Source organism: Seriola aureovittata, chromosome 1 (assembly GCF_021018895.1).
Source record: "Seriola aureovittata isolate HTS-2021-v1 ecotype China chromosome 1, ASM2101889v1, whole genome shotgun sequence".
In the NCBI taxonomy this organism is placed as follows: domain Eukaryota; kingdom Metazoa; phylum Chordata; class Actinopteri; order Carangiformes; family Carangidae; genus Seriola; species Seriola aureovittata.
Genome location: NC_079364.1, coordinates 24,302,410 through 24,446,588, shown reverse-complemented (window position 1 = coordinate 24,446,588; position 144,179 = coordinate 24,302,410). Strand labels below are relative to the sequence as shown.

Here is a 144,179-nt window from a genome sequence, read left to right as displayed (position 1 = left end):
GTGTCCTCAATGCTGCATGTCCATATGGTTGTATGTTTGCTGTCAGCTTTTAAGATGAGACAAAGTCGAACCAAAGGCAAAAAAAAAAACAAAAACAGCCATTGTTGCCAAAGAGTGTACATTTCAAAACAACATAATCAAGGCAAAATCTATACAAGACAGTGTCTTAAAAACACAACATGGTGCCACAATTATATTGTGATCATCTGTTCATTCAAAGGGCCATCTTGTTGTGATTGTCATATGCCACTTGCCATTGAAATGTGTATTTCATGTTTCTCATCTCACTGAATGTCAAACATCTCTTATTGAGGGAGCCAAATCCATCTGATGATTTTTCCACCCCACTCAAATGGAAATGGTGCATGTGACAAAACAGTGGTATTAACATAATAAAGGAATTCGACTTACAAAAACCTCAACATCTGCCGGGTTGGAGAGAGTAATGGATAACATTTCTTTGAATCCAATTGATGGATCTGATGGCGCTTAGACAGTCATTCACATCACAATGTCTCAGGAGAGGCCAATAATAGGAACAACATGGGATTAATCTCAACACTCTCGACTCAGACGAGACAAAATATGCATGGGCGCAAAGATCTAAAAAGACGCTGTTATAAACAAATTTGTTTGAGAGTTTTCTCTTTTTTCTTTCTTTATACAATGAAGCTTGGGATGCAGGATGCTGTGCAAAGATATAAAGAAACAAGCAGTACCAAAAGATTCACAATCTGTTATATGGCGAAGAATGTGATTTACTGAGATGAGGAGATAAAGTTTGAACATTTAAACAACATGACCCTGAGCAAGCTGATCGGGAAAGGCGTTTGTAAATTTTACACACACACACACACACACAAAGGGGGTGTGCAAGGTAATATTCCTAACATTAAAATGTAAACCCATCACATTGCCACAACAACTAACATCACAAGCTCCACAAGTTGAACTTTTAGTGCAGAATTACATCATAATGTACAGCTGTTTCTATTATTGTGTCCACCTGCTACACACAGTACGTATATCCCTCACTTGAAACACTAACGGTGGACTGCTTGTGAATTATTTGAACTAGCTTTAAAGCACTGGGGTAGTAATCATTTGATCATCTACCAAAGGCAATGTTGCATTTTCCCCAACACGTTAACAGTGATTGAAATCACAAGCAGCTGTATGTGTGAGGGCCACAGTGAAACTGAGATGATGGTGTATTCAAGACAATGCCCCTAATATCAGACATATCATTGGTAATATTATAAGTATCAGCAGTTTCTAGGGTTGTCACTAGTATTGACTGACGACAACATCAACTATTGATTACTGAAGAGATGTTGTTGATTTCCCTGCCACATTTATTTTAGTTGAGACATACGTATGAATTTTTTATTTTTTTTTAAACAAATCATGGAGCTGTTGTAATCCACAGGTAATTACCTTTAGATAGTTAGAGACACTTTAAGCTTGTCAGCCGACCATTACATTAAAAATATATATCTATAATATCGTATTTATTTACTAATACGTTTCTGAAAGTTGATTTACATATTTTTATGAATACATACTACTGTCCTGAAGGTAGGAAAAACACATTCAGCAACTGACAACGATGTGGTAAAGTTAAGAAAAATGTACAGCTGTAATGTAAAGGATACACAACTTGCAGGGTTAAAACATGCCACACAGCACACAGCAGCAACACACTGGCAATGTGGCAAATTTGTGAGGTGGTTTCCTTCACTTCCTTAAGAAGACGAAACCGCAGTGGACGGTTACAGGACTGTAGCGAGAGCCAAAGTTCACTTCTTGATGTGAACTAGATTGAGATCACATTAGTTATCATCAATTGAATTTTTAATTACCTGCAGCTTTTTGACCACTGTCACCTGCCCTTTTAAAACATAGATTTTTGCCATTAGTCTTATTCATGTTTAATTCTGGTGATACGACATTTCTTTCTGATGCTGTAGTTCGGACCAGCCTGATGACTTATGACAGAGGAAGGAAATCAAAGTGAATAACAGACATGTTTAAAATGTGGGGATGATCTGGAAGACCAAGGTGCATACAACGACCTGAATCTGATGGACAGATGATTCCTGGTGAGCTGACCTCCAAGACAAAGGTTTAATAATAAATACAGCGTGTCTGAATTAAAAAGACACCGGTCTACATTTTTAATGTAAATGTATTTCTGCATGCAATTAAAAATGAATGATCACAGGGTTCACCTCCGTGGACCTGGGGCCCCTGCTCAGCTGTTAGACCATGGGGACAAGGGGCTAAGACCTCAGAAAGCCCGGACTAGAAGGAAGGGGAGCCACGAGAAGGGGAGTTTGGGGAAAAAAGGGGTGCTGTCTAGGGAGGTGTATACCTCCACAGACACCACTATAAAGGCTGTCCAACCTGTACAAATAACCATGGAAATCTCTGGCTGGTGATTAACGTTGCTGGCTGGAGGTTTAAATCACTCTGGGAGAAAGATGGCCCAATGTTTGACTGTGTGATATACTCCCTAGCAGAGCTCCTCTGATGGGAAGAACATTACTGATGGGAAACTAAAATGAGATTGCAGAGAGCGGGGGCAGGAATTAGGGCTGACCTGAATGGGTCTGGGGGTAACACGGAGGCTATCACATTAACCTGACGGGGGCTCCTTTAATAGGGTCCAGGGCTTAAACTGATATATCAATTTCCCTCCATGTGGACGACTTCAAAGGCCAGAGCTCATTCTCGCCGCTTGTGTTGGCCCCCCATCAATCTCTGGCTGCTGTGGGCATCATCACCTCCAGCCTGAGACAAGCCAGGATAAAGATCAGCTCGCCAGGCTCCGGCCAATCGGTAGCTTTGTCCTAAGTGTTCACTCGTGGTCAGAGAAAAGATTGCACCTTCAAAGTTCCAGTTACTTTCTTCACCGATCGTGCATGAGCCTGCAATACCCATCACTGTGAAGAAACCCATAGCAACATAGTAAATTGGTTTGAACATGCAGGTCAATCAAACACAACACTAATCAGTTTCAGTATCACAGAATGATTGTAATTATAATCATGGGTGACAAACATTTCTCCATCTGTGTGTGCTAACATCACAATAATTACCCTTGTCACACTAAATGTGTAATTTAGCAACACAAATCATGGCATTTACCTCTGCTGACAGCTACAATGATAAAGATTCAGTAAAAGCGTGGCACGGCACCTTCCAGTTCATCTCCACTGTTTGTATATAGAAAGATTTTTTTTTTTTTTTTCCAACAACAGAGACGCAAGCAACTCCTTTCTTTCTGCTAAACTCTCTGTTCTCAGAAATCATATCAAAAAGCCTCTCTCGCAGTGCAAGCCCTCCAGGGTTCTGATGTCACTTCCACTGTAACACTTCGCTGATGACTGACATATGCTTCACATGAGCATGAAGAAAAAAACCCCCCCCCCCCAAAAAAAAACATACACACTACACACACACACACCTTTTTGTTTTAGACGACATTTCCGACTTTACGCTAACTTGTTTTGTCAAAACAATTCCCGAAGAAATTAAACGACACATTACTCAAGTCAAACCTGAAACCTAGATCTGCCACAACAAACCTAATCCAGTTTGAGCAGCCCCTGTGTTGTGGTGTCCTCGGAGTGTGTGTGTTTCTCTTGCAACATAGCTTAGGTTTCAGGAAGTTTTAGGCCTGGAGTCAGTCATCGATGGGGGGATGTGACGGCGCAAAAACAGGGGCTCTGATAGCACTGATAGTGGTCATGTGTTAACCCTTTTGAAGGACTTTCACTGAGTATAAACAGTGTAGGAAAAAGCCTTAAGGAGTTACTAGAAAGTGATGTGAGCAGCGTGCAGGTGGAAGAAGTAAAATAAACATTTAATATGAGGGTTTTCACTCATCATGCTGAGCAAGGAGAGCAGTCCTTTGCTAAAAAAAAAAAAAGAAAAAAAATGTCACCAAAAAAGTACTCATCTCTAAGGTTTTGGAGTGTAAGAACACACTCAAAAGGGGAGCCCTACATTTGAAGGTGCAGAATTAGGTGCGATTAGAAGAGATGGGAAAAAGTCCATATTTGTCACAGAGCTCCTTTCAGCTTTCACCTCGTGATCAGAGGCATCATTTAGACAAAGAACAAAAGATGGCAAATATTTTGGGAAGGAGTGAAAAAAGGGGGTCTGTGTAGTGAGTTGCAAGAGTGAAACTGAGCGGGGCGGTGCGCCAAAAGAGCCCGTTGGTGTGGGCTACAGTTTGCAGTGCGTAGCAGCCGAGATCTATGAATACAGATCAGGGAAGATGTGAGGGAATTTTACAGCAGGTATTGTCTGTCACTCACCCCGTCTGTCTGTGTGATCACTGCCTCCTCGGCGGCTGTTTCATCTTCCACTCTCTCACACACTGAAATTCACACACACACACACACGCACACACAAACATACTCCTCCCCCAGCGCTACCAAAGGAGACCTGGTGCTGGGGTGTGCCCTTGCCAAAAAGTGACAGGTGTTCCAATAGGAAATCCAAAAATCAAAGGGCCATTATTCCTATTATACATTATGATACCCTGCTTATGTCTGGCTTTGTATAAGTTACTGACATCTGGATCTGACTGAGAATATAGCAACACGCGTAATTTGGAGTGTGAAATAAAATCGAGCCATGACACAAAGATTTTTTAACATTTTCAGGTTTAATACATAGCATCTAGAAGTATGTTTTATTTCTCTGTTTATTTTTTTTTTTTTTTGTTCTTGTTCTCACAATGTGTAGAAATATCTTTCCAGTCGTAGCCTGGAGCCCTTTAACACACACTGTGAATTATGCCTGCAGTGAACATAAACACAGATTTTACAGCAAAACACAGAGTTGTGTATAAGCAGTGACTTGAATCATTCACTCCGTCTATCATTTAAGAGCATCACTGCTGAGCCGAACCTTGCTGCATCTCTGCAACACATCTAACGCTGCCTCCCAGCTAGCGAACATGTGGATAAGATGGCCGATCAACATTAAAAGTGAAACACTGAACAAAAAAAAAAAAAAAAAAGGTGGACTTCCTCGCAAACAGTCGCTACACGCAGTCAGTCAGCCTGAACAAGAGGTCGCTTTTGCATGGGAGTGTCAGTGTTGATTTCTAGCATCAGGAGAGCAAAACACACATAAACCTGCCCCAACTGTTCAATCACGGTGCCCTGCAAATGGGAGCGGGCCTTTCGGTCTCAATCAGCTAAGTGTAGCAGGCAGCTGTTGTGTGGCGGATGGAGTGTGTCGTTAATTCTGTAAATATAGCTTCCCTCATGTGTCTGAGAATCACCCACTCAGGCCACATTTAGGCCAGATGAGCAACAGCTTTGCCAGCGTCTGGTAAACTGGGCGAAACTGTGAATGACTCAACGGAGCAGGGAGGAAATTTGAATGTTCCTTTAGAGAAATTTCATTTTTCTTTTGAAAAGACACGGTACAAGGTTGCCAACCTTACTACAAGGTTTTCATATGTAAAGGAAAATGAAGCAGCATTTTAAACAAACAGTTATTGTTGTCTGTTCATGTTGCAGTTGTAACTTGTTTTATTCAAACTACACAACAACAATGAGGGAAAAAAATAAATGCTGTGCTCTTTCAGGGGCAGTGCAGCATTCAAACTGATGGTTTAGCACTTGTATTGTTCTTTAAAGTTGGAGCAGAGAGGCAACAACTTTTCTGGCTCTTCTTTTATGGGCTATCAATAATCTTTTTCTGACACATTATTTGCTGGGCTGGAGGAAAATTGGGAGCAGCACGGTCAGTGGTTCACCACAAAGACTTCTGGGAGCTGGCGAGGGCAGTGTGCGTGGGCGATGCATCCACCCTGGGACCCTGCCAGCATGTCTTTTTGACCAGGCTGCTGGAGCACTAAGGGCCAGCGACCGAGCTGCACACAGTCTCTGGGAAAAACACACAGAAGCAATTAGATGACATGACAGTCATGAAGATGATGAGTCTTTGGCAGATCGAGCTCAGTTCAGTTTTATTCACGACTGCTTTCGGCACGATCTCATGTGATTTAGTGGTTTGCTGCTAAATTAACATACTTGAGAAATGATTGCACCACATAATGAAAGATTGAAATAACTTTTGTTCTTTTTTGTTTTTTTGTTTTTTAAGAAATATAATCTGCCATGTCTTACATAAAAGCTTTCATTGCACCACAGATTTCTTTTTTCTAAGCTTCACCATTATTCTCTTTTCCATTTCTCCCTGATGCTACTATTTTTCCCTTGATGGCCATCTTGCTGGTGTGAAGAGTTTTACACCCATATTCCCTCTGAATTCAGCACAGCTAAGGCTTTTGGGAAAATTAAATAACCTGAGGATTGAGCTACTTTAGGAAGCCCAATTAACATATTTGCCTCTAGAGGAAAATATTGCCTGAAGTTGAATGGACGGTAATTTTACGCATGGATTTTTCCATCCTAATTCTCGGAGCTTTGAATAATCCGGAGAATTTGTTTTACAGAACAAGGGGTTTCAACGTTCTGTGCTGAAGCTGAGGTGGTTAATATTTAGAGAACTGTGTGTCAAAACAAATAACACAGCTTTTCAGAGGGCTACATGTTCTCGCTGTGTTAATTGAACGTGACTCAGTGATTTAATCCAGCAAAGTCATCTGTTTTGACTTTACTGTACTAATGTATCTTTCCCAGAGCACGATCCAAGTTTGGAGGGATAAATCACGTCTGCAGCGGCCTGTTATGGTATATTACATTTTGACAGAAGCCATGTTTGGCCACAGTGACCCTCTCCACAAATCTACCTTCTCCAACTCTCTGTCAAAATCCCACCGTGTGCAAAGATCAAAGTCTGATAAAGTTGGGATAACCCATATTACTTCTCATTAGTGGGTAACCTAATGCACACTGACATGTCCAACAGTTGCTGTGGTCAGCTGCTGATGCCTCCAAATGGCCCGGCCCCTCTGCGAAACAGGCTGACCAGACGCTGAAGTAGTCCCAGAGTCTAGTCTAGTGTGGCTTAGCATGAACCCCATTTGCGCTGTTGCCTCTAGGCCCAAACCAAAAGGGACTGTTAAAAATGGGCTTTAAGTCTCCAACGGCTCGGCTGACATCCACTGCTACAGATCATTAAGGCTCCACAGCCTCTCTCTCTCTCTCTCTCTAGCCTCAAACACACCAGTGGAGTCATTAAAGGCAATGTGTAATTAAAGTTGGAATAAACAAAGGCTTTTCCCCAGGTCTTTTATTTCTCCCTCAACCATGTGTGTATCTCTCTCTCATTTTCACACATGCTTTCTCTTTCTCTCCCTCTCTCCATTTCTCTTTTTCTCTCTGTGTCTCAGAGAGAGAGAGTTGACACATAAGAGAGGAAATTCTCATTGGCTCCCATGGTGGTGGCAGGCATGGACGAAGGCCCTCAGCCTAATTAGAAAACTAAATACTCTGAGTAATGCCTAACCCCAGGGAATACAACTGCCATATCTCTTACACATGTGATGTGGAAGGACCCAGAATGCCACTGGGGTGTCTCGCTGAAATATCCTGTGCTGTTCCCCTTTGCACAGCTGTCCACACAGACTCATGCACTTAAGACAGGCTCGCTTTCATAGTTAAAATAGAAATTTGTGTCCTAAGTGCTGCAACACAGCTAATGCTAAATATTTAATTCCCATGGGTGCTAATTATGGTTGAGTACTGGCAACACGGATTCCCTTTTTTCACTCCACATAACAACTGTAAAAGCAATTTAAGCATTTTTCAATTAATTAAACACATAGTCTTCCAGTAACCTCTTGTCATTTTGCCCTCCAGGACCATAGCTAATTTGTGTAGAATAGAAAAGGGAAAGGGGAAGGGGTGGGGGTGGGCGCTGTTTTCATCTTGGCAAAATGCTCCTACAAAGGAATTAAAGGGGAAGACACATCATTTTCATGAGAGTTTAAAAAGATCACACTCTCTCATTCTTTTTTTTTCAAAAACCCTGTAGTATTGTAAGTGTAGTTTGGAGTGTTATGAACCTACATATCAGATGACTGTAACCACGAGCAACCAGCCCCCATTATGTTATCAAAGCTGTGTGAGATAGTCTGGCCATGAAGCTAATCCCTGATGTATTTTTAGTCACAACTGACTGATGAAGTGAAATTACTACATCAGTGATAAAAATGGGGCTCTCTGAAAAGCCTTTACAAGATCATGCAGCAACCAAGAGAGCTCTTTAAGCTACTGCAAGTCTAAATGAACTTGTACAACAGCGGTAAAAGTGCATGACAATATGGTGAAGATGACTAGTATTGAAATTAAGATAAGGATACATTATGCATCTATAATATGCTGAAATGATCATTTCTGCTTTAAAGTTCTGTGTTTCCATTGTGCCAGTGGGCCAGCTTAAAATATAAAACACCCCTGCTTCCATTTATTCATAACTTAATCAGCGGGAAAAAAAGAAAGAGAAATAATAGGAGGAAATCTAATCACATTTTTGTGATAAAAAATGTGGGCAAATTTGAAGGAAAAACTGCAGTTAAATGGTATATAGTATCAAACTTCATATAATACAGAATCTCATCTATTACCCTCTATTGTGTGGGTGCCTTTGGGTGCATGTGTGAGAGTTATTATAAATAAATTGACTTGACTTGACTTATTAGGAGGGGTAGTGGCACACCCATCCTCTTATAAAAGGCCCCTGTCACTGCGAGGGATCAGAAGCAGGCTGTGAAATCCAGCTAATAGTCATTACAGGATCCCGGTGCCTGCACATCCTACCTGCTTGCCAAGGCAGCTCCCTCACACTTCATATTTGCATTGTGTCATCTTATCAGCATTCACCCAGACAGAGGACAGATCACACGGCAGACTGACAGCCAGATCACTAGTATCAGTAAATAGGACTGAGGGAGAGGAGAGTGAGGAGAATTAGACGTCCTGTACTCTGCAATATAAAAAAAAAAAAAAAAACACAAAGAAATGATACAATGGCACAACATTGTGACGCTAAAAATAGCCGGAACAATATTATTTTTCTCCTGATGTAAAATTAATGTCCAGATTCTTTGTGATGCCCCCCCCCCCCCGCTGTTTTCCGAGTGGCGAGGAAGGGTGAACTCTAAGAACCCTGTGTGCTCAGTCACTTCTGGGCCCATGCAGTCAATAAGGCTATTTCTGATCTCCGGATGGCTAGGGTTTCAAAGCCTGTTTAAATGGGCTCCCACAAAGCCGGAAGCACCAACCTCAGTCCTCTCCCTCCCTGTCTTTCTCCCTCTCTCTCTTTCCTCCTCCACTCTTTCTCTAAATATTGAGAGGGAGCTCAGCTTGCCTACCCCCTCGGTAAAGAGAAGGGGAAGCAGGAGAGGAGGGGGGTGTCCTCCCCTTCCACATGCAGAGTGGTGAGGAAAGACAGGGAAGCGCAGGGTCAGGGCTCCCAGTGCTAAGCTGTGAAAGGCAAACGTTTGGCAGAGTAATTACACGCCGCACTGCTCTGGGAGTGATTAGTGATAGTTGTCTGTTCAAAGTGTTTGGAGCTCACAGCCTTTATGGGCTACGCTTGCCTTCCCTTTGCCTAATGTTTAGATTGCATTTGCATCAGGAAGAGAGTTGCATGTGTCAACATAAACAGTGCACCTGTGAGGCTCACCAACTGTGCACTTGCATGTGTTTCACTGATGCTCAAAATATATTTCACTCCAATATCCGGCAAAGATGATGGCACATATTTCACAACTTGTCTATCACAATTTTGTCAACGCATCGCTCGAGTTAGCCAGTATCATATTATTATTTTGCATTAAACTAAAACTGTTGAATTTATACATTGTCAAAAATGTATGCTCTGAACATCTTCTGAAACAAACAATAAAATATACATATTACTAATATCGTAATAAAATATTATTATATTATTAGTATATGCTTTCAAGCTGTATTATTTATACTGTATATTATGATAGCAAGTCAATCTAGCATATAATAGATACGATGGCCCCTCCTGGCACAACAAAATCCTCTCCCCTCCCAGGTCAGGTGACATTGTGGTGCATTGCAATCAACGTGCTCAGGTGGTGCGGCCGGGACTGCCAGCCTTTGATGTCCTTGCTGTGTTTGTGTTGGCTGGCCATGCTGTCCCTACACGGCCTGCAGATGTGCCTGCAAGCTGTAAGGTGAGCAGCAACGCTCCTGAGTAACGTGTCCAGTTGTAATGACAGAGGGTGTGGCGGAGGCAGGAGGGGGCGTGAACAACAGGAACAGACGGATACAAGGTAGAAGACACGAGGGATTAGGAAATGAATGATTCTAGCAATGGAAATATTTTGATATCAATATTCATTCTAGCAAAATGAATTCCTTTCTTTGTTGAATGGAAACACGTCTAATTGGGTGACTCAGTTAATTGTTCTGTTCTGGTGTTATAAACAGACATTAACTGTGCACAGTTGACTTTTTTTCATAAAAAAAAAAAGCTCTGGTGGTTGACATAAGTTCTTTACTGAGCTCTGTCCCTTTGAAAACCTGAGATACACTCGATTTTAATCCTACTGATATCTTTTGGGGCCTAAAAAATACCTTAACAAATGAGAATAGTCTGTATCAAAGGAATGATAGGTACACACCTTCTCACACTAATCCCAACACAGGGGCCGACTTTCACAGAGGCTGGAGAGTTGGGTGGCAAAGCAGAGTAGAAACAAACACAGCCGTGAACAGAAAAGGAAATACCTCAGGGACTTTCAAGGATTGGGAAAGAGGTAAGACAGTACCTGTAGTGCAATCCCCTCCAAATCTGCACCAGGTGTCAGGCATTAAGGAGAGCATCTCCGCTTTGGCTTTCCACGTCTGGCTCAATCACCCAGGGCAGTGTGTCAGATGTTGGACAAAACGGATACTCTCGAAGAAGAAGAAGATGAAGTGGAGAAGGAGGAGGAGGAGGAGGAAGACCTGGGGCTCAGCACAGTACAGCAAAGAAAATTTCTGATGGCAAAAGTAGTCTAATAAAAATGCCCTTTTGTCGGGGTAATTTCATTATTTTGCCACGATTCTCATCAATGTTTGACATTTAAATATTCAATTACATGTAAAATTAGTCTACCGAGAATACAGTACGTTGAGAAGGCTGCAGTAAGACAATAAAATACGGGAAGCAGAGCTGAACACTTTGGGTTTTAATGAGTTAAGATAGATTTAGAATAACATTACACTGTACCCCATTGAGATTTTCAGTTAACTACAAAGACAACTGAGCACTGACTATTCCCTGTGTGATAATACAAAGCAAGGAGTACACTATAGAATGCTTAGCTTAATATTAACATTATACTCTCAATCATAAAGACAAGGTCTAAACTGAACACCTGGCACCTTCTCAATTTCAAGCATGTAAGCATTTTGCATGTGCAATTGTCCCGAAACAAAACAGTGGCAGCGGAATACTTCAGTACCCAGAGAGAGGAAGGAACATAGAGCCATGCTGGCATTGTTGTTGCCACAGATTATACATGACACACCGAATAAAAAGGGCTGATTGTAAGATGTTTAAATGTATCAGAGGCATGGGAGAGGAAACTTAATACCTCAGCACTGGGAGATGGAGAATGCGACTGGGCACGTGCGGAATGCAGAGTGGCAGGAGGAAAGCGGCAATCTAAATTTCTAATGCTGAGGATGTTTCCCATTCTGTGTTTATGAAACATGGCTGCCGGGACTACAAAGGTAAGGGGATACAGCATCAAAGTCTGCCCTGACAAAAACAAAAAAGCAACAATGCTGCAGTGGAATGCACGACAGAACATAATACCCCACCTCCTCCTTCTCCTCTCCCCTAAGCAGTCTCATTTGATTACAGTGTAGCAGGCCCCAAATCAACCCCTTAGTCCCATTTCTCACTCCCCACTGGTGCTGCGAGTAGGAGGCAGAACACGACTTGCCAAAGTGGCCAGGGAGGAAAGGAGGAGAGGTGATGTTGTGGAGGAGAATCCCTCATTTGGGGAACAAAAGAACATGGGAATGGGTGAGCCGAGGTGTCCGCGGCAGGGGTGAAAAGTGGTTGTTGTCCCAAGTGTGGTGACTGAGGCAGAGACTGCATGTCTGATGACGGCGAAGGCAACGTATCGTTTACAGGCTCCCTCAGCAGAAGCCCCTCGCATGTCCGTCTCCAGCCACAGAGTTCGCCCTCTACTTAAGGCAACAAGAGTCAGGCTCAGCATTACAAGCCTATTAAAAGATACTTTTAATTATGCCCTGCTCTCCCGGGATCATTTCTTCCATGAACTCTGTGTTTCTTTGGCATGTGCACTTAGGAATGGCACAACCAGAAGCACGTGTTGTTTTCTCCCTCCAATTAAAGGGCATGTTGACAGATTAAGGCTGCTTCTGGTTTGTGCTCCACTAACGCATTTAGCGAAGATGATGAACATGGAGCGAAGAGGGGGGGCCCAGAGAGACAGTGAGAGAGAGAGAGAGAGAGAGAGAGAGAGAGAGAGAAAGAGAGGGAGAGAGAAGGAAAAAGAGGATGAGAAAAAGAAAAAGAGAAAGAACATGTACATGAACCCTAAGGGATTAATGTGTTTACATTACCTGGGCTGTGATCTATCACCAACCTCGTCAACTTCTATTATGCATCACATACATAAGCAAGCAACAGACCTGGGAGCCCCTGCAACTCACTCATACTATTTCAATTGGATTAAGTCAGTGCAAATATCTAGAGCACAGCTCCCACACTGTGGTTTTAGCATTCTGGTAGTCATTTGATTTGTACGTTGTATCACTTTACCTTCATGAAGGCATTGCAGGAGTACCTCCTACATGCCTCAAGAGCTTTAAAGTAGTATGGGATTTAGATGATTACCATATGGCACCTATAGCACCATCAAAACAAACACGCTTTCTAGCCTAGCCGTGGGTCTGGTTAGACAACAGTCAGGCACGGAAGCCCTCAGATCATGAATCAGAATATACAGGTACACACCAGTGAGAGGAATAAGGGAATGTTAAGTATGTGGATTCACCATCTGTGATATTCACAACATGAGGTTTATTTTGTCCCAGCTGCAGTCGCAGATCTGTATAGTGTGTAAAACACTCAGATGGAGAGGTCTGGCATCACTGTATAAATGCTGACAGTGGAGTCTGCAGCAGGGCCCCTGAAAGAGCTCATATTCACACTCAGGCTTCATTATATCCAATCAATATTCGTTTAGTCACTGAGCCTATTGACTCGTTTCTGAAATAATATTACAGGTCATTTGTCTTGTCATGGAGTACGGAGAATTATCCCTTTTATACCATCCCCCCCATTCGGAAAAGGGGGTATGGGGCGAGTCTGGATATGCTCTATGGATACAACTGTAAATAAATATTTTTGATAAAACACTGAAAAATCAATGGGTGCTTCCTGTGATCCATCTCGAGCGAATCAATCATAATCTGCACAGCTGGCAGTGTGGTGCAGGAGGACGGCGTGGCAGTGAGAGAAGGGTGCAATCTTTGTCTGATACCTCTCATTTTGGAATCGCTTCTCATAATAGGGTCATCATTTCATCACTTAGCCAATCCAGAGCCCTGCCATTCAGCCTTGCGGGGATCTTGGTGAGTAGGGGGAGGGGGGACGGGCCCCATCAGGAGTAAACTGAACACACACACACGCACGCACACACTCTCTCCATACATCTTCATTCGAGTCAATAAAAGAAAAAGAGATCGCAAGAACAGAGAAGAGATCAGAAAATAGATTATCTCTCCTGAAAGCCAAATTGGCTCATTGTGCTTCATCTGAACTGTGTGATTTTCAAACTTAAATAAAATCATCAAATCTGAATTGTGTATCATGTGAGCAGCGGTTGTGATATTTATCAGGTAAAACATTAATCATATAAATCAAATGATTTAAAACTGACTGAGTGTTGTATCAGAACATACATGCATGTGCTTGTGCAATAATTATAATTTCCACAAGTGAATAAAGTGAATTTAATTGGTGGCACAGTTAAATTTTATCTGCAAGTGTGTGTGTGTGTGTGTGTGTGTGTGTGTGTGTGTGTGTGTGTGTGTGTGTCTGCATGCCTGTGTGTTAGGTGGGTTGAATGGTGCATTTCACAGACTGCTTGGTGACATAGGAAGACTTCCTCAACATGGATCTGAACAAATTCAAAACATAGACAAACAAACAGTCAGTTATTATTTTTAATACATTTGGGTAATAAACAACGTTATACCAGCAACATTACCACTATAAAAAACACAAAAAGTGCAGTAACAGCTGATGTCATGGCTATCACATTTTAAAATACATAAATAAAACGGGTAAAATTACTGCTGTAATAATAATTACTTTAATTATAATGGCTAATCATGGCTGTATGGGATTCCAGTTGTTTAGTCAAGTAGCATACGGCACATATGTTTAATCATTTAATAACCCCCCTCTTCAAAAAAAAAAAAAAAAAAAAAATGCAAGGTCAAAAATAAATTACATCCATTATTTGCAGCAAATCTCCCCAAAGCATTTGGAGCGAAAACTGTTTTGAATTTCAATTGGCTTCCAAGTGGCAAAAGCCCTCAGCTAATACATCAAAGAAAAATTGGTGTCAACTAATCGGTTTAGGACACAGATTTAGAATGGTTAAAAATCCCATGAACACTTCAAGCATTTTTCTGTATACCACTAAAGGCTTGGGAGCAGCACAGCTGACCTTGTGCGCTCCAGAAACCTGTCCGCCACCACATTAACTGACTGTTTAACTCACCCAGCCACGCAATTAGTCCGCCACAACGCATAATGTTGTGTAATAATAGCCTCTATATCCAATTTAGATTACACTTGCTCCCTAAGGCATTTTAAGTGGCATGCACCATCTTTCATTCACTTCTTCTTTGCCACGTAAAGCCGTTTTCATGCGTCAAAACCGAGGTCGTTCTCTCAGGGGAAAAAAAAAAAAAAAAAAGGGATAAGCGATAACGAAGAGGAAGCGACAAAGTTAGAAGCTGTCAAAACACCACACATCGAGATTTAGATTCGGATCAGCATATTGCATGAAGGTAACCCACTTTTACGCACCTACAAACACAAATGCAGTTTTCGACATTGAAAAAAAAAAAAAAAAAACCCGCAAATGAACAAAACTATACTCACCTACACCTCTTCCTCTACCGGTGCAGTGCTGAGAGGTGGTAGCAGTTGCCATAACCTACTCCTATTATAGGCTCCGTGATCTCAAATTATGGGTCCTCCTCCTACTTCAGAGAGCAACTCTCAACAGAAACGCATTAAGGAGGACACATGACACAGACCCTTCAACCGAGGCTCTCTAAACTTTGCCGGTATCTTTTAAGTAATAAATAAATGCATTGCATAATGTCACTGATCCTGCATGCCACTTTGCAACAGCTCCCAGCGGCACAAAGCATTATAAAATGTGGAAATTGTCTTTTATATCACGGGATGACGGACGTTAATGTCGCTATAAGAAGAATATACCTGTGTCTACTAATGAGGCTATTTTATGGCATTTTCACAACATAACATCACACTGTCTCTGCCGGCTCTTGTCGCTGTTGTGGCTGCTCTTATGAAAAAAAAAAAAAAAAGTTGCAGTAATTAGTTGACTGTCTAAAGGCTGTGAAACTAGGTCTCATAGTATCACTGTCATCTGATTAGGCTGTACTGTAGGGTCGCTTTGTGTATCCATTCTTCTTTCTGTTCTCCTTCCTCTCCCTCTCTCCACTCGTGTGTGTGTGTGTGTGTGTGTGTGTGTGTGTGTGTGTCTGTGTCTGTGTGTGTGCTCCTAAGTCTGCGTCGGCTCCCACTGTACCAGCGTCATCGTTCTCTGCTCTCTAGAGGTTTTCAGAGCGTAAAAAAACACGTGAGTGTGTGCACACACTCTTTAGCAGCGCCTACAGCGATCCCTTTCGGCTTATCTGAGACTTGAACTGGAAAGTCAATCACCAGAATGAGAGCAGCTCTTAGATAGGCTATTTGAAACACAGTTAAAAATAATTAGTATAGCCCAGTAATATTTCTTGACGCCACCTTAGTTATCCGCAACCCATTAAACAGGTAAAGCTATTTTTGAATGCCTTATAAAATATAATATTTATTAGAAATACTACTGCTACTACTACTACTACTACTAATAATAATAATAATAATAAAACAACAACAATAATAATAATGATAATAATAATGACGAGAATAATATTAATACAAAATCATAATTTAATAATTAATTTTAATTTTTTTATTTTATGTATCATTGCATAACAGACATTTGGCAGATGTCTAATGTCCATTAAATATAAAAAAGTAGTTGCCGATAACGGTGACATATTAAATGGCCTATCCAATATTTCAGCGAAGAAATATATCTGCAGTGATCAAATGAGATTACATCCACTGGTCCAGGCGGATTTGGTGTAGTTGGCACTAATCTGCCCTGGCTTGAGGGTTTATGACTTTCTGAGTGTGTGTGTCTGACTGGTTTATTCCAGGATCTATTACAAAAACTATTTAACCGTCGCCACAGTAAATCGTTCAAACACAAGTGGCGGCGCAGACTAAACATAGCTACTTCTACGACCACAACACACAAATGGCAGCGAGGAAAAGTTTGTTGGCATACAATAACCGTTCTGATAGAGCCGTTCGGTCGAGTGCTGTTTGCGCCATCTTACTTGCACTTTTCAGCTGTCATATATCTTACCAATGCAATATGCGTCTGGCGTTAGAAAGTCGACAATGCACAATAGCAGTAATCCATCTGAAACTCCCACTGCGGATTTTAACACAAGGCGCACGGAGATCACGGAGCACCAGTCTGTTGATATAACGCACATATTTAAAATGACGACTTTTTTTTACGCACAAAGAAAGAATAACAAAAAGAGAGCACAGCAGTGGAGCGCCTTTTTAATTCCTGCCGGTATCTTGCAAGCCCATATCCTGGCACACAACAGCCGATTTGTTATTGATCAAGTGTGAAAGTGACGGCTTCGTATTTGGGAAAAAAAAAGAAGAAAGTTGGGAGTTGACAGACTCGCATGATGTCGCCATCCAAAGGGGGGGCTGCCAGACGCACTTGAGACTTACTGCAACGAGCCTTGTTAAAGAGGAAAAAAAAATAGAGAAATACAGAATGAGAAGGATTGTTAGTTAACGCGAGAGAAAGGATGGGGTGAGGAAGAGAGAGGGAGAGAGGGAGAGAGAGAGAGAGAGAGAGAGAGAGAGAGGAGAGAGAGAGAGAGAGAGAGAGAGAGAGAGAGAGAGCGAGAGAGAGAGCATGGATTTGGGCAGGGCTGTGGTTACCCAACATAAGCTTGCCTTTTCCTTCGGTGACTACACCCCGAGAGGAGGAGCATAGTGTGCAGCGTAGTAGGCGTCAGGATCCTCAATTTCCAACTTAGCATCTTGGCAGGACATTTTCCCAAGCAAAGCCCCCGTCCGACGGGTAAAAAAAAAACTTCTGCACGGGCATGAGAGCGACGGTGCAACTCAGATAAGGGAGCAACAGAAAAACAAAACGAGACAAAACATCCGACGGGCAGCAGCTGACTGGCAGCGACCAAAACAATCCATTCAGTATCTAAGCCGATTTTTTATTTAGTCACTCTTACTTTTTTTTGTCTTCACCACTGTCATTTAGAAGGGGGGACAGACAGCGGGTCTGCAGACACACGGCTCTATGCGCTCCGACAGCAGCGCATGAGAAAATAAAGGGGGGAAAGTGCGCAAGTTAAGTGGCTTATACTCTCTGGGCTCCAGCATGGCGTATCCTCAGGGCTACTTGTACCAGCCGTCCGCTTCTTTAGCCCTGTATTCATGCCCTGCGTACAGCACCAGCGTTATATCCGGACCCAGAACCGAGGAACTTGGGAGATCCTCTTCGGGATCTGCTTTTGCGCCCTATGCCGGATCTACTGCGTTCACCAGCGCCTCGCCAGGCTACAACTCCCACTTACCATACAGTGCAGACGCGGCGGCAGCTGCCACATTCACCTCGTACGTGGTGAGTAAACTAAAGGTGATTATTCATTGTAATAGGAAGCAAAAAAAAAAAGCGAGGATATTAGCTCGTTATAGAAGATTTCAGTGTCAGCGCTTTGAGTCCGCTGTGAGTCCAGCGATTAGGAAGAAATGTGCGTCACTGATGAGCGCATGGATATACAAAGACAGGATGGCAGGTCCAGAAAACGTGTTGTTGAGCGAACAGAACTAATTTTACTGAGTACTGTGCTATTACGTGGTCTTTAAGTTAACTGTTGTTTTTTTATACGAAAGAGTGGGGAATGCTTTGCCGGAGCTTCCACGCTCATAACTGACTACAACGCGCGGTCTGAAGGCAATTTAGGTCACCGTATTTGTTTCTTTTCTCTCTTTAAGTTATGCGCGTTGTGAAAGTTAAATATTTCAACTTTTGAAAAATAGACAGGAATTTTTTTGATTTTCTATGTTGTATTCTCAGTGACTGATCTCATGGCAACACAAGTAATTCATACAGACTGGTTCTGTAGGCCTATAGTTACCGCAAAGACTGATCCCATTACAACAGGCAAAGAAACAGAATGTTAGGCCCTTCATGCATAATGTCAACACGTCAGCATAACTGCAAATTATACTATTTTAATGGCGAGAATAAATGCAGCTGTGGGCTGATATCATGCAAATATTAATAGAAATACATACAAACACAAGATCATATTTCAAATCAAGTTCAAACTAACTCCATAAACAATAATCCCAAAGTTGAGCTACTGGATTAAAGCCAGTGTAATTGTGTGTGTGTGTGTGTGTGTGTGTGTGTGTTTGTATGTGTGTGTGCGTGTGTGTGTGTGTGTGTGTGTGAGTGTGTGTGTGTGTGGTTCATGTGTGTCTGTGCGTGTGCACGTATGTGTGTGTTCATATTTGTCTTTTTAACTATTCTGAAGCAGTTAAGAAAAAAAAAAGGGAATGTGACTAAACTTTTACACACTTTTACGTTTTTATTTTTATTACAGAGTTCTCCCTATGACCACACTACGGGTATGGCGGGCTCAATAGGATACCACCCTTACGCAGCACCCTTGGGCACCTACCCTTATGGTGACCCAGCATACCGTAAAAACGCAACCCGGGACGCCACTGCCACCCTGAAGGCCTGGCTCAATGAGCACCGCAAAAACCCCTACCCCACTAAGGGCGAGAAGATCATGCTGGCCATCATCACCAAAATGACCCTCACCCAGGTGTCCACCTGGTTCGCCAACGCCAGGAGGAGGCTAAAGAAAGAGAACAAGATGACCTGGACCCCCCGGAACCGGAGCGAGGACGAGGAGGAGGACGAGAATATTGATTTGGAGAAAAATGACGACGACGAGCCAAACAAGCCCACAGACAAGGGAGACTCCACAGACACAGAAGCAGGTCGGTGGTGCAGGAGGGAAAAAAAAAAGGGCAAAAAAAAAAAAAATCATCAATTTTTCATCGCAGTCGTTTCCACTCAGGGTGCAAAATTGATTGCTGGTTAATGGTGGTATATTATTTATAATGGGACAATTGCTTTAAATAATAATCACCTTGAACTCCCCTCGTTTGACTTCTCAGGGGCTGAAATTGCTGGTGACGCAGAGTGTTTAGCAGTCAATTTATCTTTAACTGCATAATAAGGATACAGCTGCTCTACTGCGCCGGGTATTTGGTTAAAAATCACTGCCATTGTATGATAATTATATCCAGTTTTTAACCATTGTTTAACGCTTATTATCATAACTACTGATATGAAATTACATTTTATTCGGAAAATATATTTTTAATGAAAATAGTCAGCATAATGTATGTTCAGACTTTAATTTGTACCACATTTGTTCTTGCTTGTGCAACACTGTTTATGCTCTTTCATAATTGTGGAGAGGAGTTCATTCACCTTTTCAGGCTGGCACACATCTTTATGAGGTCAATTTATGGCACACACAATAACTGTTTTTCAGGAAAACCTGCATAAGCAGCCCAATTATTTTTATAGATCCGATTTCATTTTGCATTGGTGTTCACTTGCCTCACGATTACCTAAACCATATGTTAGCAGCGTTTTAATGTTGGGCTTATTTGGCAGTAATTCTGTTCTTTATTTGTGCTTTAGATCATAAACTGCTGAACCCAGGGGACATAGGCTGCGACAGATTTAAAGAGGAGAGCCATGGCAAAGACACGGATCCCCTTCTGAGCGACTCGGAGTTAAAAGACCAGGAGGAGCGGACTACAGACTTGCTGCCGGATTCCTCAAAACCAACCACTTCGTCTCCCTCGGCGGTGCCCCGGGGGAACCAGACCGTTGCGCAACAAGACAAGCCGTCAGATTTGAGCCATGCACCGGGTACGGTGACCAGCAACGTGACCTCTGTTATCCACTCGCCCCCCTCGGCCCCTAAACCAAAACTGTGGTCCCTTGCGGAGATCGCCACGTCCTCAGACAGGTGTAAGGGCAGCGGAGAGGCGCCACAGGCTTGTCCCGGTTTGGGTCAGAGCGCAGTAATGGGCACCAACGCGTCTCCATCACGGTCCTCCCCTCAGTGCCCGCTCCCCAACAGCACGGTCCTATCCAGGCCTCTGTACTACACCTCCCCTTTCTACCCCGGCTACACGAACTATGGTGGCAGCTTTGGACACCTTCACAGTAACCACGGCTCGGTAACCACGGGCTCCACGGCACATTTCAATGGATTAAACCAGACTGTGTTAAATAGAGCAGAGGCTTTGGTAAGAGAGAGCCAGAAAGTCAGAGGCCAAACGCAGGTAGATCTTTGTAAAGACTCCCCTTATGAACTAAAGAAAGGTATGTCAAACATTTAATACCTGATATTTTCCACTCACCGCGGACTTTTATTTATTTTTTGTGGTTGCATTAAAAAAAAAGAAAAAGAATGATGAAGCAAATTCTAAGAACAGTTATTTTCTGAGTAAATGCTTATCCTCAAATTTTTAGTTTCTGAATGGTTAATCCTAAAATGTAACAAGAATGGTCTTAATCGCTGCAGCCGCCTGAGTCTATTTGTATTAAAGACTAACATGTATATTTAATGTAGCATTTTTGTATTTAAAATGGACAACACACTATCTTTGAAGTAAATTATGGAAAAAATACATACTTGTGCAGCGATTATTTGGGGGAGCAGTTGGAATGACCTGATATGTGTCTGAAGTGTTTTAAGGCCAGTTGATCTATACGAAATATTATTACAAATTTTGCACAGTGACAGATGTTTCAATGGTAATTATCATTTCGAAATATCATGACAGTGAGAGAGGACATGGTGAAAAGAAAAGGCCTACATTCAGCAAAAGTATGTTGGGATATCTAAACAAGTGATGGGCTCAGTTTCGTTTTGGTTGGTGCAAAATATTTTTTTTATTTTTTTGTGTGTGTATGAAAATGCTGGAAACATCACGGACGTGCATTTTGGTCTATGGCTTATCAACAGTTTATATTTATCCTTAAAAAACATCCAGGGCCTGCTTTTTTTTTTCTCTCTTTAACTTAAGCACGTTTCTAAAAGTGGATATTGATATAATAACAACACCGAGGCGCAGTCATTTAACCCAATTACCTATCGTATTTTATGCAGAGCAATCAGGTGGTGAACTCCGGTAATGAGCTCGATTTTATGCCAAATTTAGACCTCATTACTATTTTCCAAGGCGTGGCAAAGCTGTTAAGAGGGACGCGACCATGCATTTAGAACATACTGCCCTATTATATATCATTAATGGAGAGTCTCTTTAATGGCGCGTTAGATGTGAAACATAGCTGTTTGGAGAAAAGGGAGAAAGCTGTGATGCACACAGCAGAGACAGACACATGCACTGTGAAGCCGGTAGCCAGGCACTGTCCTCTAACTCTTCCAACTTCTGCAGGTAGGTGTCACACTTGCTCCTAATTTCAGGGGGACTCTTTGTTAATCCGTCACGGAAACCCATCCCTGATCAAATGGCCTGGTTAAAAAGAAGTGGAGCCGATGGGGCACACACAATGATCACAGTTATTATGAGGATTATAGCAACTTTGACAAGTGGATAAAAAAAAAAGGCACGAATTACATATTTGACAGACATGCAGAACAAAAAACATAAGGCTATTTCCCACTGCAGATAAGAAAGGTGTATTTTTTTTTTCCTGATGGTTTATTGAGGTTGGAATTATACATTCAAAAAAAGAAAAAGTGAATGTCGTATCAAAAACACGTTATTATTATTAATTATTATTATTATTATCATTATTATCATCAGATTATCATCATTTTATTACAGTATCATTATTATTTTGAAGCCTCGTCAGTATTGCAAAGATTGTAGGCCACAAAGCCTTAGTAGCATAGGCCTCAATTTCTTTTTGAAATGTGTGAAATGTGATTTAGGCTATTTGCGTGTGTGTGAGTGTGCAATATTTTTGCAATATATATATATATATATATATATATATATATATTAATGCTATATTTATGCTATGCTACATTTATTTTAATTTATTTTTTATTTGTTTACAGTACATTTTAAATAACTTACTATTTCAATTACATAGTTTTTATTATTGCTATTATTATTATTATTATTATTATTATTATTATTATTATCATTATTGGTGCTGTTATGGTTGACCTCCATTGAAGTGGGACAGCATGCTCTTGTTTATGGCTGCCATTAATCTCTGTAGTTTACTTTCCCCTTCTCCAGTTTGAAATCTCCCCTGGGGTTTATAAAATTCCCTCAGCCTTAATGTCCTCTATTCGGGCCCTCTATTTTAATCTGACAGAGTGTGCTGGAGCAGTGATTGCGACACATCAGCCGGCTAAATAGCATAATTATGTTTTTCTTTGCTGATCCCCGGGGGATTGAGCTGTTCGATGCAATGTCCCCTAAGAGAGTATTAGAGTTTTATTAGAAATTGCGTTGTTTTCTCAGAATTGATTGAAGAAGTCATGTTTCACAGGGACAACATATACACACGATTTCTGGGGTGCAAATCATCTGTGTGAGGCCAGGTAAATACTGTGACGTTTATGTGTCAAATAGGTTTGTCATGTTTTTGTGTGTGTGCGGGAGGATGTGGTGTTAGAGCGCTGCGAGTCAAGCGCACAGTCGCTTGATGATGTTATTCCAATTAACTTTCTCAGTATAAAAATAGACGGGACACGTTGAGAGGATGATCATCTAAACTGAGACTGCGACCAGGGGGCAGGCGTGATAAAACACGTCTGACTGCTGAAATGGCTTATTTCAACACTTTTTTGTACAGTGCTGTTTTACGATAGAGAATATTTTGTGGTGTTTTTTTCCCCTCTAATGATGTTCAAATTCACCATTCAGCTTTGTCTCCCCCCACTGTTGTTGATCACATCACACCCAGTGGGAGAGAAAACACAAGAGGTCTTTGATGCTCCTGTCGAGTCTGCATTAATCCTTTGCACTGTAATTGATTATATAGCCTATTTATTATTATTATTATTATTATTATTATTATTATTATTATTATTATTATTATTATTATTATTATTATTATTACTGTGTCCCTTTGGAAAAATGTTAGAGGTCAAAGTATTTTAAATAGATATATTATATTTTCATTAACAGCAGAGATATATGGGGGTGGGGGGGGGACCCGCGACAGCTTTGATGTCACTGTATTTCAGCTCTTCATGTTCACTATAGGGCTGCGTATAAAAAAAAAATCCTTTCACCAATTAAAAAATATATATATTTGATCGTTGATTATACTTGTTCTATTTCTGGGCCTGATAAAAAAAAGACAGTCCATTAACCCCAGATTACTTGAGGAAGCGGAGAGAGAGAATTTGCAACCCTTCATCAGAGGCACGATAGCCTACAGGGGAGATCCTCTCTGCAACTTTATACAACTCGGTCTCTGGCTTCCCCTCCACTTGAATGGCGTGTCGGCTCATTGTTGGGATTGCTACAGTGTGAGAATACTAAGTAGGGGTGAAACCGTTCCCACGTGTGAAAATGGGGGAAATAATCCGACAGGAGAAGAAGCAGAAGAGAAAAGAGGAGGATAAGGTCTGTACCCTTCACTCCGACTTTGTTACTGTTCAGCCTTCACAAGCAGATTCCGGGATGTTTGAAAAAAAAAAAAAAAAGTTTCTTCTTACTGTCGTCATATCAATTAAACGATGTTTTTTTTTCAAAACTAAAAGGCCACTGGCTACATGAAGTCTGAAGGCCGCGATTAACGCTTCATTACAATTTACTGAATTAAATTTTATATATCCTGCTCAGGCCTGAAAAAATCAAATCCAATTTTTTTGTCCACCTGTCTAAAATCGAATCAATGCGTAAATAGTAAACCTCCGCGTGTACTGCCCCGAGTAGGCTTTTCCAAATCCAAATTAATAATAATAAGAATATCCTGATATAAAATTTTTAAAAAAATTAAAAAACTGACGATACAACTGTCGGATTTTTTTAAACCTACAGAAAACCAGCGACAGATTCTTTGCGGGCTACTCTGTGGATGATCACACCTTATTTATGCAGATTTACTCTAAAAGTAGATACGACATTTACGTGACTACTTCCGTGTGCTGGTGTCACGAGGGAGACTTTCAGTGGTGACTGAAAATAGTGCTAATATAAGACTAATGAATAACAAGAGTAAACCGTGGTTTCTTGTTTGTTTTCGAGACTTTTGGGAACTACAGGATTTAATGAAGAAAAGTTAAGTCTGGCATTTGTGGCCACGTATAATCCCTTTATTATTGTAATCATCTATGCAGCCCAGTGTGCAGGTTTATCACAGGTAAAGCCACCTAATCCAAAATTTGCCTACCACTCAATTTGGTTGTCCACTGTGTAAGTGCATGGGATATTTAGACAACAAAAGCTTAATGGTGTCAGATTACCCCACCTAAAAGCCCCTTTTCCTCTTAAAGGAGTTTACGCTTCTTTTCATGCTGGTATAAATATTGAAAATTCATAGCACCGGCTAAATTAAAGCATATGAAGACATTTAAAAATGTGCAATTTAATTGTTTATATTAAATCCAGTTTAATCTACTGGAAATCGCCATCTTTTATTTGACCTCACACAAAACGGACCTGCTGCAAAATACAAGTCTGAAATAAAAGGAGTTTGCCAGGAGATGTGCTGCAGGGGCAGACTTGTGAAGAAACTTGGAGCTGTGGACCAAACAGATTAGACACCTGCCACCGGACAGTGGACGCCTCTCAAATGCTACTGTATGTCAGACCACAAGGTGAAACCAAAACCTGTTGATACACACACTCCCAATATCAGCGCACGATTACTCAGCGGACCAGACGGTACAGCGTATAAACAGCCCGCTGATAAAACGTCCGTCTACACGATACAACACATACTAGCTGGGGTCAAATTCAGCTCAAACGTGTAAATAGACACCCGCTGTACTTGACCTGCGCAGTTTATTCGCAGGGGGGCATGAGCAGCAACACAAGTGTTGCCAAATGCGATAAAAAAAAAAAAAAAGAGAGATAGAGAAAGGTCTGAAATAAAAGGAGGGCGGCTTTTTCAGAAAAGGAGGTCGTTCATATCTGTGACTGGAACGAACTCGGCTGTCGAGATACTTGTTTTCCCTGGATTTTCACGTTTCCTCTTCAAAAATAGCCTTCAACTTCAAAAGCAAACCAAAAAAAATAAAAAATCACTGCAATGTTTTACAGGGACCAGCTGTGTGTCTGTGGCAGGCAGGCACACATTTCCCCCTAAACCCTATATCTTATGATATGCTGCTATATTCTTATACGTTGTTGTTTTGTTTGGCTGCTTGCTTCTTTTCTTTTTTTCTTTTTTTTTTTTTTGCTCTGATTTATTTATTTTTTCTGCAACCCTTGCATAATGCGCCACACTCACTTCTTTCTTTCATTAAGTGTAAAACCGTAAAGGAGTGAGTGACTCTCCTTCAGTGAGCCTCAGTGAAGAGTTCAGTAACTGCTCACGGCTATTTAATCATCATCATTTGCTAAATGAGAAGGCTAATTAAGGACACAATGCTTCAGCTTTAGTCTTCTGGCGAGACATGAGACTTGAGACCGCAGTCGACAGGATCTGCGCCGTGTTCGGGTAAAACAACTTGTAAAACGAATTCAGTTTTTATCCCACTTCAAATCAAACAATTGACTTATAAAATGTGTGTATATCCACCCACTCCTGGAACCATGGTAAAAAAAAAAAAAAAATGAGTGAGTCTCAAGCCTTTGACACCTCCAACGTTCATGTTAAGTGGAGTTATAAAACGGTCTTGAGCAGACTGTAAAGCGGCCCAGATAAGGTGGCAGAGAGTGATTTACCACTATTTTTTTGCACTTCACTGACTGTTTTTCTATTTCTCCATAGAGCTCCTCTGGGAGAGATTACACGTGTAATTTTCAGCTGTGAGATGTTTTAAGTGACCTCCCCCCAACATAAATAAAACATTTCTATGAAGAAGGGGGAAAAAAAACATTAAGGGAGAGTGATGAACTATGAAGTCCTAGGAGGCCAGGGGCTGGTTAGGAAAATTGAGGGATTGAGTTACAGTGGCAAATAATAATAATAATAAGTCTATTAAGGTATAGATGGGTTGTTAAAATGTGTTCATTACTTGAAATAAAAATATAACAGATTTTTTTTTTTTTTATAAAGGTGATCATTTACATTCAGGGTTGGATAATTATATAATCAGCCTGAATTCTCCAAAATGTTTCAACTGTGCAAACTAATTCTCTAATCTTAATGTATAAATAACATGACACACACAAACACACGCATGCAGGCACACACAGCCCTTCTCTGAAAGCACCTTGACTCCTTGAAAAGGGCTGCTCATTGACCAATCTGCTCTGACAGCAGTATGGCGTGAGCTTCTGACCCTGTGACTGCAAAGGGTCTGTGTTCAGTGGCCATGTAAGGGCTTACTGGCGCTCACACTGGGGGTTTCTGCCCTGCCCTGGAGGAGGTGATGTGCACACATATACACACACACACACACACACACACACACACATGCAGGAGGGACTACTATTCCACGCCAAAGCCCCTCAGGTATGCACTGCCACAGAGCAGTAAGTGTGTGCATCCAGTCTGGAGGTGGAGACACCGGTAGATTCTTCCTCCTGTGACTCTGTACAGGTCCTGCCTGTATCCTCGCCTGGCTCCTCCCTCACTCTGGTCACAAGGTGAGCAAGTTCAGCACACCCACTTCTGAAACACTGACTAATGCCTGTGTTTTGTGACACAACCCTGCTACCTCACACAATGCAGCATCCTCCTCAGGAGTTCTCAATCACACATGCGTACTAAAAGTATTGATCTCATCCTACTGGGCTACACCAGGGTCAGTGTCTCTGTAGATGTGACTGTGTAAATTTGTTTAAAGGTCATAATATAGTAGATGTGGTTTGTAAGGAAACGTTAAAAAAAAGAACATCAATCTATGTACAATAAGGAACCTCTAATATTACAGAATGAATGGTTGTGATGAAGATTGATGAACTGTTTTCTTTCAGTGACTTCACAGGGTCCAGGAGGGAGGAGGGGAACCAAGCTGCCTGACTGTTTATTTACATTTGCCCTTTTTAAATGATCCCTTTCTTCTCAACATCTGCTCCACATTACCACACAGATATCTGTCCTAATGACCGCTATAATGCCTGTGCTCACACACTTGCTCCAACATGAGCACTCACACATACACTGCCTGTAACATTACCATTATCCACCGCTCACCTGGGACACTTTACCCTCTCCAAACCACCTTGCACAACAAATGGACCTTCTCTCACTGCCGGCCCTTTTTGTTTTGCTCTGAGCTTTCCACTTTTCCTCCCAGTTTGGTGTAGTTTGATGGATGCAAATGGGCACTTACTTAATTGGATCAGTTCCCAAGATGGAGATAAACGGGGCACTGCCTTTTTTTTTTTTTTATCCCCCTCCCCAAGTTATTTTGAGCCCTGCTCAGTTCAGCGGTGTGTGAAGAGAACGTTAATGAGGAGGGGCGAGGAGACGCTGCCACTGCTGGACTCATTCAGAACTCTCTGCTCCAGACTGGCCCTCACTGCCACACAATGAGGGGAAGGAAGCTGCACGGCCCCATGTGTGACGGTGTCTCAGTGCCAATTTAGTAAAGTGCCTACGAGTGATGCAACTCGTAAACTGTCCAATCAAGAGGCACCACACTGGCACACTTGGTACATGCAGGTATCTGTTGGGTTTTGTCATTCAACGGACAAATTAGATGGCAGCCGAATCTAAATATAAACATGGAGGAAAATAAATCAGTTTAGTAGATGTACGTGTTTGCTCACATTACACTTGACACCTGAATGTCCCAGACATTAGCAGATGATTACAGATGAAATATGTTTGGTAGTTTCTTTTTTGCCACCATCACCATCCAAAAAAAAAAAAAAAAAAAAAAAAGAAAAAATCAAGCCGTGGCTGCATGCCAGTGGGAGTGTGTTGGCTGCTGCACCCTGATTAACAGGGTGGTTTACAGCCAACTCCAATAGGTAATCTCATCAGAGAGGGGCTTTAAACAGATAAAGACCACCCCTAACTACCCCCCCCCCCCTCACCAACCCCTCCAACTGCCTCCCTTCCCGCATGAAACCTCCCATCTAACACACTAACTGAGAGCTGCTAATACCTGGAGCAGGCTAACGTGGCCAGCCACAAACCAGGCTCAAATCATCTATTGACCTCATTTTCAATAAAGGAGCCGTTTCCAGTCTGATGGATGATTTGTTGGTCTTGCATGGAATAGCCATCTGGATGGAAGGATATGATCACTGTAGTAGGTATGCATCACCTGCCAGCTAGGATTCTCTGTATAGGCTAAAGCTTGCAAGCTGCAGCTATGCGTCTGTCTATGTATCCCACTCGAGCTAATATGTTTAAAACCAGACTAGCTTAAAAAAAAAAAAAAAAGAAAGGGGGGGAAGAAAGAAGAGCTAATTGAATTTTGCACCATATGGTCACTATTGGCTCAGGTTTTTTTCATCTCAAGTCAAACATGAGGTTATTTTGATCCTGTATGAGAAAATCCCTGGTTGCATCTGGAGACATAACAGCAGTTCATTCAGTTATCAAAAGCTTTGTACCCGGGCCTCTTTGTTGCAGAATAAAGAGGAGGAATCCAAAACAAATCTGTGAAAGAGCTTTGGCTGTAGTAAAACCCCTTGTCCCACACAGCCTCCCTTTTTTTTTGTTTGGGGAGCTCAGATTGGCTTCACAGTAGCTGCACTTAAAGTATAGAAAGATCTGATTTATTAGCTTGTCAGGGGAAGCATTGTTCAAGAAAGCAATCAAAAAGCACTTACCTAGCTCCTCTAAAATTACTGCTTTTTTCACTGGCTAATTTGTGTAACTCCCATGGAGAGGCTGGCAAAGAGTTTGATGAGGCATATAATGATGATTAATGAATTTATTGCCCTGCTGCTCATCAAACGGTTGTAGTATATACTTCTCTCCCTTTCTGCCAATGTGTTGCGCAGGCTCCAGAGCGACAGAGGGGCAGAGATGACATAGTGTCGCCCTCCTCCCCGATACCTCCCTTCGGCTGTTAACCTGGCTGACCTGATGGGCATGAGAATGCAGCCGAGGGTCTGTGGCCGAGTGGGAGCACAATGGGCAGTTTAATAAAAGGTTAAACTGGAAATGCAGGTAAATCTGCTGCGAGGGACACGCGCTCTCAACTTTCAGTCTCTGATCATTTTTTGTGGGAAAAGCCGGGGGTAACCAGATCCACGTGGCTTCTTCTCCCCTCCACTACCACCGCCACAACAACCCCTTCACGGACCCCTTGTGCACCAGCCTCAAAGAGAGCAAGAGGAGAAAAAAAAGCATAGAAGCCTTTACGAAGTCTTATGAGTCAACAAAAATAGACAATCTACATGGGAAGCGCTGAACATGTTGAAAGATGAAAGCGAGGTTGTTCGCATATACTATTCCTCTGTTCAAACAAGGCCCGCTCTCATCACAAATGATGATTAACGATTGACAGGGCGGCGAGGGAGTGTGTGTGTTTGTGTGTGTCTGTGGTGGTGTGCTTGTGAAGCGGTCACTATGGGGTCAAAAGCACTTCTGCATATTTGCTAAATAAGCCCACCCCCTCCCATCCAGCCCGCTCCCATAACTCTGGGGTCACGCATCTCTCCGTTCAACATTGTATAGGATGTTTACACTTGATTACACCCCATGCCTTCCTATCCCCTGCTCTTTGGCCAACTGTGCTTTATTAAGTCCTTGCTTGTTCACCATTGCTGGCAACTAAAGAACGTATTGTTGCAACCCCCCCCCCCCAACAACACCACAAGCATCTCACTCACACACACACACACACAAACACAGATGCATACGAATCCCCACCCCCACCATTGCCCCCTTTGAGAACAGCTCCCTGGATAGGCTGTTTCTGGATTCACTGATTCATTAGGTTGGTCCCTTAAATACATCAAAGAGCTCCTTCGCTCACACAATAAACCAATAAAAGCAATTATAACCCCATATCTTCTAGGCAATGTGGATCTCTTGGGTGCAAACGTTAGATAATGAAAGAGTTTGATGACATAAGTTTTCTGAGAAAGCTCACTTTCTGTCTCTTTCTAGTGCGCATACTATTCCACTGATGTTGGTTTGTTCTGTGTGTGCAAAATAGCACATGCCACAGTTTCCCCCTCTAACAACATGCATGTAATTTGGCCATATATCATAACCCCAGAATTTGTAGTTAAAATTAGAGGCTATATAAAGTCTTTGCAAGTATAGCGAGAAGCCCATGGTGCCACTCGTGTGTTTAACATTAAATGTTACCAGTTAAAGTTCTTTAAATATGCATTACCCTCCCTCCCCTCTCTTTTTCTGTTTGATGGAGTGGATGGAGCGGCCTAGGTATAGGCCACTCTGGATCTGATAACCTCTTCCGCTGGCATGGCGGAGATAAAATTCATTTGTCAAAAGGAGAAATTGAGATTCACTCAGTGCTGCCTGATATTGCTTTCACTCCTTTTCCTCAAAACAAGAGACGGCAACCCAATCAGGGGAATCGGCATATGCAGATCACAGCGATAAATTTTTCATGAGCATGTTTCATCCTAAAGCAGATAAAAAGGAAGAAGGGGAAAGTGGTTATTAAACAAAAGATGGAATCAACAGAGTGAAAAATGGCGTGAAGAATGAAGTTTCTAAGTGGGCGCTTTGCTTCACAAGCTGTCTCAATTCTTTGACAAGTATGCATATGGTTTTGTACTGCATGCAGTATGCTAAGTGGGAAGAGTTAAACCTCCTATTATGCAGTGTGGTAGTATTTTTAGGGTGTAATCTTAAACATGTCAAGTTACAAACATTTTATTTTATTTTTTTATCCTTTTTTGGAAACGCATTGAGCCAACGGTCAGCAGGTTCATTTGCGTATATCACCAATAAGTTATAATCACACCGTCTGTCGTCTGTGGGAATCCTGGAATTTTAATGAATGATGCTTCAGTCTCTCTGGATGGAGTGAATGCTTGTGGAGCAGACCTTGTTCAGACAGTATCTGCAAATGTTTGTCATGTTTTTGTTTTTTGTTTTTTTACTTAACAGGTGCTAGATGAGTGAAGTTTGCCGCATAGGATGATTAGTGGTTTGCCAGAATGCTTATTGAATCACAATAAGCATACTTTTTTTTGACTGACAACTCACCTAACACGACCTGATGCAGTAAACAGTACACATCTGAGACCAAAAACAATGAATTTCAAGTACAGTTGCATTGAATTTGAGTGTGTGTGTATTACACAGGCCGACCTAATACAATTTTGAGTTTGTAGTGGATTAAGATGGGCTTTGTGAACAAAAGGTAATCAGTTTCTATGGGTATTTTCCTGATTCAACAGTTTGAGCACATACACTGTGTTACCTGAAATGAACTTAAAAATGGTTTAACTGCTTTCCCGTGCGCTGGCACACTAGCAGAGGACGTCTATGATATATCCTCCAGTCCTTGACCTGTTGACTGACTCACAAATGCACCGACTTCATTAGCAGGTCACCAGTCGGTGCTCGCACTGTCATTAGTAAATACATGAGTATTGACACACACATATAAAAACCTTACGCACATTATGTCATCGACTTGAGCAGTTTTACCTACAAGGCTACAGGGTGTGGAGCTGATGAGGGGTCACTCAACCAATTACAACTGTTCCACCTGAGGCAGTCAATAACAAGTTATCAAAATTGCATGGATAAAAAAATTCAAAGTAAAAAGAAAAAAAAAAAGATATATGGACCAGCATAATATGCGTACAGTTAGACAGTCCTAGTTTGTGTGCATAATTGCTTTAATGTGGGCCATTAAGCCTAAGTGGATATGATTTTACGGTCTGCCCTACACTGAAAATGATCCCTGCCATGATCAATACTTATGATTTGTAAGTCACCAGCCATCGATAGCACAGCCTGATAGTTAAGTGTTCGACCTTGTGAGGAAGAGCTCCTTGTTCTTGAGACTATCAAAGGGCACACTGATGCTAGAGGACAAAGGAGAGAGACTGCAAACACAGGTACATTCTGTAGGCACAGATGGGGAAACACACACTTGATCTGTATGCTACTTAAAAAAAAAAAAGATATAATATGCTCACATAAATATAAGTCTAGTTTTTGCAATAGTTGCTATTCAGTGATATTAAATTAAAAGCATGCACGAAGAAGGAAGGGTGAGGGGGAAATATTTGAGGCTTTGACTGGGCTTCTCTCCCACACATTCTTTCTCAACATAAAGCCTGTTTAGAGTGCTACACCATGTATGGAAGTGACACAAACACACATACACACACGCGCTTCAGATTAGACGTTGAGCTTGAGTGACTTAAACAAGAGAAGATAACTCTCTGTATGGTGACAGATGGATAAGCAGAGCTATCTCAGGCTGTAATCTTGGAATAGTTTGAGACACTTTGTGTTTTGGCAACAGACGAACACGATATGTGATCTCCCCCTGAATGAATGAGCAATAGTGTTTTAAAGAGAGGGATCTGTTTTTGAATCGTGTTGTGTCATGTTTTTACCGTAGGCGATCAGACACCAACATCTGGCATGATCACCACCAAGTCCAACAAAAATGTCACTGAAAGATAATACATGACACTCAGAAAAATCTGAAACACCTTTACCACAGGTAAATAGCTGGATCACTTAAACATATTTCAGGTCGGTATGTCATCCCTCTTATCTGGCTACGATATATCTTTCCACAGTTAGAAATGTATGTCAGTGCATGCATAGGCATGTGCGAATACATTAAACACTGATAGGTCATCTCAGGTTCTGAAGAACTTGGCCAATTAAGATGTACTAGCCTACGATCAATAAAGAAAACATCAGAGCAGAAGAACTCCCAGCCTCATTAGTATTAGCAAACCCTGACACTGGTCAATCAGTTGTTGATAAAGATCTCTCGCTCTCTCAAATCTCCTATGTGCACGTCTACATGTGTCTGCAAACACGCGCTTGTGTATTTTACAACAATACACACGTTTGCAAAGTAATATGAACACTTTGAAACATGCTGGGGATATGTAAACATCAAATACTTTACTTTTAAGTGGTAATGAAGATCATTCAGAAATCATTTCAGTCTCTCTAATCTCCCTGTCAGTCACATATGCTATCCAGTATAACGTTATTCTTGTAACAGCATGTCCTGAATCTCCTGTTTCCACCCAAGCCAACCCTGACCGCAGGCACTTTCTGACCAGCGGTTGGGGTAAAGTTTTACTGAATTCTGCCTTGGCTGTCTGTACGGGTGAGCCTAAGCTAAGTCTGAGAGAGGCAGGACCAGAGGCACCTAACACAACACAATGATCAAATGCTGGTAGAATGAGTAGCCAGAGTACACAGGGCTATTAGTTGTGAATGATACGGTTGAAGTTACTCCTCTGAACTTTGCTGTGACTCAACGCTTGGTACTGTTTGGGGGGAAGGAATTCTTGGGGGGAACCACTTGAGCTAGGGGTGTGTGTGTGTGTTTGTGTGTGTGTGTGTTGGGGGGGGGGGGGGGGGGGGGGGGGGGTATGACCTAACAGTCGATATTTATCCCAGCGGCCACACAACTCCCCTCCTTGTTTCCAGTTGGATTCCACTTATAAGTGCTGCCATTCTTTCCTCCATTGAGTGCGGGCAACACGTGTTCGTGACCACACTCTCACTCTCTCTCTCTGTCCCTCTCTCACCCTCTCACTCCCTCTCCACCGAACCTGGTTATTAACGCAAACACTGGCTGACACTTGTTTGTGCTTTTAATTGTGTCTGGATGTTATGTCTCTTGTGAACACATACATTAGCATTTCTCTGGCACAGTATAATCACTCCTCCAACCACAACGCCATGCAGACAGAGCACAGGAAATTACCACATGCAATCATGTTTGCTGCACAAGCACATTTGGCTTCGCTCGGCTCCTGTATAGTCTGCCGCAGCCTCTGACTTTGTGTTGGGTTGTGAGTAAGATGCCATTTCACTTCAGCCCACATGCAAGTGCAGTGACGGTAAACTGAATTATTGAAATGTTCTTTTCAGTAATGTCAATAGTATCAAACTATTAGAAGGCTATAAAATAACATGTGAAATACACATTACAAAATTAATTTTCCATTCTTTCTTGTTTGTTGGTAAAAAAAAAAAAAAAAGAGTCAGTATGGAGTTGTTAAAAACAATTAATTACAAAGACCAGTAAGACAATAATTAAGGATCTGCACTCAATAGCACTTTTTTTTACCTGCAGACTCCTGTGTGATAATCAAAGACTTCACAGTAACACTGAAAGAACACTGTCAGAACACATTTAGATTTTTCTAAATCGTCTCTGACTGATACAACACGACCCACACAAAGAAAACCTCCCACTCCTCAGGCCTCTCCACGTACTGTGAACAAAGCAGTGGTGTGCCAAGGATTACACTGTAAAATATGCATGTCTCAATGAAATATGTATATAGCCGTGTGTCATCAATGACATGGCTTCTACAAAGGCTGAACCGCGTACACAGCAACGCGTGTTTCTCTGATTCTATTCCCTTGACTTTAATGGGTGTAGACACAAGAAAAGACTCATCTGGGGGGATAATTAAGCCTGACATCAATGTATTTGGTGTGCATCTTAACACATTTCAATGAACCACTCATTTAGTTTATTTGAATAACTTCTAGAATGGCAATAAAAAAAAGCATGCAATAAAGGGGCTCAGTGCGCCAGCCAGCATTGTTTCGGAATTAAACGCCCCAAATATCTTCAGGAAATAAGATTGTTTTCCTGCGGATGGGAGCCTAATCTACTCAGTCATGGTGGTTTGAAGAGGGAATGTTTTCAAGTTTTAACAGGGTTGGTTCCAGCATTCCCACCACCACAGTGATCTAACCAGAAGAGGGGCTTGTCTTTTCCTCTCTCCGCCACCAAAGGGAAAGGAGGTTACATGGATGAGCTGTGAATTACATCTTGGAACAGACTAAGCAAGCCAGCTTGAAGGACCTGTCAAGTGTCACTGATGATTAAATGATATTTATCAAGATGAGCATTGTATCATCTGTGTACAGAATAGCCAAACTTTGTCCTCTAAGCAGTAACTGAAGGAAAGGCCTTTCTGTATATATTACAAGAGCTAAGCCCAAGGCTATAGGGCCACCAGATAATCTGCTCATGACTCAGGCTCCCACAATCAACACAAAAGCACAAGCACCATAACAGTTTGACAACAGTCAAGTACAAGAGGGTGCAACCAGTGTTAGCTAGTTGCCTCTAGCTGCTTGGCTCTGGGTCTCAGGTGTCCACTTCTCTACAGGTATATATTACCATAATAGAGTAGTTAAGAGGGCCTCTTGTCGAGGGCCCTTCCCTCCTGTCTCGGCACACTGACTCCAGTGTGAACAGGGGTGCCTGGCTGATTTAGCGCAGTCTTGTTAGATTGAGTATTACACAATGGAAACTGTCATGCGGCTTGTAATGTGTAATTGAACTTGGAGCCATTTTGCTTGAGAATATTCAGACCCAGCTCGATTGGATTTCACTTGGAAAAGCCGACAGACATCCCGCACACTGTTTGTTCAAAGGTTTGTTTTTTTGAGCGGGGAGCAAAGGCTGGGGAACACTTCTCAGAGTCGCTTTTCCCAAACAGCTACATGTCCAGTAGAGTTGCACCCTTCTCTTATGTCCCCAAAACCACAATCAACCCCCACACTGCTTTCTCACAACCCACCCCACCCTCACTGGGACTGTTTTGTCCTCTGGAACTTTCATTATGCGAAGAGGATAAAAATACAGCACCCTGTGAATTTATGGTTCCTTCAGAGTTGCCATTGAAAATATGAACTTTTCAGACATTCGCTCTGAAACCAAAGTAAGAAAACAGAGCAACCACAGCGTTTATACAGAGTCACCACAACATAGAGGCCTATAGTCACTGCACTCGCACTTACAGCTTCTTGGTATTAAGGCGCAGACACTTTGGGCTCTCCGCACACACACACACTTATACACATCTACCCACAGCATGAGTACACATTCATACAAGCATATAAACATTTAAACATATCCACATGTGTCCATTTGAGGAACAAATGAAAACATACACATATCTGCACACAGGGAAAAAAACACACCCACACAGTGTCACCGTAATCCATTACGTCCCTTTGGATATACTTGTTTATTGACTGTGCCAGTTTTAAAGGACAGTCCGTATATCTCATTTCGTCCCAGTGTAAACCTCTCCTACTCATTTCAACCTCAGACACCAATGACACATCCCTTTAAACATCCCTTTCTCTTGCATGGACATATGACTCAATGATAATGACAGTATTGAGCGTTTTATAAAGAGTCATAATTACAATCATCTAAACCTCCTTTCTCTGGAGTTTATCTCCACCTTTTCATTCTCTTTCTTTCTTTCTTGCTTTCTTTCTCTCTCTTTCTTTCTTGCTTTCTTTCTTTCTCACTGACAGCTGCTTTTCCTGCGAACGTTCCTCTTTTTTCAGGCGATAATCTATTGCCGTCCTCCCATCGCTTACATGTAGCTACATGGTGAGTCAGTGCTGTAATTCCATCATTAGCTGGATAATGTGTGTGCTGTCTGTGTGTTAAAACTCTAAGTGCCAGCTTTGGTGTGACCCCGGGGCAGCCTGTGGGTTTGACTGATGCCAGTCTACCCACCAAGCGTCATTTGAGCTGTGTAATGGGTTTTGTCCAGCTCAGTTTGGCCTAGATTGGCTTAGGGTATAAGGGCCTTCACGTGTGTGTGTGTGTGTGTGTGTGTGTGTGTGTATGTGTGTATGTGTGTGTGTGTGTGTGTGTGTGTGTGTGTGTGTGTGTGTGTGTGTGTGTGTGTGTGTGTTTGTGTTTGTGTGTGTGTGTGCTAAATGCCGCTTCTCCTGCTACCAGACAAAACCTTCCATATATTTACCAAATGATCAAAACGCTACATAAAACAAACAAAAAATTGGACAATCCTTCTGGATTTAAACCAAGCGGACACAACACATAATGAGATACACTTACTAAACAGTTTCAGTATGTGAAAGCTGATCACAGTCTCGCTCTCACCTTTTTTCTTTTTTCTTTCGCTGATGAACTTGTTGACCACGCTCGGTGACACGTCTCTGACACGGGATTCACACAGTAACACCCAATCACCTCCAGCCACTTTCTCCACAGTCAGTCGTTACAGAAGGAGCATTCACCGCATTTCCTGCCAGAGACAGACACCTCTAAATCAGAAGTGGAATTACAGTAAAACACGGGTTGTATTATGCCAGTACGTTAAGATACATTGAAAGACACATAACTAAATTGATAAAACATGTCTCGGCTCAGTCTCCACCTGTCTTTTTCCAATAACAAACCCGCACAATTAAGTTCTAAACTCCGCAATAAATCTTCCAGGACTCATGTTTAAAGAGTCCCTCCAGGCATGCAGACATTTGCTTTTGATTGCAGCATGAAGAAGAAAGAAGGAGGTTTGTGTCTGGCTTTTTGAGTTTGTATTTAAAATGTCATATGTATTTATATCCATACATGTTTATGAGTTGACATAGATACAAACATGCACAGACAAATGTAGACTCAGCTCATATGTGACAACTATCACAGATTATTAAAGACAAACAGACACACACATAAACGTTTACCCTCTGCACGTGCTGTGTGTGTATGTGTGTGTGTGTGTGTGTGTGTGCATGTGCGCGTCACATTCAAACACCATATTCAATCACAGATGAGCTCCTACCAGCCCATGACAAATCTCCACCTGTGTGTGGGATCAGTGTTGTTGCACATGTGGGAGCTCGCCCTGATCCCACAGCCTCTGCACTATCACCCACCACCTGAGGCCCTGTCTGAATGACTGACTGATGGGAGAATCTCACCTGGGAGAAAAAAAAAAAAAAAAGCATCAGTGATTGATCACCGAGGCTCACCTGAGCACCTGAGGGGGGCCCAGCGTGCCAAGGACTGCGGGCCCCAAGAGGGTGCACCTTTCCTGGGCCTGGCCACCTGACACCCTGGGGCAGATTCCACAACAAATAGATCTGTGTGGTCATCGCCGTTGCTAAGTGTATCTACACAATCTACCAATGACTACATCATACCAACCTAAAGCATATACAGTTCACCCTGGGGTCAGGCAAATTAATTTGATACTAAATCATTTACACTTTGAGACAAATGTCTCTTTTGTTTTCTGATCTTGAAAGGAGCCCACTGACAAACCAAGTCTTAGAAATAACCTTTGGCTAGACAAGACTGAGAAATAGGATTTTGCCTCATTAAAAATAAATCAGGCCATTTTACGCCATACAAGAGTAAGCCAAATTGCGCTAAGGAAAGGACAATTAGCACAGAATCAATCCCTTTCTTCCTGTTTCTTTTTTTTTCCCTCTCATTTAGTTGTTGCTTTATTTTAGCACCATAATGAATTCTAGGAGAGGAACACATAAACCATGAGATTTTTGGAAGAAGAAGGCAGACAAACCCCCATCTCGCTCATAGCTATGTCTGGATTGCCTTCTGCGCTGAGATAGGAGTCAACATGTTTAGCGACATCAAAAGAAAACCTGATACCTTAAGTATAAGAAGATTAACACTTGCAGTGATCTTGAGCTTAGGCTTCTCCAGGACTTTCAACAGACTGTGCCAGAAGGGACAATTACCGATGAATTGGCACCAACATCTCGTAGTTATTTAACAAAATCTGGCACAGTGTATAAGCTCTCGTCCTTAAGACTTCCTTTCAAGTCTGGCCCCGGTATCAGAAGGCTAACAGATTGGGGAATGTGACGAGAGCCGACAGCAGGGGAATCTGCATGAACACTGAAAGAGGGAGGTGGGAAAAAAAGAAAGCAAGCAAGCAAGAAAGAAAGAAAAACAAACGAGACAAAGAGGCAAACAAAGAAACAAAATCGTATCACTCAGTAGACATTTTATTTCCTGACTTTAGGGCTGTGTCATATCTCAGGGTGGATATTTGTGGTGTCTCTAAGCTCACTGGTATGCCTGTGGGTTTTTTTACTGCGTACCTCAGTGGACTCAATATGACAACTTTAGGAATGTGACATTGTGTAAAACCCTGAGACAAATGCTGACAGTGTGACGGACTCTGCACGTACACACAGACAAAAAATTAAAATACATTTTAATCGTATAATAATTTAAATAGCTTATTATTTCATGATTATTGCTATTTAGAGTAATTTATAATACTTAAGTGTCACACAGGCACATACACAACTCAGCTACACAACACCTGTAGGAGATGTTATGTTGCCACAAGCTCTCTGCTAATCCTTACCTTGAGCACCATGCACTCACCACAGGACTTCTCTGGGTTTAGGAGGTACACTACTCTTTACACATATATCACTCCCTATTAATCCAAAGTACATACTCTATGCTTGTACCTACAACGATTTTGTACAGCAAATGTAATCTGCCTGTCAGAGGGGATGCCAAAAGAGGAAGCCGCACGGGGGAGTCATCGACAAACTCCTCAGACAAAGATGTCTCCTTCCCTGCAGGAAACTGTGACAGCATCTCCGCTTTTCACCTCCAGAACATGCGAGTAGAAACAACTTGGGCAAAATTTTCGAATAACTCTTTTAAACTTTTACTCTTCATTTTTGTTAAACGTGCACTTATCAGTATTTTTGACATAAACATTGAGATCACTCAACTATGCAAGTCCACAGAGCTTTTTTGCCTCTTTACTGTTTTGGTTTCATAAACCACATCTCTGTTGCTCTCACAACCCTCTGAGCCATTTGCAAAAACCAAAAAAAAACTAAAAAAAACAGATGTTCTGATAAACCTATTGTACACTACCTACCCAGCACTTAGTGGTAAGCAAACAAGCTTTCAACAGCAATTTGAACATTTAGCCAGGAGCTGGTGGAGTCCAAAAAAATGCATAAATATTCCACATGTATACATCATTTGATCAGAAATTCTACTCCACATGAATGCTAATGTTGCTCTGTGCTTGCTGGATGTCCAAGTATCCATAACAACTTCATGTGCTGCTGATAGGTGGTGAATGTGTATTTGTTAGCTTGTTTTTTAGTTTTTCTGACCCCCAGGGGCCAAAAAATGATTAATGCCGCTTTACTTTAAATCAAAAAAAAAAAAAGAGTGGTCTCCAAGAATGCACTTGTGCCAGTTTGAAAATGAGCCATCACTCCTAGAAGTTTATAAAACAGCTTTCTAGTAAGTAGTGTTTTCGTGACAACAGTTAGAATCCGTCCCATGTCCATATAACATGTTTATATGATGAGGTAATAACTATGTAAATTGCATCACATTTGTCTCATTCCATATCAATTGTGGCAAATGAAACATGTGGAAACAGTAAGTTTTTAGTAGGATGAGAGCAGCTCTCAGTGAGTTTGCAAGTTTCCATGCTTGGTTCGTACATAGATGACTGATGTTGTAATGAAATCCATCTGTCTATCTACCTGATCTCGGCCCTTTGCTATTTCTCTCTGCTACATGGACATCACACTGCTTTCTTCACTGGCAGTTAATGTTGAATGTAACTGGCTGTTGCAACATAGCATCATCTATTGCTGTCCTCCCATCACTTAAATGTTTCTAGCGGACATTGTTGTTTTGCTAATTATAAAAGTTGTGTCATCTGTCATTCCTTGTAAGTAGTTGGTTTACATCCAGTTGTTAAATTAAGATGCACACTCTAAACCAGCAGCTTGGCGAGATTATAGAGAAGTATAATTTCTGAGTGACTTATTCCTATTTAACTCGTTTCCAGCCATTATGTGTCATCAGCTTTAATAGACCTGAATAGATGCCACGGCACGTTCCATGTTGTAAAAACTCCCACTCTGCATTTTTTAAAGAAAGCTGTGAGTGATCCAACGCAGAACTCCAAGTCTGGTAAAGATAACAGGTGACAAGACAGGAGGCGCCAGTTTGTTGTTGGATCTAGAGGCCGCCTTGGGATACTGTGACAGACGTTGGTTTCTGACACATCTACGTGGTGGAGGGGGAAGAGCAGGAAAACTGATTTGGCGTTGTTTTGGAGAAATTCCCCCCAGTCATGGTGCTCTCTCATTCCCTAACCCTCTCTGGAGTGGCTTTGACAGATAGACGGAGGAGACCTGACCTGAAACAAGTGGCTGTTTGATCATCTCCGTGCCGCTTTCATTTTGTCACAAAGAGCTATGCGAAATCACTTAATATTAAAAAAGATTTCAGTATTATTAAAGTGAAAATAAGCTCACTGGTGCCAATGCATTATACATCAATAAGTCTGACAAAATCTATTTTGTAAGTAAACTGATGAGCCAAGGGGAGAAAGTGAAATCGTGATAAGTCTCAAGAAGGGTATCACGTATGCCATAGAGAGATTTGACATATGTCTTTCTGTGTGTGTGTGTGTGTGTGTGTGTGTGTGTGTGTGTTACAGAGACAGAGGGAGAGAAAAGATTCTAATAGATCCTAAAGTGTCAAGTGCAGGAAGAGAGAGCCAAATACAGGTTAATAAGACCAGTGAGTGAGATTGCCAGAGTACAGACAGGCACACAGACTATTTTATTTACTGAGTGAACATACATTATGTGTCAGTATATGTGTATTGAAAAAAAAAATCTAGATCTCTTTTCAGAGGTTAAGGTGTATCTACAGACACACACACACACACACACACACACACACACACACACACACACACATACACACACAGGAATCTGCACACTTGCGCACACACACATCCACAAACTCACTGCTATCCCAACACCTCATAAAGTCAGAGACTGCCCACACCCAAACAAATTTAAAACAATCAGAGGGCTTGGCAGGAGCAGACTGCTCTAGTCATTACTCTGGTCTCAGTGACAGCTTGCCCTGCTCACCTCATCTGTCTCTCCTCTATAAAGACCAGCCTTATGGGCTGGCTCAGAGCCCCCGACCCCTTCTCACACCCTTCCTCAGACACTCATATGGCCCCCTGACCCTCTTCTGACAATTTAGGCATGGTGTGACTACTTTTATTCCGAACCACTATGACTGGTGTTGGACTCTGACACACTTTTTAAAAGTAATTTTTACACTAAAACTTTCACTACATCACAAACCTAGCATCAGATTTTATAGTGTCTCTCATACACAAATAAGATATCTCAGATCTGACAATAAAACCTATCATCGTGCTAAATATATTAGACATATATAAGGCACAAGTTTCGTTACGATTTCTTATCTTTTTTTTTTTTAAGTGCTGGCCTATTTATCCCAGGACCTTGGGTTTACAACAGGCCCCAACAGCACCAGAGTAAGTTTAAATGACAAAAAGCCCAAGCCACCAATAGTAAAGAGCTCAAGAACTAAAATCACAATCCCACGGCAGTAGAGCAACCAATATACATTTATCCCTAGGATAATAATATAAGAGTAAAAATACCTAACCTTTACACCTCTTTACATCCGTCTCCACTGTGACCTTCAACTTAAGATCATATTTTATGGCTTTGTTGATCTTTAATGCAGTACACAACAAAGACTGACAAGACATCAAGGGCAGAGTGGGCAGCAGGGAAAAGTCTGCCAAGTCATCACTATGGCCCGGTCCCCCACTGATTTCACTATTGTTCAGCTTTCTTTCTTCTTTCAGTCACTGACACATTTCTATACACCCACACAAACATGTAAGCCACCAGATGGATGCAACTAATCACCTAATATTCACTGACACACACTAAATCCCTCTTTTTCTTGCAATCATATGTAGAATCACAGAAAAATGCACAGACACATGCAAATCTTTACCTCTCCCACATGCAGCGACAAAATAAACTAACACACCCTAATATAAGCCTCTCCGACTCTGCTCCAGTGCTGTACCCTGCCACAGCCGACTTAGCCAGGATTTACGCAGCCCAGTCACAGCGTCTCCATTAATTGCTGAAAGTGACACCATGCACGGTTATTACACGATTACGACATGACAGCTCTCGTTTTTCACCATTAAGAAGCAGACGGGCCTGCGCTCAGCTGCAGCAGGGTGTCAGCACATGGGAATGAGTCGGCAGGAAGACAGGTTAGACTGCGAAGGCCGCGGCCGCAGCGTGTGGTGCTTAGCTTGCTTATGTGCAGGCACGACACAAGGGTGACGCTAAGAAATTTACCATCTTGACGAAACCGAACACAAACGGCTGAACCTACGATTGGTCAACAAGAACAGCATTTTGACAGTGGAAGTTAAATCACATAAAAGTTACAAAAAGCAAAGTGAGCATCACTTTTTTTTGTTCCTTTGAGCCATTAGGGAGAGTAGTAGGAGAAATAGAAGCAATACAAGTAATTGTAACCCTAGTAGACATTTATGAGAAATAGTGAGTGCATGTCAAGCAGAGTAGCCTGGAGTTCACAGCTACCAATGCCATGATATGTAATATGTCTCAACCGGTTTAAATTGCAAACCCTAAGGACATGGTGGGTATTCCATCACTGTCTGGTATAAATATTCTCTCCAACAACTCATAACTACCAGCCTCAAGAGGCTGTAACTGACTCTGTACAATCACTGTAACGTGCATCCACGATTATAGTCTTCTTCACAAAAAAATTAACATTGACATTGAATGGCATCATTACGTCCTCACCTTTATCTACAATTATGAGGGGAAAAATAGATTCAGCTTGCGGTTCTATTAATTGCCCACATGAAGCAAAGACGTCAGGGCCGTATGGATTTTCTGCCAGGGAAGTCGTGTGTGGCTGTCCCTCTCCTGATGCGAGAGGGTTGGAGGTGGAGTTGGTGGGAGTGGGGGTGCAAGAGAGGATGTGAATAATGCATTACAAGGTATGAAGCTGGTAAGGAGCCAAGGCTGTGGGAATTTAAAGGCATTTGTGTTTGTCACACAAATCAGGAAGTCTCGCTGCGCGTGGAGAAAAATCTGAAACGACGGCTGAGAGCGGAGGATGACACCACCTTTTCCACAGAACTCGAGCCTGAGAACGAAGCAGTTGGCGAGAAAGTGACAGAGGAAGCTTGTGTGTGTCTGTGAGTGCATAAGATGGAAAACAGAATGGGGGGGGGGTAAGAATAGAAGCAATGTCAGCCTCTTAAAAAGGTCGAAAAAATGTAAATGTTCGCCTAGTAAATGGCCCAATCGTGGCTGAATAGACAAGATACACAAGTTGGTACAAAATACATACCAATGTTTACTTCACATAGTGTCAACAGTTCTTTCCTGAACTGGAATTCATAAATACTATATAATATTAACTGGAATATTATCTCTGGACAAACATTTCTACATTTTTGGAATGACTGTTTCTGATGCTGTTATTCAGAGTGACTTAGAGAACACTGAGTGATCAGCAGGGCTTTTGAGTCACACTCAAAGAAACTTGGACATGAGCATAAGGGCTGATAATTGACCTACGGCTTTTGGGGATCAGTCTGACCAAATATATTAGTTACACTGTAATCTTTTTAATCCCAACTCACCCTCCTGCCTTTTTGTTTTTTACAATGTTACAGAACATATTGTACAAATCTGCTACACTGATCTTCACAGACAGAAATAGATACCCATGATTTACCGTTTACTAGCAGCTACTCTCATGCATGTGAGACTGTCAGCTGAATAAGACGCACGCTAAGGTCAGACATACTAACGATAAAAGCCATTGACCTCTGCTCAGGAGGAGATTTTCTTCCTGCCTGGCATGCTGAGCTGCTCTGTGGCTTGTCTGTCAGTGGGGCTGTGCATGCGTGTGTGTGTGTGTGTGTACACAAGTCTGTATAGGATCATTTGTGTGTGCCTGAGTGTGTCTATCTATGTAGCAAGGGTAAGCTTGGGCTCCTTGTGTAAGCCAGTAAGGCATGTCTCAGGCAGTCTGAAGATGGAAGTTGGTCTTGAAGATTTTCACCTTGCCTGGTTTGGAAAGGGGTGTGTGGGGGGGGTGGGGCATGGCAGGGCTATGGGAATGGACAACTGTGTGCATGTGGAGTGGGGCTGTAGCCTTGCTACTGATGCAGAGGGTGCTGAGGTGCAGACAGACGGGAAGCAGATCAGTCTCTGAGAGCCCAAGCCCAAACAGCCTCAGCCCTTTTTGACACTCCCTGTGAGCACTGAGCTACTATGAACTTGAGCTACCTAATACAAATAATTATATGGATAAACCGTCAAAGGTTTAAAATCATAATATGCAACTTTGTTTTTTTTCTATCTTTATGCAATGTAGAAAATGCAAACAAACTAAGAAAAGCAACGGTAGGGTTCACCTAGTTTTTCTGAATGGAATTTGTCTGCTGCACGTTTGGCTATCACTCCATTTTCTTCTCATATTGCTTGCCATCATTGAAGCTGTAACTTCCCTGATGTCCAAATAAGTAAAAGCAGAGGCCAGAAAATCAAATGTGAAAATGAAATTGACCATTACTAAGCCATACCATCAAATCACCAGGGACAAAAATGTGGAAAATGTCCAACTACTTCTCTCAAGTGTAGTAGTTTAAAGTAGTTTCTTGCCTGGCCGGTGATTGCATGTTACTTAAAGTAATGGCACAAAGGCTCGGCTGCCAAGCTGGCAGACGCATACCAGACCTTCACTTAAAAGGCCGTGTCAGGGGTTAAGTGGTCATGGAAAAGGAGGCAGAGAGCCACCGCTGGAGTTATTAGGCAGCATAGTTTCTCTCGTCAGCAGGTGGGAGGTGAGATCTGGTGTGAGGAGCAGGTGCTGCTCAGGGCTACAGATCACAGCTGAACCTTAGGCTGTGATAAGCCCAATGCCACTTAAATTACACCCCCAGCACCACTTTGACCCTGCATGGTTTGTATGTGTGCGAGAGAGAGTTGAGGGTATAAGTGTGAGAAACAAAAGCTGAAACATGTGGATGTAAGTGAGTGCGTGTGAATGAGTGTGGGTGCGTGGGTTCTTTTTTTTTCTTTTAATGGTGAAGGTTATATGAGGGTCTATATACTGTATATACACTCACAGAGAAAACACTAACAGCTAAATAAAGTCCAGCCAGGAACGACAGCTTAGGGCATGTTTGTCTGTTTATAGACCCTCTCATTCTTCAAATTCTCTTTCACTTCAAACATCCACCCAAGTGTTGATTTGCCTTCACAACTCTCAGGGTGTGGGGGTGGATAAAGGCTGCCAATGAGAATGGAAGATGGAGGCCTATGTGGTTTTGTCAAACACAAGTGCTCATCCACAAACTGGCATCAAGCCCTAGATTTCAAAACTTTGGTGTTTCGTCTGAACCCGGTGCTGACACATGTTAACGACATTTTTGAAAAAAAAAAAAAAAAGGAGAGTGGGAGAAAAGGCAAGGTAAGGGATGAAAGTGGCAGAGTGAGAAAGCGTGGAGAGAGTGCAGGGGCGGATGCATTTATTTGATGATTACCTTTTTGTTAGTTACAGCCCCAGAGACCCCAACACTAGAAGCACTTCCAGCAAACCAAAATCATAAACAAACAAAAAATGGTAGACGAGACAGGGGATGAAAGTGGACAGAGAGCAGAAGCATGAGGAGCTTTGAGGATGAGGCGAGGTGAAGTATCGATCATCCATTGACAAACACAATAGAAATTTTAGATGTGATGTGAGAGGCCCCCATCCATAATTTATCAGGGGCCAAATGTGAGTGACGTTGGGTGTGGACAGGGGAGAGTACAGAGTATTGATTAGTAGGGGGAAAAAAAAAAAAAAAAGTGCACAGCGCAAGGGGGGCTCCAGAGAGAAGAAACGGGGAGGAAGGGCGGGGAGGTGGAGGGGATGCAAGAGAGAGATGGCTGAGCAGGGAAGTGGGGTGGGAGCGGGGTGGTGGTGGGGGGGGGCGTAGATGGAGCACAAGAAAGCCATTAAGGACGGCAGTGTTACCAGACACTGGCAGCGACTGAGAGCGCAAAACAGAGAAGCGCGAAGATTGGAGGACAGAGAGAAAGAACAAGCGAGAGAGAGAAAGAGAGGTCAACACCCCCCACCCCCAACAACCACACCCCCTTTCCATCCCACTCCACCCATCTCCCCACCACCCCAATCAATATGACCATGTCAAAACATAAAATGCATGCTTTTGCTCTTAAGTAAAAGGTGTATAAGATTTTTAAAAGCATTGATTCAGGGACGGGTCGATGGAAATCAAGGCATATTTTCCTGTGCAAAGACGGGTAATAACACTCAGCTGATAATAGCACAACAGAGGGGACTCAACAGTGTCTGCAAGGAGTGCACCGGTCAGATTACTGCACTCCACCAGGAGAGGTCACAGGAAGGGGGCAGGTCAAGGATTTGAGCTCTCTCTACACAAACTGGCTCAGAGACTTGTCTATGGGGAGAGCACAAGAGGGAGAATGAGTTGATGGCACTGGACTTTTACTGGAGCATCTGCCAGAAACATTTACACATTAAAGTGAGGAGTATCTAGAAAAGAAGTTCTCACAGGATTGGCCCTAGGGGAATATGCACCATCAAACACAGCCAGACGGAGCAGATAATTCTTCTTTTGCAATGCTAACCACACAGAGCCAAACACATTTAATGAGAATTCTTTTGAGTGATATATTGTTGTTTAAACATGTCAGTCATCCTACCTTGAGGTGATATTGCTGTACTATTCTTACAGTTTAATTTCAAGCTCACAACCTCAATTATTATTTGGCTGCAAGTTTTCTGCGCTCCCTGAATAAAAGTCAGTCACTGAGGGGAAAACGAGTCAGAGGCAGAAAGGTTCTGGGTGGGTTCAGCGGTTTGGGAAAGTTTTTCTTTTTTTTTTTTCTTTTTTTCCCTAATGTGGGCACCAGTGAGGCAGAGACAACCTCCATGCCGCCACTGGGGACACAGCACCGCCCATGGAGAGCCAAACCCAAGCAGTTAAAACAGACCAGGCACAAAGAGAGACAGCAAGAAAAATACAAGATGAGAGAAGGAAAAAACAAAATCATGTTCCATAATCAGAAACAAAACTAGTGCCCACCACATCAAGGTCACTGCCGATGTGCATCCATGTGTCCCTTGTTGCTGCAACAGTTAGCACGGCAGCCACAAAATGGGGTTTTAAAGACAATGGCAGTGCAGCAGCAATTAGCCTTATCCCTGGGTGTGGCTACGCTCCGAAGACACTCATCTGTCCACGACCACAGAAGCGTATAATGAATGGCATTGCTCTGACACAATAAAATAAACAACATCTGGCTGAACTTAGACAACTCCCTTCCTCTTTGTTGACCTCTTGACCTTTCATAGGTCATAAAGCAGACTTTAATCAACAGCACAGTGCAACCAAAACTGAAATAAACAAACTTTTTGATTATAATATTATAATTTCATGTCATATGCATTGTCAAGTGTTCATTTTTGAATGTTAAGATTGACAAATTTACCCTGGTTGGCTTTTCAGGCTTTTCCAACTCTAGGGAGTAGCTTGCTAATTTTCTGGCTGAACACCAAAGTTTGTTCAATCAAAAAGCCATAAATACTGCATAAGTGTCAAACTTCCATGCTTCTTTGTGTATATCATTTCAAGGCTTTGGCAAATTAATTATATGATACAGCACAAGGTCAGCCAGGGACTTTTTCAGAACGCTCTTTACAGTACACTCAGCAAAACTGTGAGGCAATGTCACAAGTGCAACTCTGAATGCTCTGCCATCATTTCAGTTACCCTACTGAGCAAAAGGTAGAGGTTGAGCTTTAAAAATTTGGTCTGCAGAAAGCAGGAATACCATGCATGAAATAAGAAGTGGCTTGTCGTGGCTTGGTAACTGACAATTGGACAGGATGGTCACAGTGGTCGCTGCAGCCTGAGACTGAACCTGTGTTCTTCTAGATACCCAACAATCTCTGTAACCACCAGGCCAAGCTAACACCCCAAACAACATGGTTTTCTGCTCAGAGAGGTGTATGCTTGACAAGTAGTATTACTCACTTTGGAACATTGCCCATCAAACGCCACCTAACGCCAAGACCTTTGAGTCAACAAGATTTGACCTGAGCATTTCTCTGACACATGTCGTGGAAATCGCAGGCGGCTGACTGGTTGGTCATTTGGTTGGTTTTATCCTGATTGTGTGTGATCTGTTTTCAGTGAAGCACATGAGAATGTGGGAAATGGAAGCCGAGGGGGAGATAATCTAGTCACCTGATCCAGGCTTGGTGGAGGTGATGACAGCTTTGCTGTGCCACCGTGTGTCATACGATAAGGGGGCCAACCGGCAGGTGACTGACTCACCCCCTCTTTAATGGACAGATGACCACACCATCAGGAAGACACGGGAGGAGAAGGAGGACGGACCTGGGGGAGGGAAGAAGAAGAGAAGGAGAAGATAGATGGGGTTAAGGAGATAGAGCAATGGCTTTCATTTGATACCCTATTCCATGGGATTTTTGATAAGAATGGGCCTGATGTAAGGTGCTGAGGGAGGGAATGAGGAGAAAGGAACAGACAGAAGAGGTACTCTGTCTTACACTACAGTGGGTTAGAAGGCTCTCTACTGGTACTCCAGCGACACTGTGTGAAGCTAGCAGGTATGGAAGCACTGTGTAACACATCCATGTGTTAGTGCAATCGAGGATGCACATGAGCAGGGTGTGTGTGTCTCTGTGTGTGTATTTAACAGCTTAATCAACTACCTAACCACTTGCCAAAGAGGAAACAGGATTTGCTCAACATGCCTCCCACCTTTCAGAAAAAGGAGTCTACACAAATAGCTTATGCACACAGCTCAAACAAAGAACAAAGCTTCTCCCCCTCCTTTTGTTTAAAGGAGACTTCTGGTACATTGTATCAATAGCCAGAGTTCTCTGTGGAAACAAAGCCAGATGACAGTCACCAGTGCAAAGGAGAAGGTTATAACCACACAAATACGTCTATATTAATATCTTGTATTACTACAGTCACACAAGATAATTGCCCAAAATAGATAAAGGGCCAGGCAGCATGCTAACACCCTCATAAATGCAGATGTTATGCGGATGATTTAATCATGGGTCTAACAGATGTTTTTAGGCTGCCCTCTTTCATTAAAAGCCTGCCGCAGCGGATACTGGAATCAAAGATTATTCTAGGAATTACGATATGAAAAGCACGTTAGCTCAATTAAGAAAATTAAATTGTGTACATTAGACAGAGCCTTGTTCAACCAGCAGTGAGCATTTTGCCAGCAAGGCCGGGACATAATAAAATCAAAGAATCACGGCTTAATTGAAATGCACTTAAAAAGGATCATGCTGACAAATGCGATTGTATTGAGGCGCTAATGTGCACACCTCCTCCCAGTCCTCTTTAAATCCAATGAAATTGAAATATCCTGTGCTGCTGACCGCTTCCTGATACAATCAGCTGTCCAGCAGCACAGCACATGCAAAGGGGGAGAACACGATGATGAAACAAATAGGAGGCAGGTAATCAATTTAGAACAAACACATCAGGACAGCACCTCCCTCACTGCTCTCTTTGTCTCACACACTGACACACATATGATGTAAAGTCCACTTACAGATTAAAACAAATGAAAGGTGAAGTGTAAATAACAAGTCACTGTAGCCTTATCAGTCTTGTCTTGCCAAGGGAGACCGTTCACTTCTTTCAGCTCGTAATATAGCAGGAGGTGGATGCGAGAGATGATGGACCACTCAGTGTTTAGCCAAGAGCTCCATTAAGATGCATAACACAACCATAGGATCATGTTCATACACACATTTGTGTATGCAAACACACACTGGCATGCATATACCCTCCTGTATGTTTACATGTATCTCATTTACTTTTCATTAATCAGAGGGCATGATTGCTTACAGGCTCAATGGAAAGCTATCTACTGCCATCACTCACTTGCAGGCAGCAGGCATGCATGCACACAGGCACGCACGCACACAGGCACGCACGCACGCACGCACGCACGCACGCACGCACACACACACACACACACACACACACACACAGGCACGCACGCACGCACACACTGTCAGGTATGTGTGGAAATCCAATTCATTGTTTTCTGACCCACACCACTAGGGACTCTGTTTGCAGCACTTCAGCCTAAAGTCATTAATTAAGATTTAACTACTAAGTTTGTCTGTAGGTGTCTGCTTCTCGGTTTGGCCTGCAAGTATGTTTGCGTCCCAAAAATACTTTGTCTGAACAGTGAAACATTAATATCCAAGTTAAAAAAGACTAGATCATATTATTATTTGCTACTCTCCAAGGCACCATCCTGCAGCCTACTTTCCTCAGTACTAAACAGAATATATTAGGATGAATCATAGCAGTAGTGATGGCAAAAAAAACATCATCTTGCAAGTTGGAAATCATGTATATGAAAATAAACAACTCTCTCCCTTAACACTTTTATTTTATTTAGTAGTAGCTGATGAGAACATTGTACTTGAATTGCCAACACTAAATACCTACACCCTTTTTGAGCTTACACTATGTTTCACAAACAAGCCTTTCCCTCTACATATATATGTAAACAAACAAAAATAGAAGGTACACAGTTGGACTGCTGATATGTCGACAAAAAAGTAATGTGTTTGCTATTTTTCTTGCCATTAGTGTGTTTGCTGCTGAGCAGAGCAGTACTCTCAAAGGTAATTCTCTGGAGGAGCCACTAGGGGAGCTTCCAACCCCCTTTTCAGCAAACTTGGGTACATTGTATGCAAACATAGAGGAACACACACACACACACACACACACACACACACACACACACACACACATATATACAGGCATGTGCTGGGATACTGGTGGAGACAAAAAGAGAAATAAAAAGAACAGGAAAATGAATGTGTTACTCAACAGGAGGAGGTTGCTGTCAACAAAAATCGCTTTTTTCTTTCTTTTTCTTTGAAAGGGCATGGACATACTTTGAAACACACCTTATCTTTTTTATAATCACAATGGCCTTCATCCGAGCATTATTCATCCATCCGCATGCACTTCTCACTGTTGACATCGCTGTGTGATACAATGAACAAGTCAGCATGCTATTGTGGTACAGCCTAGTATAGCGATGGGAATACTCTGCACCCAAAGTACAGAACACACCTCCATTATGCATTACACATCTAAGATATTTAAGCTCTTTGTAAGAGTTAAGTCTTGGAGCCGTGTCGTGTCATTCTGTGGGGGATGATAGGGAGCTTTAGTCATGTCTGTATTAGCAGGATGACTTCCAAAGCCTCTGGGATGGTGTGTTACAACCACTAGCTCCAGTCAGTCCCTGCGTTGATACCCAACTCTGCCTGGCCCTAAGCACCAGATCAGAACCCCAAATAGGCCTTGCATTAAAGGGGATAAGCCTTACCACAGGGACTGACTATTCACCAAATGAGATCAAATGAATTGCTGCAGGTTTTATTGTGAGTCGAAAAAAATAGAAACGCAGTGGTTCAACAGTCCAGCGTGGGGATGAAGCCAAGGAGCAAAGCTCTGATTTCTGCTTTGCGCATCGAGAAAAAAAAAAAAAAAGTCTGCATAAGATTATTGTGCTTTACAAAAAGTCTTAGGGAGGGGAAGTGAGACTTGAGACCTGTGAACATCAACTGACATGAATTCCAGGACACGTGTCGTCTTCAGAAGTGGGAAAGGCAGTGTTTTCCCTTCTTGGAGCAGGAGAACATGGTTCTTATTCTAAGATAAATACCGCCCATCTGTCTGGTGCTGTATGGTGGCGGGGTGTGTGTGCCAACATCGGAGCCCTTCAAGAGACACTTAGGTCTGTGTGTATATTTTCACAGTCTGATTGAAGTAAAACACAGCCTTTAATGTATCATTTCAAGTGAACACCGTGCCCAAATGAAAACACACACACCTACAAGCCCCACTTAATTGAAGGCTACAGATTTTCACATAGCAGACAGTTTTTTTCTTCTTTTTTCCAAGGGGTAGAAGAGAGTACTTTTTGAAATCAATATTCTCAACTTGTTTTCCTGCAAATTAAAGCTGCCATTCTCTGGCTGGTGTCACCAGGGACTAGCACTGAGAGACAGAGAGGGATAAGAACTGCAGCAGTAAAGTTTTATATTTCAAGCAGAAAAGATTGAAACGTAATCCTACATTATCTCAAAATGACTGAAAGAGATAGAGAGGGGGGAAGAGAGAGAGAGAGAGACGGGAAAACATATACACCAAAAGGGAGCCCAGATGCTATTTCTGTTTTTAAACAGAATAGGAAAGAATATTCAAAGAGAAGAGAAGAATAAAAATATCATGACATGATCATAATTTCAAATGTTCCTCATACATTTCTCTTTGAGATACAACATAAGAAAGTGTCTGTTACAATAACTTGGTGTTGACATACTTTCCATCTGTGGGTGAAGAATTTCATTGGTACAAGTCTCTACCTCATCTTCCATCTCAATAACATGCAATTGCCTGCAGTTAGTCTACATAACATGCAATTTACACACAAGACTGCACTCTTCTCGCTGTCTGTTCCAGTAGACCACAACTGTACTTTGCAACAAAAACAGATACACTCCTCAGGAAGCTTTGTAGTGCCTAAAAACCTCAATTAGGTTCATCAATATTTGATGGAATGGCTCTGATAAGGTCTGGTCCCCCACCAGCCCACCGCAGCCCACCCCTTCAGTGCCCCTGTGCTGGTGGGATGTCTTTAATTGTTGGCCCAAAGCACTGGAGACAGACAAGACTTTGTTTGCTCAGTAATGGATGGCTCTGTCCCTAACACAATATTGAGGCTGGGTGTTGTGCAAGCACGGCTGCGGCACTCCTGGCCTGCAGTAAGAGTGGAAAAGGGGAGGGAGAGGGATGCTGACGGTGGTGGAGGACAATGGAGGAGTCATGTGATGAGCACTGGACTCCCTCTGCGTCTCCCACTATGATGTGCTTTCAGTATGTCAGTACATACTGGCACTCGGTAGAAGGACAACAAACCACAAGATCTCCATTACTCCCTTACAGGACTGTAAACCCATTGTTTCTCCTCCACATCCAACACTTACAACAAAGAATTACTCCATCACCGTCAGAAACGTTACAGGCAGGAAGCATCCACGCCAGGCCAAGCTCTTTAAAACCATTTTGCACATATGGCAGAGCTGTGGAGATAAAACAGGCACGAGGGGAAAACATGAAAGACAGTCCTCACCCTCCCTGGCTCCCCCCATCTCTTCCTCCTTCCTCTGGTGTGTGTGTTACTTTCACCTTGGCATGCAGCGATGCGCACCCTCTATCCTCCTCTTCCAGGACCCCTGAGCTGTCCTGGGAGGTGACTTTACTAAGGGATTTCTCTTCATTGACATCCTGGGTAAATTGATTTTAATAGCCAACACTTGGGGCCTTTTCTCACGGTCTCCTCTTTCAGCAGCGGCAGGCTCCGTCACGCCCTGCCATACTTCTCCACTCAGGACGTCTGGGCTATTTTCCAGGGCTATTGGAATAAGAACTGACGAATCCCTTTCAAGGTCCCAAGGAGATAATCTCCTGTCATTTCTGATTTGCATAACATTATTTAAAATTTAATGTAATGGCATTAAGCTATAGAAGACCCTCCCTTTTCTGTGAGCCCACATCTGTTTGCAGTGTGTGTGCGTGTGTGCACGAACTTGTGCATTTGCGTATGTGTTTATGCAGGGAGACAACATAGTGGGGGCTCATCTCTGATGGGGTAACAGGAAGCCTCCTTCCTCCCTCTGCTCCTCGCTCTCTCTCTCTTCCTATCTTCCCAGAGCAACCCCCACCTTCCAATCTGTCCCAGCTAGCACATAATATGACCGCACTGCACTGAGATAATCAACAGATAGCTCAAAGCAGATGAAAGAGGTATCAGATCTATCCTCACTCAAACACACACACAAAGAGACACACACACACGGAGCAGCTAACAAAGTGTGGGGCCTTTTCCAGGGTACAGGGCCAAGACATAGCCCAGAGGACCAAGGGCCGGATACCATTCCATTTGTCGGATCCGTACGTGTCCTACTTAGAAGGCTGCAATGGGACTCAATTAGGCTGGAACCAAGACGAGATGATAAATTAATTTATTAATGAATACAATGGAATGGAGAATGGAGAGGGATGAGCTCGCTCATTTGTTCTGGGTTGGCTAGGCCAAACAGTTCCACTGCATAGCAGGGCTTTGATTGGGAAGGAGATGGGTCGAACAGGGATTAATGCGATGGATATTTTAATATCTTTCTGGTGGTTTGTGAGAGGAACAATTTTGAAAATTGAGTGCCGTTTCATAATATATAATATTAAGTAAAAAATGTTCATTGCTCTGTTTAGGTCACAATCTTGTCTTGCTTTCCAGTTCCTTTTGTCCTCTGTAATCTTGAAAATTGTGTACACATAAACACAAATAAAGGCTAAACCACACACCGTGCATCCAGACACGAATGCAGGTAAATGTGTACACAATGTGCAATTGCATTACTGATACATGCACATACAGAAACACACTGGCTCACCGGCAAATGCAAACGGAAGCATGCTATTACACTGCAGACAGGCAAGAGCACAAAACACACTCATATACACACCATCTCTATTCTCTGTAGAGCATCTTCCACACATTAAAAATAAATTCATTCAGAGTCAATTTGGGGAATGTTTGGCGATGCAGGGCAGGAATACCATCTGAGCTCTGGGAATTGTAGATTGCTCCCCCTCTCCCTAAGGCATTCTCTTTGTCTATCTATTTGGTGTGATTAAAAATACAATGATGAATGCATATTTCTTCCAGATGAATAACTTGAAGGGGTTGGCAGGAGATGAATCAGGGAGCAGTGTGTTTGGTAGAGAGACTAGCCAGGTCAGACCGACTCACAGTCAGATCCTCTTTAGGCTGGACTTCCTCAGCTGGGAGAGAAAAAAAGAGGAGGTCATCTGGACAGCAGTCTACCTCACTGGGCTGGAGCTGGTTAGATTCACATTAAAACTGCAGACGAGATTTTTATTTAAAAATACAACATCTAATCATCCTAAAACTGGATCAAAACAATTTCTAATGTCAGGGAGGGTCACCAATAATATATTGTTCACACACAGAAGTGATAAATGGAAAATCTGGACTCAAACATAGAAGTGTACTGATTATTAGTTGGTAAGCACAACTCTAAAGAAACACATGTACACCATGTGCAATCATCTACTATCAAAACAAAGTAGTTTAGACTGTATTTCATCACCATCACATTCAGAAGCATCAATGAATGTTCATCTTGATTTTGTAAAAGAAAATCCAACAGTCACATATTGCCGCCATTTGCAATGTATAAAGTTACTTTGTGAAGCTTTATTTCAGTCGGAAATGTAAAATGTGGGAAACAATCGCCTTGCGGTACAATGCTCAAAGGACCACCACAACTGTACTTAATGCTATTAAAAAGATTCACAAACACGTACATGTATAAATTTACCCACAACCACCCTAACACCATACATCTACATACAGTCAACTGGGCGCCAAACATATGAAGCGTAAGCCTCCTCAATGGCTGGGGAGGCTCTGGGCTTGAAGGGGAGTGTTTGAGGCTCATATCCCCAGTAGAACTCGCTCCTGGCAGGGCTACTGAGTGTGCCCCCCCCCCACTCCGCCCCAATGCCCCCTACAAACCAGTGAGAGAGGAGGGCCCTCCTCTCCTTACATGTCAACTTCAGAGAGCATGCCTCTTGGTGCCTCAAAGCTTTGATACCAAAATAGTCCAGGAAGCCTCTGTCTTAAAAATGCCCCAGCAGACCTTTATTCAGGGGATAGAGGGAGGGAAAAGAAAGAAAGAGACGGGAAAGATAGAAAACACAGGAGAACTAGAGTATTACTAGGAAAGAACGAAAGGGGGAAAATTTACAGGTTTTGTATGATTGTTCACAATGTAGTGTACTGAAAACCACTCCAGCAACACTTCTAAATCCTGAACAGAAAACTAATTTTGCTTAACGATATTAAGACAGATTTGGCGCTGGATGACTGAATGGAGAAGAAAGGTGTGAAAGGCCCTTTTAAGAGAGACAACACTGGTCTCCTCCGAGGCCCTTGACTTCCAAGGCTTTCAGATCATCCACTATGCACCATATCTACTGTATAATACATAAACAATCTTATCCATAGCACCTGAATGAAAAGAAAGATTTAATAATAGAATTGATGGTGAGTTTAAGAGCAGAAGAAATACTGCATACTGGAGAGGAGAGGGTCTGTTTAATGAGCAGCTGAAGAGAGAGAGAGGGAGAGAGAGAGAGAGAGAGAAAGTAGGACAGAAAGACATAATCAGAGATAGACTGAGGACTAATGAGACAAAACAAATCTGAGGGGTCACTGAGGGTCTACCTGTAGACCATAATGTCCGAGGACTCTATTCCCATTGGCTCACAAACCTGGGGCTCCCCAGATGTAAGGTCTGCCAGTAGACCCTTCTCCCTTAATCCAGCACTATACATATGACTCCAGGCACTTTGTAAAGTTCATGGCGAACAGGGTGTAGCAACGACCAACTTGATCCACGGGAAGAGACAATACTGACCAATACTTTCCGTCCCATATTTCACAGACACAGGTTGTCTTTCATGTTCTGATTGGTTGCCAGCTGTCAAGAAGAAAGCTGGACTGATTATGAGTAGGTCAGAGAGCGACATGAGGGAGGGAGTTTTTGGTTGAGACTGAGATGGGCAATGACTGATAACCCTCCTCTGCGACTCTGGAAAGCAGGTACAACTCAGCAGGGGTCAGGTAAGGCCCACATCCTTTCATTCCTTGTTTGGCAATCAAGGCAATGAACCTACAGTATGTTTGGCTTGATAGTAGCTGGTACAGCTGTAAGGCTTAGTGGTAATTAAAATCCACTTGACCTAATAACAAATCAATTTACCAGTACTACCTGTGCTGTGACACATGGTACACACACCACTTGGGGCTGCTGTAATGGGCCGTGGGATTGTTGAGTAGTGTATTTCCTGGAAGTGCAGATGCTACAGCAATAGGAGAAGATTTCTACATCCCGCCTGCACCTGGACTGGAGACATTTAAGTTCTAAAAGGAGTCTACTAGGGAGTGAGTGGAGGACCAGCACTTGCAGGATGCCCCTCTCTGCTGTTAGGTTCAACATGCTGCACGACAGGTCAGGCCTTTGCCAACTTGGTTTACTGGCCGATTCACTTCCCCAGTTATCAAGTAGGCCCACGTTGGCCCACTTGCTCAAACTACTGGTGCGTTCAACTCCAAGCTCGCCTGCTTACTGAACATATAGGTCTGGGTTAGCTTGTTTATTCAGCAATGCCTAGCGCTAGTCAGATGAAAGCACTCGCACCTGTCAAACTAACTGCTGGAACTGTGATAAATTAATGATCAAATAGCTCACTCAGAAGTACAGTGGCACTACTGAGTCCTGTACGCACCAAAGCAAAAGAAATAAAGAAAAAGAGAAAGGGAAAGAGAAATAGAGACAGAGAAAAAAAGAGAATGAAAGAGATGCATAGAGAGAAGGTATGGTTAGGAGACAAAAGGAAATCAGAGGGAGAATACAAGAGTAGGAAATATGAAAATGAGAGAGGAAGAAAAAATAGGACAAAACCGACAAAAAAAGTCTTCAATTGGGTGTGTGTGTTTAGAGTGCATGTGCCTTAAAAGTAAGGTGAGCAGTGGGAACAGGCATCTCTATATCTCTATGGGGACAGTTGCAGCCCCCCCACCCCCACTCCCCTAGTTTGCACAAAACCCCTAGTGTGCACAATGCAGTGGTGGTGTAGCGTTAGTACCCGTTTGATATCTTTAAGGACCCCCAAACTGCTATGACCAACCTGAAGTACTGGCCCAGTGGCTGTATTATTTTGTGACCGTGTTCCTACATTGCAGTAAACACATACACTTTGATAGAACAGCATTTTTATTACTGACAACCAAGAAAATATTATCAAATCAAAAGACTTCATCCAAACACAGTTGGAATTTATTATTTATCTGCAGTATTTTCATGAGGCTTTACACAAGCATATTGTCTTTCTGTGTGTGTGATTGAATACACTTTGGGGGGCGAGGGACTGCTTATGGCTTCTGAGGAAAAAAAAGAGATTATGTCAAAAAGGGTTTTTGTAAACAACACATGCTTGTGGGTTTTTTTCTGGTTGAAAGAGGGAGTCACAGTGAGTGACTGGATACTCTGTTCTTCTCGGCATATTTCCATCCCTATTATGTCGTCCAGGCATTGTGACGGGAGTGCTGCAGCTCATCTCATATGCAGTTATCCAGCTAACTACCAGCCTTCCCCCTGCTGCTCCACCGGCCTTTGATAAGAACAGAGGGAAATTAAAATCATGAACCTGAATTATGAATCCAATGACAAGATAGCCTCCGAAGGCTCTTTCTCCGCACCAACTCTCTTGGCTATTTCTCCTCCTCTTTCTCTTTTCTGACGCTCCCTCACTTTTACTCTTGCTCTTTATTTCTCTTTCGATCCCCATGTTGTTCTCTTTCACTTTTTTCTTTTTCCTCACCCCCACCACCATTCTCTCTTGGTTGCAGAGGATTCAACTGCTAGCATATTCCATAAGAGCAAGAGATAGACTGAGGGAGAAAGAGAGGAAAAAAGTTTCAAACGACGATAACACACAGTTTGATAAAACTGACAAGGGACTCAATTAAGGCTTCCCTGTCAAAGCAGGAGTGATATTTTATTAAGTCGCAGTGTGCCATACGATGGGTACATCAAGCGACGCATCTGTAGACGAGAGGACTGCACCAGCCGGGTAAGAGGGACACGTGTTGCCACTTTCAGGAAACATCAGTCAAAACTCACTTCATCACATCTGCTGAAAAATTAAGAGACCCCGATATTAGGATGCTCATTTACTTTTTCATGCACCACCCCTAGTATTTGAGGAGAGACTCTCGTTGCCCCCCTTTTTTCCTTTTATTTCAAATGCATCCAAGCACAAAGAGTCCTGGTATTAGCTTTTACCATCAGATCAAGCGCGGCCAAGATTCTGCCACATCTAAAGAGAAAACAACCAAAGGCCTGCATTGTTATAGTCATACATGCAGCTTTTAAGAAACAGATTTTTTAGGGCAACAAGTATGCTAATTTTGAAACCGTGTCTAATGTTTGAGTTGTGATTCTGTTTTCAGGATTCTTGATTCAGTGCAAGTTAAGTATAAAAGTATAAAACAGGTGGATTAAATGTTTCAGAATCATTGCAGTAACTTTTTCTTCTGATCAGGCACTCAATTTGTTGTTAAAAGTATAATATATTACAAAATTTTAAACACAGAATAAGCTCACCACACATAAATGTGCATCTTTTTTTTCAGTAACTCAAACAAGTGTAACCTCCATATACCTTCTGTGTATGTAATGATGGTGGGTGGTACACTAACATGGCAGTGTCACAATAACACATTCTCTCACACTACTTTTAAAGCACTTATTAATTTTATCAATACTAAAATCACATAATGTCAATTTTTACAGCATGTATCCCATTTTCCTCTGAAGAAAAACTCCTTTTTGTTTTTCTCTGGCTTTTATGTTGTTGTCTCACAACTGTGATGTTTGGGTTCTGTGGCATTGACCCTAACACACTTTACTATTGCATATATAAATTAAAACTCAGTCTACCGTTGCACTCATTTTAAGTCGCTCTGGATGAGAGACTCGGTAAAATACCTGCAATGTAAAATGGAATGTAGCTTTCTTTGTCTATCTCTGCAAACAGAGGATTTGAGTATCAACATTACATACAGACCTGGTCTGTTTGTGTGGACAACTGCAAATACTGTATATTCGGCAAGTTCTGCCCTACTTTAAATTTCTTTTTAAATAAAAGTAAACTTAATCCTTCAGAGAGAGCAAACATGCTGCTGTTGTTAAAAAGAAAACAGCAATACTCTGATGTGCCTAGAAGAGGCCAGGGCGGTACAGTAAGATGAAACTTTAATTCTGCTCTTGTAATTGAAATTGCTCTTGTAGGATGCTGTATTGCTGAGAAAAAACAGATGCCCTTGTCCCCCTCACACACACACACTGGCAGACACACACACATTCCATAAATATACGCGTGCATGGCTTTACATGCTGTTGTACACAAATATGGGTCTACATGCCAACTTGCCTACAGGCTGTTTGCCTTCATCTCCACAAATGCGTGTGTGTGTACATGTGCATGTGGTGGAGCTGACACTCGGTTGTACAGGAGCTCAGTGCTGACCATACATAGTCTGTTTCATCTAGAACAAAAGCTCTGTTGGAGGACACAAAAGGCCAGGTTCAAAAGCATTGCAGGCGTCAGGAGCCCAGGCCTAGATACATGAAACAATCAGTGTAAACTTGTCCACAGCTAAGAGGGCTGTGATGCCCCTACAACAATGCTCCTCGTGCTCGACTGCAGGGACGGTTCTGTCCACATAAGAAAAGATTAAAGCTCTAGGTAGATCAGACAGTGTTGGTGATTAGCACAAAAGAATGTTTTTGTGTTTCCATCATTGATTAATATGTTGCTCCCAAGACGAGCGAAGCATCATGCATGATTTATGGACGCTGTGTACGACTGAAATTACAGCACTCTGCTATGTGTAGCTGGCATCGGAGTGTGGCAAGGGGAGAAGGCATCTGGACATCTGTGTCCTTATGTGTGTATGGGAGGTTTTCTCACATGTATGTGCAGAGATGAATCTTATGTGACAATCTTGATGAGTGAGGGTGGGTGTGTAACTCATTCGTAAGGCCACGTGTCATTGACAGCTACTGGAGAAACAATGATGGATTCAGGCACTGACAAGTGGCGGTGCCGTTTTAATGACGAGAAAAGCGCGCGCGCGCGCGCGCGCACGCGCACACACACACACACACACACACACACACACACAACACACACACACACACACACACACACACACACACACACACACACACACACACACACACACACACACACACACACACACACAACTATAAATGTCGGACGGACTCACTCTCCTCCCTCTCTGTTTTTCCCTCATCTCTTCTACTCTCCTCCTTCCTCCATCACTCTATCCAGGATATTTATGACTGATAGAACTGTCAGCGCTCTTGCTAAACAAATGAAAGTTACAGCTTGTGCCATCGAGGCGACGCTTTCATCAGCGCTCGGCAGGCTCGGTTTGAAGGGGGCCCCCGCCTCCCTCGTGAGCCGCCACTGAACTTGAAGAGCTATACTTGGGAATGTGATATTTACATTCAGTCACCACATGTAGCAAAACTGTTTATTTTTAAGATGAATCAAGCTCATTGGATAATATAGGTCTGGCATATCATTATGTAATACAAAATTGATTTTGTTTAATGCAATTTGGTGTCATTGGGATTATACTGCAGCGGCAAGTAGAGTTAGTAAAGTAAAAGAAAAATTAATTCAGTCATTACTCGGTAACAGTACAACTAAAGTTATACTGGGACAGGATTTTACACAAAGAGGTGAGGTGTACTTTAATTTTTACCAGAGCATTGTGAATTCAATTCTCAAGTGGAAGTGGCTATGTCAGCGATTTGTATGGATTGAGGGCTACTGTGCCAGTAAAGATTTCAACCTTCTCTAACTCCTGTTAAACAGCCACTAAAAATGACCTCAGAGCAGGGTTTTGCATAGCCCTTAGTAAATATGAGGCCATTTCCTGTGGGAAGAGTGGTCTTTCCTCTAGTTTAGACACACAAATACGTATATATATACACAAACACATTTTTTTTCCATCATTATGAATGACGCACTAAATGAAGCCTCATTTTCTATTATAGCTATTATTCAGGAAATTAATTCTGTCAAGAAATGTATTCTTATTCTTTTAGTGGGATTGTTCAAATAGGGCATGACAACACCCAGGAACACCCATGTATGGGAGAGGGAACAGTAAGTTAAGAATGAGTGTATTTGTATTAGAGAATGTGGTGGCTGAAAGGGCAACAAGAATGTCTGAGTGAATGTGCTTGTGTGTGCGTGTGTTTTGTTCCCTCTTACTACCTGCAGGCTGTTCTGCCCTGAACAGATACCAGCGTGTTGTCAGCCCAGGGGCATTGTGTCTAGTTTGGCCTAGCTTTGGTCCCCTCACCATCACTTTGCTACTGTCGCTTTGAAACCCGAAAGACCTCCACCAACCCACTCTCTATCAACGTATCACTCAGATTCTTTTTTTTTTTCTTTCACATAATCTGACCCCTGTAGCACCCAGTCCTGCTACAGTCTGTTGGGGTTGGGTAATTAGCGTTTTTACATTAAGGGTCACTCAACTTTAATTGCCGATGTAGAGAATAGCATTGCTCAGTTTTTTATACCCACATTTTGGAATACGGATTGACACCTGGGTGAATAAATGGATAAGAGGTAAATGGAGAGATGGTCATAAGTCTCTCTATCCCTCTGTAAGTGAGTGCACCATGTGTATAATGCTGATGGTGTCAGCTCTTCGTCTCTAGCTTCTGTTTCCCCTAGAGTGATTGCATGGGAACAAATTAATAAAAAAAGAGCACATCCAGTGCAAAAAGTACTGAGGATATAGCACAAAACTACATAAATCCAACACAGGAATAAGAGCGCTTAAGGTTTACACAAACAGAGATAGAAACTATTCACACTAAGACAAGAGATAACACTCAAACACGTGCTGAGGAATTTGCCTAGTTAAGTTGCAGCAGTTTGAGTTTAGGTTAGTAATGTAACATAGGCTACTGTTGTTTTCTGTCAAGGTCATTTTAAGTACATCAACACTCTGTGGTCAGAAAAGGGGTCATAGAATTTCTGAATTTGACTTTATGAATTACTTTTTGATGATCTTTGTCAAAACATATTGTGTTAACTGATATCATCATCAAAAAAACACTTTGGTGTCCAGGATGATTTAAGCTCATTCAGTACTTGATTGGCTTACAGTATCTCTACAACACCCACCTGTTGCTGACAAAATACAAGCTCTATTTTGGTAGACAGATGAAATTAGACATTCAGATGAGGTAAATCAAACAAAACCATGTGAGCAATCTCCAGGTCTGACCCTTGTTTTCTTCAAATGACTTGTGTCTTGGCACACACTCACTCAAAGCAACACATAAATACATACACACACAAACACACATGCACAAAATGTTTAGTCTCCTCTAAATATGTATGTGTGTATCCGAAAGTGAGAGGTAAACAAGTTTAATCATCCTGTTCCACGTCGGTTCCACTGACAGTTTACGTTAACAGAATAGGAAGAGATGAGAAAGGTGGAGCACCAGGGTTTTTACCCTTGCTGATGAGGAAAAAACTGCAAATGCGGGAAAAAAACAACAATAAATGTAATATACATAGGTGACGTAACATAGCCTAACAGTGCTAATTGGATACACATATATTTGGGGAGGAGAACTTAACAGGCCCTTAAATTATGCATTAATCAAACAAAGCTTAATATGAACTGACAAGGAGCTTGACAATCTGGCAGCCATCTGGAAGACAGGCCTGTCAGTCACAAAGAGGTGAGAAAGAGGGCTGGCTGAACTCTGGGTTAACCCTAAAGAGAGGGTGATAGGAGGGAGAGGAAGACAGCAAGACAGAAAAAAAACAATGAGAGATAGAGGCTGAGAAAGACAGAGAGAGAAGTTGGGTGTAAAGGTTACATAGACAGATATGACGACTACAGAAGTTGATTTGGGCATTGTTAAAGATGGGGGGTCAAGTATCACTGATACCAAAACAAGGTCAGTTAGAGAGGCGTGTTTTTGACAGCTCGAACGAAAAGCATTGTCAGGGTCATCAAATCTCAGCTTTACAAATAGCCACATGTACACACACAAGGTCTTTGTGCTGCACACCTCACACACAACCACGCTGCTGCACAACCAGCTAACCACACACACACACACATTTGCAGAGGTACTTGCAAACATCAACCAAGCCATGCAGAGAGCTACATCACCACCTTTTTTCTGTCTTTCTCACAAACACACACCCCAATCCATATTCCACAAGCATCCATCACACACTTACTTAACCCAGACGAAGAGGCTTCACACTTAACTTGTGGCATGTCTGCCTGTAGCCTGTACCTCATGAACCCTGTTGACAGGCTGAGCTGCTGCTGATAATATTGTTGTCGGTTGCAGTCGTATGCTATAAGTATGCTGTGGGTACAGACCAAAAGCCTAGAATCAAAAAGTTCTCCAACTGGCACATAGTTATACCACCAGGCTGATCGGTTGCCATCTGCAGCTGCTTCATTCCGCACATGGGGACACAGTAACGAGGCAAACAAGAAGAAAACTGACAAGACTGTGATACGAGCAACGAGCGATACTTCTACCAGCTCACGCTGCACTTTGATTCGCTCCCTCCAGTGCTTAAAGCGATTTTGATTTTACTCGCCTGTAGTGTACTTAGACTCTTTTTCTCCTTATAAATCCAAGTCTGATTTCACATTGTTCTCCACCTAAGTTATGTATGACAAACGCCTGGGGCCAAATCACCATCAAAGCAGCACAACGCAGGAACACGGCGCTTCCGAGCTTCTTAGTGATGACAGATGTCACTTTTGAAGTGAGCAAGGGGATGAAAGTGGCGGGGATGTGACGGGCGGCATGAGGACAGCTTCTCCACCGCGACCTGCCATCATCAGTGCTGCTGAGGTGTAATGGGGAGAGACTAGAGGGGCCTGGAAGCTCCAACGGCCGTCTGGGGTGTCTGTCTCAGTGCCCAACAGGGGCCAAGTCTTACATGTCATAGGCACCTAGCCTGCAAGCAGCCAGCACCCAATCTGGCAGCCCGACAGCCAGCCAGCCAGCCAGCCAGCCAGCCAGCCACCCAGCCAGCAAGGCTGCTAGTCAGCCAGCCAGCCAGCAACCCATCATGCCTCTGCCACCCGATTGGGATGGAAGTGTCTCCCTCCGTTACACTGGCTGCTCTGCCAGTGGATTCGTCAGGGTATAGAGAGAATAGCTAATCTGAGGGAACCGGCGGCCCAGAATCAAAGGGCCACTGGCTTCTGTCTTCCTTGTGTGTAGCAGCGCTCACCTGGGTACTATCCCCGGTGTGACAGAGCGAGCAGCAAGAGGACTTGGTAAACAAGGCAGAGCAATGCAACTTTCAAACAGAGAGGCAGGTAGTGCAGGGAAACCAAAACAAACTCTTAACTCAGGAAATTCACAGAACGTTTTCCCCTGCCTTCTCCACTGTTCCCTGTGTCTTTATTGTGGCTTGATATGTCACCACTGTCTCTATCTCCTACTTGCTCAGGACTTCAAGTGGCTGTCTCTATTTTGCTGGGCCATAAATTATTCAGTGCTATGTGTCTTCTTACTATCTGCGCTTTCCATTGGGTTTCCTATCTTATCCCCTCTTCTGAAAGAAGGGCTGGTGCTTTGAGACAGAGTTTGCAAAAGGTAACACAGGAACTTCAGCACCGACAACCACTTTCTTAGTAGGAGCTCTTGTCAAGTACATATATTTGTTCCAGCACAAGGAAAATATGAAAAAGAAAAACAAGAAAAAAAGTTGTATCTGAATACAACATGGAATCCAACAAGCTCCACTGCTGCTACGACAACAACTTGGACTAGTATCTGAGCTAAAAATAATGACAGTATTCCACGTAGAGGAGTGTGTGTTTTGTTTCCCCAGCGCGTGCGAGTGTGTGTGTGTGTGTGTGTGTGTGTGTGTGTGTGTGTGTGTGTGTGTGGGGCCCAGGGAGCCCACTGTATGTAAATAGCCATATGAGACTGCATAGCATTACTGTCCAGACATTGAAGAGGTGACCTGATCCCAATTAATCACACAATCCCAGGGAGAACTGTCACATCCCATCTCCATCAGCAGTACCATCCTGTTCTGTCTCCCTCCCTTGTCATCCTCTGTTCCTCCATCTCTTCTACTCTCCCTCTCTCTCTCTCACACACACACACACACACACACACACACACAACAGACACTACACGCATACCCTAGTAGGCCCCATCATCCCCTCACCAACTCTCCCCCTTCACCTCCCTGCTTTTATTCAAACACACAGGGTCTAAAGCTGACAGGTCAGCTGGCATGGGCCAGTCGGTCCCCACCTGTCCCCTAGCTTCTTTCCCCAGAAGGCAAAGTGCCAGAAGAGCGAAGAAGAGGCACTTCTATCTTTACAGCTGCCAAAACAAGATGCAGCCCTAGGCTTTCTATCCCCCAAAGAGATGGAGTGTTTGCATTGCACCGGTATCAGTGAAGGAGAGCATCTATTTTATAGTTTATCACACTCTTCAACAAGAGTACATTGGGGTGAAGATGCTGACAAAAAGATTCCACATATATGTGCAAGAGGCAGGTTGTTTTATTAAAATATGACACAATACTGAGTACTTGTAATGCCAATGTATTATAAACATCAAAAGGTAGAGTGAACCTTCCTTTTAATGTGATATGCAAGTATATATTTACTGTTCTCTTGACTGTCATGACTACAGATGTAGGTCCTTTGAAGTCTATAATGATGACTGTGTTGGTGTGTCACATGAATCCACACACACAAGCCTGAGCCTTGTAAAGAGCATGATTAAGTAAGTGTAACAAGAAATATGATGTTTGCGGGTAAGTGTCATTTTATATTTGTACTGTCACCTTATATTATTTCGAGGAGAAATTGCATTAGTTAGTGGTCCGACACAGAGGAAAAAATGGTTTCAGATGGAGAGATGAACAAAAACGAAAAGTAAAAAAAGAAACATCCATCTGACATTTTTGTCTCCTGTGTGACCTGCAACTCAAAGGATTGGTCTAATGAGGGTTGTCTGTCGAATCTTTCAGCAACACTAAAATGAAACATATCCCATATTTTTTTAATCTTTTTTTTTTTTTGACATAGATATACAAGTGGAGATCAAAACACCAGCCATGTCTATGAAAGTGGCATACTGGATACAGGAGTCATGTCGTAGCTTTGTCTTGATTCATCCTGATATAACCATTTTGAGTATTCCCTTTGAAAAACGAAGAACTGGCATCTTGTGAAATCACAGAAGAAGTCAGGAGACTATGTATCACATGTCGTTAAAGTTCTATTGTTTCACCCATGTGTTCGTAGACTTATTCCCGTCAGCTTGTTCAAGTTGTTCCCTTTTGTGCTGTTACAGTTACAGGAATGTGACATAAAATCACAAGTCTGCAAAACAACAGGGTAAAGCAGGGTTTTCTGCCCTCATTCAAGGCATATACTGTATGAGGGTTGATCGTTTTCAAAAAAAGTTTTTGGGTTAAGAAATAACTTTTTTGCTGCTGTTGCTTAGCAAAGTTTAGATAAAATGAAATGCAGAATAAGACAGTGGAAGACTTAACTATTGAATTATACTTCACTATTTGCCTCTGATTCAAAGAGGTTTAGTGATTAGCTCAGGGTCTCTCACTCTTTCTCTTACAGTCTTCCTCTACTATTCATCCCTGTTTGAGCAGCCTCCTCTACAGCTTCTATAGATCCTCATTAGTTGTGTCTGTGGATGATTGCAGGTGTTATAAAAATGTGAAAGGGAAAGAAAGCTGGGAAGTAGGGGGCTGAGGGGCCATTGTTGGCCCCACAGGGGAACATGTCGAGGAGAGAAAGACTGCATCCTGGGACTCAACCTTAGAGGAAGGAGGAGGAGAAGGATGGTTCTGCATTCCCAAAACACTATAAATTCCCCTCCTCTTCCATCGTCTTGGGTACTTTCCTAACCCTCTCTCTACCATCTCCTCTTCTCACCATGCCATAGAAAAATGGAAAATTGGGAAAAAATGGAACAGTGGGATGAGTATTTATAATGGTAATGAGGCCCCATGTGGCTTCCTCCATCTTAAATCTTGTTAATCATCAGGTGAGTGAGGGCTGTTTTACAGGGAATCCACAAAGGACAACAACGAGTGAAGGTGTGTGCTACAATCAGATACACATCCCTGATAGCACCTCACATCAACAGCAGTACTATTGAGACATTAACCTTTACCAGAGTGAGAAAAACCTCCGCCTCTCCTTTGAATGGCTTTAAACTTTTCTCCCAAGACATACTTGTTTCAAAGACACCTTTAACACAAGTGTTGTTCACTAGTGGAAAGTGAAGGAGAATGTTTAATCCAGCAGTCAAAGCGAACATACAGTATGCATAATTCATTTTTACAGTTTGTACTGTTGTTAATGAGAAGATACTTTTGATTGGACTGACTTACAATGGTGGCAACAGCAAGTGATTAAATTCCTACATCAGCTACATTAACATAATGTCTTAATTTTGGCACAGGCAAGTACTGGAGATGGAAAGAGAGACCAAGTAGAAAAGAATATACAGTATATAATTCAGATCATACAGAATAAATGTTTTTTTAATATGATTTAACATCAATCAGTGCATTTTTGATCAGTTGAACATTTATGTAATACACAGATAAAGAGATAACAATACATTTACAGTTACTTTCCCTAACTCTTTACTGACAGTTCTATGTCTTCTTGGGAAAAAGAAATATAAAAGATTAATTACGTACTGTTAAGTGCAAATACTTTTTAAAAGATTAATTTGGCCACCTACAGTACAATTTTTAATCAGATTAAGTATATTAATTATGAATAAACTAAACAAATGTAAATTTCATAGCAGGGTTTTGTCTAGCACCACTAAGATAAGTCAAGTACTAGATCAGAAGTTTTACTGGAACACAAGAATTAGAAAAAAAATCCAACAGGAAGATCGCCATTGTATTTACGGAGGACATTCATGTTTGCCATAGGAAGAACATTTTCCCTTTTAGACACTTGTGGACATGTGCTTTCCTCTTGTGCTCCCCTTGAGGCAAAATGTCAACTTTGCAAGAGATGGTCCTCCCAAAAAAAAATGACAACATCAGTCATGACAGCAAATGCCCGAAACAAGATATGTTTACTTTCAAGTTACAAAGACCTCTCACAGCAGTAGGAATTATGACCCTTGTACACAGAGAGCAAAAGGAGGAGTTGGTGTGAGGTTGTTATAGAACCACAAAGTCAGCAATAGGAGGGGGTTGGGGTGATGGACAGGTCAACAAAACGTTGGCAACAAAACACGAGAGACCACTTCCTGTTTCTAGCTGACAGTCAATGTTGGTTTCTTCTAACCATGACCATGACTGTTCCCCAACCTTGACAATGTAGCTACTATTTTAACCATGACGACAAACGTCCCCAAACCTTAACCATGTAGCTATTTTAACCCAGACCATGATATTTCCCTAACCAACTCGTTTCTGTGCCTAAACCTAACCAGACCATAGCAGCTTAAGAATTTTTTGTGACTGTAATCTGAAGATGCCTAGAGATGATGTTGTACTGCTGATAGGGGAATCAAACAGGAAAACACCCATTAAGTGTTACTCTGGAGGGCTGTGACAAACACACTGTTGTTTCATTTGGAGGACTCAATGACACAAAGTGAATCCTTTTACTGTTAAGAAAGGGAAAAACAAAACCAGCACTGTAAAGAGAGGTTCACACAGGGTACAGCCTAAGATCCGTCTACAGATCTTTTAACCATTGTTGGCCTACAGGTTCTTCTTCTTTTATTTTGTATGAACCCTGCATGGTCCAGCTGCTTTGACATATCTACTGTAGACCCAGGCTGGGTAATTATGAGCTACAAAGCTCACTGACCTTGTCAAGATCTCTCTACCCTCTCCAAGCTAGCCCAGTGTATGAGAGGAGGGGACACATTCTGTGCCTGTCTGGTTTCCACCAACACACATAAACACACACACCTGGACCATGGCTGTTTACCTGCCAGGTTAAAGGGCTGAAGTCAGTGACAGAAGGAAATTTAACAAGGAAGCAAGGAAGGTGGAGGAAGATGAATATGCAGGAAGAGTAGAATGTGAGGGAGAGGGGCAGAGAGGAAGGAGGGTGGAAAGAGAATGACAGTACAAAGCAAAGGGAGGGGGTGAATGGGGGTCACAGAGTGATGAGGGGGTTAAATGCCACAAATGCCATGTCTCAAGGCCTCATAAAGACAAGCTCTGCATTGCTCCCAAGGTCAGGGCATGCACACATGCACCTGTGCGATGGGTAGTGGTGGTTTAGTGGGTGGGTGGCTGGGGGATCATGTGTGAGTGCTTCAATGTACAGTCCACACAGTCTAGTCTAGTTAGTGCATACTGTCTGGGACAAATGGCCTCGCAAAAATAAATGGTGCACCACTCTTAATGGGGATTACAGAGAAACTGATGCTTTTATCTTTGTCTGCAACAGATGACAATAGAAAGGGGGCCTGTATGAAGGCCAGGGGTAGACCCGGACTGTCTCATCATAAGTGACAAAATGCAATTTGAAATATATGGATTTGAAATACTATTACCTTTCCGAATTTTCTGGTGGTTAAGATTATTACAAAGTGTGTTCAGTTTTGGTACTTTCCTATCACTCTAAATATCATTCAAGGACATTACTTGTGAAGAAAACATGAGTTCAACACATAAACATGGTCCTACTCAGTCTCAACACTCCCTTCAAACCTGATTATCCATGTCCACAACATGCATTTCAGAGTTTGTGCTAAATAATTACATAATTATATGAGAATGTGTTGGAATCCTCCTACTGAAATGTGATGATGGACAAGCCAAGTGGCAGGTTGAACATGCCAGCGGCCAACCAGCATGCACCAAAGTCCCTCTAGCCAGCCAGATAGAACCCCAGATGGCTAGCCAAACTGTGGTCAATGGAGTCTGCAGGAGACAGCTTTACAGCTATTCGTGGTTATCAAAGCCATCATGATCACTATGGTAACTGAGCGATCTGGAATCATCTGGAAAGCCAAGTCTTCAATTAGGGGAGGTGGGAGACAAAAGGACACTATGTGCCATCTACAGACCAACAAGTGAGACAGCAGTGAATTAGACAATGGACACAAGCCCTCCATAAACATGCTGACATTCATACATCTATGCTCCATAAAAATACACATACACGTGCACGAACACATGTTGTATGCACCCTCACCCTCCTTGGCCCAAAACAGCACCAAAGCCAGACAATGAATGTGAAATGGTTAAGAGTCTGATCCTTTGATCACTTCCAATATCCAGTAACTTTGCCACCTAAACCATTATTGTCCCGTGAACTTAACAGGCAGAGGCAGCCTTCAGCCAATTACAGGGCGGCATTAGTGTTAGGCGGGAGCGTGTGTTATATGAGACAACCAATTAAAATCACTTATGGGTAGAGTAATATCCAGTGATTTAGACCTGAACAAAACGGCTTTGGGAGGATTATCCCTAGCGTAACCTGATCTTATTCTCTTCCACTCAAACACACACGCGCACACACATATCCAGGAGCTGACACTACAAGCTTTGCAAACCCTGCACATACACACACACACTAGACAGATGACAAGACAACTGGGCCTTGAGCTGCATTCATGTACATGCCTTTGTCATTCCCAGACAGGCAATGATGAGGCAAATTCAAATCTACAGACTTCGGGCATAAAGGGGTGTTTGCAAATACTTGCTTGCAGATACAAATACACTTTATTGGCTTTGCCACCACTTGCCTTACTACTGACCTTCTAGCCTACCTCTAATCAAATTATAGTGAAGCTATGATCATGAGGCCCAATGGCAATGTGGAGAGGCACACAAGGATCTCCTTAGAGATCACATATTTTCTATGAATGACAATGACTGACTGATGGGCTGTGGAAAAATTATATAAATCGTAATAAAAACAATGATCCAAAACACACAAACTCATGAAGAGCCAAGTGACCAAGTTTATAGCATACTGAACTGGAAGGTGATTTTGTGGATCACGGTTTTGCTTATTTTGCTCTTGTGTGAGGCAAGCAAATGCCAGAGGTGATGGCATTTGAACGTCGTTCAGCAGGAACGTTTGTTGCTGAACTTTAACTGAAGTGAGGTAACTTTCTCTAAAGATTGGCTCTGAAAAAAATGATCTGAAGTGCTACTACTTGAACTACACAATTTTGCCCCAGAGTTTTCAAATTAATTGAAACTTAAATTTGTTGTGAATTAAATACTCCCTTATTAATTACACAGCTCAGATTCTGTTCTCCAGGCATTTTCGCCCACTTCTCCAACAAAACATCTAACTTCATGGCCAAAAAACCTGCTTACAGCATAGAGACATTGTACCTTTCAGAAAAATGTCCAATGGAATCCTCAATAAAAAGTCACAATATGCAAACTGTGCTCTCAGGCACACTTTTCTTCATGCAAAGTTGAACTCCTAGACACCACCAGTCAGATGAGCAATGGTCAATGTTAACTGTGTCTCTTGAAAGTCAGAAATACAGTCTGGCTGATGCCGGTCAATCCCAGGGGATTTACTCTTTATGGTGAAGCCTTCAATGTAATCCTTAAAAAGGTGTGATTTTGTGTGTCTGCACTTTAAAATGTTTTTTTTCACTCTGATTCAAGAAAATAAATGACAATTCTTAGTAAATGGAAGTTTAACACTGTTGAGATCACTATTGACTGCATTGACTGTATAATTTAAGCAATGAGCCCATGAAATGACATCATTATGAACTCGAACTAGTATACAGGAACTGAGACAATCCCCATAATTTTATCAGTGTCCCGCTATTTCTCATTCACACGGTCTGGACAGCAATCATCATCTCCTCACCATTTATGCACACCAGCCAAACCCAGCATGTGGCCTACTGCGGCACTCAGAGTCTGATAATGAGCTAATGGCTAGTGCTCTACAGCCATTTGACTGACATGGCCAATCCGCAAGCTCTGTTTGCCTTTCACCTACTTGTGGCTCCGCTGTACTGCCAAAGCTCCCATTAATTCACCCCATGGGCGTTTTTTTAAGGCATCCGCAGAAAACCATTGAAACGCAACCTAAAACCTCAAATGGGCATGTCAGTGTGGGCTAAGTTTAAACTGGCACAGTGGAGTGTACTTTCCTCCACCTCGGGACCACTGAAGCTGACCTCTACATGCAGAGAGATGGTTTAAGGGATGTGCTTGCTGATGTGCCTTGGCTAGATGTGTCTGCTAGATCACTAACTGTGAGGAAATGTAGCATTGTCAGGTTGTTGTGGCGGGCTGTGTGGTGAGACTGGTCCTCACTTTTCCCCTCGTTCCTAGTCAACACAAATGCATCTTTCCAGGGGTCAAGACAGGAAAGGAAATCTGTTTAAGTGGGAAAAAAAGAAACGTTCTTCCAAGACCTTGTAAAATACCGATGTCTGGGGACAAATTGTTTGACTCAAATAAGCCTTGAATAAAGAGATTTTGGAAAAAGAAGAAAACCAAAATTAGCTGACAAAGGAAGAGATCAGTCGTTCTACAAAGAATAGAGATAAAAATAAAAACAGCTGACTAGCACTAAGCCTTTTAATCTTACTGGTTTGGAAATATAAATAGCATTTCTGGCAGTCATTTAAATTCATCAGTCTAAAACAAAATCATACAGTCTGCCAAAATGTATGACACAGACACTCTCCATGAGAACATTAGTCCAGCAATTTGAAACCTTGCATTCACAAATCACCGTACAAAGCACAACAGGGAACAAAGCAAAATTGACCTTTCAAATGATTAAGCTGAAACATTATCATCATGTTCCCTGTTTTTTTTTCCTCCCCTAGATCAGAACAACTGGTTTGCCAGTTCAGAGCTGGCAGGGGCAAAGCCCATCTATGATTTCAGTTCAGAGCTGCCGGGCTGAGGGGCCAAGCTGGCCAGTACCCATCTGGAGCGGGCCAAATGTCTGCTCCACTCAGGCTCAATGCACAGTGGTGATTACTGCGATGGTGCGGCGGCGGTCATGGTGGTGTGGTTATAAATATAAGCCCTGGTCTGATCCCTCTTGTTCATAAACAGAGGTTTGGAGCTGCTGTGGGAACGGAGCACAAAGGCTTGTGGGCCTCTGAGGGCAACTGTGCTCCACAGCCACTATTCTACCTCGGGTTTGTCTGGCCAGCTGGTGGTGTCTCACCAGATGAGGACGGCTGGGCAGCGAATAAGGGGACTGAACAACAGAAGAGAGGGATGGAGCGACGGTTGGCACCAGTAGAGATGGTGGCAAAGATATGAAGGCTGGAGCATGAGAGTGGATAGAGGCCACAGGGCACTGCTTCAAATTGACTGGGAGATTCTGCCCTACTGTGGAAAAGAAACAGGGCTCAAGGATTATTTTGCAGACTTACTTTGGAGAGACTGAGTAAAGAGTGGATGTGGACGTGTCCTTGCCAAAGGAAAATACAATATCCAGAACTTCTGAGTCAATCACTTTATAGATATAACAAGAAAAGAAACACTGACAAGCCCAACAGTGCTGAGTTTGACTGTGATAACGGTCTTGAATCCCAAACACACGATATGTCTTAGGATTGATTTAATTAGCGTAGCAGGGGTTGAACCCAAGTGGTGGCATTCTCCATTGAACCAAGTCTGCCATGCCGCCCACTAATCCATGCCTGGATCAGCTCACCACCAACTCCCCGCCCTTCTCAACCCCTGCACGCCAGTGGTCATATGGCTCACAATGTCTGCTCCATGCCCAATCCAACATTAGCATTAGCATCAAGGGTTAAGCCGCTAATGCTGCCAGCTGTGCGCGGCTGCCCCCTGCGCACCAATCCCTTCTGAACAATAGAGCGGCACGGGGGGTGGGGGTGGGGGTGGGGCAGGACAGTTGGGATGGGGTAGACTTGAATCCCCAGGGGGTAAGCGTGGCTGTAGTGCCCTCTTGTGCCAAGTGTTTTAACCTGTTATTTAGGAGAGTAGCAACAGGAAATAACTTCTAAAGAATTATAAATAAATACAACAAAGTGTAAATGTTATATAATAAATACCTATCTGCTTAAATTAACAGTCTAATAAAGAACTAAAGACTTCAAAAGCAACTTATAGTTATATCTACTGTCAAATAAATAATATATTTGCTCAAAACTTAAATACCAATATTCTCTAAATGGGCGCATGTCATGTGTGCCATGTTAAAGTTGTTAGTTTAAATTTGCTACTATTTGTTACACTTTTAACCTGTGAGTAAGTGCCTAATTGTCAAAAGATATCTATTCTGCTTTCCTTTTAACGGGTAAGCCCAGCGGTAAATGAAACCCTTTATTCTGGCAGTGCTGGTGCATTGCTTCACTAAAGCATGTCAAGACAGTACACTGGTATAGAGCATAGCAGAGAAGGGCATGGCTGAGCTGGCGACACTGCTTTCTCAGTTAAGCTGATAATTGCCCTTATTGATGTATAAAAGATATCCCACAGAGCCTTGTGAAACACCATTAGCAGGCAAAAGCTGAATTGTTCATGAGCTGCCTCCAAATGAGGAAGAGGGGAAAAAAAAATCTGAAGATTAATAAGACTTCCCCTGGAGTGTGATAATAACATGATGTATGTGTGTGTGGGCCTATGTGTGAATGTGTATTTTCAGCCAGGCCTCTGAAGAGTTTCCATTACTAAAAGACATTATTCTGGGAAACTAATCTATTTTAAATCTCAAATTGAGGGGAAAAGATGTAATGTCATTTAGCATACAGGGAAGGGTGATGGTCATTATCATAAGGGCCCTCCTCATTTCGACTAAGGCTGCTGAAGCCTAAATGATGACACTTAAAATACCCCCAGAGCTCCACAAAAATGAGACACTCACAGCAAATGTACACTAGTGAGGCACTGTGTGAGGCCAAATCTTCCGTGCAGACGAGTCTATAGTGAACGACATGAAAGTAAGTGGCCCTAATAAGGTGGATCTTTGGCTCTGTAGGCTCCTGATGCCCATTAGAGGTCTAAAGCTAACAAAGACTAGTGGCCCCAAAGGACAATAAATACAGTACACTGATTACCACAGCAGGGACAGCCATAACCCTGGATCAGAGAGGATGTGCAGAGTGCAGAAAGTAAGTGCTTGGTAAAACTTTATGAACAAAATCTTAACCTTGTATTGTAATATTAACATTAAAAACTCCCATGAAAAGAAAAGGGTTGACACACCATTTAAGTAGCTGCACAGCAACATATAAACTAAGCTTAATTATTAACTTGCATGTCAAGAAGAGTTCTACCGGTTGCGATATACTGTACATTATATCAAATCTGGATAAACTTAATTTTTTTTTCTACTTCACGTTTTTGAGCGAAAGCTTGAAAAAGGAAGTTGAAAGAACCTATTACAAATATTCATGGGCTTGACTGAAAAAGGAAATTTGTGAAATATTAAACAGAAGCATTGCACAGTGTATCTAACGATTCCTGAAGTCTCTGTATATGTATTCAAATCCAAACCTCCTAATTATTCAGAAAGGGAAGCCACAGAAATTCTGACGGGGCTTATCAATGAGAAAAGACATCTTGTTAAGTTAGGAATTCTCTTTGTGTTAGCAAGGTTTCTCTAGTTAATCTGGCACTTTTCTTGATCTGCACCAAGGTAATTGGAATGCACAGTGAAAATGCCTGCCGTATTGAGCCAGCACAGAACAATGAAAGAAATGGATATCACAACAGGCGTTAGCTTTCTAATCAATTCTCTAACTTACTGTTCAAAAGTAGGCTTGTACTTTTTTTAATGAGGACGCGGGGGGTGAATCTCTCTGGCTACACTAACATTGGCAGATTACAGCTCCAATTAAGTAAACTTTCACTTACACATCAAGTAGAGTTATGTCTTTGTTGTGGAAACCATGTTTGTTGTTGGTTTTCCAGACAAAAACCAACAAATGTTGACTACAACACCTATATCCATCAAACAGTGGAAAAATGTGGCAGAGCGAGAAAGTGAGACACGGAAAGATCGCATCTTAAAGTTCGCTTGACTGTGTGGGTTCATGTGGTTTCTCTTTGTGCGTGTGTGACTCTATGTGCCGAAATACATGTGTGCATGCTCATTTATCTAACTGTGAGTAAATGTTTGTTATCCAGTCATCACACCCCCAGTACCCTGGCATTAAGCAGAAGGAGGGGTGAGAGGTCAGGTCAGGGGCAGCCACGACCTTTCCGTCTCCGTGGCTTAGTGTCATCCGTTGGGCAAGGCAAACAAACAGGCCTGGCCCCCGGGCAAGGTGGGCTCAGCAGGGTGGCATTGCCAGGTCAGGGTATAGCCTGGGACAGGACAGGACGGGATGGCAGCCTCTGATAGATGCTGCTCATTATTTTCACCCAACAAAACTGGGACACTTACAAACAGAAAGATGCCATGGCAACTGGGGTATGAGGTCACAGGCAGAGGGCTCTTCATCCCAGTTAACTCAGCCACATTTGTCAACTCAGCCACACACATGCACACAAACACACAAGTACATACACATTTGAATGACCAACAAACTTTTGGGGTCATAGTATAATGATAGTCACAGTATCTGTGTTCACTCACTTGTGTGAGAATCACACAAGTAACTTTTAACTAGAAATAAGTGGCAGAATAACAAGAACTTAAAACAAATAGTTAAATAGCATTTGTCTTTATCATCTGACCTACCAGGACATTAGTGAAAAATATTAACACTTTTAAGTAGAACATTTAAAGCCTATACAGGAACCATTTGTTTCATTTTTTTTAACTTATGTGCATAGTAACACTCGTTTTCAACATGACATATTCAGTGTCCAAATGAAAGCAATCCTAAAGGCTCAAGTGAACTTGTTCTGAACTTATAACAAAACCTCAGTACCCTCATAACCTGCAAATCCCCAAATCCCAAAAGTAACTAAGTCAAGGTACTGAATATTTCCACTCCTTTTTGGTGATTCTTTTTTTTTTTGACCTGCATATTTTCCCAGGTTGTTTTGTATAATTTAAAGAGACTGCAAGGGAATGAGGGGTGTGTGTCATGATGTCTCTCTGAACTACCTATATTTACTACTGAAAGTGAATTCTTTATGAGAGCACAGATATCAAAGACAGCGGGATCAAAGAGGATTTAATAAGCTACCCACTGTTCTACGAAACCTGAACTTTCATGTCATGTATTTTCCTTGGTTTCTTCATTTTGGGCTTTGGGCCAAGAAACTGACACTAAAGGCAAACATGTAGTCACATTGTCATTCTCTATTCCTTTAATTTGTTAGTCTGTATACCTTGTAGCGGAGAATGTCCCAGTGGCTGGCAAGTGCTGATTTTTTAAACAGCATCAGTTTTGTACACCGCAGCAGCTATCTGCTCCTCTTCTAGCATTCTTTCGGTACGTTTCCATTGCTTTTAGCCAAGGGTATTAATACTGTCTTCTTGTGTGTGCAGGTACATCTCCTTGTTACAAAAAGTAAACATATAATAATTGCTGTTGTATCAATTACTCATACGCATTACCCATTAGATACTGCTCATCAATTTCACACGAATCAAGCAAAAAATTTCAGATTTGTTTGATTAATGCTTGTGTAACCACAAATGTAGCAAAGGTTGGCAGGTTGCAAAAGTAAAATAGTGCAAATAGCAAAACTATGCACTGAATTCAGATGTGTTATTCATAAGGTCGCTGGAGTGCAACAATGTTATTAAAGAATAGGTCGACATTTTAGGAAGTGCACTTCTTGGTTTTCATGCCAAGAGTTAGATTAGAGGATTGAAGGACACAGTAACTTCTTGTATTCACTTCAATACCCAAAGGACATTTTATTTTAATTATTTTCTAAGTAACTTTTTAAGTTGTTATATTCTGTAAGCAAAAGTTCTTCATTGTGCTGCAACTCAAACTTTGATGCTGGAGTTACGTCCTGACAATGTGTCACTTTAAAAATGCCAATATCAAACCCTACAGTGCATGGGTGTTTCCAGCTTCTATATTAACCTCTGTATTCCCAGGCTGTAAACATAAGAATACAATGTGAATTGTTATCTACTGTTAGTAGAGCAGCATACACAAACTTTGTCTTTCATGAAAAGAAATGATCTAATATGCATGTGAATCCATGTATTTTCAACAACAGGTGGACACAAGGGTCCATGTTTATTTTAGACGCACAGAACGATGAATATCAGCTGTTTAAGATAGATGATGGTCAAAAACCAATACGAACAGAGACAAGCTAAACCCGAATTCATCTCATGGTTCCTGAGAATATGGTTTAATACAGGTGAAGAGAGGAGAAGAAGTTGAAAGGTCGAGTATGGTTTTGAACACATTTTTTTGTTTAAATACCTAGTCTACAGTGCATTGTTATAGAAAGAATGGATTGTAATTCAGATGTGTGGTCATGACTTATGATTAGGATATCCATGACATGGATCAGAGAACGGTACCTGCAATAACATCCAATTATCCTTTTCTATTATGTAAGAGACTTTATTCTCTCACTGTAATTTGCTGTGGACCACTATTATGGTGATCACAGTATTGTGGAACAGTATCATAAAATTGGTTTATTTATGGTTATTTGATGATGGTTTAAAAGCTGTCAGCACCAAACTATCTGCTCCCTTCTTTAAGCTTACAACAACAAAAGAAGTTCAGGCCCTTGTCAACACTGTATTAAGTAAATCTGATTGAAACCACAGAGGATGAAGTGAATGAAGGAAGAGGATCACAGAGATAAAAAAAACACAGCTGTATGGTGCCAAGATACACTGTTTTCTTCCCTAATGAATTTGTAGCAAATCCATAACACATGTTTTGAAAGGTGCTAATGTAAAAGGTGAAGTTGAAAAAAATTCACATTATGACACCTGTTAATAACAAGTGTATATTATATCTTGGTTGGTATGGCTTTTCTGTGCAAAGCTGCCTTGGAATATCATCTGATGGCCAAAACTCCTTCTTATACCAAATACAGCATACAGAGAAAATACAGCTGTACCCTGGATGCTACACCCTAACTCTAATCTTCTGGATCCCAGGAGGTGATGGTCCCCTGTGGAGGAACCTCACAAGACCCTCTGATGTCATTGGCAGCTGTGGCATTATGTATTCACTGCCCTCGTCCCAAGAGGATTACACTTTCTCACTGTACTGGTGTGTATGTCAACTCATGTCTTGGAGTATTGACACATTGCTATTGTACTCCAGTGCATAGTGCCTACTGTATCCATCAATAATTTGAGGATACATTGCATGGATGAAGCATCATGCAATACAGCAGTTCAATACCGCAGAGGAAATTCACAGAGGTGAGTTGTATACAGCATGTGATGAATTTAGCATACAAAAGTGCAGCTGAAGTTGTGCTAAGAAGCCTGCCTGCTGTGAATACACAACCTGCTTCGAGAACCCAAAATGCAAATGTTTTCAACAAAGGACTCATACATAGACACACACAAACATGCAGTGTGTCAGCTCCATGCTGCCTGTATGCTTTCCTTTTTCTAAACATCACCCAGTATCTACCTGATTTGAAATGTATTAGCCAATTACATGGTAGCTGCCCAATATATGCAGAATACATTGGAATACGATCCTGTAGCCAGCCAAGACAGCAAGCAGGCTGGTTGCATGGGTGATTAACATTTAATGTTAAGGGTAGGCTTATGTTCAGGGCAACTGTACTGGGGTTAAGTAATGATAATAGCAGAGTTGGCCACACCACATCTGTAATAATGCTGTCTGCAAAGCGTGATGTGATGATTGTGAAATTACTACTCTCTGCAGCGTTTACTGAACAGTCAAACAAGCAGTTTTACTGTCAAGCAAACCCGGTCACAAAGGCATACACAGTCACACACATCAGAGAGACGGAGACACACACACCATGACATCGCTCACAGACTTAGTTACTTACTTACACATTCACAAGAACATGGAATTCAATACTCCTTTGGTATGAATGGATGAAAAATTTGTTAAAATGATGTTGTGAAAACAAACATCAAGAAAAGAGAGGGTTCAGCATTCCTAGAAATGAAAAATGAGTGAAATTGACATTATGCTATTATAGTTTTAGGACAATGCTGAATTCGGTTTGAATCACTGACGTGGTGTTTCCATTCAAGGATGATCAGACATGGTCTTCATTTATTAAGCTGTGTTTACTGAGACGATGAAACAACATCATCAATCATTCTTAAAGACTAGTGCTCCGATGGGGAGAATTAGAATGCATTACAGATGTCACGCATCATCAAGCTAAACATCTCATTTCCACCTCGCTGTGTGCTGTGTCTGCTCTGTGTCTGGGGCATGGATCTCGCTCCGTCTGTGGAGCATTTATGTGTGTCTGTGTTTGTCTATGCTTGTTTACGGTTAAGTGCTCTTGTGGCCATTCTCCCCGGGGCAAGGTATCCATCACCGTCCAAGCAGTTTTTGACTGGGCACAGCTTAGGCCCTCGAGCCTGCTCTGGTCCCCTGAATATCTCCCTGGGGTCCCTCTATGTCAAGGGATACCACCTGCACCAAACACACACACAAACACACAAACACACACACACACACACACACACACACACACGCTAATACAAATCACTGTGACCCTAACACTCCTCTAATGCCCTCATTAGGTGATTAGTCCCAGAGGCGGGACTAAACTAACATTACCCACTTCCAATACCCTGCTTTGCCCCTGGGGGTAATGGTGGAGTCAGGTGGGGGTACAACACGCACAAACAGACAATAGGGTGAAATTTCATAAATTTTGCCTTTTTTGTGTTTGACTGGGATGCATGAAATGAGCCCAGCACCCAGTTTTAAACATTAGGCATAGTTTTTAGTATCTTTTGTTTTTGGTGTGTTCAAGTAGCAACATTTGATAAGTTAGAGTAGTAAGATAAGTTTTCTGACAATTATTGCTACAAAGAAAGTTGCTACAGTTGCAAGACATGCTAGCTGGACAAATAGCTTAACAGCTCTTGTTTTTTGTTTAAGATCATGAATCATTTCTTTTTTTCTTTTTTTGGGTCATTGTTGTTTTTTGTTTGTTTGATATTAGTGTTTGTTTCCCCCAGCAGTTAGGTGCATAATGAATACCACAATGCAAATCTCAAGGCAGGACTCCCAAAACCAAAGTATATTGTCTTGCAAGTGGATCACAGTTGAAGAAACTCAAAATTATTTTCAAAAACTGCAAAAAAAAAAAAAAAAGAAAAAAGAAAGAAAATGTTTCTGCAGTGCAGAAATCTGTCAAGCTCAAATCTTAATGTGAGAATTTCTCAGAGTTTGTGTGGGTCTATTCGTGAATGTGTGCCCACTTGCATACATATGTGTGGTTGGGCAGGATGAGTGGTTTTGCTATCTATATCCGTCCATATTTATTAATTCATCCCGCATTCCTCTAGCCTGGTGTGTATAACAACAATGAACTGCAGAAACCCGCCACAAACGCTACTCCAGGAATATTTAAGTCGGTGGCTTTGCTGTCATAATTAACTATGAAATATTGATGCCCATAACTTCTTCTGTGGTCCCTGCGAGCAAGCCTTTAGGACACACTGGGCGAAGAGGAAACTGTATGTGTCTGCGAGCTGGCGAACCTGAGTCACCAATGAATAATTGACAGCAACATAATTAGCTTGGTGCTCTATTGTGTTACCACGTTTCCCACACATCCTAGAAGCATGTTCTGCTGTGAAGAAAAATGTCAAACACAGGCACACAGAGATCTCTGAAGATGTATAATTAAAATGTATTAGAAAAATGCTTTTTTGACCTTGTGTTGCATGTTCAGTTAACAAATATTATGATGAAATAATTATAATAAAATGTAAGTAAAGTTGTTTCTTTTTATCGCAATCCTTAAGCACAACAGGAAGAACCATCTGTAGAAGTGAGTGGACCTAATGCTTCAGCTCTTTCATCTATGCTCACTGAAGTGACTTTTACCTTCAGACACTGCTGGGACTCACAGTAACAACTACGAAGTAAAACACACAGCAACTTGCATGAAGAATTTTAAAAAATATGCAAGTACAGAAAAATAAATCTTTAATTCACAAACACACGCCCACATAGATACCTGCATATAACTACAACTGCAGTACTCACTGCACCATTGGCTGTGATATTGATACAACAACAAAAAAGAGTGATCATTGCTAGTAATGAAAGGTAATACCTTCTGCTTTTCAAGTGATGTTGTGTTTTGGTTTGATTAATCATTACTAGACAGTCCCAGTTCTCTTCCTTACTAGTACTGTCACTGTTACTTCAAAATGGACCAATATCATAAGCTGTTTTCACATGTAAATGCCATTTTCAGATTTGTCACACTTATTTTATTTTCTCTCCTTGATTATTTTGACAGTTGTGCTGATTAGTTCGTTATGCAGTCCCGTTTCTGTTACTATAGACTTTATAAGTTATTTAAATTTAGCTTAAGTGTATAATTATAATATATAAATTATACATAAGTTTGTCTGTCTTTTTTCATGTGAAGCACTAGGTGCGTGTCATTTCTTTATTGTAAAGTACTTTGAGCTAAATTTCTTGTATGAACAGTATATTATTGCCACTACTATCAAACTGACATTGCAATTTACTTGCATCCAAACATGTTGGCATAAAGTATGTCCAGAAACTATAAACATCAAGTCATCAGGCAGCATAAAGGATCAGATACCTAGAGAGATTGACCAGTGTCTGCCTGCACCTTCTAGACAAACATTTGTTGGGTAAACAGAACTACTTAAATTACTTAACTTTTCAAACATTTAAAAAATGTAAGCAATTCTACAAAACCATTGCATCTAATATTACATCATTTTAATGTTTCAAGAGGTTACTTTTTATCAACTGACACAGCATCAACTGAAAGATAACATGGTTATTCTAATAATGACAGATAGAACCGCCTAATACTCTGTAACAGGCAAATTTACAAAAAAATCACAAGTGAATCACTGGAAGCCGACAAATCCAAAGCTAACTGAGGGCTGTCTGCTCAATACCATCCTCGTGCCATGGAATAAAATAATCCCTCTCATCTGCTCAGACTTGTTAACAAAGCTGTCAGCTTGCTTTTACAACCAAACAGGCCTCAGTCAGACCCTCTCCGTGACAGTGGAGAAGGAGCAGACTCTGTGTAATGCTTCAAACAGCAGCAATACTGCCCCCCAATACACACACACACACACACACACACACACACACACACACACACAAACACACACACCTCCCGCTTCCTCTTTCTCTCTTGTGTCGACTAAATGTCAACTCTCCTGACATACAGCCTTGTTTGCAGCCAATGATTACCTCATAGCTAATTAATCCTGATTCAATCAATGTGAACTGTTCAGATATTGTGTGTGTGAGTGTGCCTGTGAGTGTCTGTGTGCATGTGTTTATGCCACTCGTATATATGTGCATTTGTGAGTGTGTGTGAGAGAAACAGAGTAATCAGAAGGGAGGACCAGTAGGTTAGATGATGATGGATGGCACTCAGCGAGAGGCCTGTTCTAATCAGCAGGACCTTTTCCCCGTGGTAGAGAAGGTGGTAGTAGAGAGGATGGGGAAGGCTGATTGACGGTTAAGGAGTGCGTGCGTGCGTGCATGTGTGCGTGTGTGTGTGTGTGTGTGCATGCGTGCGTGCGTGTTTGGGAGGTCCTTTGCATTTCCAAGAGTCTATAGAGCATGTTTGGGTGAAGGAGAACGAGAGCAATAAAATATAATTCTGAGAGAGACTATAGGAAATGATGAGGGAGACAATTGACGTCATATAGGCTAAATCTAACAAATGGTGTGAAAAAATCCTAGCAGCAAAAGGACAAAAAGAGATTACACAGTCTCAATAAACACATTTACATACACATGTATACAAGGCAAAATTACACTGATTTTATCTTTTGACAGTCACCCTCCCTCGAACTACGCAGGTTGCTACAGACACTAAAGGAAAGAGACAAGATCAGTACACGAAAAAGTCAAGGATGGGGTAAGGCTTTGTTACCCCTTCATGTCCCGATTCGGCAAAGAGACAATGTGTCACAGAGTTAGTGTTACTTTGGCAAGCATACTAAAGACAAGCTCTATTTAATGGCTGCTCTTTTTATAGTCTCCCCTCTGCACTGCACCAAACCACAAGAGGTCTTGGCATAGATCTTATATCAAACAGCCAAGACCAAGGGAATTAAAGAAGAAAACATGTTTGTTGTCTCCCTTCCTCTGTTCATTAGCGGCACTCGAGGAACTGTCCCCAGGTAGCCTCTTTCTGGTCGTTTCCTGGAGTGACTTTAGAGAAGTTCTACCAATGGCATGTTAAAAAGATAATTTGTAGATATTCAACACAAACAAACCAGCCTCATTTAAAATGTTAAGGCATAGTTTATTTGCAGGGCTTGTTTGCATTTGAGTAAACATGGTGGTGTAAACATGTTATAAATATATGAGTATTCTTATTTATCTGGGATTTTCTAAGATAATTAAAAGTAATTAGTTAACAAGCATTAATAAGTGAGGAAAAAGCTGTCGCCTTGCCTCTTTTCAGATGACATTGAAGTGGGAGGAGGATAAAAGGCTGACCCAGATATATTTTAAAAAAAAAATCTTTTAACAAATCCCTCTCTGAGAAAAAAACTTGTCACATGTTACTAAGAGATCGATGCTATCTCTCTTGAGTCTGAAATATTTAGCATTTATCACAGTGCAACAGCAAAAGGTTTCCAGACATTACAAGAAATAATGATTACATGTAAAACATTGTTGTTTTAATTCTAACAGATTTTTGGGTTGAAATAAGAAGCATGTTGAGTTATTCCCTATAATTTTCATTTAGTGAGTGTCTTAAGTTTACTGCTATAGTCAAAAAACAACTACCCTGTCTTTCACCCGGTGCATGCTGGGATACTGTCTGATAACCAGATGGATGCAAAGACGGATGGAAGTCGACACACCAGCTCCACGGAGTTATACACATCCGGAACTGGGACAATTATCTGATCTTTATCTTTAAATTCTTAGGGATGTTAAATCCTTATGACCAATGTTTCTGAGCACTGACTCTAAAAGCAAAAGCAGTACTTCCCTGTTGAAAAAAAAAAAAAAAAACATAATAGACAATTAACAATTATGATTTTGTGTGTGTCCCTTCTGGGATTGTGTGTGCACTTAAGGCACACAGAAATTATGTTCAGTCAGACATTTCAATTGGATTTGACAGCAAATGATCTAAAGACTCAAGATTTGTGACTTCTGAATAATAATCACCAGCAAAACAGTAACACTGATGCATAGTGATTAAAAGACCTCAGTATTCATTTTTAGGTTGCACATGACATATGCAAACTTAATTTTGATGCATGAACAAAAGCAACAGCAGTGTGACATCCACTGCGATATACTAAGTCTGCCAAAACCAATCTCTAAGATTTGCAAACCCTGTTCTTGTCTGTCTGTGTCTGAAATCACTCCCTATTAGTTTTTGATGCACTATATTTACTGTCTGCCATTTTGTTTTAAATGTGTCCAAATGTGTGAATTTACCCACTATATAGTAACCCAAATAATGGAAACAAAAAAGCAATTTAAAATGCAATATGCTGCAATTTTATAGAAGTGAAAATTACAGTTGTCATGATGTAAAAATAAAACTGATTATTAAATGCCTGAAATGTCAATTTACTGCCCTATATAGGGAGTGCTGAGTGAATGAACAAGGGGGGGATTTCATAATAAGAACAATTTATTGTCCACAACTGTGAAAGTTTGCCCTTGGCTTCACAGGCTGGTTAAAACACATCATTGTGACTCAACAACCCATCACTGGACAAAAACATATCAGTTGACAAGATCTGCTTTAGCATTCAGAACTCACGCAACAGATCATACAGTTGAAAAGAGACTCATGAAGAAAATGTATAGGTCCCAGTTTCTGTGATCTTACATACTCATAAGAATTTTATGTTTCACTGCCTGTTATAATTATTAACTTAAAGAACCCAAGGCATCACAATTTCCCCTGGTTGCACAATAGTTTCATGTAATATGTGATTGTGCACACTAGTGGAATTGTTTCATGTCGCTGAAATAAGCTTCTGATATGAGAAAAAAATCTAAAGACAAAAAAAAAAAAATACAGCATTTAATCAACATAATTTTTTAAAGAATTAACCATTACAGTTTATGCAGATTGAGATTTCATTTAGACTAAACATTGAGGACTTGACTCAGACTTGCATAGGTGACAACTGAACCTCACTAACATGATCACTCTACCCTTTGTGCACAATGACTCCCTCCTCTCTCTCTTCATTGACTACCACTGAGGTCATCTGCTCAATGTATGATGACACACAGGGCAACAGCACAGAGTTTTAGGGGCTCTAAAAATATACTTTTTGAACCTGTGTGCATCTGTTAATGTGTAACAAACTGTGTGTCTGCTGAACTTGTGTGTGGTATCACTAGGATCAAAGGCAGTGACACACACTGCCAATGAGCATCAGACTGCCACAATTACCAGTCATTAGGTAGAGTAAGAGAAGAACAACAGCGATGTTTCAACGCCCATTCTGCTCCCTCTGGAACAGGAGCTGGAGGTGGCTGATTACACACACACACACACACACACACACACACACACACACACACACACACGCACACAAACACTAGTAATTACACACACAGGCATTCTCCCATACAAACATACAAAGATCGACTCCCACACGCAGCTATTCTCCCATATGCAAGCACACTAAAACATCCACAGGCACACTATGAGAGCTGCACAGGTGGTGCCTCATATGAGGTCTGCACTCCACATCAAAAGGACACCTCTGACATCTCAGATCGCTCACAAATGATGATGCACAGAGATCTTTTGCCACTACAAAGGCAGAACAAAAGAACTGACATGAAAGAGAAGTCAATAAACATAAGGCGTTTAATAAAACATTTTTTCTGCTGAATTCACTACAAAGGTTTTCACTGTTTTTCCCCTCTCACGACACAACAAAAAGAAAAAGAACTGTTGAGTCACATGATTGACTGATAAGAGTGGCAACAATCCAGTCATTTTCTGTAAGGATGGGCCTGCCCTGGTTAGATTCCGGAAAATGTGAGGGCAAGTGAAGGCAACGTTGCGGTGTCACTAAAAAGACATATGTATGTGCACTTGGAGATTTGTGGGTAACATACGAACCCACATCACATGAACTCAAATCTCTCTCTTTCACTGCAGCTGACACTAGTTTTCTAATTAGTTTACTGTCGCAGTCATGTGACATAAAAAGTCCCTGTTGCAAAGACATGCTGTGCATGCACACATGCAAAAACAGTGGCTCACAACTTGTACCAAATATGACCAGCGTCAAAGTATGCTGCACACAGCCTCACACGCTGTGCTGAAGTACACACACATACACACGGCAGCTGCACAGAGACCGTGTGCCTAGTGCAGAGGCGGCTGAGTGAGTGGGAGCAGTGGCTTACAGATGTTCGGTGTCCCAAAGCAGTTGTTGGAGCTACAGTGAAGTGTCAGCCCAGGAGGACGGAGAGCCGAGGCACAGCAGCATAGAAACAGAATGGAACATGAGGTCACACTCAAAGCCTCGCAGCCCACAGCACCTCAAACTCCTGGCACTGCCAACAGTCTGTGAGCAAACATCAAGCTAACACAGGTCAGGGTGGGGGGCTAGATGATGACTAATCTAAATTTCATCATCTACAGTAGCAGGCTTTTTTTACTATACTCCTCACCAATGCTTAAAAAGTCAAGATATTAAATAGTGAAACAATACCCACAAAAGTAACAGCACTGTTAATATAAAGTACCAATGTTTTCATGAGCAAAACTGAGCAAAATAGTTTCTCATCAGCTAGTTAACGGACAAGTTATTCTTAAAACTTTACATTCTTATTAAATACCGACTTACTGTTTTGTTGATAGACAGGAGATCCCTTCTGTGCCAAGTGATTATTATCAGTAATTATATACATGGCACACATTTTGTAGCTGTCTAAACATTAACTCATATTTTTTTTAATTTGTCTGCACATGAAAAAAAAAGGACAAATTCAAATGAACAAAACTAAATTAAACATGTACTATAATTCCACAACAGCAACATTTTTACAGGATAAATAAAATTAACTTGGCTTGACATCTATAATGTCCACTGTAAATCTCTGCAAGAGTTGAGTGACAGCAGAATTGCTCCTAAGTTAATGGGCGGGGAAGCTGCATAAAGGGTAATTAACATTAAATCATTGCTTTTCCAGGTGGTCTGCGCCAAGGTGAAAATGGTCCTGGTCATAGGTCATTCTATGTTTTTTTTTTTTCTTCTGTCTGATGTGGCGCTATAAAATGCCTGTTTAAACACATCAACGCCTCTGCTGTTTGAAAGACCTCTTACATCGGTGTGTCCAAGGCCCTGTTCAGACCTGGTATTAACATGCATCTTCAGTGATCCGATAAGTGGACAGATAAAAGTTTTTCAGTTCCTATCTGGCTTTAAAATGCATCCCAACATGCATCTCTATTGACCACTTTTGATTGGATCTCACTTCCCCACTTGATATGCAAATTAACAGGTATGCATTGTTGTTTTTAGCAAATCGACAGACGAGTCCTTTGTCAATGTGCTTGTCTGTGTGAGTGAGTGTGTGAGAGCGAGCAGGGCACGGAGAGGTTGAGCGAATCAATGCGCTGTGCACAGGTCTTACAGAAATAGTAAAACATTTTCCGTTCATTATGAAACTGTGTTGGGACTAATTAGACTGTGGCAGAGGATGTCAGTAGAGTAAGTGGTCCTTCAATGTGGCCAGGACGCATCTACGTTCACACTGCTAAAAGAATGTGGACACATGTGGTCCAGACCACCTCCAAATGTGGTCTGAGTGATCGGATCTCAGATGTGTCCTCAATGCGTCTTTATTGTATTCACCCCTGTAGTTAGAGCTGTCCACTTGTGATCGGGTCACTCGAGACGGATGTTAATACCAGGTCTGAACAGGGCCCAAGCCTCTCCATGCTGGTTTTGGCCACAGATGCTCAACCCTGACAGCATGAACTACTCTAAAGACAAACCCAGATGAAACCAATGGGTGATTTCCTATGTGTTTCAACACTCTGAGTACTATTTCAAACAGATGATGCAATATAATTCAAAAGTTCACTTAAAGCAGTTATTTTTGATGTTTCAAATGACTAAGCTTGTTCCTGTTTTTCCTCATTTCAAACATTCATTGGGAGTGCTCAGGCTTTTTCATGTTCGCATGTGTGCAAAGGTATCAGTGGCTGTCTGAGTGTTGTGTTGCTCTGTGTGTACATGCTTGTGTGAAAGTCAGTGTGTGCTTAAGACGACTGAAGGATCACACGCACATGGTAGCGTAACATGAATATTCTGCTTTGCGTCTGGCTGCTGTGGTCTCCCTCGGTATGGGGAGCTATGTAGCTGGAGGTGGGGGGTGGTGGTCGGGAAGGGGTATACTCTCTAATGGGCTACCAAGGGACCCGACGCCACTCTCCTGAGACACATGGGCTCCATACATCCCAGCCTGCAGCCTTTGTCAAAATGCACACTTCCTCAGATATTCCTTTTCAAATCTATTAACTCCAAACTCAAATCCACACCCAATTAGGCTAAGCAGGGCAACTTCATAGGAAGTGTGTGAGACACATGGCATGAAAAAGTTCTGATAATGCATGTACTTGAGCGAGTGTATGTTTTCTTATTATTGTGCTCTGTGAGTGTGTGTGAGTGTAATTTAAATTACAGTTGGTGGTGCCTCAAAGAAACCACGTGCCCATGTCTGGCAAGAGGTGACTTGCATAACAGCTCATCAGGATTATACCACAGAGGTTTATTGAAAGGAATAACGATCAAAATAAAACGATACACATGGACATAGTGTTAAAAATTGTCGCAAAATTTACACACGCAAACGCACACACAAACACACTTTAAGTGCTTTAATTGAACTTTGAACACTACTCTATTTTGTGTGAATTCTTGGATAATTATGAATTACATATTATGCAGGATAAAAGTGTGGATGCAAAAGTTTCTTTACTACATCTGTCGGCGACTGTGCGCACAGACAATTGAAGTTGACATGAAAAAAAGACATCTGCTATAATTAAAATAATGAATCTAAGTCTGAACATTTTCTCTGTGTGCATTTGTGTATGCACGTCTGTGATTGTATTTGAGTGACTGTGCCCATTTGTATCTGTATCAGTATCCGCATGTCTGTCTGTCTGTGTGTGTGTGTGTGTGTGTGTGTGTGTGTGTGTGTGTGCTTCACCTGTCTCCATGACCACCATGGAGAGCAGTGTGCCTCCTGCCCTCTTTAATCAGAGTAGCACAATGGCGAGGCTAAAGCCGCTTTATCTCTACACAATCAGATTAGAGAGGATTGCTGCTCTGCTAAGCACCACAAAGTAAAGCCCCCCCCCCCTTTCCCGGATCAAGATGATTTGATTAATAATTCGTGATCATATTATCCTTTAAGAAGCATAAATTGTTTTATTTTTATTTATTTATTTTGCCTTTGTTTCTGTTTTTTGGGGTTTTTTCCCCACCGTTCCTAAGGCTAAACAGAGATTGAAAGATTATCTTTCCCACCTGAGCAAGTGCCTTCTCCTCCTCCCTCCTACTCTTTCTCCCTCAGTTCATTTCTCCCTTTCGCTTACTCGTGGTGGTTTGTTGTTAGTTCTGCCAGTGACCAGATGGGGGTGCCATGCCTGCTGCACACGGTGGGGGCCTCCTCCACACCTAATCTCATCAAAATAAACATGCCAGCAGTTGTCAGCTTCTCCAGCAGCGAGAGGAAGGGAGGGAGGGTGCTATAGAAACAGGTCAGGCTAATCATGCATATAATTGCATTTTGACATTTTGGGCTACTGGGACCAGACCTTTGGATATCAGGTTATCCTCGAAGCACTTAAGTGATTAACAAATAAAAATGCAGCTCTGAAACTTAATTAGATATTATGTCTCATCCATGCCTACAGGGTGGGGTTTTAAGGTAGCTCTTGTCAGTGGGTGACTGAGGGGGGTAGTGGGTGGGGTAGGGGGGCACTATACTTAGTTAAATCGGGAAACATTGAGAAGTGGGGAAACAGGGTTTTTTATACCCCACCAAAGATCACAGCACTGTGCAAATTATTTGTTTCTAAAATTTTGCATTTCCATTTTGGGAATATATGAGTTCTTAAACAAATCCGTCTGTATTCATTGCAGTTGGCTATTAACATGTTTCTGATTTATAGTCTCCAAACTGCACATATGACCCAGGTCACTATCACTTTTAAATGGCAAGGAAGTGAAAACACTACATTAGCTTTCTCCAACTTCTTGTTTGCTCATAGGAATAATTACACTTACCCTCCCTTGTGGCACAGTTAAGGAAAAGAAACATTTATCTTCCATTTTCATCAAAAAGCTGCTTTGGGCAGTGAGAACTCTCTCTCTCTCTCTCTCTCTCTCTCTCTCTCTCTCTCTCTCTCTCTCTCTCTCTCTCTCTCTCTCTCTCTCTCTCTCTCTCTCTCTCTCTCTCTCTCTCTCTCTCTCTCTCTCTCTCTCTCTCTCTCTCTCTCTCTCTCTCCCTCCCTCCCTCCCTCTCTCTCCCTCCCTCCCTCTCTCTCCCTCCCTCCCTCTCTCTCTCTCCCTCCCTCCCTCTCTCTCTCTCCCTCCCTCCCTCTCTCTCTCTCTCTCTCCCTCTCCCTTACCCAAGAGTAAACTGTTCACATTAGACAGGTGTAAACAGCCGTGAGTTAACACCATCCTATTCTGTAAAATCAAATTAAAATATTCAAATATCAAAATCTTTTTTCATCACCAGTGAATACTATGAGCAAAGTAGATTAGATGACTATAGGACTGGTTTACTTGACAAAAAAGGGGATGTTACTGCTGCCATAGCATGGATTGAACTGGTTGTGAATTCCGTAAATCTCTAGGTATTGCATGCCCTTGTCTTCTTATGCATCTTCCCATTTCTTTCCAAAAAATATGTCAGTTCAGGTTTTTTTTCATTAAAATGTTTGGTTTGTTTTAGTTTTGTAGTATGTACGGGGAAATTACATATACTGTGGTATAACAGGTATTGATATTATGACACCAAATTTTCAAAACCTTTTATTTTGAAAGGTAGATTCCAAGACAAGAAGGTTGAAGTATCTCAACCTCAAAAACATGATTCTACCCTTAAGCGAAACATAATTTTAGAAGAGCCTTCCCAGGTCTCGCACCAAACCCTGCACCCCACAGATAATAATGCTACAGACTGTGATGTCAGTGGACTGATAGGGTGCTCCCTACAGCATGACCCAAATGGAGTTCTCACTGGCCACTACCTGATTCTCTGCTCACCACTCATCTTATCCCCATGTTGGAACCAGCTCTTGAACATGATTAGCTACTTTTCTGCTTTACTAATTCATGGGCCAACTTAGGCCTCTGAACACTAAGGGCACAATCCATCTCCTGTTCTTGTTTTACCCTTCTCTTGTCTATCTGCACTGCTTATGTCCTTGTAAAGTACAGATACACTGCATTTGATTGTGCTGATTCTTTGTCCTGCTTCTGCCCCAGCAGACTTGGTCATCCATTACTATGGACTTCACGCTTCCATTTATAACAAAGAATCCCACTGTAATATACCTGGAGACCATCCTCCAAAAGTGACTTTTATTACACCTAAAATAACATTTTTTTTTCTTTTCAAGTTGAGCAGATTTTAAAGACATTTTTTTCAAACAAGTAGACTTATGACAATCTGCACAATACCATCAAAATGAGTGAGAAATTTTAAAAGTCAGGCATGTCCCTCAGTCTGTCAGTGGTGTTCTTCCATCAAATAGGGGGAACTTCTTCTTTCTTTTTTAATTATACAGCTACAAACTAGAGTTTTCCCTTAAGCCACTTGGAATATCAAGGAAACCCAGTGTGGCTTTGCAATTCAGAAGTCTATTGACCACTGGGACCAAGGATGGTGACAAGGAGACATCAATGATGATGCTTAGCCCTTCAAGTTAACTGTGTATAATGAAGTACTTTGCTTTAATGAAGTAATTGGATCTATTGATACAAACATAACACAGAGTACATTATATATAAGTGTCAGTGATGTCACTGGTTGAACAGTATGATATCATATATATTTAAAAACATTACCACATAATTATATGTGGAATTTGTAAGTGGATTTATGAGGTGCATATCAGTCACCACCATTAATCATGAATATATAACTGACCTCCTTCTGATTTACATTTCATTTTTCTCATGTAAACATGTTATACAGTGCTTTTGTCTTGAGTAGCCCTCTCATGAACACAGCTGGACTAGCTTTGTCACTGGCAGATCCTATGAATGACTGGTTCTGACAAAATACTTTCAGATTCACACTGACTGGCTAAATAAGAACATGCCAATTGCAGCTCCAAACAAGATGACATATTTGTCATGGACTGATATGGACTGAGTTACAAAACATGTTGACTGTATCTCTTAGTCCTGATGAAAGAATCATTGTTATTACATTTAAACCATGTTAACGAAACATTGATCTTGAATTCTGCTGATTGTGTCTTGAAATTTGATAAATATCATGCAGACTGAACTATGTCTGGGCCTGGTAAATCTCTTGAGCAGGCATTGCATTTAATTTAAGTTATGGTCATTAAAGGACAAGTATTTTTAGTATTTCAATGTTTAAGTATGTTGTAAGGTTGAGTGTGATATGGGCATGTGAGTGCTAGGGCTGTCAGCCGCCTCCACCATATCCCGTTCAGCGCTCATCATCAGCACAAAGACTGTGATGAAGACATGACTCCCGACAGACGTCCTGGACTATGTCTGTGCTTGTGCCTCTGCTTCAAGGGACAACAAGAACCGTCATTCAGAGAAGATAGGCGGGGAAAGGGAGGGATGCTAGGGGGGTTGGGGTTGAGGATATGGGAGGGTGAACGTGGGAGGACCGGGCCTCAGCTGTCTGCTCAATGCACTCACATATGGCTCAGTGTCCTAGTAGCACTATGTTAAATGACAAAGAGTGCCCTTCCTCTTCATCATCATTGACAGGCACACCTTTACAGACACATCTGTCTGTCTGTAGATCTGCACACATGCATATGTGTACACACCACTGATGGTAAAAAATTACACACACACACACACACACAGACCTGCACGTACATTTTCAGATAGAACCACGAATATACACATATAAGCATGCACACACAAAAACATGCACAAAGCACATTCACAGTCAGGCATACTCATCTCCTGCATTTTGCATAGGTGACACTTTTCATTATTCAAAGCTTCTTTCTGGGGATGTGGTGTGCACATCGAGAGGCGACATGCACTCTCTCCAAACAAGGTACACCTTAATTATGCATGCTCAGACTACAGGCATTGCATTTTGGTGTGCATTTGTATGTGTGTGTGTGTGTGTGTGTGTGTGTCAGTGTACATGTGTTTTGTGCTTATTTGCCTAATTGTGAGTGTTTATATCTGGGACATATGCATGTGCATGTCTCCTGTGTGTAAGCATCTTCAGTATACCTTAGTGTGTCTCTGTATGCATATGTCTGTAAGTAGGTAGTCTGCAGCTCTCTTTGTACACCTGCATATAATTATACTATCTTTATGTAATATATGTCCCCGAGGTTAACAAGTACGTACATATATCTGTGACAGTTCCAATTTTGAAGTAGTCAAGTTTCCAGTAGTCAATTCAATACTGGTACAGTATGTTGCATGTGCAAAAAGCTTCAGAAAGCCAGTCTTGGTTAGCTAAGCCGATTCAGTGTGAACAGATGAGATGCAGTGTGTCACAAAGGGCTCCCACCTGACCCAACCCTCATCAGAGGCAACTTCCCCTGCAAGCCCTCGACAAAACATATTTGTATTGTTGTTGTTTGCTTAGTCTCTTTATCTGCCTGACAGGGTTTCAAACTTGCACATCTCTCCCAGAAGAGACAGCGGTGATGAAACAATTTGAAAGATGGCAGCTCTTGTCGTTCACTCAGCGTTAGAGCTCACTGTGAAACACACAAGTAGGCTTTCATTTAGGCGATTACACCAGATTAAAATTTCCATTAATGTTAGGGAGTGCACGTTCCTTTAGAAGAGGCCTCCACTTTGAGTGTCGACACAACGGCGCATTAGAACAGTGAGCATCACATTAACCAGCAGCACTGGCAGCTCGGAGGTGCAGCAAGACAGGGATTTTCAGCTTGATTGGGTTTTCATCTTGGAGTAAAGAGATGAATTATTTATTTTCTGACTTCAATGTGTGTGTGTGTGTGTGTGTGTGTGTGTGTGTGAGAGAGAGAGAGAGTATACGGAAGTGTGTGTGCGTTTGTGATGGATGAAAAAGCCAAGCCAAGGTAAATACTTTAAAACATTCTACCTTTCTCTTGATGCAGAAAAACAACAAGCTTCAGGGTCAGAGTGCAACGTTCCCAAAAGTGAAATTCCAGCAATTATTCACAGGAGATCCACAGCGGGTGCTCAGGGCAACATGTCCGCACCCTTGAGTGGGCAGAGGAGACTGACAGCCCCATTATAAAACGGCCCGCGTGACAGATAAATATTTCAGACACAAATAAATAAAGGATGCCCGGCGTTTTCCCTCTGAATGGCTTTTCACAGCCGAATGCCCACGGCCGCTTGCCCCGGGATCTCCTGACGGCACCCTTCACCCCTCCCTCACCATCACCCCTCCACCTATTCCACCTCAGGCTCTATGCGACACCCCAAAACAGCCCCTCCTGATGTTGCCCCCCACACACGACCATAGTCCTCCTCCTCCTTCCCTGCTCATATCCCCTGGGCCAACCACCCCTGGCAGCAGCTTGCAGGTAAAGGCGCTGCTCCTCCATTTCTGGGTACAAAGAAGCAATTAATCTACGTGTCTGAGACAGGGTGTCTAGGAAGGCCTTCCTATTGTGTTTGTGGATCTCTGTCTGTCGAGCTAACTCAGAGAGCCGGGGCCCATTGTTGCCCAGTAATTACTGTAATGTGTACAATACATGTTGAATTGTAATGACTTTGTTCTTTATTTTATTTTTTATTTTTTTTGGCTGATGTTACCTATGGGGTGGTTACAAATTGGTTGGGTAGAATGTTCTCCTGGGATATGTTAAAAAAATAATAGATTTCATTTAATAGTAGATTAAGTGTGTTAAATGTCTGTGGCTGTAATAGGCATGGCTAAACGTCTCCTCAGCCCTTCCCAATAGTTTCTTATGGATTACCTCGCTCCACTTTATTAGGGCTGCGTGCCATCCCAGAGGAGCGCAGTGTGATAATTCAATTACGGGAAAATTATGAGATATTCCTGTGGTTACAATCTAAGACAGGCCAGATGGGAATCTTGCAGCAACCCTCTCCCTTCCCTCTAAGCAAAGAGATGGAGAAAGAGTGAGGAGACAGAAAGACAATGCAGGGGAGAGATAGTGTCCCAATAGTATCAGCTCTTCCCTCTAAGGTATACACTTGGATAAAGATAGGAGACAAGCATGAGATGAGAGATCAGAGTAAACAATGGGAAATCTCAGATCCCCTCCCTCAAAATATAGAACACTATCCTCTGTTAAGGCTCCATTTGTAGGAGAGTTTCCGACAGTTGCAATCCCTGTCATGAACAGTGCTGAGAATGACTATTTCAACAGTGAAAGCCATATACTGCATGAAAAACCATGTAAATATCAGCACTGACAAGCATTTTAGTTTGGGTATCAGAAAAGTACTGTATCTGGCTAGAATGCAATCATACTGACAGGTTTGCCTGTGTTGGACTCATCCAAATGTTTCTACTGTGTGTACAGTAGTTTGGATATCAGGTTTTTTTCTTTGATGCCCTGCTGGGCGGCACAGAAAAACCAACTCTTCTACCAATGGGACTATTACACCAGACAAGTTGAAATCCTGAAAACACAAAGTCTTTTTGACTGTCTTTTTGTCCGTCTCTCCTTCTTTCACTTTCCCCCTCTCCATCTTTCCCAATATTTCTCTTTGACCGTCTCCCTGACAAAAATCGCGTTGAGCGGTGTTAGCATTGAGATAAAAAGAACGCTAAAATATTAATGGAGGTGTGCTTTGTTCTGGCGAGCACAGAGACGTAGAGATGGAGTTCTTCTGACTGGTAGAAACCAGGTCTGATTCATTAGCTGGGGTGTCTGTGTGAGGAGGTCCACAGAGGGCTGCCACATCCACTGAGAATGCTGGGTAAGCCACCCCACCCCCACCCCCACCACCCCACCCCCAACTACCATACCCCCTTCCAATCAAGCCCTCCCGTGGACTTTTTCTGTCTCTCTCTCTCTTCCCCTTCAGTCTCTCTTTCATTATCACCCACCTCCTCATTCTCTCTGCAATTCTTTAACCCCAAATACTCTCAGAACCTCGCTTTACTGTCTTGTGAATTCTTGTGAATTCATATTATCCTCTCATCCTCCTCCTCCTCTCCTGTGATAAGGTTTCATTTACCTCACTCCAACCCCCCGTATGCATATTGTTTGTTCTTTCTAATACAACTCCAGATGTGGAATTGAAAGGAAACCAAGAAAAAAATGCAAGTCTCCCAGCTCCACTCGACACTAGTTCTTGGGGTAAACAAACCAGAGACCTAAGAGCTAGGATCTGGTGCTACACTTTACCCTCAGTGACTGCCTTTGAGAGGTAAAAAGCTACGTATTCACACATGTTTGAATTATGCCGGGTTGTGCCGAGGAAGACTGCACCACAGGGAGAGTCCAGCTTCTTTTTTACTGTCTCTCTTTTCTCTCATCTTTTACTCTACCTCACTTTCCCCTTCCCCTGTGAGACAGAGATGATCAAACCATACTGAGTGGACACAGTCCCCCCATACACGGGAAGAGAAAAACCTAGAGAGAGTAACAGAAAGATGGATGGAAATTATAGACTCCTCCAAAACTCCTTTCTTCCACAATCCCTTAAAAAGATGAACTGCTTCCCTACTGAATAGAGAACAGCTCATTGGGATAGTCTAAGAACAAGATTGAGGATTTCTGGGATATGTTTTATCTCCGCTATGCTCTCATTGAGAAAAAAAAAAAAAAAAATCAATAGAGCAACATGAGGATAAAAAGACAAAGATAACAATAAGGCTAGATAAAGTGAAGTTTTCACAAATGTCTTTATACTTGTTAAGAAAAGTACTACACTTATGACTTTGTTGCAGGATTAAAAATTATTAACTTGGGTTTCTGTGTAAGAAAACTCTTGAACAACAGTAACTTGCCAAAACATTACACTGAAATCAGTGCATAACGACTTCTCCATTAATAGGTCGGAATTCATAACAAATGTACACAAGCTGGAATGTCTGTTGTGGTTTATACACATCTATTGTGGTTTGCAGGAATGCAACTCTATTTGTGTTCAAATGGCTTGTAGTAGTCCAGTGGGAAGTTGAGGAAATATGGGGACACTTGTTCATTGTGTAAACAAGACATGACAACCTTACCTGACGCAAGAGAGGGATAACGCACTGTACAACAGAAACCCTGCAACTGAGTTGCTTTATTGTCTGAAATGCATAGTTATGAGCAAACAAGTGCAAATCACTTTTGACATGCTCAAATCCACTGTTAAGTTATCTCCAGTTTGTTATTTGTTATTTCTTTGCCATATTAAATTGTATACTAAGTTTTATACTATGTGTTATGTTTAAATGCATACAACTGGTTGTATTACAGTATGCACAAATGCACACAGACTTATATGCAAATATATACACACAGTAGACACACATTTATCTTCTCACACACGCAAAGTGCTCTCACTCTCTCTCACACACACACACACACACACACACACACACACACACACACACACACACACACACACACACACACACACACACACACACACACACAAGCACCCTAGCAAGCAAACAAGCACACAGATGAGCCACTACAAGCTCAAAATCCCTTTATTACCTCTCGTTGTGGAGAGGGTACAGAAGTGGCTCACCAAGTGCTCCCCTCTCTGTATATAAACCCTTAAAGCCTTGTCACACAACCAATGAAAGGCCAGTGCAATCTGTAAGCAACCCTGTTCCCATATGGGCCAGCCTGCCATGGGCCTCGCTTGCCTTTGTCCTGTGGCTCTCTGAGGGCCAAGCCCTGCACGCCCCAGCCTAGCTCCAGGCATTTATTAAATATGCACCTTCCAGTTGCTGTGAAGAAAGATCCCAACCAGCTAATCTCATCACAGGCTGGGGACCCTCCACATATGTAAATCTACATCTGTTCCCCTTCAAAGAGAGAGATTCTTCAGGATTATCCCGCACACAGACCCAGACGCATGCACATACACGCACACACACGCAAACACACATGCACAAACACACATAAGTACTCATTTCTCCCACATGGCCACTGCCAATCAAGAAGTCCCCCCTCTGCCACATGTACTTGTCTGCCACCCTTGGACTCCAAACATACTCTCCTTTCTCAATTAGCTCAATGACAAGCAATGGCCAAGAAATTGCTCTTTGTGTCATTGCTTTGTATTTTCTGTGGTGGGACGTGACAAGGCGAGGCCTTACAAAACCTGCCCGTTGCCTAAAAGCTATGGTTGGCAATTGGATGCTGGGGCTGGGCCAGGGCCTATAAAGAGTTGCACCAGAGGCCCAGGAAGCTGGCACCATACTGAGAGAAACATCCTATAGCGCCCTGGGTTATCATTATACATCCCTGCAACACAGGATTAGCTTGCTCTCTGGCTGGGAGCTGCCATGAGCCAGTCTATGGGAAAGACAGCTTCATCAAACATCACTGACTGACAAGCAGGTGACAGCAGGAACAGATAAATGTGCCTCCATCCAACACAAACTGTATGCATATTCCAATTATCAACACATCTCAACTAATGATTCAGCAGAGAAAGGTGAGAGGTGGTAAATTTTGATTTCTAGTTGATTGTGTTTGTGACTCCCAGGGAGAGAACCTGTTTATTACTTACATTTAAAATACACGTAAACAATAACACAAAAAAAACACATAATCACCATGCACATTTTTATTTTACATATTTTGAACTGACTGTTTGTACACTGACTGAGTTTGTCTGTGGCCTATTTTATTTACTTTTCCTTAAAAATATGTATGTGACTTTACCTCCAAAACTGAACTAAAATCTATTCCATCACACAAGCAGTTACATAAAATATAGTTAAACTACCTCATGAAATTTGTTTTGTTTTCTTGTCATAATCACCAACGCAGTTCTGAGTTGCCATAATTAGATTAGCACAGTGATGCAATATGCACGAGGTACAGTCCCTGTACAAACACTGTGTCCCAAGTGTTTGAAAACTTTTTTGTTACCCTAACAGCACATGCTCTTTACATAAGTGTTAGTATAAACCCAGAAAAACTGGTAATACATCATATTTTAACGCACAACAGTGATACAGCAACATGCATGGGTGAAGCTATCCGTTGTATTAAATGTAAGATTACATATCCTCTATGACTGAGCCATGGTTTGCCTGGGGGTTGTAGACAAGAGGAGGTAGAAGCTGTCTCTAATTCATCATTACTTGCAGTGCAACCACATCAGTAGTCAAAAAGCATCAATCAATCTTGAATGTCTGCTTAACCCCTGGTGAACCACTTCTCATCATGCCTGCACAGCAGCCATTACACAGGCTTGTGGTGACAGTCACACTGGCAGGTGCTTATACATGAATATTATTGGTGACAGCTGATTATGTTAACTTATTTTACTGTCATGGCACTGTGTGGTTATGGACTTTGGGATCTTAAAATTTGGTTTCTTGGAATGTTGGTGGCACACAGTACAACTTAAAATGCCCTCTACTGCACTCCCTATAAGTCTAAATACAGTGCTGTCTAGTATTAACTTCAATACACAATCATAAATATATGCTGAATACACAGTGATCAATATACAGACTTTAAAGATGAATGGGCAATGGGAATCAGAACAGAATTCAGCACAGTAACATTAGAAGAATGATTAATGACTGGTTTTGATGTGTGCCCTTTGAACAATGACCGGCACTGCTCTACATACGCTGCTTCACCAAAATCAATCAGGTATATGTTAAATTTAATTCACCTTGAGATCGAACAGCATGTTCACATGAGCTCGTATCGTATAATTAGATTTTAAAAAAGGGCTCAAACACAAAGAAAGACCATCTGACACGACATAACGGCTACAGAGAGAATGGTTGTTAAGACGTGTTCGATAGATCCGATTTGCATGTTTAATTAAGCTATCAGCTCAGTACAACAGAGACCGAAAACCTAAAGCCACAGAGTCAACAGCCCCTGTAATAACACCTCCCTCTGGTCAGAAGGGCTGAGGAGAAGTTGAGGGAGGAGAAGAGGGAGGAGGAGAGGAGTCGGGCAAATAGGGTGTGGGGAGGTTGCAGTCAGTCACTAATACACTGAAAGGGAAAGCGCAAAGCTTTTCATTAACACCCTGTGAAAGGCACATTCACACTCCAGCCCACTAATTAAGTCAGGCCTCACTCACTAGGGAGCAGGAGTAAAGGGGAGAGAGGGAGAGAGGGCTAAGAAAGAGCAGTAGAGTTGGGAAAAAGATAGCAAAAAATGAGGAGACTTGGAAAATTGAAAGAAGGAAAGAGGCAGGGAGAAGAAGAAAAGTGAAGCGGAGAGATGGAAGAGAGGGACAGGCACAGAGTGAGAGTGAAGGAGCAAAAGGAGGAGGGAGGTGCAGAGATAATATCTCTGCTGCTAATCAGGTTGATTTTAAAGTCACTCGTTGCCAGTCCACTGCAGGCCTCATTAACTCGCCCCTGGCTGGCATCATTGTTCAGGCAGCGTTTGAAATCCACCAAAGGAATGGAGATTTGCTTTAATCCGGGCCCATCAAAGGTAACACTGATGCTGCAGTGACGCTGTGCCTCTGGATTAGGCCAAGCTCGAGGGGAGAGAGGGAATAGAGCGGGTGGAACGAGAGAACGAGACCCATCCTCAAAATTTAACCATTTCAAATTCAGTAGGTGACAGGTCTCAAGAGCATCACCGGCACTGAAGATGACACTTTCAGGCAATATTTGAATAATCTGGATGGTCTAGGTTACATAATTATGCCATGAACATTTGGGCACACATGTCAGAGTACAGTCTGGCAGCCTGCGTGTCAGTATGGGAAAGCTTACAGGGGTAGGGATAAGCGCCATACTGTCCCTGCATTTACTCTCCTCCACTGTGCTCTGCTAGGTGCTGATTTGGGAAAATTTGCAATTCAAAACAACTTTTTGAAAAGAATATTTTTTCGTCTCATGAATACAAAATTTGGGAGGCAGGGTTTAAATTGCACATAGCAACAACGGGAGACCATTTTGTGGTTAGCTTACCCCTGGCTGTGTCAAACGTTGAGGACTAAAGAATGGTGGCATATCTGGGAAATGACAATGTAATTGTGCCGTGCTGTTCCTAGTGTATAACGTTTGGTTTGTCAACCAGGAATACCAGTTCAAACCAACAGGAAGTTCTACATGTTCCAAAAGGACAGTCCATCCAGATTACTACAAACTGAGATGATAATGTAGTGAGGAAAAACAGTGTCAGTGCTAGAGGGGCAAACACCACAGATGAGGTTTGGCCCCATAGAGAGTGCATGATGATGTTTGACAGCTGCAATAAAAGTCATGCTGAAATACACACTTTTATCACTTTTTAACTGTATCTTGCAAACATGTTTTCTGAAAGAATAGCCTCCACTTGCAGAGAGAGCACTCTCCTGTCTAGGACACCTTCGAGTCCTAGGGTTGAAAAAATATACTGACATCTCATCTATATTCATGAGTAAAGCCACTACAGTGGATATTAAACTCTCAACAGTTTTAAGAATTCCAAATGAAAGAGCATGTATCCTGGAATAGAGACTGCATCCTGCATTTTGACACTTGAAGCAAGTGCTAAAAGGACAAGTCCATACAATCTACCTGTTCATTCCCAGAATGCCAGTTCCTCACACATTGTTTATACACAGGATTCGTTTCATGCTGATGTTTATGCTGATTCCTAGCATGCTTATGACATGTTAAACATGAGTTTGAGGTGTCACCAACCATGCCCCAGCATGCTTTGCCACAGTCAAACCCCAGTGGTGCTGAGGATTCTCAGGGGACTCGAGGGCGAGGCGGAGAGTGGGGGATAAGTAGGAGTGGCAAAGAGGCGAGAGATTGTGGGCATGAGGACCCGAGGCTCACAGGGGGAGCCAGGTTAAGCCAGTTAAGGGCATTAGACCTCCAGGCTGATGAAAAGGGGCCCTCCCAGATCAAATTGAAGTAAATCTAGCCTAAATCCACCCTACAAAGGGAGTTTAGACTTCGCCATTGTGCAGGCCAGAGTAAACAGGGGGTCCTTGAGTAAGCCTCCCTTCACAGGGGACAAAGGCAGAGAGTTGAGGAACTGATCTTACCCCAGTAGGCCAATGTTAGCACACAGATCACAGGGTTAGACACACTCAAACCTATCAGCTGCTACACAGGCCTCTACGGTCACAACACTCTCCTAAGCCTTAAACAAGCTATAAGTTCTCCACTGGCTCTGACACTCTAGCATGTCTCCCGTGACTGCTCACATTTTGCCCTGAAGACAGAAGTGAAGATAACTTTGTGTTCAATCGCTGGCTCTTGGACAGACATCTCAAAGGGCAGTTTCCTCGCCCTTCTGGCTGTTTCACACATCCTGGCATTTTTCTTTCATAGGCTAAAAGGATTGTTATTGCATTGTGTCTCTACGACAACTGACGAATCAGGACTCCATCATCCTTTTCGTCAAAGCATGAGGCGATTTTCCCAGATGGCCGCTGGGCACTTGTGCTTTGAAAGCAAGATCACAGTGGCAGGAAAAAAACACTCCTCATTCACTATAAAACTTTCCAGAAAAGCAAGCACAATCATCCTGTTAATGGTTCTAATTGAGGCATCATCATACCCGTCACACTCCAGCTGAACCTAGCACAACAAATATGTGTTCAATTAGGATCCATCAAACACTCCCAGCCACTGCTGCTGGAAAAACAAAGAGGGCCCCCGGCCCATGGGCCTCGTTCAATTCACCTGGCAATCATATTATGATGCTCTCATTTTTGACCTGCTTCAAATTATCTCTGGGAAAACAAAACCCTTCTCCAATCCATTTATGCCAAGACGATTGTTCTTCCTCTCCCGAGTCAAAAACTTTGGCAGATTATAGCTTCTTTGTGCTTGAAAGGTACTAAAGTAAGTGTCAGGTACTATTACAGTGAAGGTCTACACAAACGTTCAGAATTCACACACACAGACAGAGGTTACAGGCCCGGCAGGCGTTTGTGTGAGCCAGCAAGAAAAGCCGACGTTGCTTTAGTAATTATCAACCAAGGAAACCATAACAGTGTTCACACAACAGAAGAATGCAAAAACAAAGGAGCCATTCAGCAGCAGTAACACCCAAGGTGTTTTCATAGTGACGGCCATCTTGTCAGCTGACACAAGCTGCTGAATGAAATGAAAGATAACCACCGCAGGCAACCAGGTGCTTCTTCCATTTCCCAGGAGTCTATTCACCATGCATTGAGCATGGCTGTATGTGCATACATGTGTGTGTGCACACATGTGCTTATTTGAAACAAAGAAAAAATGAACAAAGTGAGACGGCTCTGTCTTGACCATGACTTATCTGGTGGTGATGCTGTGGTGCGCATTAGGAGTGTTCAGGTTCATCAGATAATGGGTTAGTAGGAAGAACATTTTGGTCTGTTTTAATTCACAAAAATGTGTTCTGTGACTTACAGTACAACTCCTAAGTTAACCATTAGCATTTCACTTAAGTGAGGTAGCACAGGAACTGTAATGGAACAGAACCATATCAATTCATACTGACACGAGTGCATAGTGCATACCGGTATATACTTTGTGTATTTGTTGAAGACTTTTATTCATTGGTGTAAAACCTGGAGGAGACAATTTTTCTTTTTCTTCATTGGTATATGAAATATGCTGTAATGATTAAGAACCACTGTCTCCATGCTTTCTAGTTGCCAACAACTGAAAAGAGGACAACTAGATCTTTCCAAACATTTTCATATCAGGGATGAAGCCAAAGTGCGGTCACTCAGCAAACATGCTGTAAAAAGCAGCATGTTTTTCGGTGGCTGAGTTTTACTACATGGCTGTGTGTCAGTGCACAGGCTTGTGCATGTGTGCAGGCTCCAAATGAGCAGGAGGAGGGTAGAGGCCCCGTCACAAGCCTGGCTATAGGAGATGATAAATAATCCAGCTGAAGTCAGCCATAAGGAGAGTCTGCCTGTCAGTCCTCTTACCCTAGAACAGCCTGGGGTTATCATGACGTGCCAGCACATTTGGTGTGAGCGTTTGACTGCTTCACCTCCTAATCGTGCCTCCTCCGGGCAGTGCTCTCCTGGGAGACCTCCCATCCTCTCCTCTTCCTGCTCCCCCTCTGTCAGTAAACTCTCTGCTGTTATATTGAATAGTCACAAAACTGTGGATGGAAGAAGCTGGGGAAGTGTGGGGTTTATTTCAAAAGTGTATACACTCTTAGTGTTCATTTGTCTGTTCTGCCATCATGACAAATTATGTGTTCAGAATTTTCTAGTCTGCTGGTAGCTCTGTTCTCTTGTAAACACTCAGAGCTAAGCAAGGGTCAGCAAACACTCATAAAGACATTTGTGTAGCACAGTGAAATGACTTGGGCAAAAAAACATACACATATTTTAAGTAAATATGCAGCTTTAACTAGTACAGGGTAATTTATAAGTAGACCATTCAAACCATGCAAATGTTTGGTTGAATGTTTTTTAAGACAATCTGTCTGTAGAAATGTTCACATCCACTTCATCTTAAGTATGAAATATTGAATACTTTGTGCGCTAAAATAATATTCCCCTCACAAATCACAGCAGTGCAACCAGTTGCTAATTGTTGCTGTGTAACCACCAGTGTTGGCATGCATGGGCACTAAAAAAAACAACATCAGGCCTGGCACCAGTTTGTGGGATCTAACACTTCATCTGCTACATTTTCTTAGAGATCTTGGAAATTTCTTGAAAATCACTTAAGAAGATGATGGCTTAGGAAGTTGGGTGTGATTGTGATTATGACAATTATAATGCATATGGAGATCAGTGCATTTCTACGAGAACAAATACTGGCATGTCTAGCCGTTTTGGCAGATTATTACTGTAAGACACAGCAAGTAAACATGTGCTGGGCAGTAAGATGACCATGGCTATGAAATGTTTAAAATACCTATGCTGTGAGCATAATATGTGCATCTGTACTCTAGACTACAGTGTCACATTGGATGTAGCATTACATACTGCTATAACTGTGTATTTATGAACTAAACCTATTTTCCCACATCCACTTACCTCTCTAGTGTCCAAAATGATTTATAGTAGTGTAGATAACTTAATATAAATATTTTCTATATCAGTGGTGAATGTAAAATAGTTAAGGAAAAAAAGAGAAATACATATATATCCCTTTGATATATTTACATTTCTAAGGTAATTTTTGGATTGTGTTTATACTTTGTAATCTTGTATCTTCCACTCTGAAAAATATACAGAAATATGTGCATGGGAGAATGACACTTCCATCCACAGTATTCGACTTGCAGTCTTAAAAAGGTGCAGCAAATGTTATGTAGCTCTGCACTAAAGCACTTCCCGTAAAATTGTCCCCCGTGTGTCAGTACTAACTATATTTAACTCATGATCACATAAAACCAACCATTTATGACTAGTTGAACTATAAAGCTAAATAACAGAATTCAACTTTTCCACAGTCAAAACTGCACAGACAGCTTCAGTTAAAACTACATTCACCAACAGGCAGGTTTGTATGAAAGGATTCAACCACACTTAACACCATTTCCAGCTCTACTTATTGTGAGAGTGTCACAACTATTTTCTTTCCCCATGTAAGCATCTATTTCCGTGGCAGAGGCAGGCTGTTTGTATGTGGCCTGTGTAGGCCGCATCTTCCTCTGTGGCTTGTTGTTCTGTGCATTTCTGAACCCACCCATTTATTTTGGTTTGTCTTAAACTATATTTATCTTTTTCTCTCTGACAAGTGGGACTTGAAAAAGAACATAGTGTAAAGAGCAAAATCCAAAATGCTCTCCTTCTCTAGCTCTGTCTGAGTCAAAAGAATTACTCTAAGCCTGTAGTACATACAGTGTCACTATTCTGTAAGCCAATGTTTTGATTATTCATGCAATGCTTTAACGGGTATGTAATTGGAACTCATAAAAAGGCTAGCCGGTAGCCTGTCAATTTGTTGACAAAGATTCTTAATATAATGTCCAATATCTAACAAAGGACAAAGGCACATGCCCATGCACATAAATCAGATTAGAAAACCAAGATGATAAAAAGCACAAGACAAAGCTCGCTGTTGCTAAAAATGTCTGTCACATAAATTACGTCAAGTTTCAACGTTCGTGTGACTGAAACCATCATGTTGTTTTGATCTGGGCACCAGATGTAACAAAGTGAGCAGCCAGGTAACATTGGCTTCCATCACATTACTACAAACTACACATTGTTCTCACATTTTGTTCCACTCAATTTCAGAACAGTAGATCAGTCAGTGGCTGAGTGTCAACTCTGACTCATAGCTCACTCAGTGCTCTTCCAGTATGGGGTTTTTAAAACTCATACTGATGTCACTGATCTGCCAATGTTCTATTACTTTATATTTGAACATTTCCATGGCCTCCCTCTGATTCATCCTTTAAAAGCAAAGCACTGTCTATAACTGAATCCAAGAAAAGTAGCCATTACAGACGTGCACTGTCCTTCAGTCTGTCTGTCTAGACCTTCACTGCTCCTTCTCTGAGGTGATTAGATAATACAAATAGCCTTTCTCAGGCATCAAAAGATACCGATACTGGTTTGATTTTGAATGTAGTGAACTAGTTTTACAGATCAGAATTTATTTGTTTCTATAAAGCTTTTGCCATTTTCAATTAACTAATGGAAAAGCTGAATTTTCTTCAATTGCATTATTTTATAACCCACCTTAGTTAATGGTGCAAATAGTCGCTAGATTTCAGAGACTCAAATAGTATTTTTGGAGCAAACCTAGTAGCTGCATGTGTATGCTGATACTTTATCCACCCAGCAGTGACTGGCAGTGTCCACCATGGTCAGTGCAGCTCAGGTCAAAGTTCACTTTCCAAATGTTTGAGGAAGCATATCTAGACAATTCTCATTGTCATTCCAGACTACAGAGTTGTGATGTAATATATACAATTTTAGTGTGAGGAATCATTGGATTTAATTTAATAATTAAACAAGTAGACATTTGAACAGCACCTTGACAAGTTTTGTCTTTTAGTTTGCTGTGAATACACTTCTCCCAGTTCAAACATCATGTATGATGCGATTTTTCCCTCATTATGCATTCATGTAAGACAAGACCAAAAGTTTTTGCTAGTGCCACCAAAGTTTTGAGGCTGGGAGCTCAAGTGCTCCAATGTCAAAGAGTTAGTCTGGAGGGTTGCAACTGTTCAGAGTTAGCCAGAAAATAGACATGATAGGTATATGTACTATGCAAAACAATGGAGCCCTACATCAAATGATTCCCTGTAGCATGATAACACCTGATTTCTTTTAACCTTTGAAGACAAAACAGGCACTTTTCAATTGTGCTTTTTTTTGTTTATATATTAAAAGATAATTCCACCATTGATCTTGGCTGACTGGCCTTTCTACTGTAATGTGATTACAGACCATTTACAGATCTGGTCAGATTTCAGAGTGAACATGTGCCACTTTGTGCCACCGTGCTGCTTCGGAGCTAGTGTCTTGGAACAGTTCTAAGTTGATCTCAGACTGGGGTTGCTTAGACTCTTGTTGCTCTTTAAAGAAGCATGCTGACTAAAAGAAAACTGACACTCCTGTCCACCCACAGAAACTTCCCTCTTACTCTAAAAATTTTGACAGCTCTACTCCAAAGAGCATTGAGCAGACTGAACGAATAAGCCACAGCTAGAACGTGAAGGCTTAAATGATGCAAGACGGTGGGCAGCTACTCAGGAGGATGAATCAGAATTTCTCAGTGCATGGGTACACACTCTAAATATGAATTATTAAGTGGCTATCATACCCCCATAGTATGAAAATAAATCCAGGGTTGGATGGAATGAGAAGGGGCTGAGGTAGTGGACCTGAATACTGATGTGGAAAGAGATCCCAGAAGAGGTATAGGTATTAAAAGGCTGCCAGGAAGATTGTTTAGATCTCCTGCAGCAAGCTTCTGATCGTGCCTTTTAACCTCTGACATTACAGAACAGAATGTGACCATCTGACCAATGCTCAGACATTTTTGAGTTTTCCTATATGATCTGGTGAAGCAAAGTTATTTATAAAAACAGCAAGAGATAGCATCATTTTGGCATGTCTGAAAGAGAAGAGTCTAATTAGAATCACACTTCACTATTTCAACCAACTACTGTTGAAAAAACTTAATGAAAAGGGCTACAATAACTAAAGAGATGCAACTGAATAAATGTTCTCACCTAATGAAAAGGTTGATTGGAACAAACTCCAATATGACGGTTTAGCAGTTTTTGGATAGCGCTTATCCCAGATGTGGCTAAAAATAGACAGTTGAGGCTCTAGAAGAAAGGACTTGAGATTGTTGAAATCAAAAGGGTTTATCTCCTTGGGAGCATGAGTGTACTTTGTATATTCCATAGTAGTCTGTGTATCAAATTAAATTATATATTGTGTGCAAAAATAAAATTTTGAGCTGAGGTTGGTACTGAAATAAAGCTCATGGAATGACAGATGGGAGAAGAATCCTCCTATGTGGACCATGTTCATCTAGCTAACCGGTTTTCCAATGTCATTGAGCTAAGTGTTATACTGCAAATAGTAGCATTATTTGTCATTAACACAACGCTACATGATCAAAATTATTTCTGATATTTCTGAGTTATGCTGGACATCTTTTTCAATGTAACTGTCAACCACTCCAGAGTCCTACCTTAACAAGGCTGGTAGTTAAATGTCTCAGGCCCGAAAGTATGAAAGTAACGTTAATACTATTTATACCCTGATCTAATCTGATGGAAAAACAGAATGCTAATAAAGGCCATGGGTGCAGTTTGTGAGAGATGGGAGGTTGAGAGCACAGAGGTGAATGTAATTGAGTCTTTCACCACAAGATGGGGTCTGTCTAAGAGGTCTTAATCCTCCCTACACATGCTCCTGTGGCTCTGGGACACAGTGCCCTGGGACCGTCACAAACCAGAATTACATAGCAACACAGTGTGTGCCTCTGATGTTCACATCATACTCCTTAAATAAACCCACCCCTACACAGAGCTAAACTGGTCTAGTTACACATCCACCACATTTTGGGACAATGGTTGTCAACTTTACAGGCTTACAGCTGTTAAAAATAGATTAGTCCACGTTTCTGCTCGTAACCTGCTCTACAGTTCAGTGGATGTGAATTCAGCATGGTGAGCATGCATACATGCAACTGCATCATTGTAAAACAGTTGTTTTCCTCATTAGGAGAATAATAAATTTAATTTGATTGATTACAAGAGGAAGCTTTAAAAACAATTCATTTCATGAGAAAAATGGTATTAAAAACCATGTGTACATCACATAGTTCTGATATTTTCTTTTTATATATATATTTCAATTCAAAAGCATTGGATCCTGGCCTTTTATATGAAGGACATGGTGAGTCTTGCCTAGTAATGCTACAAAAACCGGTTGCAATGGGAAAACATCTGGAAAACCGTTGCCTAACAAAGGCCTGTTCAAATGTACTGAAGCTCACAGCAGAAAAAGATATTTCATGGTCCTAGGTCACAGTAGATCTAAGCTGTAACATCTTAACACATCACACCTGATCAGATGGCTTTAAAGCCTTAACCCCAGCATGATTCCCCATAGAAAGACGTACCAGACTGAACCTTTTGGAATGAAGCCAGCTAAACCACAACCATGTGTGTAGCAGCATCCAGCCAGGCAGCATTGAGCTCAGTCCAGCATATGGTCTTAGCTAATGCAGAAGTATGTGAAAATATCAAAACTGCTAACATTGCAACTAACCAACAGTGAGTACTTCAAGAGTCAGAGCAGTATATAACTCTTTCTTTCTTTTTCTGACATCTGATGATGTCAAACCTCAGTAAACTGTACATACCCACCTGTGGATCACCAGCGCCTGTTCCAGGCAAAAAGCAAGACAGAATCTACAAATCCAGGCTTTCTATGAAGAGCATATTGCTACCTTACTTTTGTAAATTCTGAGTTTATGTAAAAAAGAAAAATATCATCTACAATGAGATCATTAGTTTCAGCACCAGAGCAGTTGGCATTGAAGTAATCCAGTTAATTTACAATGCGCTGTAAATAATTTGCCTTCAAACATTTCACCAGAAATTGACAAAGTAAAAAGGAGATTAGGTAGTACTCATAGGTGCAAGATAAAGACCACATATGGCAGGGTTTTACCTCTTAGAGTAACTGATGATGTCACTGATCAACAAATTACTTTTACTATTACTATTTTTGCCCTGTTAGATATTATGTCTGGTTAGTTGAATTAAAGAAAAAAAACTACGCTTGGAGAGTTGACTACGTATATAAAAGATACTGTCAATAAAGAGAAGAGAAAAAAGGAGCACAGCTGAGAGACAGCAGTTGTTTGTCTGACCGTTCATCGTCCCTATAATTCACTCTTTATGTTGTGATGTCTTAAAATGGGATTTTACAGTCACTGCTTTTATTTCCACATAAAACTGAGTCTTGTATAAGCCTGTTAAAAAAGAGTATGCAACGGTATCTTGCAAGCTTGGTCCCAAAGCGCCCAAACTACACAACAAAGCATAAAGCCTGTACTGGTGCCAGAGTCTGACCGTCTGCTTTCACTATCACAGCCGGCTGTTTGTTCTTCTCTTCTCTCTCTCTATCTCTCTTCCTCACCACCTCTTCCACACTCCAAGCACCAAGAGGAGTATAAAGAAGGGAGCAGTCCAAGAGAGAGAGGGTTTTTTTTAGAATTCATCTTTTATCTCACATACAGTATGTGGCAAGCAGAGTGTAGGAAGGGAAAGGAGCAATAAAGTGGTAGGAAGAGCTTCGGGAGAGATACAGAGAAAGAAAGGGAGCAACTGAGGAGAAGAAAAAGAGTGGGGTCATATTTCTTTTCTTCAGCATATATTTCATGTTCTCTGATCTGATGAGGAAATGTTAAAAAGTCGTTCCATAGATATACAGAGAGCATGGATACAGCTTTCAATTTCTACTTTACTGATTTCGATCCTCAAAAGTACTACCAAAAGCATGAACTTCCCACTAATAAAGCATTTGTAAATTAATGGAATTCATATAATCAAATTTGAAAGAATGTCATTGCACTATATACCTAAAATATGTATGCTAATTTTGCATATCAAGATGATAATATCAGTTTACCTTTTCCTGACAAATTAAGATCCTCAAAGCTTTCAGCAGACAACCCAAATTAAACTTTTGCTGTTTCTGAGCAAAGATTTCCAGTTGCACATCCCCCCTGTTCATGCACTACAGCAGCCCTTAGGTTAATTCAAGAGACAGCATGCATCCAAGGGTGACTGACGTATGGTTTGTTTGCTGTTAAGTTTTTTTTTTTTAGGTGCGATCAGTCAAAAGCTACTTCCCCTTTCCTGCTGGCAAATCACAGCTGTTGGACTACAGGAGAACCTGAGGCAGCTATCTGGCAGAGACACCACAATAAACCTCTGAGGAGAGGCCCGCAATCACATCAGCGTGAGTGATAATACACTTTAGAGTGGAGGAGTTTTGAAGGCTGTCAATGCAAGTGCTGCTTGCTGGACTGTTGAGTGTTATAAGGAGAGGTTGATTCCCTGCTGCCTCTATATCACTTGACAGGTGAAGACAGGGGGAGGGGGGAGAACGTGGTTTGGGTCTCTCCAATGGCGCATCACTCTGGGTGACCAATGAGAGATGATGGGGGGTTATTGACTTGTCTGGCTTGATGGGCACTCAGTGGCTGACACCACAGCATGCAACATCCTTCAACACTAAACCCAATGGCGGAGCATGATCAAATCCTTTGCCCACTAACCTCTTTACACCAAGATACTCCTGGGATTACTGTCTGACCTGCCTTCCCCACCCACCTCTATCTGGCAACAGGGAGCAATGCATTATGGAGATCAATGCCATATACCCCATTTTCATCTCTCCTTGAAAGTGTGTCACAGGAAGTAGTCCAAAAACAGTAATTCAAGGCCTACCTGTCTTGGCACAACCTTGATATGGGATTAACTTTGTGAGTCTGTCTCTGTGAGAACAAATGCACTGTTCATTCTTGTTAAACAAGGGCTTAATCAAGGAAAAAAAGGTTTGTTTGTAACTAAAGTATCTTCATATCAGCTAACTTTTACATTAGCAGTACAATGTGATGCACATACAGGACAACACTATATAATCACACATGTCATCCACAGTGTTTTAAATTAAAAACAAGACTAGGTATAAACCTAGCATATGACTGGACTGAGTATGGGTGTCCCCATCATACACAACAAAATTAAAGATTAAATGCTAATTTAACATGCTAGAATTAAATCCCCCTTCCAGTGCCATGGATAGCACCATTTGGCGCTAAACAGCCCAACATTCTGTCAACATAAAAATAAATAGGCTATTGTCACAGGGGCGCAAGCACCGACAGTGAGGGTCCATTTCTGATTTTATTGTTGTTTTCACTATAGACTGGTCCAAAGCCTGACTGGCCATTAGGAGTACTGGGAGAAATCTTGGTGGGCCATCACATCAGTAGACTACTCAATAAAATACAGAGAGTTAGGTTTCTGTCCACTTGGCTATTTGAAACAGTTACAGGAAGTGTTGAGTTTATATTAACGTGTAATGCAGTAACTTTAACAGAGCAAAGAGAGTGGATCAAAACAAGGCATTGTACTAAAATATTAGTATGACCAATTATACATATCAAAGAGAGGGAATAAGAAATGAAAAGGCCTCCCTGTAATAAAGGCCTGTTACCTTCTGCAGTTGAGACAAACAAAGGCCTTGGTCACTATTTGAGGAAACTCTCAGCCAACCAATGGTGTAACTTGATCAGTTCTATCACTCACTCAGGCAGTCATCCATGGATATAGTGCTGGGCCATGGCCAATCCAGCCAATAAGAAACTTGAGGAGTGTTCTGTTTTACCGCAAAATAATGCTGACAATAAGACAATGATGTCCAAAGATTCTAGCAGCTTCTAAGGTCAGCTTAATCCAATATCATTCAGGAAACATATGCCAGGACATCCATATGATCACTTTGATATCTTGCTGTACACAGAGGTTTTTTTCTGAACAGTTCTGAAGATATCTAGCTTAAATGCTTTAAGGAGAAGGGCAGTCTAAAAGTTGGTAAGCCATACTATTATCTCATTACAGGTGTCTCTGCTCTAAGGTAAAGTACTTGTGTTGAGGACAGAGCTATAGAATAGCAAGCTCCTCTCTTCAGACAGACTGTAAATTGAGATGAACTTACTTGAGATGAGCTCCTAATCAGCCGCCAGACACAGACAATCTCTCTGATGACTGGTGAAGGGTATTCATTGGAGAGGAGTTTAACATCATTGCGTCTGATTGACTGGGCTCTCAACCACCGTGGGTTAAGGGGGCTCCTGGGGTTAGCCTGGTCAGACAGAACAAGAGAGAGGGAGGAAGAGAGAGACAGAGAGAGAGAGAGAGCGAGAGCGATAGAGAGAGAGAGAGAAGGGGCCCTTCAGTAAATAGGCAGCCCACAGAGAGTTGTGCAGCAGTCTAATGGAGCCTCATCACGGCCAGTCTGTCAGTCAGTCAGGTGAAACAAGGTCTAACAGGGTCCTAATGAAGACAGCTTCACACCAAGTTGTCTTGAAACTGCCCAGCTAAAAAGCAGACACACTTATTATCCATCTCCCATACTGTGGAATATTGCCCACTCAAAGTCCCTAACAAGAGCAAAGGAAGATCCTACTGTAAGACCAAGGCAGCCAACAACAGATTTTGTTCATTCTCTTTGGAATGAACATAGTTGAGAAACAGCACAGGAGAGGGAGTAGTGTTGCCCTGTACAGCTGTAACTCAGTTGTAGACACAATGCTGCAGGCCAAATGTTGAAGATAATTACAGCTGTGCTGATACATACAGTGCAGTGTAATATACATACACATATTCAAATTATACTGTACATCAGCACTCATGGAATGGTTCTTGTCCAATGAAAAATACATGAATCAAATTACCTGTCATGTAGACTCCTTCATGACACCTTTAATATTAATGTAATTGTTTTTTTTTTGTTTTTTTTTATATAGACCTATTGCTTTTGTTTTGTATGGTGGGCTGCATCAAGCTATAAGAAGTCTTTAAATATATAAATTACTGCAGTTTTTGCAAATGTTTCCCCAATCCTATTAATAATACACAACCATGACATTGCTTAACTGAGTCATTAAATATGCATATGCACATTGGGATACAGTGTTTCCACAGATTTTTAAAACATTCCCCACTAAATGCTCCTAGAAAAGAAAAACCGCAGCAGGCCAAGAGGGAATTGGGAAGATAATTGAAAGATAAAACTGGAGGTAGATAAAACAAAATTATACATCTTTTTGTATTCAACAGCAATACATCATCTACTCAGGCCACCTACAATAAAAGCTCTTTTTAGACAACTTTTAAAGCCCATCAACTTTTAATGGGAAAATCTTAGACAAGTACATGGGTTGAATATTCTCCTTCCCGAACAAAATTTCCTAAAGGCAATGCACCGAAACCCCCCGCAGGAAAGACATTACAGTCGTTAGTGGTGTTCATGAAAATTTCCCAATGCTAACTGAAGCCCATTCTATGGGCACAAAAAAGGAAGGCTTTAAGATTGGTAAAGGAACAGTAGATAAACTGGAGAGCCAATCATCCCCTCTGTCCATCCCAGCCCAGTAGCATTGCCTCAGGACACAGCCTCTGGGTGGCCCATAACCAGGCCTTGGCCTGCCATCTCCATGGTAAGTGCTCTGTCACGAGGCTGCCAGGGGCTACAGCATATGCCACTGAATCCCTGGCGTATCTGCCATGGTAAACACAGGCCCTGCTAATGGAGGCATGATTCTTTGTATGTTCTGTATGTATGTCGGTCTGTCTGTCTGTCTGTGCCTCAGACTGACCTTCAGCTGGCCCACTCCTCCTCCTCTCCACCAAATGGCTTCACGGCTGGATGACACTGCGCTGCCTTACTCGCTACATGTGGGAAATGGAGAGAGACAGAGAAAAGAGACATGGGTGAGAGTGAGAGACATCCCTAGCTCTCCTTGACCTCATGATTCGAAGAAAGAGAAAACTTGGAGTACAACAACACAAGCATGAAATGTTAATGAGATGTGCAGTCAAAGAGTATTTGTGCACACCCAGAGAGGTGTACATACCTTTAATCAAACACTCATGGAAACAGATGCCCATAAACACACACACTAAACATGCACTCAAAACATGCACACAACATGGTACTAAATCAAGTCAAAACTTATTTTGAAGCTATGTCATGACAAAAGGCCGGCCTCTTGTTGAACTGTTAACATTTAAATGAAGATACTGGGTAAACGTTGTTTACCTTGCTGAGAAAAAGTGTGAAGTTTGATATTGTAATGACGCTACATGGATGACTGTGCTCATGTTTAAAAAAATAAATAAAAGTACAGCAAAATCTTCCCCCAGTGTTATGATCATGTGTTACAATCACTGTTGGTGTATTTTCATTGTTCAACTTATAAACTCTGTCTTTACACATAATGACAGGCCTTTGAGCAATTCACCTAAACAGTCTGCAAGGACTGCTGAGTGGAAACTGCTGCACTGGGGATCTGACCTATGAGCCTTGGCAAACAAATCTTTCCGTATATTTATTTGTGTTGACTTTGTTTGTACTGCATGCATGCCTACTGCCAGTCAAGCATGCTACTGCCCACACTATAACCTATGTACCGAAACACAATCATAGAGTGAAATAGTTTTAATAGACGCTTGGTACTTCTTTCCCTCCTAATGGCCAAAGCCCCAGTGTGTGTCTGCCATTCTGCGGGCATCTACCATAATTACAGGGCTTTGTAGGTTTGTATACGAGTATTGGGGCTAGATAAAGCCATCATTACAGTACACATACACTGTCGACACAGAACCCAAGCGCTGGGTACAAAGCAATCACTACAACTGTATTATCTTTCCCGTACAAGTCTATAATTAGTTTTCCCCTTGTTACAAAGTGGGCATATGTTTCATGGAAGAATGAAAAGAAACAGATTACTTCAAACCTTAACCCTGTCCTATTTCTCTGAGATAGTTTTATAGCAAGCAAAGATAAGAGGAGAGCTACAGGGAGGGACTTATAATGTGTCTCGATATCAGGGAGTATGTGGGGAGTTCAGAGGCAGAGTGGAATGAGGAGCCTGGGGCTTATGTCTTCAAATCACAGCTTTCCCAAGCACCGTCTCTGCTTTATAACAGTGAAGATGTTAGAGGGACGGGAATGAGTTTTGACAGTGTACATTCATGGATGCTCTTGCAGTATGCATGTTCATTACATACAGCCAATAATAATATCAATAATACCAACTTACAGTATCATCTCTAGTGGCTTCTGTCCAATATGGTGCAATTAGTTTACAATATAGTTCCCCTCTCATATCTACATGGTATTTTAGCAGTGAAGGGGTTTATGCTGGTATCCATAAAACATAAAGGGGTCACATTTAATTGCAAGGGAGAGAGGAGATGAGACAAGACTAATTATCTTTATAGCCCGATGGCAATATTTTATTTAACTTCAGCACTGGGCACCTTTGCTATGGGCAGTGGACATGAGGAGATTTACTCAGCGGGCTGGGGAGGTTTTGTGGCAGCTATGATTCCCAACTGCCAAAATGATAACAGTAATATACAGATGTGATGTATTCATTCTTTGGGGCCAAATACAAGAGGTGACTGTACTACTATAATTCCACATACACATATTTGTCATCTCTCTCATTTTTCTCCTTCTGTATGCAGGCTAAAAAACTAGTGGCCCGGTTTATAGCTAATGCAGCTCTAGGAATAAGAAAATACCGAAAGCCTGGGACAAGATGGCAGTCAGGAGGAAGATGAGGTCATAAGAGAGAGAAGATAGAAGGAGAAGAAAAAAAAACAGAAAAATAAATTGAGTGAAAAACCCAAGAACAGAGAAGAGGGCAGGAGAGTGGTGTCATGGGAGCTGAGAGAGGCTAGTGCCATGCTATTGAGCGCCTGGAAGAGCACAGTCTCTGATTTCTTCCCCTTCTGCCTTTTTCCCTTTCAAAGAGCACTTGAAAGCTCTTCTGAGGTATCGAGCAGGTGGGAGTGTATGTTAAGGCAGACTGGGGCTGAGAATGGGCAGGGCTGGGTAAAGCAGCTCCCTCTTCCTCTTTCCAACTCACAGAAGTGTAGGACTCAGAGGTCCAAAGGCACAGTGGCCCAGAGCTCCAGCCAAGCGTCTCTGAGGAGCCTTCAGCCAGGCAGAGGTGCAAATTGGAGGCGTGAGGCTGGGCAACTAGGATGAAGGCTGAGCACAAAGGCTGCCTAAAAAGTATCCACACTTGGAAAACGGAGAGCAACATTGATACATATTTCAAGATATGCTACCTTGACACTTAGACTTCTTTTAGCCAAAACTGCAAAACATTTGACACTGTCATTCCCAGTATTTTTACACTGATGATAATAAATATATTGTTTCCCATTATTCAATTTGGAAAGTCTCATACTTACACAAAAAGTATCCCTTCAATGCTCTTATCCTTTAAGTTGGAAGCACCTAAGACTGAAAAGTCACTTAAGGTCATAGTATACCTTATGTAAACAATATCAGTTCCAAATCATGTATCGCTGTTAGTCTCGAGCCCTGATGATGATGGCGGTATTGCCAATATATAATTATAATATACATTAACCCATGCAATGGTAATGACCGTCTGAAACTTATGAGTCATTATGACACGTGTTTTTATTTAGACCTGCATAACACTGCTGAATTAAACCAGGCTAGAAGGCAGTATTGATGCAATCCAGATTTTTTAAAGTTTGCACTTTAATATAATTGATCAAAACAGCAGCCAGCCTTTGAAGGCTTGGTCCTCTGGGAACAACTTCAAACAGTATCAATTATAGAAATCAGCTCTGAGGAGTGGAGTCAATTCCCTATCAATAAAGTATTCAGCGGCAATCGCCAAGAGATTAGGGGAGAGATGAGCCAAGTGCAAACCCAAAGGACTGCCTAAATCTACTGCATGGTGGATGCTCCAGTAAACTAAGTAGCTTCAGATGATCAAACAGGAGGTATTCCAATCAAACACTGCATAGAGCTACAGTAGCAGACGCTGTTAATAGAGTGCTAACCTCTAGAGAACTGCTTTCAATTCTTAACTGAAACATGTGAACTGAGATGTGCCACTATATTTTTACAATTAGTTTGCTCTGTATCAAAGAATCAATACTCTAAACAACTGATTGTGTAAAACAATCGGCCTAGACAATCTAGGAAAATAGGACAATAAAACTGGATAGAGACATACAACAATGTGCTTAAGAAATCTAAATGGCCAAACAATGTTGGTGACTCAATTTGAAAAATATCTACATCATTGTATTAACTCCTGTAGTTGACAGGTTGGGGCTACAATCCTTTCTTGTGTTTTCTCAGAGAAAGATATCGTGTCCTGACATGTACACTAAAAAAATTCAGAACATAATCTCAGAATTTAGCAAAAACCTTTCCTCAACCGTATTCCTTTTTTTAGGTTCCAAAACGACCATATGAAGACTCACAGCGCTTTAGGAATAGTACAAATGGGGCCCTGTATGACAAAATATATTGCTCTGTTTTCAAGAACATTGTATGATCTCCACATGGAAAATAAAATTAACAATAATATACTTTATTTGATTTTAAATTTAATGTAGAAAGCTAAAATATCTCCAAGGAAAATCAAGTTATCAATCTTAGAAATCACCCTTTTTATATAAAGCAATCCCACACAAGCATAAAGCTGAGCCACTCCTACTTAGCATTTTCTCTTTCACTTTTATTGCACAGTTTGTTATATGATTCTTTTTCACACAAACATCTGCATTCTCAGCAGTTTGTTTATGCATTCACTCACAATGACTTCTGTTTGTTTATCAAAAATTCCTAAAGTTTCAACTTCTGAACCAAAAGTGAATAAGTTGTTGTTGAAGTGAATAAGAAGTTAATTCTGTGCACCTGTCCACCGGTATGTTCACAAAGAAATCCTCAATTAAAATACAACATTTTCTCTTTCTATGGCAAAACAGTACTGAGACAGTGAAGAGGAAAATGCTTGTTCTTCCAGCTGATACAAAGGAATAACAGTATTAATCTTTAGCTCAGGCTTGTTAAACAATTAAGAGTGGCTGTTATCAGCTTGCCTATCTGATCTACCAACAACACACAAAAACAAAAATGCATGCACACACATGCACACATTCACTCACATGCATGCATGTAAGGATACATCAACTCCTCAGAGTATCAGCATTACAGTGTATAGATCTATTGACAGAGTCATGCCATATCAATGACACCTTCAATCTTTACAGGCCCTTCTCCCTGAAAGCCTCTGTTGCGACACAATCATTACAAATTGATTGCAAAATAGCTAACAATCATGATTAAATCATTAAATTCTTGTCTGCGCTTCAGAGAATGGGAAGAAAATTAACTTCCCACCAACCTCATTTTTTTCCGAACACGAAATAATGATTTTCTGCCAGTCTAATTACAAAGCCAACATCTGATCAAGCCCGCATCCAGAGGGGATTATCACATGCGCCAGTATTAGACCTCATTACCAGCCTGAGTGCAGAATTATTACATCTTGTAATTGGATGGTGAGATTTATATACAGATCAGGCCGGTTTCTGTAAGATTGTAATTACAGGCTTCGTTGGTTAGCTACTTATCACTCAGCAGTGGAGTGCAGGAAATCGGCGCGTGGAAGAGCATTTCATTAACCCCTCACCCTGTCGGTGGGGGGGTGGGGGGTGCTGTACCTTCCATGTCTGTTTTAGGGACAACAGCATCAGGCTTACATCAAACAATTTATCACCCCGTCCTTTGCCCCATACCTGGTCAGAGAAGCCCGTACTTCACTGAAGCTCTTCAATGAACAATTATGGGAAATTTGTCTGACTAAACCACCCATTTTTCTTGTTGACTGAGCCCCATTTTCTCATTAACCAAGATCAGTGTGTAGAAAGTGCCCTAAACAGAGGTTTCATGAAGCACTTTGCTTCAAAATTGACTGGCTAGGGTTAACATGCTAAAAGCTCACTACACTCCAGGTGGGGAGGAGTGTGTATCTGTGTGTGCATATAGATATTTTTGTATCCACCCATTTGGCTTCACCCATGTATACAGCTAAGAGACCACAGTATCTTTCTCCTCTCTCTGTGGGCAAAGCCTGTTCTATTTGCCTTTAGCTCATGTAAATTATTGAACACACTTTCTCCCCTTTTTTCTTGAGGAGGCCCTTAATTAATGGACCGGGACGCTTGTTAAACACCTCACTTTCCATGGCACAAATCTGCCAAGTGTGATTAGACAGGACTAGCGTGCTCCAGTTCATCAGCGGAGCAAAGGAGTGAGATAGAGAGGCTTCTGCAGCCATCATCATCATTCCTCATCACAACTCAAGCAACGGCTGCTCTACTTACAAACAGGTCACTCAAGATAAACCAAAGTAAATCTGCTCTGACAATGTCAAGCTCTGACACCTTTTACATATGGTAATAAATTGAAAACGGGACTGAGGCAAATCTTGAGGCAAATGAAATGAAAAATGACAAAGAGGAAAAATGAAAAATGTGTGTAACATGAAGCTGATGGAACACAAGTCATCTGCTGTTCACAATCCTGCAACTCAGCAAAAAACGCCTTGATCCACACGTCAAGATGACACTGGCGAGGAAGAAAAGAAACCATCAGCACCTCTTCACAGTTAACACCCATGCAACTTACTTTCTCTCTGCATATCACAGAGCCCTCCCCTCTAACAATCAATACAGGCCTACATTTTATGAGACAAGGAGTTAACTTGTTCAATTATGCCACAGACAGGTCTATTCTTTTGTAACAAGTAATCTGGATAGTGAAATCAATACTGACAGGCTCACGGCACGCTAGCTAATTTCATATTACCTCCAGCCAATGGCAGAGCAGCTCATAATGGAGATGTAGTTCCACTTCATTATAAGAAAGGAGGGGGGATCAATACTAGCACAGACACACACACGTCCACGTTAACACACACATGCACACACAAGCAAAAAGGTCTGATTTTCCACACATAGACTAACACAAACACATACGGGCAAAGAGGGCAAACCTGCTACTTCAAAGCCCCCAAGGGGCTACACAGAGCTGTCTGATGCAGGGCAGATGGGCCGGGGGCGAGTGGATGGGGGTCCAGGGTCCAGGGTCATAACCCCCCCCCCCCCAACCAAAATAAATTACACTTCCAATCGTCAGCAAACATGTGCACACACACAGACACAAGTGCAAACGCATACATACTCCTCTTTTTCACACTGTCAAGCAATCATAAGGGAAATATTCACATTTTTACTCACTGATCTTCCTCTAAACGCACACACAAACACACATGCACACAATTAACACTTGACTTTTTCACAACAAGGTCATAATCTGATTCAGAGGATGACTACTGAGAGGGAAATGGAAAAAGAAAAAGGGAGAAAAAAATAAAAAAATAAGGGAGGATAACCTTCAGATGGCGGATCAAGTCTTTGACCTCTGCAGCTAATTACAAATTAAACTCCATATCTTCTTTTGTAAAAAAAAAAAAATATCTCCATTCTTTTTTCCCATTATTGTTATCACTCTGTAGGATTAGCTGGGGACTAAGGGGATGATGTTGTCTAAGCCGATGTCAACTGTACAATTACTCGACTCATCCATCCCTTTCCAAGAAAAATAAGACACTGTAGATTAAGATAAGCCATCTTGAGAAAGAATGGGGATGTAAAGCCTTTGACAATTACTAAGTACACATGGCACAGGGTAACGATTGCTCTTGGTAAACAAACTAAATACTCATTAGACTTAACTCTGACATTCCTTTTTTCATAACTTCCTATTATGCAATTTGGATTTATTGCACTCATTAATAATCTTTACCAGGTTAGGCTACAAACACCATGACAGCAGCATCATTTAGCTTTAGTAAAGGGCACCCGCAGAACGGACGGCTACGTGAGAACACATCTCAACTGCGTTAGGAAAGAACCCAATTAAACGCATTTTAATCTAAATATCCCTCAATATGCTTTATTGTTCTCCTTTAATTTCCTTGCCACTATTCCATATGGAGCTTCAGTTATCAAGCAGACAGGCTTTATGAGCCTGACAGTTGTGCAACAGTGGGGCTCATCAGTACTCAGCCATTAACAGGCTGGCAATGTCTCAGCAACAGGGGGCACAAGCCTGTAACAAATGCCTGGCGTTCGGTGGGAATGCAGTTAGGACTCAGCTATCCACTGGAGATATTCAACATTTATTAACAATTAGGTGTACACAGCATCCATCACATGCTGAAATGAGAGTTTGGCTGTATAAAGTTTTAATGTGTGGATCATTGTGAGGTTTCCCTTCTTGAGACCACTGGGGAATCTGTTAGTTGTTGTATATCAGTGTGGATTACAGATGTATAAATCATTGTTTGATACACTTGCTCTGCTGCTGCTGCACTGTTGCACAGTCTTTTAGTTCAGAAAATTGGCATTTCATTCTTTTTATGGCCATTTTGTCATTGCTAAGTAACTGTGTAGAGGATAGCTTCAGGACAGAATAGGAGAATTGGATATAAGCGCTATGTGTGTAAGCAAGGAATCTGGCAAGCTGTTTTATCATTTCATCATTTATTAGCTTAACTAGATTCACATTGTGGATATATTACAGATAAAAGTAATTTATGACTGGTCAAAACAAACATTCTCTAATTATATTTTACATAAATTGTGTTATGATATTAGAGATGAAATTCTGACAAGTTAAATTTGTTGGTCAGAATGTCACTTTTTTTTTTTTTTGAAGCAGAGGTAGGGCGGCTGTGGCTCAGGAGATAGATCGGGTCAATCCCCGGTTCCTCCAGGCTTAAAGTATCCTTGGGCAAGATACTGAACCCCACATGGTACAGGTAATGTGTTACAGGCTTGTGCCCCCTGTTGCTGGACATTGCCAGCCTGTTAACAGCTGAGTACTGATGAGCCCCAGTGTTGCACAACTCTGTGGCTGTTCCATCAGTGTATGACTGTGCGTATGAGTGTGATGAGTGAATGGGTGAATGTGGCAAGTATTGTAAAGCACGTCGAGTGGTAAATAAGACTAGAAAAGTGTTATTTATCATTTAGGTAACTTTCAGTTTGACAGACTGCCACCATCATTTACAGTAAATACTGAAAAATTGCCTTAAACTGAAGAAATCTGTAGTGATCTTGGTAATTTTACACATCATGTAACTGTCCTGTGAAAAGAAGCTGCAGGTGACTGAATGTGCTGTATATGTGAGGATTGCTCATTCTATTATCTACTTCTATTGGTATTATCTCCTGGCATAGGGAAAACTAATTGCAGATCAGGGTGATGAAGAGGCACGCACTGTTTTGCCCCAAAAAAACATTTTTACTGTAGGTGCAGCAAGGACAGGAAAACGACCTACATGATTTTGGTATTCACAGCTGTATTTTCACTTGTCTGAAAGACAATTCAAGATACCAATAAATGAGGAGATTAATTTCCTCACATATACAGCACATTCAGTCACCTGCAGCTTCTTTTCACAGGACAGTTACATGACGTGTAAAATTACCAAGATCAGGTTTTTACAACAAGAACACAGAAAAGTCAAGAAATAACTTAGATGACGGCAACTCCCATCAGCTGCCTTGAGTCACAACAGCTCTGCAAACTGTATCCTGAATCGTCACACAATGTGCAAAACCATCATAGCACTGTTGTGACTTCAGATGGCTTGCTGGCTCTGGATACTTCACTGTGAATACAACACTCATATCTAGCTTTAGATGTGACTGTGGCTCTATGTTTGTGTTAATTTACAATATCTCTGGTTCAAGAGGTAAAATCACTGAGTTGACTGAACAGTGTACTAAACTGGATGCCTGTGCGTGACATATACAGAGTCATCTGGTTCTGACGGTCAGTAGCAGCAAGGGATAGACTGTATTTTTTAAATACACATAACAAAGGCAGCATTGCAAGTGGTACAGGTCTTATATTATTCTTGCTGTTTTGTAAATATAATAATTTGATGTTTGAATCATGTCATATTCTTTTTTACATTGGAAGGAAAAAAAATGATTGCGAATTGTCAGCAAGCTTTAAAGAAAAACATTTTGGCCATATCAATAACGCTACCAGGAGGGCATAATGCACGTGGAGATTGAAACTGCATTCCCCCCGGGACCCTAACCCTTTCACAGGTACCCCATCCCACCAGGTGGAGTCACTGATGCAACAACTTGGACATGATCCTTCACCCCCTTCCCATCTGCAAACACTGACAACCGGGCACACACTCAAACCATAAAGCACCACTGCCCAGAAGTGAACCTGGACCTCCTGAGGTACTGGATTTTTTTGCATCTTTGCTACTGGAGTGCCCCCATTTCTCCTTTTTTAAACACAAAATCAAACCCTAGAGCTAAGAGAACAAAGGCTGCTTCAAGTTTACCATCTAAAATATTGGCATGCTTTAATTAAAGTATGTAATAATCTGTAAATGTTTAAATCACCTCTTAGGTTATGAGCAATCCTCAGGCCAATTAGATAAATACAATAGAGTAAATAAATACTCTATAAATATAGAGTAGAAGAAATTAATGCAGACAACAAATCTACAAATTGCAAAACAGAGTGAATCACCTTTCACAGGATTATGTGCATACAAGTGAGACGGACGCTGAGAAACAGAGACAGGCGGAGCAAGAGTTGAGAGATTGAAGATTCCGACTCACTCTTGCCCATTTTCACCTCCCATTATCTGATTAGCCTCCCATTTCTTCCCCATCAGTGCAGTGACCTGGATTTCGGTGGGATAGTGATGGTCAGCCAGGGCGGGGTCTACTGAGTGGGGCTAAACCATTTGAGGGTAGCGGAACCATAAATCAGCAGCAGCGGGAGAGAAGAGTGCAGGGGATTTATAAAGATGTTGTGCTCGGCCAGCCCACTTGTGGACACTGTGATGAATTCACAAGCACATTGCCAAGGCAAACTACTTCATTATACCATGGCCCAGTGGTCATTAATCTCCCTGGGAGGCCAGCATCCTGGGGGATCGCCAGACCAGAGAATTTATTCAGGCCTGGAGGTACCCATTTCATTAGCCATTCAATCTGTTCAGTCCCCCTCCCTCTCTCTGTCTCTACTTGCCATCACCATAGTTTATATTATCTAATAAATAGTAGCTCCGTTTCACTCTTTTTATTCTGTGTGTTGTCTTTTGTATAACAAATTACACATTCACACAACTTCCACCCAGATGTTGATTGCATTCAGATGCTGGTATTTTTTACAGGTATGCTGGATTGCATTAACAGAGGCTATGCTTTGCATAACCACACGTTTATGTGCTAATGTATCATATCTGATTTGTTTGTGTATTTCTAATTTCCAATGTAAATTGTAAAAAGGAATAGCTGCATTTGTGTAGTTGCACTGAGGGTCCACCACTGCAAGTTCAGGTGCAACAGACAACCTCCCAGCCCTTAAGACGAGGAGGTGAGGCAGAGTGGAGACAGGGGGGAGATTCCCAGAGGTACACTCTCAGCTGCTGGCTACTTCAGTCCTGTAATGGTGTCATTACTGGGGGCAAGTGCTGCTGGTCCAACATGTTATGGGAGGGAAAACATCCAGTGATTACTTATTAATGCCGGGACTTCTTATTCCACACACATATAGAGAAAACAAATATGCTATCCCCTCTGTCTATTACTGTGATCAAACAGATGCACCTGGACACAGAAAAACAGACACAACAGTGTGTTCACACTCTCACACACACACACACACACGCACACGCACACGCACACGCGCACGCGCAGACGCAGACACACACACACACACACACACACACACACACACACACACACACACACACACACACACACACACACACACACACACACACACACACACACTTCAAGGTGAATCAGGGATGCCTGTGACATTGTGAATGGTAGACAATATCGATATTTATCTTCAGCCGGTGCTTACTTAACAAGTGAGGTTAGTTAGAGTGGCATTATGTGGAATTGCCAATTGGTAACACTGTGTCAGACACGACTGCGAACACAAACACTTTTGCATATAAATCTTGTCTGACACGCAGACATACACTGTCTCGCTATCTCTCACACACAGCCCAGGAAACATTCAAATTACATACATCACAGTGAATTCCTCCGATATTGTGAGGTCTGTAATACTATCATGTCGGCCAAGCACACCAGCACCCTCAGTCTTTTATCATGTAATCAGACCTTGAATCTAAAATTGTAGGAAAGTCTTCATCTTACTACCTTCCCTGATGGATTTAACCATATATATATGAGGAATAATTTCATCAACCATGCTATGTCCCTGTAGACCCCTTCCACTTTAAACACTTAACGGGCTAAATAAATAATGACGGCTTGTGCACTGTGTGAGTGTTAATGTTAACGGCACCAGTCACTAGCCCCGGGTCCCACAGCAGCAGGAGTCCTTAAAGCGAATAATTTGCTTCCGCTAAGGCCGCCACACTGTAGCCATTTGCCAAGCAGATTATGGGCCTTTAAGTAGCAGCCAGGCCTGAAATGTGACTCTAGGGCTCACGGGCTGCCGTGGAGGAGGAGGCAAGACTCCATAGAGAGAAACAGTAGGACAGGGACAGAGAGGGATGGATGACTGACAGTAGCGAGGTAAATCTATAAATACGAAGGGAAGAGAGAGATGGAAGGAGGGATGAGGTAGTAGGGGTGCTTACAGAGATAAACACAGCAACATAAAGCAAGCTGCCTATCTAGTGTGCTTAATGGAACAGGTATAGAAAGCTAACAAAAAAATTAAAGATCAATAATGCATAATTTAAATAACTACTAGGATTCAAGGTAAACAAGACCACTAATTGTTAAGTGTTTAATTTCTGTGTTAAACAATATTGTTTTGAATTTTCCCTAATACTCTGATAAGGCCAATCATTTGTTTCTAGGGAAGCTTTAAAAAGAAACAAGACACTGACGGTGGACAAGGTTGGAATGACATCAGTCATCCCTCAGTTCCATACCTGCTGGTGTTCTGAGCAGCTGTTAACCACAAATTGTGATAAGTGTTCAATGTGTTCCACAAGCAACCTTGATCAGAATCTGTGATGTGGACCCAGCACAAGCAACAGGAATGACACAGTAAGAGATATTGCTTGCTTGGAAGACATGTTGCAGGTTTGAGTTCGTCCAAACAGAAGTAAGCACCTGTTGCTTGCACCTCTCTCCCATAACCAATTTGCTATGGCTCCTTCCTTGTTTACCGTTCAACCCTTAACAAGACAAAACACAAAGAATTTCACAAACTTTATGACATGCATTTGAGTGGGACAAATTCACATCCTAGTACTAGGTGCATTAAATATAGATTAATAAATCTGAAATATTTGTAAAAATAGGTTATCAAGAAGTCTTAAAAAAATAAGTATACATGACTTTGAATATGTATCCAGTACTGTGGTTTACACATTACTCATTCTTCACTCCACTCAACATCATCGTCTCTTGCTCCCCCCTGTTCTTTGTGTATTTACTACCTCACCAATATCTCTATCCAGTATTGATACAAATTCAAAACATCTGCATTATAACAGAATTAGACCAAAAAATGTCTAATTCATTAACAGCACAAACAGTTTATTGAGACACTCAACAGTTTAAGTCCCTAAGTGTGTGTGGGTGTGCTGTCATCTGTGTGTGATAATGTCCATTCAGAGCATTCATACTGGGTTTGCAGCTTAGGATGTTAATCCCATTAAGATATGAGGCTTTAATTCAAACAGCTTTCCTTTCGAAAAATAATCAATGACATCTTTCTCTAAACATTTTCTGCTTGTTTTCGTTTGTAAGCCCAGCACGTTCACACTGATCTTTACATCCAAAATTTCACACACAAGCAGCGCCAGACCCCAGTAAAACCCTGGAGAAAGGAAGCAGACACCATCAGTTGATCTACAGTGCCATCTCCTCACTGAAGAGAGGACAGAAACATCAAATCCCCCTGAAATGACATCTGAACATCAATACATGGTCCACGCCCCTCCAGTGTGACAGTAAAAGCCGTATTGATTTCCACCCAGATTAAGGATACTGCTGGGAGCAATTTAAACATACAAGCTGAAGTGTCCCAGCCCAATCATGAGTGATGTCTTTCACCGTGTATAATCACACCGACGCCACGCAGTTTTGAGGAGCAGGAGTCTGGATCATGGAAATTCAAAAGACTGGAAATACCTCAGATAGATAGATAGATACCGAGAGGGAAATTTCAAGAATCTAGATAGATAGATAGATAGATTTTATTCTTTTTTTCTTTCTTTCTGTCACTACAAATATCTTACAGGTTTTTTGACAGTTAGCTTAAGTAAGTTAATTCTTAAGCTATATAAAATAATATATATTAATTTAGGGATACTGTTTATGACATTTTTAGATTAAATGTTTGACCAGTTCTTCAAAAACAGATTACTGACTGTTTTTTCTCTTTACCTTTGTCAACATTTGAAGCCACAGACACAGATAGCTAGCTTATTAAGGCACAGGCTAGCTTGCTACACCTAGCTAGCTTGCTACATATTGCTAGACCTAGTAAGCTAGAAAGCTAAAAACACCTGTTCCTGTAGCTGGTAATTAGGTAAGATCGTTTTGTTGGTGAATTAGCTAAATAAATAATATCACCATTGAAGATACCAGCTGAAAAAGTTGTCATTTTGTGGTGAAATGCCTACTTACTTAAGTTATAGGCACACGGGCCGGCCCTGCAGCTTCTTCGTTGCACAGAGAGGTCAATAAAACGTCAAACGCTGCGCGTGCGTGCATTACGTTGTCCAGGTGGGAGGAGTTACATTCACCTTCCGCATGATCCGCTTTTCCAAATATTGACGGGTGGCAGTCACTCCTTAAGGTACACTGTGTTCATTGTTGCTGTCTGCAGGAGTGTGCCCAGTTTCTCTCAAGTAACTGAATAATTAATATTAGCTCAATCTCAGAAACAAAAAATATAAAGAGGCAGAATGAAGTTAAACAAGTGTTAGAGATAACAAAATAACTAAACTATACAGGTTATCATTTATTTTAGGTTGTAACCAACATGTACTCACGTCAATCTCTTATTGTGTATGTGCATTGTGTATTGGTAAATACAGTACCTACATTGTGTATTACAATAAAACTTTTTGCGTCTGTAGTGCACTTTCACAACTAATGGGTAGATGGTATTCCGTTAGCTGTTGAATATAAATTAAAGTCTTAGTTTTTCTTAGGCAAAAACCTTAAAGCAAAGGGATTTGAGAGGGAAGCTAGACAAAAAGTGTCCAGGGAACAACCGCAGATTTATTAGTATTTATCATAAAAAGGTAGGCCTATGTATTCATTTTATCATACTTTATAAATATATACTTATTTTATTTTCATAATTTACAAGTGATTCCTCAAGACAATAAATTGCATATTAATAGCCAGACTAACGCATTGTACTCTAACCAGCTTGTGTCACTTTCTGCCTTTGAGTTTGTTTCTAGCAACATCTTAACCATCATTTATGACCCTAATAGTTGCACTACCAAGACAGATGCGCACAGGCACCTACAGATGTGAAAATAAATACATGCGCACATACACACCCATTCAGGCCATCCAGATTTTCCTTCCCCCAGCTGTGCGGCAGTGCTGAGGCCATGGATCCTGATGGCACTGATGATGCTTCATGCAGCCCTCAGGCCTCTGAAGGTTAACTCCCTGACCTCCGCAGTCTCCTGGCTGAGGGCTGCTGTGATAGATATGCCTGCTCATAGATAGAGAAGCTGTTTTATATAGTTCAACAGACAGAGCACACAGCACTGTAACCAAGCCATTGTTAGACATTTCATAATGGATGGAACTCAATATTTCTCTACTCGCAGCACATGTTCAGCTCAGTGTGAGGAGCACCATGCTGGTCATGTGACCCTCATCAGTGTTTTAGCTGTCACTTGAGATTCGCCCGCATACAGTTCGTAACACCTGTACAATATAATCCAGGCTAATATTTATTGCAGAGGTATTGATTGAATTTGTTTTAGTTTCTCTGGCACATGCATGTACTTAATACAATATGTGCATTTCTGTGTATGTGTGATATAGATTATTGAATGATATATGATATATATTATAAACTGAAACAAATGATTACACATATTTTACTTTAATTAATTGTATTTTTCTTTGCCATTTAATTCATGAATTTCCCCTAAGGGATAAATAAAGTATCTATCTATCTATCTATCTATCTATCTATCTATCTATCTATCTATCTGTACACAAAAGCATTGCCCATCATGGACATCCTACTGCATCTACCTTAATACCCTTACATAATAAACATTAAAGTGTACAGTGTAACTGAAATTAGTTCATTAGATTATTTAAGTGCACATGTAACTCAAGCATATAGTAGGTTTGGGTTGTGTTTGCATGGCCTTCGATCAACAGTGTTTCCATCTGTAGAGGGCCCATCCCTTCTGTACACACAGTCTGCTTGGCATCTTTGAACAACATACAGAGTGGGGAAAACAACTAGATGAATTTGTAAAGGTGGTGGAGTAGGGAGGTGGAGGAAAACAATGGGGGATAAGGAAGAGGGCACAAAGCTAGAAAGAGGTATGAAACATAGTTTTAAGATGAAAGACTGTGAGAAAAACAGAGAGGAACAATGTTTTCGGCCAAAACGAAACAATATCATATTCAGTCTTGCAGAACAATCAAAGCCTGGGTGAGACCTGAACATGCATGCACTTGAACTTGGCTAAATGTTGCTCTTGAACATGTGATAGGTGCCGGGAAAAACAAGCCATTAGAGCCAGTTCAGGTAAACAAAATAGGACTCCAGCAGGAACAAGCAACATTGAAGGGTTGGGGGGTAGGTTGGTATCTTTGAAGTGGCTTGGAGTATTCCCCTGACACTACTGAGATATTTATTTGAATAATGTGCAGATTCACACCCGAGTGAGCAGAGATCTGTACGGTGGGTGGGAAGATGACAGGGTTTAATTTCCAACTCTACTGAGAGGAGCAGTGAGAGTGAGGGAGGGAGAGAGAGGAAAGAGAGACAAGGGCATTAAAGAGAGAGAGAGAGACAGAGGGGGAGATAAATAAAGAGCTAGATATGGGATGAGGAAGGCAGATCGAGGTATATCGGATTCCCTAAAAACATTTTGACATTTTAAACCTAAGGCAGTTTGCAGGCAGTAAATAAAAGGAAGGGAATCAATAGCAGTCAGTGATAAGGGGATAAAGCAGCTAAATATGAAATACAGCCTAACAAAATGGTATGGATTTCCAATGGGGCCACGTGACACAAGCTGCTTTGAAATGCAAATAGTAACTTATGCACATTGTCCTTCTCAGGCCTGGCCACCTATTGATCGGCTAAAACAAATTCTATTGATCATTGAATATTTAATGGTGATAATTAAATCTCTCATGGAGGTACTTACACCCATTTCCAGTTTTCATCGCCTTACTCAGGAGACCTGCCTTTGACTCACTGAAGCTCTAGGACTGCTCAGTGAAGAATAGCGTACAGCTAATTGCAACAGAAGTAGATATTGAGTTCATGCTGAGAATATTGTACAAGCTTTTTCCTGTCAACCTGTGTGTTCCTCACAGGGGAAGAGACATGTCTGCTAAAAATGTAAAGTGAAAATCACATTGTACCGTTGTAATTGAGTCGGCCAATTATCAGCAAATGGTGTAAAAATGTTTCTACCTATGTAACATTTCAGTGAATTAATGCTCTACAAATTATGTATTTATGGCTAAAACTCCTTGGTGGCTGTGGGAGAAAAGAATAAAGCACACATGATGAACACATGAAGTAACTTGGGGATGGGAAAGCAATGACTAGACTAGTCTGACTGAAAACATCAGCAGCACTGTACATGTATCAACTCTTATAACACTTACAAGCCACTAACTGAAGTGCCCCTTCAACCCCAACATACTGTATAGATCTTTTTTTTCATTTTTGATATAGTGATCTTTGAACTGTCATTGCTGAGCGTTGGCCTTTTTGCTTTTCTTTTTTTTTTTCTGTTTTTCAGTCAAATTTGTATTCCAATATTCAACCATTTATCCATTGCTTTTTGCTATCTATTTCAAATTTCAAATGTCATAACTGGTGTTAGCGGTTGGTTCAGTCAACTTAAAGTAGCTGACAGTTTATTAGTTAATGTGACAATAAATATACTAAAGATCAACCTGACAACAATTCCAAATCCCATGTGTATCCACACAAAAATGTCAATATTAGTAGAATTTAATTTCTTCTCAAGTTAACTAAGATAATCTACAAACGTTCCATGTTTGTGGGAACAACTGTTTTAGCTTGCCTGTTTTAGTGCCAAGAAAGGCGCCTTTAAATAAAATGTATTATTATTATTATTATTATTTAAAAGTATAACAATTCACTTTTCAAAATTAAAATGTCTAAAAATGACTAGACCTGTGTTTAATATTTTGTAGAGTTCTGTATGACATAATCCCAAAATTTTCCAGTAACTTTCAAACCTAGCGAATGAGTAATTTGAATCAAGGTAACAGTGCGTTTCATTTGGTCGTCTGTCACTTGGTCATTTTCAACTATGTATTTTAACTGGATGAAGGATTTTAATCATCAAACGTCTGGATCTTAAATTTACAGAGAAACAAGCCAAACAAATATGCTCTTGGCCCCTCCAAGAGGAGTCGAGCAGCGTCAGGGAAACACTGATTCTTAAAGTGAAACCGTTTTATTCTATATCTTTGGTCTGTTTGTTATGGAGAGGAGGACACCTTGGTGGATGATTCGGGTACCGGTAAAAACCTCCTGAACGACTGACACTGAGGGAATCCTAACTGGAAGAAGCTGACTGATGTGATAGCAATGGTGGTGAAGATGACAACTCCTATGATCCCATGCTACTTCATAAAGTCACCAAATGCCATCTTTTGTTATTGTTTTGATTGAAAGATGACAGAAGTTACATACTGTGCGTTTACATTCAGTCATACAAATTACAAATTAGTTATTATTTTGGAATAAATATTAGAGCTTGTTGCTGTGGGAGAAACCTGTATATGTGCCATTTGTGCCTTCAGCTTTTGTACCCAAAGTGACTAGAATGTAATGATGCAAAATTACCAAAGTCAATATTTTACAAAACCAATTTATTTATCTACATATAAAAACTGTAAAACACATAACTTGAGGCAACACCTGGGGCCCATTATGTACCTGCTGTGGTACATTTGTGCCATACAACAGTGCACGTCTTCTACCTCTATTTTCTACGGTGTGTTATGATTTTAGAAGCAGTTACAGTATAAAATGGAACTACTATATTTCCTCTCCAACAAATACTGACAGGAAGCAGTGACTCAATATTCCTGTGAGGTTGACAGGTGTGGAACGTTAGCTGGAAATCTATCAATAATTAAACCCTCTGTGTACCTAATCATCATTTTTACAGAGCACCTGTAAAACTCAGTGTATTTGATCAGGCCTCTCAATTCCAAAAATAGTGTTGATTCTTGACAATGCTCCATATCCCACTACAGTATGACTACCAAGCATACCTGGCTACATATGGCTGCAGATGCTGTGCGGATGTGCTTGGCAGATGAATAAACGGATACTTGGGAAGAAATATGTTAAAACCCCTTACTGCCTCTGTAGTTTCCTTAACAGAAGACATGATACAATGTGTAAAGTTCCATCCCAGATAAATCTCTGTAACAGATGTATAGACATACAATTGTTAAAGGTCTGCTCATCTGACTGTGGGTTTGACAGCAAACAGGTATAATACCCAAAATGTTAGGTTCTTGCTTTCAGCTCTCAGGAGCTACTTCCCTCCTCTCTTCAGGTGCCATAATCTAAAAATGTCCTTACACTGATAGGGCAAAAACGTGAGGCAAGACAAATCTCCTTAATCGACTGACATAATTTATGACATTAAGAGACTGGCAAACAGGAAAAGGTTGCTGTCAGGATAGTATTAGAGGGCGACTCTCACTGCTTGGGCCAGTGTTAAACAAAGTGCCAATCAATAGCCCTTTTATTAGTGACCGCAATCAATGTACCGGTGACTGAGTGAGCCAATTAACGCTATCGACCGCCTAGACAGAAGAAAGAGAAGAAGAGAAGGGGACGGGGGCGTAGGAGAGAGATAGAAAAGAAAATACGGGATACGATAGCAGAGGATGAGCTGCGGTGTCTTCCTTAGGTTTTGTTTTCCTTCTCATCTGTAGGGAGGGGGCGTCTGTGGAGTGAGAGGACCAGATTCCCACCAAGCGAGAGGCCCCAGGGGTCTGCTGCTGAGGACACCCTGACAGAAAGCAGAGGCCGCCTATCTCCCAGGAGGAAGTGAGTGTGTGTGTGTGTGTGTGTGTGTGTGTGTGTGTGTGTAGCAGTGGTGGGGGGGTGGAGCTCAGGGGAAGCTGCCGCCCACCCCACACACACCCGCATTCGTGCACATCATCTACTAGTGCTGGGGGTGAGCTGCACTGGGAACACAGCACCACTCCTCTTCTCACCACTGGTTCTGAATAGTAATGAGGTCACAGGGCTGTAAGGTCTCTGTGCATGCTCAACTCCACCTTTCTCCCCAAGTGGCTGACCGGTGTGTGTCTGTGTGTGTGTTTGTGTGCCTGTGTATAAGAGATAACCTCAGCTTGGGGTCATACATTACATAATTTCCTGACGACTCTTAAAACTGCATGTGACATTTAATGTCAGCTGGAAATGTTGGATTTGTCTGAGCTTTCCACTGTTGATAAGGAACTATTTAAAACAATGTTCTCATGATTGCAATGTGTGACTGCAGTGTTGCTTTCATGTGAAAATCATGTATCTCTAAAACATCAGCTTTTCACAAGCTAAGAAAAACAGATCTGTCATCAGCTTTTTGAGGATGGATATTTCTAAATATGTGGAGATACATATGTATATGTGAATGAATTTCCCAGTTGTGGGATTAATAAAGTTAATCTAATCTAATATAATCTAATCTGTATGTATACATAAACATATATGTATGATTGAAAAACTGTTGCACTGTCACATTTTGAAAAACAAATCGATCAGTGGGACGGATCTGTAAAGGTCTCTAAATATGCCATAGTTAGTATAAAAGGATAATTTTCTGCTGTCCATGGTAGCATATGCAACATTTCTTCTAAAGTTTGTACATACATAGAAACATAATGATGAATATCATGCACAAGATGCTAATACTACAGGGAATAAATTATTCTCTAATTTCTTACTTCTTTCTTCTCTAGTAAATGAATGTATTTCAATATTCACTTCTGTCACTACATTTGATAGCTATACCTTCAATCATATCTACAGAATAATACACATCATACCAAAGCTCAAGTGTTACTATAACAATTTCTGCAGGTCATACGGTCTGAAGTAAGAGATCGCCCCCACCCCTCCAGTATTTGTGTTTGGGTGTCCTGTTTCCAAAGAGAAAGAGGTCAGCAGGACATCTGCTTCATGTCAGCTGGCAGTGTAGCACTTGGTTTAGGGGTTATCGGGCTCCTTCTATCAGTCTGTGTTCGGAACACGGACCTCTCCTTCCTAAGGGAAACCCTCCGAACCAGGGTGCCGACAGCTTGAGGAGGTGCTACGGAGAGAAATGAGAGGAAGAACTGGAGGGAGGTGGAAGGAAGAGGATGGGGATGGAGGATGTGTAGGGGAAAGACTGAGGGAAATGACAACGTGCGTGAAGTGATAAGCCCCTGGCAAGGACTCCCTCACCCTGAGGGAGGACTGGGGGCTACAAGACTTCAGCCTCAGTGCTCCGTCCTACCACTGTCCCTGATGACCCTTTCCAGTCAGGGGAACATTGTGAACATTGCCAAGGCTGTAGAAAATACATACATGCAATACCTGACTAAAATGTACTTTATATGGGATACTGTTTTTGTGAAATTTTCGTTAAATTTTACAGGTACAAGTGAAATTACGAATCTGAAAAGTCACTTTAAAAATTTAAATCAAGTAAAAAATTTAAAAGGTAGGCAAAAAAGAAGAAGAAGAAGAAAAAAATTACCTAGTGAGGCCATAGCTGGCCAAACAGGAATGGGACCAACATCAGGGAAAACTAGGGTCAACATTGGTTGATAACAATATTACGTTTTATAAATAGATAAAAAATCATTTTAGGTGAACTACAATTATGCATAACCGGACCTATCTCCACACTGTAGCACTGTGCAAGTGCCAGAGATTCAAACATAGTCTATAGTCTCAAATATAGTTTATAGTTAGCTCATCGATCAACATGATGCTGGTCAATCATGTTCAGTCTCGTCTGTGACAAGTCAGTGTTTTGGTGAGGATAGGGAGATCATTAATATCAGTGGTTTTCTCAATGTTACATATAGTAACCTTTAATTCTGATGCAATATTTTGGAGCAACAAGTATTGAAATGTCCCATATTCTACACTTTCTCGTCTTTATTTTAAGTATATTAAGTTTATATCCATAAGAAGTTTTAAGTATCAAAAAACATCTGAATGTAGTTTTACATGTCTCTCATGCCTCTCTCTGGAGGTCTAGCAAGAACAGGGCATTTTGTGTTGGTCAGCCAATCAGAAGAGAGGCGCAGAGCCTCATGGCTTGACAATGCAAATGGTTCATTCACATTTTCGACTAGAAATAGATGTATGCAAAATGTAAAATGTATTTTGAAGCATATGTATAGCATTGCAAATGTCACGTGGTCAATTTTAATTGTTCCCCTGAAGGTCTTTATGCACTCCTACATATTTAAGCTTAGAAACACATGTGCTCCTTGGGGGGAAAAAAAGTAAGCATCAATCCTAGAGCCTCTTTTCTGATTGGCTGACTGTTTCCTGAGTCATTCATGTACAGACCAACCACAGGAAATGGACTGCAGCCTACTGCTGTAGCTTGGTAAAACCCACCAGGAAATACAAAGGCGATGGTCAGTAACCCATTAGTCGAACAGATGGTGAAATTTAGTCTCTGGATTTGGTGTGGAGCTGTACACCTGGTTGGGCCTGGTTCTGGTGTAAATCCTTGGGTTCATCTGGCATATCGAGGTGACTGTCCACAGTGTTGCAGCGTCCAGGTCCAGGAGTGGTGCAGAGCACTGTCCCTGACTCCAGCTCTCTCTCCTCAGGTGCAAGACCCTCTGGGTGAACCAGTACAGGGCTCGTGTGCATTGAGGAGCTGTTGACAAAGGAATGTAGTGCTTTTTAATCTGCTGTTATGAAACGTAAACATTATTACATTTGTTCCCTTCTAAAGCAAAAAAAAACCAAATTTTTTAAAATTGTACCCATCATTGTTGTGCTGTCTCGCTCAGATTTATTTTTCTTCTAACTATTTTCTTCTAAAAATGGAACATGTATTAACAACCACACCACAGTCTGTATACATTTCAACAGTAAATCCCCTGAAATCACGGCATGTCAGACTTTTGAGTATCTGTTGGTAGCAGAGATATCTACTCCTTCTGGATTTGTGCTAACACAGGTGACTTTATCAGAGCGTGTCAGCCAAGGTTTGGGGAAAACAGGTGAACGCACAGCGAGAGAAAATATACTGTAGTCTACATGTCTCCTGTATGTAAGGCAGGAAAGGTGCCCATCTCATGATATACACCTCACCTGCTGTAGTGCTTCTATAGATTGTAAGCATGCAAAGGTCAAAACAGGCTTAGCAGAGAGTGCTGAGGGAGAGAGCACGAGAGAGAGCCGGATGTAAATGCAGTCAGGCTCATCCCGAAGATAAACACTTCATCTAGAGTATAATAGTGGGATGCTACAGTGCTCGCCAAGATTAAACTTACACAAGATAGGTCAGGTGAAGCTGAGGACTGAAAGAGCAGAACAGAAAAGAGAGACAGAAATAAAAGTAAAAGGGATAGAGAGAAAGGGAGGGAAAGGCAGAGGAGCGTATGTGAATGCAGCCGGGCTCCAGCCTGTGAGGATACCGCCAGCAGTTTGTGATGAGGGAGCTTCAGATGAAGCAGAGCGAAGCAAGCCCTAAAGCCGGGGCTAAGTGAGCAGATTAGAGGACCACACAGTAGTATCACTCCTCTACTGCATTTGCTCTCTCACTGGCAAAGGTCAAGCACATACTACATCCACATAGTCTACAGTGTATACACACACACACACACACACACACACACACACACACACCACACACACACACACACACACACACACACATATAAAGCACAATAACCACACATACAGACTTACAAGGCAGAGACAAAGTTAATGAAGCTAACAGCAACATCAATTTGAGTCTGCAGAGCTTGTGGTTTGATCTGATGGAACACAGAAGGTGACAAGATGAACTGTCAAGTAAAAGCTGCTTTCTGCTCCTGCGGCTGCGTTTTATTTGCTTATGTTATCCGTTCTTTTTCTAGCAGGAAAAATGTCAGGGGTACAATTGCTGACCGCTTTCAGGATTTTGTGCCGGAGTGCCCCGCTGGGAAAATGACAACTTTAAACCATCACTACAACCTTCCCTTGCCCAAATGTATACGTCACACTGAAACTGTAAATGCGCATCACAAGCCAGTGTGAGTCCGTGCACTCTGCCAAGATGTTTTTTGTGGAATAAAATGCCACTATATATTGTACTGCTATTTAAGAAGTTAGCAAAGACTGCAGGTTTTTGTTGTTTATGAAGCCCATCAGAGTGATGAGTCTGTAGGTCAATAGATAATCTAATAACCTGCCTGCACATGTAATTTTCCAGCCAGGTATATTAGCTAGATAGCAGTGGAGTACTCTCTGGCCACTAATGCTGGTAGATGGTAAACAATAGTCACAATCCTCCAGTTATACTTCGTACATCACATCAATATATGAATCATCTTAATCCATGTCCCCTCTGATAGTCAGAGCTGAGGAGCAGCTTGTCCCGTCAGTCTGTGAAATTATAACGTTAGCTAAAGCTTACATAGGGGAGACTAAGAGCTGGCACCAGGATCAATTTAGATCATGTCTCATATCCTCAGCTCTCAGACATGATTTACCTGCAGTCTGTTATTGCTGTCATACCAACAGCCATCACTAAATACAATGCAACTTTTAAATGTAATAAGTAGAATGATGTAGAAAAAGTTTGGTACCCTAGGTTAGTTATTAGCACTGAATGTGAACTACAGTAAACTGGACTGTTTTTTTCTAGATAGAGATACACTTTCAAGTTCTTTGAAGTTGGCTTCAAGTAAAATACTGATCAAATATCCATCAGACGCTCAGTGGAGGTCTGATGAAAGGCAGTGCGTTCTCACTCTATTTCATATTGGTTTATCAAAAACTAAATTTCTTATATCTCTGAAATAATATGTACAATATCAATTATTGTATTATTCTAATATTATTAGTATAGCACTCAGTGGGTGTCCAGTTTTCGCAGTAGTGATTATTGTTTCCCTGATGGAGCAGTGACCCTTTATAAAAATACTAATGGCACTATTTGACCCTATCGTAGACAAGCCTGGCTCAGACACTGACTCTGTGAAACAAGGCTTCATCTACAACCACCTTCATTGTATTATAATATTTTATTATTACACTGCGAGCTTTTAGGATAACTTCTATTCTCTGCTGACTTGTGACTACACTCAGGTGCAGCAAATGTTTTCCTTTTGTTACATATCTAATGTGTGTACTTTAATATAAAAAGAACTAAAGCAAATAGATATTATGAGTGTTATTATTTGTTCTCATTTTTGCCGCTCCTAGGTAAAACACTCACTCTACTTTGTCACTGATGTGCACTTCAATCTCTGTGTGTTTTTTCCCCTATTTAGCCTAAAGGTAACACCGTATATTTACTCTCAACACCTTGGGGTGACACTGCTGTGCTTGCCGCTTGGAATTTAAGCCGTGCTCCCTACCAAAGAGCTGTTTTACAGCCCCCTCAGACGCCGCCTGTGTCGATTTGTTTTCCCACAAGCAATGTAAACAGAACACTTGTTGAAGGACCCTCATTCACCATATATTTAAAGGAAATGCTATTACCCCCACCCTCCCCTCATGCACCACTTTTCTCTCCATATTTTATCGTCCTCAGAATAAATATCCTTGAGATAAATAGAAGGCACGTTTACATTCTCGATATCTCAACCTCAAAAATGGAAAACATCTTGAACTGAGCAGGGAAAGAGGATCCAAAAAGGAGCCAAGTTTTATTTCAAGGATACTGGCCCCTTATTGAGAGGCATCCGCGTTACTCTGGTGCAGGGGGACCTTGGGGAGACCCGATCCAGTTCCCTCGCTTTCTCCAAAGCAAGCTCGACAATCTGCAAATCAGAAATTAGCCTCAACAAGCCAAAGTTGAAACAAAAGTGTGTTTTTTTTCTGTAATCTGATGATGTATTGGCCATGAGGCCAAGGTCAGGGTTCACTCAGCAACCATGTACCAAGCTCGTTTACATTAACCAGTAAAAAGGCTAATCAGAGGTATATGATTTCACCTACTCTACAGTTAACCAGACCTTTTGATGTT

At 41.6% G+C, this 144,179-nt stretch overlaps 1 protein-coding gene and 1 long non-coding RNA gene across 4 annotated transcripts; one reads left to right on the top strand and one right to left on the bottom strand.

Moving 5' to 3' along the window:
• The first annotated feature begins 17,267 nt into the window (after positions 1-17,267).
• irx5a (iroquois homeobox 5a) lies at positions 17,268-21,092 on the top strand. Of its 2 annotated transcripts, none has more exons than XM_056383178.1 (3): positions 17,268-17,995; positions 18,969-19,374; positions 20,090-21,092. In XM_056383178.1, the coding sequence occupies exons 1-3, from the start codon at positions 17,738-17,740 to the stop codon at positions 20,797-20,799; spliced, it is 1,374 nt and encodes a 457-aa protein (XP_056239153.1). In that variant the 5' UTR covers positions 17,268-17,737; the 3' UTR covers positions 20,800-21,092. The 2 variants fall into 2 exon arrangements, with proteins under 2 accessions (XP_056239153.1, XP_056239162.1); XM_056383187.1 differs by having other exon boundaries at positions 17,270-17,980.
• Positions 21,093-49,628: 28,536 nt separating this feature from the next.
• LOC130171829 (uncharacterized) lies at positions 49,629-132,421 on the bottom strand. Of its 2 annotated transcripts, none has more exons than XR_008828209.1 (4): positions 132,382-132,421; positions 118,452-118,524; positions 116,789-116,935; positions 49,629-49,770 (listed from the first exon to the last, which is right to left on the bottom strand). It is a non-coding gene; the product is annotated as an uncharacterized LOC130171829 (long non-coding RNA). The 2 variants fall into 2 exon arrangements; XR_008828210.1 differs by lacking the exon at positions 49,629-49,770 and adding an exon at positions 59,425-59,721.
• Between the last annotated feature and the right edge of the window lie 11,758 nt (positions 132,422-144,179).

Bases quoted from the DNA above. Each gene is read 5' to 3' on its own strand.
- irx5a (XM_056383178.1), top strand. From the start codon at position 17,738: ATGGCGTATCCTCAGGGCTACTTGTACCAGCCGTCCGCTTCTTTAGCC. The intron at 17,996-18,968 runs GTGATTATTCAT...TTTTTATTACAG, and splicing joins ACGTGGTGAGTAAACTAAAG to AGTTCTCCCTATGACCACAC. The intron at 19,375-20,089 runs GTCGGTGGTGCA...TTTGTGCTTTAG, and splicing joins CTCCACAGACACAGAAGCAG to ATCATAAACTGCTGAACCCA.